Consider the following 125956-nt stretch of genomic DNA (forward strand, 5'->3'; position numbering starts at 1 on the left):
ACATACATAATGCTTGTCTCTAAATGATGGTACACAGAGATGGGACTGCTTTTGGGGAGGGGGCACTTTAGCACTGTGTAAACTGGCCCTTATAATGCAGTAAGATGTCAGAGCCTGAGAGTGTTTCAAACTCTGAAATACTTGTAACTTCGAAAGTTTTCCCTCCACCTTTAATTAATAATGTCTGACTGTCCACCTCTAGGCTGAGAGAGATTCCTGCCTGCAACCTTGGAGAAGCCGCTGCCAGTCTGTGAAGACAATGCTGAGCTAGATAGACCAATGGTCTGACTCAGTATATGGCAGTTTCCTATGTTCCTATGTTCCTAAAGTGTGCCGTCGAGTTGGTGTTGACTCCTGGTGACCACAGAGCCCTGTGGTTGTCTTTGGTAGAATACAGGAGGGGTATTGCCTCCTCCGATGCAGTATGAGATGATGCCTTTCAGCATCTTCCTATATCACCACCAACTATTTGCTTTCTCAAAGCCATCTGTCTCTTCTCCTCCAAAAATCTTGCTGGCTAGCAAGAGGATAAAGTTTTAAGCCATCAAAAGCATTTGTCATTTTACTATTACTTCATTTGGATGTGGATTGCATAAAGCATCACTAACTCTCTCACTCAAGGGCTATTCTGCCAACCACAGCACAGTAACTGAGAGCCATTGTGGTGTAGTGTTTAGCGTGTTGGACCAGGACCAGGTTCAAATCCCCATTCAGTCATGAAACTCACTGGGTGACTCCGGACCAGTCATATCTCTTTCAGCATAACCTACCTTACAGGGTTGTTGTGAGGATAAATTTAACTATATATACCACTCTGGGCTCCTTGGAGGAAGAATGGGATAGAATTTTTTTTTTTTAAAGAATGCATGAGATTATTTGACTGACTGGCAGGTTATATTTCTAGAGTTCTTAACTGTATCTGAGGTTACACTCCAACTGCAATAAATCTATATCTGGTTTTCCAGGCACACTAGACTATACCCATTTCATAATGCTTTCTCTATACAGCTTACTGAAATGGTATAAGAAGTTGAACTATTACAATTTGGGGTCAGTTCCGGTTCAAATTCATTAGCATTTTTTAACTTTAACTCTCTAGTTCAATTCTGGTCCAGATATTAACTTTAAAAAGTAGTTTGGTAACTGGTTCAGATCCTTTCTTGTCCTGGTTTAGCGACCTTCCATGCAGAATAACATCAGACAATTTAGCTTGCAATGCAACACTATAAAATGAACACAATTATAACTATTTAACCTTAGCAATTATAAAATGAATATGAAGTTAGCCACCTAATGGTGACTTGATTAGCAAGCCAGAGGTTGACGGTTCGAATGCAGCGCTGGCCAATTTCGTTCCCAAACGGGGCCATGCAGGCCACGTTTGGGAGTTAGATCAGCCATTTACAGCATAGTTGGAGCGGCTCTCCCTGCCTTTAAAAGGCAGGGAGAGTCACTCTAGCTGCACTGTGAATGCAGTGCTGGCCAATTGAGCTGGCCCATTGGGTGAGTTGTCCAAACATTTTCCAGCCTTTGGACCCTCAGTTTGGAAAGTTAATCTTACTTCAGACCGAGGGTTTGTCTGGAAGTTGGGGGAGGAATTGAAACCATGGTTGGGTCCCGGAATAATTCCAATAATAATTCAGACAACATAAGGGGCCAACCTGAAGTGAGTTTGCCTCAGGTTTCTCATGATGTCCAAAGGCGGCCTCAATCTTTTTTCTTTCTGGCTTTATTTTCTCTTTCAACAATCCACACACACACACCCCCCACCACAAGTAAAGAAATTGGGATGGATGGTAGAATGAAAGCAAGGAAAACTACAGTGCCAAGGAAACACAGCAAGCTTCCAGCCTCAGTGCAAAAATCTTCCACAATAAGGTCTTGTTACTGGACTGCAGTTTGTGGGCAGGGTGACCATCAGGGGGACAAAAAAGGGAGAAGCAAAGCCTTGAAAAGGTGCTCAGAACATAAATTATTGGGTAAAATCCAAAATGCTCACCATGTTTTGGAATAAGCCTACTTCAGGGGCATAGAAAAATCTGTTAATGCTTGTAAGACATTCCTCTGATTGTGAAAACTCAGGAAACATCAGGCCCTTTTGAGTTTAGTTATTTAGTTATAAACCTGAATTTAGTAATTTGAGTTTAGTAATTAGTGTAACCTCTGAAAAGCAGCAATAGATTTTTTTGTTCCCTTGAAGGAGGCTTATGTCAAAACACACTGAGGCTATTCTGGCAGCAGCAGGTCATGTCAACTGGGGTGCCGGGAGCCCTCCGTTCCTAGCTGCTCCATTTGAGGGCAGCCCAATCTTTTACCCGTTGGTTCTACCATGGGTTCCTTCATGATGTGATCATCATTCTGGGTGATTGACACCAGGCAGAAGGCTTCTCCCTGGCCTGCCGCATTTTGGGCAGTAAGCTGGGGAGAAGGCATGGCCACACCAAGTGCAGTGGCTGCTCTAATGAGAGCAGTCACTGCGCTGCTGGCGCACAACAGACTGGGATGTGGGAGCACTCCAATCCCAGCTTTGGCCTCTGCTGTGCCACCACTTGTGTGAGAGGGAGTGTGGCATGGTGGAGGCAAAGACAGCCGCCACTCATCTGCAGGGGAAGGCAGGAGAGCTCCTGTCTTCCCCCCAGTGCTCCCAAGTGGCAGTTTGAGGGTCATGAGAATGACCTCTCTGTGTATTTTGGTTTTTACCCTATAAACTACATTCTGAGCACCTAAGTTGCTCCCCCCACTTTTTTTTTTGAAGTGTGTGTGTGTGTGTGTGTTTTGATGTATTCCTCTTTTTATTTGGAAATATCTGCAATTGAGCTCCAAGAGAACTACCAATCCTAGGCCCTACTAACCCATCTCTACTGCTCTTTCTTAACTTCTTTTCAGACGGCTCACTGGGAGTTATAGTTTTGCCAATGTAGCTGGAGAAGAAGTGGCAGGGGTGTGGCTAGGGGAGAAGGGGCCCATGTTCACCCCTCTCCCTGGCTGCCCCTCGGAGTAAGGGAGATAATGAAGAAAATAGGGAGGGGTGGAGCGGGGGGGGCCTCAGGAGGTGGGTGGCCCAGGTTCTTTGAACCCATCCACTCAATTATAGCTACATTTCTGAGAAGAGAGATCTTACTTGGCCATTAAAAAGTTGATATTCAGTTAAGATGCTTGTTGTGGGTCATTTACAAGTTAAATGGCTCCTGAACCACTTCCCAGCTGAAAGGCACTGTGGACCATTTAAAAATTAAATAGCCAGTGTTTTGCATCTCAGCTGAGAGGTGGCCCATTGGTCATTTAACTTGTTCTGACAGGAAGATGAGGAAATGTCAGGTTTTCGATTCAACCTAACTCAACACTTTTGGGGCACAATGTTGGCCCTTATGACAATTTCTTTGTAGTTTCCAGACTGGATCAGCTCTGCCATGTTTTCGACTGCCCTGGCCTAGTGAACAGGAGACTGCAAGCAAGTCAGAGGCTCATTGCTCCCTTCCCCTGCTGCTTGTGTCTGTGCATCACCTGACTCAGGCAGACGATGGGTGGATGCAAGCAGGCTCTGGGAGCAGGAGGCAAGGAAGAGGAATGGGGGGAAGGGGCAACAGAGGCAGAAAGCAGCCCGGGGGCATAGCAGGGCAGCACTGTGTATGCTCCACCTCAGATGTCTGTTTATGTTAAGATGGCTGTGCCTCCCTGGTAGTAAAAGCACCATAAATTACACAGAAAACTACCTTGTATCAAGTGGAATTTGGGTCCATCTACCTGAGTATTGTCTACACTGCCTAGCGGCAGCTGTCCAAATATTTCAGACAGGTATTTCCCAGCAATACTGGGAGATGCCTGGGATTGAACCTGGGACTTCCTACATGTAAAGCAGAGCTTTTACACTGAGCTACAGTCCTTATTCCTACGTCCCAGAGGTGGCATGCCATAACCAAGAAGGGCCTTTCTCCAGCTGCCACCCAGCTGACCTTAGCAGGCACGGGCACCTGGAGAATGACCTCTAAAGATGAGTATACACGCTGTCTTTCTGAATGAAAATGCTTCGGATTGGGCTGCATATGTGTGGACATCATAGATATACTTTCCACAATGATGTAGCTGAAATCTGTTTTCATTCCTTCTGTTATACGCTAGGATCTTCCCATAAACTCTTTATGAAATAGATCTGCAAGCCACAGTGACTTCTGAAGAAGCAAGGATGGGATTTTTCGATCGTCTACAATGAAACTACTTGTAACAGTGGCTAGATTTGTATTATATTTAGAAAACTATGGCCTTTACATAATATCTACTTTGAGCAAAATATGACTGCTGGGTTTCTTATGAAGAGGAGATGACAGGAATGCATTTAATGTACTTGGGGAGGGGAAAAAACCCTCTATATTGGCTGCTGGTCAAATACCGTACAGGTTTTGAAATTGCTCTCCTTGTTTGTAAGTTATTACATGTCCCTAGCCTGCCTCACCTTTGTCACATTCTTGGTCATTTTTTTGACATCTGCTGAAACAAATTGTTTGGTATTCCAGTGCTTATCTAATGAAGCACAGGTTTTCATATTTTATGCTTCTCTGTTATATCATAAGAAAGTTAAATTCAACATGGCAGGCCCTTAAATTCCTGCTATCACTATTGTGTTGGTAGTGCTGTCACGTTTGTTACTTAGGGCAAAAACCATTGCCTCCTTACTGGTTGGCTGCAAGGCTGGCCTGATAATGAGGTGCAGTGAAGCAGCTGCTTTAGAGAGAGGATTGGTGGAGCTGGCAAATTAGCTACCTCCTCAGACCCACCACTTCTGGCCACATGCCACACTGACCACATTAGCAGATGCTGGTGGGGGTGAAGGCAGCAGTGCCCTTGCCACCACTATATTCTTCTTCTTTCTTCTCCACACTGCAAGGCAGATGGCAGGGAATAGTGGCAATGCGGGTTTTCCACATACTTCCACTTTGTGTTCCATACCATGCCTTTTTTAAAGACAGGGAAAGAAGGATAAGCAGGAGGAGGAGGAGATGTAGGCATGTGTACGAACTGACGTTCATGTACCAGTCTGAATTCGGACTGGTTCATGGTTCTGTGAACCAGTTTGTTGCAGTTCAGCCCAACCAGACAGGTATTTTCAAGCCCTACCAGGAGATATCCAGGATTGAACCTGGGACTGCCTAACAGCAAAGCAAATGCTTCTACACTGAGCTACAGTCTTTACCAAGGGTGTAATGGAGAGGGGATGCAAGGGACAGAACACCAGTACTTCTAGGCTTCTCTGACTGTTGGGGAGGGCATGGCCATGAGGGCTGTCATGGAGAGTGCCTGCATTTCAGAATTTGCAACTACATCACTTGTCCTTACTCCTACATTCCAGAGGCAGCATGCTATGCCCAAGATGGCCCTTTCTCCAGTTGTAACCTCAGAAGACAAGGGCACCTGGAGAAGGACCTCTAAAGGTGAGTATGCAGGCAGTCATTCTGAATGAAAACTCTTAGGATTGTGCTGCATAGGTGTGGATGCACTGCTGTGGACAGCTGTGGAGGGTGTGTGTCTTTTGTGCATAATATGCTGATCAATGGAGAGCTGAGCAGTTGCCATAGTCTATAGGATAGGGATGTATAATATGCTGTTCTGTTGCTTCTATAACTATCGGTTTTGCTTGATCCCAGATTGACAAAGGCAGAATTTGGGTGCCTTCCTCCCTTGAGTTGTGGTTTGATTTGTTTGTGAGATAGTGTTATGATGAGAAATGGACAGTGGCAGCAGTGTGTGTAATATTTCTTGGTGATTTCTGTGATGAGCTCCATGTCTGGCCTTAGACTAGCTTGTGCTTCACTCACTGCTCTGGTCTGCTCTGCAATCTGCATTGCAAGGTGTACTCAGTCAAAATGTGGCTGAAGTTGCTCTAGTTGGGCTTATGGCTTTGCTTACTGCTAAGTAAGGGTGCTGCTGTGGCAGCTGTTGCACTGCTAGGAAGTAACACAAGGAATCATAATTATGTGTTAGAGACCAACTTGTGCCAGTGATGTTACTGCAATGCAAGAACTGTGGCTGGCAGTGGATTTTGAGTCAGTGATTCTTTTTGTGTGTGTGGCCATTTTTGGACTGCGTTTGAAATGTGTATTCTGTGTTGGGACGGACAGATTCCCTTTTCCTGTGTCCTACTGCAGTGTTTTTCAAGGCAGGGTTGCAAAATGCATTGCAAATTTCAATACAAAACCTGTGTGCAATTTGAGTGCAGCTTGTTCCGGCCATAGGGACAAATGGGGAAACTCGAAACACCTCATTGTTCCCTATGGGTAGGTCCTAGGAACACCAAAGTGGGGTGTGTAGTGGGGCATGATGAGTGCTACCTGCCAGATTTTCCCCAAAGACCCCCATAGGATCATTGGACAAAACATTTTGGCCATTTGTGTTTTGTCTCAAGCTCGAAACACAATGCAAACTCTTATAGTGTTTTTAGGGAAGGTTAAAATTTGTTATAAATCTCACACTTGTGGCTTGCCCATTTCTTTTGTGGATTGGGTGGTAGGTAGATATGCCCCAACATGCCCCACCACCCAACCCACTTTGGTGCTTCTAGGACCTACCCATGGGTAACAATGAGGTGTTTCAAGCTTTCCCATTGTTCTCTATGGCTGAAACACTCAAAATATTTCAGGTTTCCTTGAATCAGCTGGTTTTATTGCTGTTTTGGTGAAACATTTCGGCCATCTGTGTTTTGTTTCAAGCCCAAAACAAAATGCAAAATCCATTTCAAGCACATCCCTACTATAGGAATGCTCATGACCACATCTGCTAATTATTATAACAGAGTTTGAATCTGAGTTGATGGTGGATAACTATAGAATGTGTGCAAATAGCAACACAATGAGGCTGTTCTCACGACCAGTCTAACTCAGTCTGGGGCAGCCAAGGCAGGGTTATGCTGGTCGTGAGAAGTGGTGGGATGCTCACGGATCTTACCGCTCCTCACCTGCCTAAACCTCATAACTAACCCGGCTGTTAGGGTGCACTTGCACTCTTAACCCAGCTACCAGGTATTGTATATCTCCTCGGGCTGAATTCAGCCCAAGGAGATACAGAGATGGGTGCATAGAGTGCCAGTCCGATGGGGGAATCCCCAATGCAACGCATTTGCCATGCATTGCATTGTGGGATGCCCAGAGGCTGGAACAACAAGTTCCAGTCCTGGATTCCTCTGCACTGCTCTATGTAGCTCCAATTACAGGTGAAACTCGGAAAATTAGAATATCGTGCAAAAGTCCATTAATTTCAGTAATGCAAATTAAAAGGTGAAACTGATATATGAGACAGACTCATTACATGCAAAGCGAGATAAGTCAAGCCTTAATTTGTTATAATTGTGATGATCATGGCGTACAGCTCATGAAAACCCCAAATCCACAATCTCAGAAAATTAGAATATTACATGGAACCAAGAAGACAAGGATTGAAGAATAGAACAATATCGGACCTCTGAAAAGTATACAGTGTACTGTGCTTGATTGGCCAGCAAACTCGCCTGACCTGACCCCATAGAGAATCTATGGGGCATTGCCAAGAGAAGGATGAGAGACATGAGACCAAACAATGCAGAATTGCTGAAGGCCGCTAATGAAGCATCCTGGTCTTCCATAACACCTCATCAGTGCCACAGGCTGATAGCATCCATGCCACGCCGCATTGAGGCAGTAATTGCTGCAAAAGGGGCCCAAACCAAGTACTGAATACATATGCATGCTTATACTTTTCAGAGGTCCGATATTGTTCTATTCTTCAATCCTTGTCTTCTTGGTTCCATGTAATATTCTAATTTTCTGAGATTGTGGATTTGGGGTTTTCATGAGCTGTACGCCATGATCATCACAATTATAACAAATTAAGGCTTGACTTATCTCGCTTTGCATGTAATGCATCTGTCTCATATATCAGTTTCACCTTTTAATTTGCATTACTGAAATTAATGGACGTTTGCACGATATTCTAATTTTCCGAGTTTCACCTGTAGGGCTGCCCATGTGGATGCGTGGGAAGCATTCTGAAGACAACTGGGGGGAAGGTAAGTTGAAAACAGCCTTTCCCCCATGTCCTCCCTGCTCGCCTGGAGCAATCATGATACACTCCCCAGGAATAATCATCTTGTCATCATCTTGGTCTGTTTAATGATAACTAATCCAGCCTGAAGAACCTCCTTCTCCAACCCACAGGATATCTCTTAAGGCAGACTCTGTAGTTTCATGGTGAGAAATGCCACTGACTGATTTCTCTTATCAAACATTGCTTAATAGCTTTCATATGAACTCAGTTGCAATACTCCTTGCAGGCATGTGGTTTATGCAGTGCATCTTCTCATAGTTATTCTTTCTGGCATCAGTTTGCCTCTCATCCTGCAATATATTCTGAGAATTCAGTGAGAGCGGACGCTTGCTACCATCTCTTAAGGCATTTATTTGTCCAATAAGTCAGGTGAATTTATGAATGATATGAAAGAGTTCTGAGAATATGCTTTGGTAATTAAAACCTAACCCAAAACTGTGACTCATGTTACACTTGTTACAACACGTGGAGTTTCAATCAGCAAAGGAAGGCTGTGGATTCATTTTCCTTTTGAAAGCAGAGTTGAATAAAACAATGTTGCGAAGTTATAGTTTTATAACAAGGGTCCCTGGATCTACATAAAACCCCAGATCACAAAGTGATTATGCTAGAGCAGAGGTCGGCAGAAGTGTGCCTGCAGTGCTGCAGTGGACCACTGGCCAATTTCTGATGGACCACCTAGCAGCTGTTGGCCAGTGGCATTCTTTCAATGCACATTGAATGATGTGGGCATCGTTGTGGTTCAAGAAGGCACTTTTTATATTTAAGTGGGAGTGCAAACTTGCATACTCAGGATAATTTGACACAGATCAGATATTTATTATTTATTTACTTATTCGATTTCTATACCGCCTTTCCAAAAAATGGCTCAGGGCGGTTTACACAGAGAAATAATAAATAAATAAGATGGATGCCTGTCCCCCAAAGGGCTCACAATCTAAAAAGAAACCTAAGATAGACACCAGCAACAGTCACTGGAGGTACTGTGCTGGGGGTGGAGAGGGCCAGTTACTCTCCCCCTGCTAAATAAAGAGAATCACCATGTTAAAAGGTGCCTCTTTGCCAAGTTAGCAGGGGTTATGTGCCTGAAGACATCTTGTGTATATACCTTTGCTTTGTAAATGTAAATAAGTATATAGTACAAATAAAATCAGTCACCTTAAGTGGCACAGCGGGGAAATGCTTGACTAACAAGCAGAAAGTTGCCAGTTCAAATCCCCGCTGCTACTATATTGGGCTGAAAGGCATCATCTCATACTGCACGGGAAGAGGAAATGGTAAACCCCTCCTGTATTCTACCAAAGAAAACCACAGGGCTCTGTGGGCACCAGGAGTCGAAATCAACTCGACGGCACACTTACCTTTACAAATAAAATCAGCCAGTAGCCACAAGTCTGATTGATGTAAGGTTATTTCCAGTCCAGAGCTCCTCATTGTGAAAAGGCTTGATTGCAGAAATGGAGTTATCACTTGCAGCCAACTCGGCTCCAATGAATGGCCCCGGGGATGCTAGGAAAAGATCTGCTGTGGGAGGCCCACCTCCTCTGCTCCTGCCCTCATCTGAGGAAGGTTATTTGCAGTTTGCTACACTGAGCAAGCTATCAGCACTAGTACACGTCATGCCAGTGCCTGTTGTTTCATCATACTTTGTGCTTCACCTCACACTGGCAAAGGAATCGCATCCTATATGAATGATAAGGTAATCACAGTCCATTTATTTGTATCCTGAAAACACTGGTAAATCTATCTCAGATGGTAAAGGGAGACCAACTGTTTTAGCAGATGCTAGCTACCACACAGCCTTTAAAGAAATCTTTCCCTTTTAGGGAGAAAAAAACCGCTTTTTACCTATGTCAAACAGAAGGTCAGTGGGTGGAACTGGAAAGTGCCAGTTTATTTTTACTACCGTTTATGTTTATTTTGTCCAAGTCACTAAGGCTGTTGACTTCTTCTCTAGTCCCACAGGGATATCATCTTTCCTCTGGCTGCTTAATGTTTTACAGTTTAATTAAGCTCATTCCATAATTTGAAAACCACAAATAGGTGGCTTTTCATACTAAAATAAGGTGGTTGCTTAGGATCAAATAAGACATGGCCGTTGCCACCCACTACTTCACTGCATATAGTGACCTAAGAGAGAATTGCTACCCACACACCTGCCAGCCAAGATCTGAAGAATGATGCCTGTATCAACAATACCATTCCAAGCCACAACTAAAAGTGCAGTAGCAAAGGCAATCCTATTTTTGAACTGTGGGACTAAGATGATGTTTAGGAAAAGGGAAATAGATGCTGGCCAGATCATTAACTGTACTGATCTACTTATTTTTTTAAGAACGCACTCCTAATTTTATCCTAATTGACTGCGTCTTTTCTAGACTGGCACTGCTATGACAGGCAAAATAAACTATTTACAGTGCATTATTGCAGTCAGGTTAAGTTAACAATGTTCCCAGAAGAACAAGACTTCTGTCCCTTTAAGAATCCTGAGGAATACAACCATTTCACAGAGGCAGTGTCTCCTACCATAGGGTTGCAGTGCTGGGAAATCGCCAGTTGCTGAAAGTTTTGTTCTTTCAAAGCTCATAAAGGAACAGAATCCTTGTCCTTTCTTATTTTTAAATATTCATTTATTTAAATTTATGGTCCTCTCTTTGCCCACCCACCTTGTGTCAGACTGAAAAGCATAACATTTGTTGGGATAGGATGAAACAGAGCAAAATGCAAATAACAAAATACACTGGCTTACATACCACACAGTCTACCATCGTTCTAAGCGAGTTGCACACATGCTACCGCGTTCTGCTCAAAAGCAAAGTGTCATTGCTGCTTCTGATGCTGCTCCCATCATTCCCAATGGCAGCAGGATCAGAATTGCAATGATGCTGTGCTTAGGATGGATGGATGGAAGTTCCCCATCTTCATCACAACCAGTGCCCATGTGCTTTTGAGTAGAATGCAGCCAGATCTCTGCATCTCACTTAGAACCATGATGGACTGTGCAACATCCAAGCCACTGTGTGCCCTCAGCTGGCTCAACCCTGACAACCATAAGCTAACCCAAACAGATGGGACCTACAGCACATACTAGAGAGGCTTCAGCTTTGACCTTGGTTTGTTTCCAAAGGGAGGGAGTTCCATTAACATGTAGCAGGTGTTGAGTACATTAGTACATTTTCTGACAATCCTTCCTGATTGCACGTGGCACAAGAATACAATTGTTCAAGGGTGTCATTAGCAGATCTTGTGGACCATCGAGGAATTGGGAGGATGAACATTCTCTGATATATTGGGGCTAAGCTACTCAGGGTGCAATAGATAAAATATGAGGCTGTTCTCATGTGCAGACTAACCCAGGCTAGGGAAGGCTAGGGAAACCCAGCCTGGGTTAGGCTGTGGCATGAAAACTGCTGGGATTGGGCCCAATCCTGGTAGGACAGCACCACCTAGTCCAGCTTTTAAACCCAGCTTTTAGCTGTGGTTTAGGGAGCAAGTGCTCCCTTAACCTAGGCTCTGTGATCATGTGTCTGCAGCTCAAGGATACACAGAGATGGGTTGCTTCCCCATTCTGCCTCTCCTACCCCGACACAGTAGGTCACGCAAATAGCTCCCATATCTCCTTAAATTCTGAGGACAAGGCAAAAGATGCAGGTGATGGAACAGCATTTATTTATTTGTTTGTTTGTTTATATTATTAAAATTTTAATACCGCCCTTCCAAAAGGCTCAGGGCGGTTTACATTAAAACACCATTAAAATCAATTAACAATTAAAACAGACATTATAAAATGGCATAAAACAATAATTAACAATTAAAACATCATAAAACAACAATTAAATAGCCAGAACAATTTAAAAACAAGTTTTAAAAAGCTAAGAAAGCTTGATTGAAGAGATGTGTTTTCAGAAGTTTTTCAAAAATTGCCAGAGATGCGGAGGCTCATATCTTAGTAGGGAGCGCATTCCACCATCTTGGGGCAGCAGCTGAGAAGGCCCGTCTCTGTGTAGCCATCAAACGAATTGGCGGCAACTGGAGATGGACCTCTTTAAGTGACCTCAATGGGTGGTGAGGCTCATAGCGAAGAAGGTGCTCTCTTAAATACTCAGGGCCTAAGCCATTTAGGGCTTTGTAAGTTATAACTAGAACTTTGTATTTTGCCCGGAAACCTATTAGCAGCCAGTGTAGCTCCATCAATCCATGTTAATGTGCTGCTAATATTCCTCCTCCCATCAGGCCTCTGCACCAGCTGATGTCTCCAAACTATAAGGGAGTTCCCTCATTGAGAACACAACAGTGGGAGATGCGCATGAGACCAGGGGCATGCACAAAACCGGATTGCCCACTTTGGTTCAAGACTGGACTCGAACCAGACTGGGCATGTTTGGTGTTGCCACCTCAAACATCCCCCAGTTTGGTTCAGGTTTTTGGTAATTAAAAAAAAAAAAACATTTTAAAAAACTTAAACTCACCACCACCCAGTCCGGGGTCTTCTCTGTGGCCATGGGGTGGGGGGTCTCCAGAGGTCTCCCCTCCCTCCAATGGTCTTCATTTAATTCCAAATAGCCTAGTTCAGGCAATCTTTGACCCGTTCTGGGCCTGTACTCTGTGATGGTGGCCATTTTGGAGGGCGACGTACATGCCCAGTGGGCCTGTGCATGGCCTGGGACATGACCCGGCTATGTAGAGGTTCACTGGACATGCACGGAAGGCTAAAAAAATGGCCACTGCCATGGAGGACTGGCCCAGAACAGGCCGAAGACCACCTGAATCAGGCTATTTGTAATTCAATGGAGGCCGGTGGGGGGAGGGGGAACCTCTGGAGATACCCCCTGCAGCCACGCAGAAGCCCCCAGACTGGGTGGCAGTGAGTTTAATTACATTTTAAAATGTCTTTAAAATTTATTTTATGAACCCCCGAACTCGAATTGGGGATTGTTCAGTCCAAGATCAGGCCAAACAGGGGCTGGTTCAGTTCAGGGATAGTTCTACACAGAACCTTCAAACTGGCCACATTCGATGTCAAACGGGTTCAAATTCAGACCCCTTCGCACATCCCTACCTGAAATCCCAAAGAGCTGCTGCTGATCAGAGGAAAAAATGGTCTAATACCTCATAAGGGTAGCTTCATGTGTTTACACTTTGACAGCCAGGGCAATCTTCTTCTCACTATGTGGGAGTAGATGGAAGTTGTTCCTGGCCACCATTGCAACCTGGCACAGTGCTCAATCCAGGAACACACTGAGATGATGGGCCTGAGTGACTGAGGGGCACACAAGCCTCTTTTGTAACAAGTGCTCCAACTCTGGGTCACAAAATATGCTTGTTAACCTTTATGTAAGAATCTTTGTCCAAGGCAACAAGGCACTAGCAGTATTGGTGTCATGCCTGAGCTGAAAGCTGACTGAGTGACAGGGACCAATAAGGCTAGAATTCTTCAGATGGGTCTGGGACTGGAAAGTGATGCCTGAATCAGCAATGAATCTGTAAGGAAGGGGTGGGAAAAGGGTGACTGCCTCAATTCAACCCTTTCCCAAGAGACCTAAATTAGGTGTAGCTTGCAGAGCAAGCCATCTGGCTTCCTGCCCTCTAGAAGCAGTATCAGCAAAAACACCAATGTCTCCTGACTGCCTTTCACCATCCAGGACATGTATGGGTCCAACTGATGGGCTCTCCACCTCATATCTCCCAAGCACATCTTTGATGCTGGAAGCAGGGACAGACAGAAACAGACCTGAATTCATGGGTTAAGAAGACTGAGCCTCTGATTTTACATTTAGATGTGAGTTTCTACATTTTCACTTTATTTGCAAATGGGTAGCAAATGTATCACAGCAGACTGATCACAGCTTGATTCTCAGATGGGAACACCCTGGATTCACTTGGCCATTCACCAGATTGGCTTTGCTGAAGGCCTTTTGTAGACACAAAAGAAGCAGAAAAGGATGTTTTCTTCTCTAGTACTGCAGATATAGAATCACCTTTAAACTATCATTTATGCTGCAATAGGTTTGTTTCTATTGGGGTCAAATTTCTCATGTGATTTAGTCACCTCACCTCATGCTTCATCTACCTCCAGTCCTCCAAAAACTAGAGGGGCCTTTACTGATGAAGTGCTAGGAGAAACTCTTGGGAGATGAATATATGAAGCAGCCTTACAGTGGGTCAGACCATTGGTCAGTATTGTCTACACAGACTGGAAGTGGCTCTCCTGGGTTTCTGAGTGGGGGACGGTATTTCATAATCATATCCAGAGAGGCCAATGATGGAATGTGACACCTGCTTCATACAAAGCATGTGGTTTCCTATTGAGCTACAGTCCATCCCCAACATTAGTGGTAGTCCATGTCAATGGCTGATGTCTACCTGATATCCCACAAGTCAAATGAGCAGCCACCAATGTCACTGTGAGTGTTTCCAAGGCAGTTCTGGAATTCAGTAGGTCTCTTAGGTTTCTAGGGAGAAAGCACCAATATACTCCATCACTTCAACCAAGCTAGCAGGGTGAAAGAATATGGCCACTATAAACCAAGAGCATTTGAAAACTGAAAGTGATTGCTTTAGTTTAGACACTACTGAAGTCCACAACAGTAATCTATATACTGTAAGTACTGGAGTATTTATCCTAATGTGTATTGTGGCAAAACCCCATAAATAAATATCTGTCAACATTAATAAATATGTAACAAAATCTTCTTTCCTTTCTTTCCACCATACACAATTCATTTAAAATCTAAATAAATAAGCAGGCCTAGATTTAACATTTACTGACTACCGCGTAAAATAATTACTTCAAAAATCTAAATAACTAGATGAGTTTAATATGTCATGAGTGTATTTGCTGTAGAACAGGCCACAGAGGTAACATGGTACTTGCCTACTTGGCTTACATTCTCCCATTTCCATCTGCAATACACTTCCTTGGTAATAAGTCCTACATGGTGAGATTCAGTGGAAACAAAGTAGTTTTAGGTCTCATTTGACATTAATCCATTGAAATTCATGGCATTGGAAAGTGTTTAACTTTGGCTGGCACATGTCCAAAGCTGGATCACTTGGCCATAGAACAGTTTTGCACTTTAAACGTTCAGCATACAGACATAATTCTAAAACATGCGAAAAGTTTGTGTCAGCTCCCATTTAGTCACTTCTTGGCTGAGCAATCTTTGTTTGGTGAAGGAATAGGTACAACCTCCCTCCTCTCCACCACACACCTGAATTATTATGTGATACATACAGTCCCATCTGTATGAGAGCATAATTCACACTCAAAAATATTGGAGGGGCAAGAGAGGGCCCTCTCAAGTGCATGGGCTTCCACATGGACAATTTGCATCACATATTACTTTGGATCCATGTTGTGTCCCCCACCCCTTCTCTGACATGTGAAAGAATTGGCCAGCTGAATAAATGTCTGAGCCAAAGCTGTTTCCTTTGCTGGTTTACATGTACAACCGTGTCCACTACCAGATCTGTTTTCCATTTTTGCTGGGGAAAGAAAAGTAATTTTGCTATGTCAGCCTTAGTGAACAGTGTCCTTATGAAAAAAGGAGAAAGTGTTAGGAGGTCCAAAAATGGGCCCCTGGGAAAACCCCACCACCTCCTAAGAGGGAACACATTTTGAGCCATTTTGGAATCAAATAAATAAATAATAAATAATAAACACATATAGTCCAGGCCTGCCTGCCCATCTGAGGGTCCAGGAGCAGACACAGTCTGTCTCTGGGGCTAGAAGAAACCTCAGAAGGAAGCCAGCAGCCTAGCCATTGCTCCCTATCCTACAGTGACCTGACCCAAGCATCCTGACACCCCAGACCCACTCTTCTTGTGAAGACTCTAGCCTTCTTGAGACTCAGGTCAAGGTGGCCATAGCTCACCTTCCACCCAGTTTCTTTAGCTGCACTCCTGACTTGGGCCCTGATGCCACTGAGTCATGCCTCCTGGATTACTCAAATCCACAGAATCCACAAGCCAATATCCCTAGAGGCAACACTCTACTCCATCTTAAGGAAATCCCATCTTTATGTCTAACTACCCATAAACCCATTGTTCTCTACCAGGGATCACCTTCAGCAACTGTTTAAAACACAGCCTTAGCCACACAAGGCATTTTGTCCGATATAAAATAGCCAGCCAAAAGCCCCCTAACTGTGCAGCTTCTGAGATTCATCCCAGAGTTTGCTGACAACACATCCCATCTTCTCCACTGAGGATCCAGATTCTTCCTTTATCACATTTGGACAGGTTGTACAGGGAGAGCCCTTCCTTCCTCTGTTCCCAGGATATTTCCCTTTTTCTCCCAATTCCCCCTCCCCTCCCCTCCCCTCCCTTGGGTTTAAGAGTGTATGTGAATGCTTGTGGTATAAACTAAGTAGGCTAAGAGGTCATCCCCCCTTAGATCTGTTTTTTTTTACCAGTAAAGATGGGGGTGGGTGGTCAACCCTTTCCCTGGTTAAAAAGGTAGCCTCCAGTGGGGAACACTGATCTCTTAGGATCTGCCCCAACTGACTGCAGCTTCTTTCAGATGGCAGCTGTGCTTGACATGGTTTGCCAATTCTGTGAGAGCAGAAGGCAAAGCCAAAGGACAATAGCCTCTAGCTAATTTTTCCAGTCTTTCTCACTGTAGGTCCCCTGGTCCCTATACCCTCCTTTCCCCCTTTTCCTCCACTCAGCAAATCCCCAATCATTTCCACACTATTCACGGTTCCTCTGCCAGTGGCCCCCGAACCACTCCCTTCTCAAATTCCACTTCCCAGTACCTGGAAGTCTCCTGATATTTGCATAGTTTAGCCCCTGGATCTGCCCTTTACTAGAGAGGCAGCAGTCGACTCTCTCTCCATAGTGAAATAAGCCATTTCCCCTTATCTCACCAGATTCCCAACCAACTTCTTCTCTCTCTACCCGCTCTTGCCTCAGGGCTCCCCACAAGTTCATTGACCAGCTCCACCGTCTTTCTTTACCCAAACTGTTTTGGGTTCATTTCTCCCTATTTTTGGCCTCTTGCTGGTTCCCCTGACCAGCTCCTCCTCCTTCCTTTACCTGAACTCATTCAGCTCTCTCTCCTGGCTACCCTCAGTCTTTCTGCTGGTTCTTCTAATTGGCCCTTCTTCCCTCTTCACCTGAATGTGTCTAGGTATCTCTCCTCCCTGCTCCCAGTCCCCTGCTCATTCTTCTGGCCAGCTCCCTAGTCTCCCCAAACTCTCCCGGGCACATCCTCAACTTATCTGTCTGTTCTTTGACCAATCTTTCTCTTGCTGTCCCTGATTTTCACTCTGCCCCCCCCTACTGAATTTTTCCACTCAGCAGACCACCCAGTACCATTTCCCTTCCCGCATCCCCCTCAGTAGTAGGTACTACTCAGTAGTAGGTATGCATCTAATAGTTACAGCATAAGTAAAGCATCAAGCCCAGGCATATGAACATTTTGTGTGTCTGCCTCATGTGGGAATCCCCTCATTAGACTCATAGTAAAACCTCTTACTTTGTACTCACTAAAAAATATTTTTATTTGGACATTTAAACCTGCAGTTGTGACTTTCTTGGGACACTTCCTGTTTTATAACCTTGCTTAGAAGGTCCCACAAGGTGATAAAAGACTCCCCTCATATCAAAAGGACTTAATCGTTTTTGCTTTCCTGTACTTTTTGCAACAATTCTAAATTCCCACTGGCTATCTCCATGCTTCTCCCTCCAGTTTTGTACTTACATTTTTTGCTAAAATGTATCAGGACACATGGTAGCTTTGTGATGTAAAGAAACTGGAGTTGTGATGAGACCACAAAACAATTTTTCACTCAAGTCTCAAGCTGAGCATAGATTTATGAAGCTGTCAGCATTGATGAGCAGAACTGGGATTATATAGAATTTATTAGTGATCTGGTTGAACTTCCCTCTCCCTGCCCCCCAAATCCAGACAGGTTTGAATCTGGATTGTATTTAACCAATTCAACCTGAACCACAATAACACTGAAATGAAGTACTTGGATTTAAGCTCATACACACCACACATCTATAGGAAAAGACCATAATCTATTACAGAGCTAAGTGTAAAAACCAAGTGTACAAAACTTGGGTCTCTGGGCAGTTTACAATTAAAATCATTTAAACATTAAATCAATTAAACAATTAAAATTTAAAATCCAACATTAAAAATATTAAAACTATAAATCTAATTAAAAGCCTGGGTGAATACCATCTTCTTCCAAATAACAGCCATGATATGAGGGGACAATTAGTGTGTGAAATCAGGTTTCTGCTCATGCAAAAAACTGAAATATATTCTGCATCTTATGCAGAATTTTATGGAGTTGTGTTATTACAAAGATGTTTACACAGAAACATGGTCCAAATCACATTCGTTTCTCTCTCTCTTTGGTGTGGAAACTATCCTAGTTGTCTGTTTTCTAGGCATTGTAAATACTGATTTTTTCAGATGCAATCACAAGACTATTTCACTGCAATAAGATGGTTTGGATAAGAAAGCAATAAAATGGCAGTGGGGAGCGGAGGTGTTGATGATGAGCACTAGTACTTTCAAATCAAAATTTGACACATGACATATTCCAGGGAGTTGATTATATTAGATGTTAAAGGGCTGGAGTGTCTTTCTTGTGCCTTAAATAATGGGTTTGGACTAAAAGACCTTCAGGTATGTTCCAGACCTATGATTTTATGATTCATACATTATTTTAATGATTTATACATTTGGCAGGTAGGCCAGATCATATATAAGGTAAAGGTTGCTGAAGACAGCCTGGGTGCTGCAGCAGTTTTATGCTGCACTGATTTATTTATTTGAGTTTTAATTGAAAGTGAGACTGCAAAAGAGAAGGGAATGTATGAGTGCCTAAAATACGAAATTTTGTCCTAGGTGATGGCAAAAGGTTTAACTGTTTCTTGCATTCATTGTGGAGATTCACTGATATAGAGAACCCTGTTCTGGCATTCAGACAATCATGAGTGCAGTACATTGTATGCCCCATCAACACCTGTAAATCCTGCTACCCTACTCACATGCTTTGAAACCCCATTCCTCTGCTTACCATAGGAACAGAACTAGTGGGCAACAGCATTTGTAATCACAAGGAGAATCTTTCCCTGAGTAAAGCACTTGTCTCTTCAGATACACACTCTCCTTGTGGTGTGAAGAGACTGTCCAAAGCATGTCAGTGCAAGGGTGGGGCTTACAGGCATGCTTTCATGTACCCTGTACCAGGGTATAGCAGTCGTGATTACCTGGATGCCTAAATAAGAGGCAAGCACAGAATGGTTTTGTGTTCCATTCCAAGCTTAGAACACTGAGAACAGAATGCAAAACAGCCTGAACGTTTGGTGTTCCGACCAAAACACCAGGGGTGACTAGGGATATGCAGACAGGTTCAAACCAGTTTGGTTCGATGGTTTGGGGTCAAACCAAACCACCCCCTGTTCAGTCTGACTCCAGACCGAACCCCACCCCCCCAGCCCTTTTGGGGGGTTCATGAGGTTTTAAAAAAATTATTATTTTTTTTAAAAAAAAACTCTTACCCCTCTGTGGGGTTCTCTGAGGTAGGAGCACGGGGTATCCAAGGCGGTCCCCCCTACCCCCAACAGCCTTCCATCCGTCCCAAACGAGCCCATTTGGCCATTCTTCAGCCTGTTCAGGCCTTTCTCCTAATGGCTTGGTGGCCATTTTGGAGGCTGCCACGCTTGCACAATGGGCCTCTGTATGGCCTGGCATGACTCAGGCCATGCAAGTGCCCATTGTGCAGGCATGGCAGCCTGCAAAATGGCTGGTGCACTGTGGGAAAGGCCTGAACGAGATGAAGAACAGCTGAATGGGCCGGTTTTGGACAGATGGGAGGCTGGCAGCGGGAGGAGGAATATCCATTGACTCTCCCACTGCTTCAGAGAACCTCCCCGGAGGAGTTAAGCTTAATTAAATAATAATAATATATTTTTAAAAGCTCGCAACCGCCCCCCCCGGACCGAACCGGGGGGGAGTTGGAGGGGGTGCTGGACAGAACTGGCCTGGTCCAGTTCAGGTCAGGTTCAGACTTGAACCAAACCAGACCAGCCAGTTCTGTGCACACCTCTAGGGGTGACTCGGAACATGTCTGTTCCCACTGGAACATTCTGCATGTACCTGTTGTTGTTTTTTTAATGAGGTAATAAGGGAAGCACTGGGGGGAGGTGAGAGGTATCTTTAACATTAAATTAATGGAAACTCTTACAGGTACCTGCTTTAACATTAAATTAATGAAAACTCTTCCAGATACCTTTAACATTAAATTAATGAAAGCTCTTACAGGTACCTGCTTTAACATTAAATTAATATTTCTCTCCAGTGAGGAGATAATGGGAAATAAATGCACCCAGCCTGCCAGTGTTGATGGGGGATGAGCTCTGGAGGGCTTACATGGGCCCTCCAGAGACTAGGCCATGCCCGTGTGATGTTACATACAAAAGGGGCATGGCTCGGTCTCCAAAGGGCCTGCATGAGCCCCCCAGAGCTCATTCCCAGCCGGCGTTGACTGGCTGGACGCATTTATTGCATTTATATGTCTGGGAATGAACTCCAGAGGGCTTGTGCAACCCATTCGTGGCTCATGGCAGGGTTCTTTGAACCCATCTGCTCAACGGTGGCTCCGCCCCTGGGGAGGGGCCAAACAACACAAACCACATTGTTGCAGATCATCTGCGGAGCAAATCTCTGTTTGTTTTTTTGACAGGTGGTTAAAACAAATTGGCTCTGCATTGTGTCTGACTGAGCACATTATGTTCCAATGAGAACCTGGCTGTTCCCATTCACGTGGCCCCTTCCACCTCCTTACCTTTTAATACAGGGAGCAATGTACACTCGGACATCAAAATCCTCACAGTTGTACAACTGTGGGGAGGAGGAACAGCCAGAAGCAGAAAAACTGAGAACCAGAATGAAATATTAGCCAATAGTTTTGTAGCATATTCTGTTTAACACACCACACAGATAGAAGAGATAGGAACATGAAAGGGAACTGTAGAGCTAGATTTCATTCCCAGCTGTAAAGTGAATAAGGATGTTCAAGGTGGAGTCAGGTTGCATTCCTCACAGCAGAACACCTAGTGCAGAGCTCTGAATCAATCCATTTCAAGTTGTTGGCCTATAATCACTCTGGAAAGGACAACTTATTTTGACAGGCTTTAGCAAGAATCAGATATCCTGTAGCTTAAGGCTGAGGAAAGTACCATATTTAATGTTTAGAACGTGCGGTAGGAAACTGACCAATCCTGTGGCATATAAGAAATGTTGAACATCTCACTTTTCCCAGAAGGGTTATGAGAAGTATTGGGATAAGACTAACCTCATGAACAAATATGAATTCATCTGTGTATCCTAAGCTACTCTATGGGAAAAAAAGGAGCTTAGATAACAAACATATACTCTACAGAACCAGATATTTGAAGTTCCTTTGTTTTGAGTAGTCCCACTGACTTTAGTGAGGATTAATCAGTTGGATTCGGTAGGACAACTCCACAGTGAATACAGTTTGAAGACTAGGTCCCATGGAATGGAGCAAGATATAAATTACCTTTGTCCATAGGAACATGCTGGAGTGTACCAGTTTAGCTCCTGGAAGCTGACTAACATGTTTGTAATAGAGCTGCAGCAATAGTGGCTGCTATCTGTGTGCCACTTATAGAGGAATCGCTTCAATAGGCCTGTCGCCTCGTGGCCAATCAGAGAGCAACTGCTGATGTCATGAAGTTTTTGAGAAGTTTTCTTCATGACTGATGTCACAAAGTTTTGAGATCCTCAAAATATATATATGAAGGCTGTATTGGCCTCCCTAACACTATCAGTATTGGGTTGGCAATGACCCAATATTTTACTGATAATTCTTATCAGAAGCTGGCTTGGAGAAACAGTCTCTCCAAGCCTGCTCCAGTCCTGGATTTAAAGGATTACATCCCCAAGATTGAAGTATGGGAGCAGTGTTCCCTCTAACAGGGATTGCCCGATGTTGTTGACTACAACTCCTAGAATCCTCAGCTGCAATGGAATTTGCTTGGGGATTATGGGAGTTGTAGTTAACATCTGGGGATACCTGTTAGAGGGAACTCTGTGTGGGAGGCCAAGGTAATTCCCCAGAGAGTACCCACTAGGGATGTGTGAAACATTTTGGGTACAGAATGATCTGTACCTGAAACAGCCGTTTTCGGGGGATTCAGCCCCGAAACGAATCACCCTCCCAGACCACCAAAATTTTTCAGAGCCGAAATGAATCACCCCCGTTTGGGTTCCAAATTATCGGTTCTTTCAGCCCTCCATTTTGTGGCCGATAAATGCCTTCTTCTTCCCCCTCCATTTTGAGCAATGACGTCTATTTGAATTTCCCGCCTTTTTGCCTCCCATTGACTTCAATGCAAAAAGGTCTGATGTGATGTCTACTTGAATTTTGGGTCCCAGGGCAAAAAGAGTGGTGTGGTGTGGTAGTGCCTAATGGGTGGAGGCAACCACCCCAATTGCAGAGGGATTGGGCAGAGGGCTGATTTTTGGTGAATTGTTGAAGTTTATGCGTCTTTAAGGATTTTCCTCATAAGGTATAATGGAGGGTGTATCGCTTCACGTTGTGGGGAAAGGGGTGGCCTAGAGTGGTGTGGGGTTGCTGATAGTGCAAGGTAGGGGCAAGGAAACTACCAGAATTTTTTCAAAGAATTTGGGCAGAGGGCTGATTTTTGGTGAATTGTTGAAGTTTATGCATCTTTAAGGTTTTTCCTCATAAGGTATAATGGAGGTTTCAGCAGCCCCATAACTGCACTTGGGGGGTGCTGGGGTGGCCCAGAGTGAGTGGTGGTGTGGTGCACATAGAATGCCAACCACCCCCATGGGTTTCTAACCCATGGGGTACAAGTTTCTGTTGTTTCTGAGGTGTTCTGAGTGTGGATTCTATGGTAGCAAATGAGATTTTCAATGAGACACCATGAATCCACTCTCATTTGCTATGAATGAATATATTAAATCCACAATAAATCTTCTATTGTTGATGTTGTGGAATTCATTTTCATGAGGTTGCACTTCCACAAAACAGTCAAGCACTTAAAAAAAATTCCAGGTAGGTTTTGGTGGACAAAGCTAAGGTGGTATGAAAGTTGAATATTAATATTTTAAGGGTTTAATCTATTTAATTTGTTTGGTATTAGGCTTTTAAGATACTGTTACTCATTCTCAGCCATTGGAAAAGGAGAGGCTACATATTAAATAAGCAGCTGTGACAACTTGAGATTCCAAAGGAAGGTGTCTCAACATCAGATGGAGGAGGGGAAAGCTTTCATTACCTCAAATGAAGCTTGAGGAAGAAGAGGAGCTCTCTCTCTCTCTCTCTCTCTCTCTCTCTCTCTCTCTCTCTCTCTCTCTCTCTGTCACAAGGTACCCTAGCTAAAAGTATTCAATAGCTCTGCAACATGTCAGGAATGCACATGTCAGGCAGTATAGAAATATGACAGTGACAGACAAACAAACAATTGAGGCACTGGCATGAGACAAGTAGGACAGGCCCTCTAATTATGCTGTTTATATGCTGTAATCCCATGAAGCACATCTGACTATGAAATATTAGGTATGTAAGATCACCTCAACTTAAGTGAGTTCTTGATAGCTAAAATGAATTTAGGGTGGCATTTGGATGAGTTGTCCCTAGTTCTGTCTCTGCTCTCCTCCACTATATCTGACTTCTATGTTAGCAACCACATAACAGTTTCATATTATGCTCCTGGGCTGTATTTGTTAATACTGGACGTTCCTGGCACAATGGTCTTGACTGCTCCGATGTACTGGCAAGGAGGATGCATCTGATCTTGTGGCAGTTGCACAACTGTTATTATGTACCATTCTAAACAGCTATTTGCAGACACAATAGTTCATAGACTGTTAATATGACTATTAATGCTGTGAGCAGTTGCTCTCCATTTGTGCTTCCCCTTCACAAAATAATATTATTGTTATTCTATCCCCACTAACTTTGTTGATGTAACTCTTGATCTCTAAACGAGTAATTGCTTAAGCTTTGATCACTGATGCTTGCCAAAACCTTATTCAAATATAAATGTCAAAGAGCCCTGCAAAATGCTCTGTGTCATGTAAGGTTGCCAGATGCCTTCTTTACTTTAAATGTCTGTTTTACAGTTGAGGATTTAGGATGTGGTAGAGATGGACCTGCCCAAGGCAGCCTGCCGAGTTCATGGGTAACACAGAATTTAAGGCTAGCGTGCATCTTTTATGCAGGTGAGCTGCTTTGTTTGAACTTTGAAAGAAGGAGAAGAACTTCATGGCTAGTAACATGTTGTGATGGACATAGCATAGATAGCTTTAAACGGATATTAGACAGATACATGTCTTTTGAGAATAGCTTGATTAGCCACTATGGCTATCTGAAACCTCCACATTCAGAGGCAGTATACCACTAAATGCCAGGTGCTGAGGAGCAACAGTGGGGGACTGTTGCCATCATGCCATTTGTGGGCTTCCTGGACGGATGGCTGTCTATCATGGGAAGAAGGATGATGGGCTGGAAGAACATTGGGCCTGATCCAGCAGGGTTTTTAAAAATCCCATACATCCATGATTAAGGGAGTATAAACTGGTGGAAGTATTTCAGAAATAAGCTGTACCCATATAGGCTTAGATGTGAGCATGTCCTAAGTCTGCGTTGTAGTCACAGTAGGGATGTACATGAATATAGAACACAAGAAGCTACCTTATACTGAGTCAGACCATTGGTCCATCTAGCTCAGTATTGTCTGAGAAGAGAGCTCGTCTTGTAGTAGCAAGTATGACTTGTCCCCTTAGCTAAGCAGGGTCCACCCTGGTTGCATATGCATGGGAGACTAGAAGTGTGAGCACTGTAAGAAATTCCCTTTAGGGGATGGAGCCATTATAGGGAGAGCATCTAGGTTCCAACTTCCTTCCCTGGCACCTCCAAGCTAGGGCTGAGAGATTCCTGCCTGCAACCTTGGGGAAGCCGCTGCCAGTCTGTGTAGACAATACTGAACTAGATGGACCTATGGTCTGACTTGGTATATGGCAGCTTCCTATGTCTACACTGACTGACAGTGGCTCTTTAAAGTTTCAGGGAGGAGTCTCTCCCAGCCTTACCTGGAGATGCCAGGGATTGAACTGGGGACCTTCTGCATGCAAAGCAGATGACCGATCACTGAGCTACAGCCTCATCCCCAAAGGTGGCTATCTCATGTGTCCTTAGCTTAGACCATGCTCTGGGACCCAAGGTACCACTGCATGCACAACAGTCCCTTTCCCCATTACAGACAGAGTGAATTGACCCCAAGTAATATCCATATATCTTTAAGAGAAGGAGAATTAGAACCTTTCTCAATCAGACCAATGGTTCGTTTGGTCCATCCTGTTTCCCCAAAGTTGGTAGTCAGATGCCTGCAGAAAGCCAGCCCATTAGCAGGGCATGAAGACAATAGTTCTCTCCACCATTGCCTTCTAGCAACTGGTACTTGCACTGCCTCTGAGCACAGGGTCCCATTTAGCAACCACAGCCAATAAATAAGAACTAAACACACAGCAGAAGAATGATCTATAGATATTTGAATGGTGAGCCATAAGAGTCATCTAGTGCAGAAAAACTTGCCCCAGTTGCATTACGCACATTTTATATAAGTACTTATATAAGAATAGAAGAATATATAAGTAGCATTCTTTCCCATCCTAGATTTACCAAACAGTATTCCCAGCTTGTGTACATGGACACATTCCTTGAAAGTTCAGATGATACAATTTATTTAGTGCAGCTGATCATCAGTTTTGTTAATCCTTAATTACATCCACTAAGAGTTCCCCTGTAATATTTTTAATTACTTATTTTTAAAATGCATATCCAGCTTTTCCATTTCTTGTGAAACACCTGAGGCGGTTAACAGCTGCAAAGGTTAAAAAGAATCATAATTTAAAAATAAATTAAGAAAGCACAGACAGAAACTCTAATTGATTATTTTTAGCATTCACATTTCTACTTTTTGCCAGTACAATAGAATATTGTGTTGGAGATGGAGTTCCAGTGCATCGACCTTTTGCACCAACTATCCTAATGACCACTAGGGGCATTGTGAGTAGAGACAGTGAGTCAGGGTCTCCCTATCTGTCCCTACTCTATGACCCCTTATCTGACTCTTCAGCACTTCCTGTGCTGAGTCACAATCCTCCCTTACCTATTCATTATGTAGTCCTTTAGATTAGGATTAGGTCTTTCCTATCCAAGTGTACTCAACCAATAAATACTTAGTATTTAGTTCTACAAGAATTGCCATATGTTTTCTCTAAATAGCTGCAACAACTAAACCATCCTCTGCTACCAATTTCTACCGATCGTGGGATTTCTACCGATCGTGGGAACCACCGGGCTCGCGGGCAGCTAGCCTGCTTAATTCACCCTCCCCTTAAATGAGGTTAATGGAGTGAGTGCTCCATTAACCTTATTTTGTTGCTCACGTGTCATGTGCCACCACAGTGACATGTGAGTAGACCCCAGACTAGTAGGCTGCAAGCAGCCTCCCGGGCTCAGCCCCACCCGCCCCAGAATGCCCTGCATACTCACGTGGGGCATCCTAGGACTTCTGGAGGCCAGGTGGCCCCCAATCCCAACAGCCCCCACCAGCTCCATGAAGGAGCCAGAAGTTGTGTGAGCGGCCAATCTGGCCTCCCAGGCCGAGCTCCCTGCTCAGCTGTGGGGAGAGGGGGCTAAGCCCATTCTCCCTGCAGAACCCTCCCAGGCTCTACACATGGATCGTGTGTAGAGCCTCATTGTTTCTCAAACACCCTTATAAAGTTGATTAAAAGAAACTCACACTGTTAACTTAAGGTTTGTGATAATAACTCAGTGAAAAATAGAGCTGGTCCCCCCGCTGCCCCGCCACCAGTATTTGCTTTTTGACAGTATTTGATAGCTGACATTGAATTATATTAAGCTTCTGAAATAAAAACTGACATGCAATAGGGTGCAGGACATTGATATCTGCAATTATGTCCAGTGTTTGACAAGTGACATGGAACAGGGTTAACTATTTGACAGTTGGCAGACTAGTAGATTGGCAAATGACAGCTAATTCCATAGACAGACTTCAGTTCACAGAAATGATTGGGAGAGAAGCAGTATTTGCATTTTTAGAATTCTGAACTGAGAATGTCAATACAGATGAGACACATGGAGTGAGCTGAGCTGCTCATTTGCTTTAACCAAGCAATGCTTCAGTTTTTCCTTCAGTAAATAAGGGAAAACTACATCCCCCTATCTTGAGAAAATAAATACTGCTGAGATTTTTACAGCAATAAATACCATAGAGAAAACAATAAAGCAGTACCTGCTAGACTTTGTTCCCCAGGTGAGCTTTGAGGGCATAATCTAAGTTTCACCTATGCAAATATTAGCAAATCATCAACCAAATTTTCCATGCATCACGACTCCAAACAGCACACTGTGGATGAACAGATGCCCTCCTAAAAACTCAGATTCCATTCCAGAGCAATCGTACCTACCACAGTAATACAATCCAGAGTAATATAGCAGTGGTCTCCAGATCTCCCACTATAACACAGAAATTGGATGTCATAGAACACTTACGTGTGAAAAGGGACCCAGCCAAAGTTAAGCACTTTAAAGTCCTTATTGAATGTAAGATTTAACCATGTTCTTAGCTTATCAACCATTGAAATGAATAGGATTTAGAGCTATTTATCATTGGATGGGTCCCAGAGCACATATGAGATATCTCATATGTCTAAGGGCACATGAGATAGCCATGAAGCTAAGTAAGTCTTGGTGTGGCCAGTGTCTGGATGGGAGACCCATGTATGCCACCTTTGGGGATGGAACTGTAGCTCAGTGGCAGAACATCTGCTTTGCATGCAGAAGGTCCCAGGTTCAATCCCTGGCATCTCCAGGCAGGGTTGGGAAAGACTCCTGCCTGAAACCTTGGAGAAGCCACTGCCAGTCTTTGTAGACAATACTGAACTAGATGGACCATGGTCTGACTTGGTATAAGGCAGCTTCCTATATACCTGTGACTGGATTGTGCCCCATGATATATCTTTCTATATCCCTTCCATGCCAAAGAATCCTTAACAACATTGAAATGGTGGCATTGCATGTGTATTCAGCACATGCAGGCTGCTTGTTTTCAGCATGTTGATTAATTGATAATATGGCTTGACCATCCTTGAACGAAGAACTGATGAATCTTGAATAAAGAATCATTCAATTGATGCATCCTTGAATGAGTGAAAGTACACAGCTCCTCCCTAGTAACCTGGCATGCCATCCCCAAAATGTACACACAAGAACAGAATGTCCACGTGCTACCTAATATTGTGGTTGGTTTTAAAAGCTTGGGAAAATAAAACACTCTTCACCTAGTGTTGAAAAGAAAAGTGAAGGCATCAGGTAAGTCTCAATGGGGAGAACACTGCGGTAGGATACCACTGTAGTATTTCCCCCTAGGTAAGGTTGTTAGGCATACTTATAACCAGTCACTTTGTTGGCCTGACCTTGGGCCTGGAGGACTAGGAGACAAAGCAGGTTTAGAAGCCTTCTTTATTCAGACAAGACTGCAACAAACTCTGGGCAGCTTGCACTTAGAAAACAGAAGCCTAAGCTACACCCAACCAAACACAACCTAATCTTAGAGACAGGACATATATACTACAACCACCACCAAGAGGGCCATGTCCTTGGTTGCCACCTGCTGTACTTAATTTGGTGAGGGTACCTGGAGAAGAGCCTCCAACAATGAGCTTAATGTATGGGCAGACTGTGGTGGATGTAGGTGATCTTATAAGATCCCAAGTTGTGAAGGCCTTTAAAGATCAGCACCCTGCACTCTGAGTAGTGCCCAGAAACACATCAAGAACCAGTGTAGCCATTTGAGGACTGGTGAGAGATGTCTCTAATACCCTATCTCAGTTAGCAATCTTCCAGCTGGATTCTGAACTGCAGTTTCTGGACAGTTAGTCTAGACCTAACAGCCCCTTGTACAAAACAGCTCCATGTACAGCACATTCAGGGCCAGATCCAGATTGTGCCAGGCACTGGGCCCATCCCACCTAGATAACTAGGTGGTTAGCAGCAGCTACTGCTTCACCCATCTTTGTAGGATGAAAAAGAGGAGATGCTGATTTTTTCAGCAGCAGGGAATGAAGAGGAATTGCTGCTGTGGCGGCAGCAGCGACCTTGGCAACAACTTCTGCCAATCAGCACTGGCAACAACTTCTTTCCCTCCCCACTTGCCAATGGGATTTCTTTCTACTAGGCCCCTCTGATGATGATTAGCCTTCTAGCCAGTGGGCATGGCAGCAGGAGGAGAAAAGTATTGGGTAAGTCTTGACTTGCTCTGGATTTTGTCAGCCCAGCAGGGAAGCAGTCCCTAGAAGCTCCCTGATAATTCAGAGGGCACTGGGGGACACTCCCATTGTCAGATGTCCAGCACAATCTGTTGATCAAGGTATGTTATTGCTGTCCCTGAAAAGGGGTTAGCCAGAAGGATGGCCATGGCTTCCCCGTGATGCTGTCCCTGAGTACATATAGTAGTCTAATCTAGAAGTTAATAAAGTAGGGATAATCATGGGAAGACTGTTTCTGTCCAGAAAGGATCACATTTGGCACACCAGCTAAAACTGGTGAAACAGTTTGCTATTTTGGAGACCAAAAGTGGGTTATAAGTGAACAATAAATACATATACATATATACATATATATATTTATACGTATTTGTGTCATAAACATGGGTTATAAGTGTGTGTGTGTGTGTGTATATATATATATATATATATATATATATATATATATATATATATATTCCCTTCTCTTGTCATGTATTAGGATATTAACAAACAACAAGAAGTATGCTGCGCTGCACCTGAATATTTTCTTTGTTTTGCATCTTCTGTAGTATCTTTGTATCTTCTGTAGAATAACCAGCGCTTATTCTTGTCTTGGTTTCCCTTCAGAGTTTCATCCAATGGAAGGCCCCCTATATACACGATGCTGATGGCAGCGGCCCTCCTCAAGTCAGCCCTGAATCCAACTGGGAACGCATCCTCCTCACATGAATATGTCTCATCACTAGGCCAGCTGTCAATAATCTTGTTATTTGCCAGTTCTGCCCTGCAGCGTGTACTGTTTCATTTGCTGTGCTTTAATTTGTTTTAACTTTCATACTTTTCTTCTCTCACGTCCTTGCTTTGGCTGGCCTCATGTTCTTTCTTTGTTAGGACTAGACTGTGCAAACTGTCTAGCAACATTGCAGGGTAAAAAAACATACTGAATTTAATCAAAGGGTTTTTGTCTACTAGAGAACATCATAGTCCTATAGAACTTAATGGATATAATGGAAATCTAACATAGCTTCTAGAGCAGGGGAGGCTTCTGAATCCTTCGCTAACATTTCGGCTATGCACAGGGATCCTGACTTTTATTTAAAGAACCATGGTTGCTTCCTAAGATCTAGTTATAGTCATTCTCTCTGGAGGCCACTCAGACATTGAGGCTATTCACACAGTGGGAACGCATGAGCAGGGCATGCTGGAGCTTCCGGGGGCCACACAGCCCCCGATCCACCCCAGCCCCCACCGGCTCCGGAACGGAGCCGGCAGTCATGTGGGCGGCTGGTTCGGCCACCTGGAGCAGACTGACTCCCCACTAACCCTCTGGAGGCGGGTCTCCTTGATCGTGAGACCCGCCTCATTATCTTAACAGACATAAGAGGCACTGCAGTGTGAATTCTTCCTGAATTGCTGGGTCTTGCTGCATGGCTTGCAGCTTCCACTGTAACTAGAGTGGAATAGAGATGGCGTTGTGAAAAGCCTTGCAACTCAGTCCAGTCCATACTTAACTAACAATCTTGTTCGTGAGACCAATATACCTCTTAGACCTTTTGCATTTGGACCGAGGCGTCAAGCAGTGGTGCCAGAAACAGAGAGAGAATGAATCAGCACCATGATGCAGGCAGGTGACTGCTGACTGGCCACCAGTGTCCTGCATGGCCCAATGAGGTCCATTCCACACATGCATAGGGCACTGCTGGCCAAAGAGCAGCCACAGAGCTGATGAACCAGCCTTTCCGTGTCTCTGCTGCCACCCCTCGACATCTGACAGTATTGACATGGGACTCTTCTTCCCTTTGTTCAACACTTGGTAGTGTCAGTAGCCAAATACGATCTTCCTCCCACCTCACTGGCTATGGCACCCAATTTAAAAGGAAAACAATTCTTGAGGCTGCCCGTCTGGAAGGCCTACAGGAGTCTCTAAATTGCCAATAAAAATTAATACATTCGGGTCAAGAATTCCAGCCAGCAATGTAATTGGGAATGGGTTCTCATCCAATTAGGGATGAGCAAGGAAGTTTTCTGGGTAGGTGTTTGCCTACCACTGTCCCTCATGGCACTAGCTATAGAGACATATTCAGCCATCTTGCATCACATTAAACCTATCATCTGCATAAACTTGTCCATTTTCTGCAATGGTTGATGAGGCTATATATCAAATCAAAACATATGGCTAAGGTCATTCTTGTATATGATTAAATTTACTTTATCTACAACACACTATACACACATTTGGCTTTGTGGCCAATTCTGCAAGTATGTACATGTATACTTGATTAATTGCTATCCTATTAATCAAGGCTATAATTACTTTTTATTAATTTTTAAATAAATGCACATATCACCAGAATGAAGGGCTAAAATAATTGTCCCCACAGGTAACACTGAAGATAGGCAATGAACAAATTTTGCATATGGTTTATCCGTCTAATATTAGTTCTTCAAAGTAAATTAAGCAGCAAATAAATTATGCTTGTCTCTAGAGGGCAAGTATATTCATTAAAAGTTGAACGCTTTAATATGCATAAACTGTCAGTTGCAAATAATGAGTATAAACAGCTTTTTTAAAACTTCGTCAGATATTAAAATCCCTTGCTTTCAGAAAATATGAAGAAAAAAAAGAGAACAAAACGTTTAGTCTAACATGTTCAGTAACTTATTACACATGTCTTACTCACCAAAATATTAATATTTAATTTATTTTAGCTGTGTCGTCCTTTTTTTTTAATGTGTGCTCTTCATGCCAAGCTTCTGTCCTGTGGTAAAAGAATTCCAGTACAGTAAAAAAATTTTTTTAAATTAAAAATATTAGGCAGAAAAGTATTAGTGTACCCTTATTTTATTAATAACAGATTGTTGGTCTTTGAAAAATCAGAATTATATATTCTGAACACTCACATGTTGTTTTAATGAAATAATTCTCAGAAAGCACATTGCATTCGATAAGTAGCTATGTTGGCAGATGTTTTCTTTTTCTCTTCATCTGCTGCTAGTTTGTAAAGGTTTGGAGTATACAGCATCTTCTTATGTAAACGGTATTCAACTAAGGCTGCAATTCTATGCATACAAAATTAGGACTTCAAGATAAATATGCATAGGATTGGACTGTATGTCAATGAATGAGAAACTGGAATTTGTGCATTAAGAGCTGATTTAAGATCAGACCCTAGGCTCCAGCTTTCTGGTTAAATTGGTAAGCACATATTGAGGCCATTCCCATGATCCCTGGAAAGCGGGCTAAGCTTAATTGGAATATTCCAATTAAATTGCTAAAAAGCAGTGTCTTTTAAGAGACACTTAAAAGACACTTAAAAGACGGAGAGAACGCTGGTCTTGTGGTAGCAAGCATGACTTTTCCCCTTAGCTAAGCAGGGTCTACCCTGGTTGCATATTAATGGGAGACTAGAAGTGTGAGCACTGTAAGATATTCCTCTCAGGGGATGGAGCCGCTCTGGGAAGAGCAGAAGGTTCCAAGTTCCCTCCCTGGCTTCTCCAAGATAGGGCTGAGAGAGATTCCTGCCTGTAACCTTGGAGGAGCCGCTGCCAGCCTGTGAAGACAATACTGAGCTAGATAGACCAGTGGTCTGACTCAGTATATGGCAGCTTCCTATGTTCCTAAGAGCATTGATAGGGATTACTTTTTATACCTGATAACAAGAGATAATGTTGCCAAGGGTTGTCATCACTGGGCTGCTGTTCAGGGCCCAGGGTGTTAATGAGGACCATCTGTGAATCCCTGAGGCCACTTCATTGTGCATAACATTCATGCTTCCAAGGGTTTCTGCCCACTTGACATCTGAGGGGGCTCTGCTCCGGGTGCCGACAATGAGGGAGGCTAGGTTGTTGTGCACTCGGGACAGGGCCTTCTCAGTTGCTGCCCCCAGACTCTGGAATGCTCTCTCAGTGGCCATTCGCGCCTCGGACTCCATCAAAGTTTTTAGAAATCTTGTTAAATCTTGGCTTTTTATCCAGGCCTTTACATGATTGTTTTATTGCTGCTTTTGTGTTTTTTTATCCATGTAGTTTTTTGTATTTGTATATTATATATTTTAATATCAGATTGTTTTTATATTTTTAGCTAAATACTTTTAATTCATTTTTATTATGTGTTTTAACTTTTGTAAACCGCCTTGTGATTGTTTTAATGAAAGGCGGTATATAAATCTAACAATAAATAAATAAAAATGTGAAGGTGCCAAAGCAACTCTCTTGGGGCACACATAGGCAGCAGGGATCCCCTACCCCTGAAAACTGGAGCTGTCCCTGAAATTTCCTCCTGAGGAATAACCTATATGGTCTGAAACACGAGGAAGTAGTGAAAAGAATGAGGAGGACTAATGTGGGGCATACTAGTAAACACATCATATACGATATCTATCTATGGCAGAAATAAAATTACATTAATCAAGGCAGAGAAAACAGAGAAGAAAAGAGAACAAACTGAAGAAGGATTTGAGGAAATAAGAAAAGGAGAAATCACAGAAGGCAAGATACTGACGTAAATGAGAAAGCAGAGAAGAAGGAAATGAAGAAGGTGTGGACAAATCAGGTAACACAACTGAGGAAGAAAGAACTAGAGATAGGGAAAAACCACCCCCGTTATCTTGATCTGGTCTATTCCAAGGGCTTCCCTGCCAGCCTCCTCTATAATGCACTTTCTCTGCTGACAGATTCCCTCCTCCTTCCCTTGCAAGCTCTTCTGCCACCTTCCATTCTCTGAAATTTACCTTCCAGCAGCAGCAGTGGTGATGGGGGGGGGAGGCGTGCAGTGCAAGAAAGTGGTTTTCTCCTCAGGCCTTCATTAGACTAAGAAGTCCGATAAACAGGAAGGATGCTCACACACAAACCTGTGAACTGTAGTTTGCTAGAGCTTCTCACAAAGCCATGGGGAATTGCAATTCGCAGACATCTTTGCATGGAGAAGGTTCTATTTCCAAACTTTTTAGGCCTGGGGAGGAGCAGCACATCCCTTTGGGCCCCTCCCCTTGTTGCTGGAAGGGAATTGGAGGAAACTGAAAGGGTGGGTCAGGGCCAGATTAAGGGCAACTGATGCCTTAAGCACAGCCTAACAATGGTGTCCTCACTCAGCGCCCTCCATTGCTTAACTGACAAGACATTGACTCAAGCAAATTATTTACTTATACCTTAATATTTATTTAATTTTTAAAAAGTTTTCTTATAGATTTTTAAGGTAAAACAAAACAGTTCCACTGCCTATAATTTCTTATAAATAGCCTCAACAGAACGAATGATTGAGAAAAATATTTCATCTTCAAGGTCAGACATCATAACATACGACAATCTTTTACGTGAAGTTTTATCAATATTTTGTTCTGCTCTTTACAGTAACCTTTTGCAAACCAATGACTTTTTACTTCAGATACATAGTTTAGTAGTTTCTCGAAACTTTAGTTGCTCACCGAGCCAAAGAAAACGTTTTTTTAACAATGCAGAGTAAAGTCGAACATGGCAGATAAAAATAATTACCAAAAAATTGACTAAAGTTTAGTGTGGCAGTGAAATGCAAGGTGGCAATAAGGGAGGCGAAAAGAGAGTCTGAGGAACATTTAGCTAAAAGTTTCAAGGGGAACAATAAGAAACTTCTTTAAATACATCAGAAGCAGGAAACCTGCCAGGGAGGCAGTTGGACCATTAGACAATGAGGGAGTGAAAGGGATTATTAAGGAGGATATGGAGGTTGCAGAGAAACTCAATGAGTTCTTTGTGTCCGTCTTCACGGCTGAGGATACTGAGCATATACCTGTTCCTGAACCAGGCTTTTGGGGGATGGAGGCTAAAGAACTGAGTAAGATAAAAGTGACAAGAGATGATGTTCTAAACTGTCTGGAAAAACTGAAAACTAACAAATCGCCAGGGCCAGATGGCATCCATCCAAGAGTCGTCAAAGAACTCAAATGTAAAATTGCCAACCTCCTTGCCAAAATATGTAACTTATCCCAGCAATCAGGCTCTGTACCAGAGGACTGGAAAGTAGCAAATGTAACACTGATTTTCAAAAAGGGATCCAGGGGCGATCCAGGAAATTACAGGCTGGTTAGCTTAACATCCATTCCAGGCAAATTGACGGAAAGCATCCTCAAGGATAAAATTGTAAAGCACATAGAAGAACAGGCCCTGCTGGCGGAAAACCAGTATGCCTTCTGCAAAGGGAAATCTTGCCTCACAAACCATCTGGAGTTCTTTGAGAGGCCCAACAAGTGTGTAGATCAAGGTGATCCAGTTGACATAGTATACCTGGACTTCCAGAAAGCTTTCCACAAAGGTCCTCACCAAAGACTCCTGAGGAAAATTAGCAGTCATAGGATAAGGGGACAAGTAAACGTGTGGATTTCAAACTGGTTGAAAGACAGGAAACAGAGAGTAGGGATAAATGGAGGGTTTTCACAATGGAGGGAAGTAAGAAGTTGGATCCCCCAGGGATCTGTACTGGGACTGGTGCTTTTTAATTTATTCATAAATGATTTAGAAGTAGGGGTAAGCAGCGAGGTTACTTACCCCTACAAACTCTTACCCCTACAAACTCTTTCAGGTAGTGAAATCCAAAACAGATTGTGAGGAGCTCCGAAAGGATCTCTCCAAACTGGGCGAGTGGGTGACAAAGTGGCAAATGTGCTTCAGTGTTGGCAAGTGTAAAGTGATGAACATTGGGACGAAAAACCCCAGCTTCAAGTATATGCTGATGGGATCCGAGCTGTCGGTGACGGACCAGGAGAGGGATCTTGGGGTCGTGGTGGACAGCTCGTTGAAAGTGTCAAGTCAATGTGCGGCAGCTATGAAAAAGGCCAATTCCATGTTAGGGATCATTAGGAAGGGGATTGAAAATAAAACTGCTAATATTATAATGCCCTTATACAAAATGATGGTGCGGCCACACCTGGAGTACTGCATACAATTCTGGTCACCACATCTAAAGAAGGACATTGTAGAACTGGAAAAGGTGCAGAAGAGGGCAACCAAGATGATCAGGGGCCTAGAGCACCTTTCTTATGAGGCAAGGCTACAACACCTGGGGCTATTTAGTTTAGAAAAAAGGTGACTGCGGGGAGACATGATAAAGGTCTACAAAATCATGCCTGGTGTGGACAAAGTGGATAGAGGAAAATTCTTCTCCCTCTCACATAACACTAGAACCAGGGGTTGTCCCATGAAATTGATTGCCAGGGAATCTAGGACCAACATAAGGAAGTACTTTTTCACACAAAGCATAATCAACTTGTGGAATTTTCTGCCACAAGATGTGGTGACAGCCAACAACCTGGATGGCTTTAAGAGGGGTTTGGATAACTTCATGGAGGAGAGGTCTGTCAATGGCTACTAGTTGGAGGGCTATAGGCCACCTCCAGCCTCAGAGGCAAGATGCTTCTGAGTACTAGTTGCAGCGGAGTAACAGCCGGAGGGAGGGCATGCCCTCAACTCCTGCCTGTGGCTCCCAGCAGCATCTGGTGGGCCACTGTGTGAAACAGGATGCTGGGCTAGATGGGCCTTGGGTCTGATAGAGCAGGGCTGTTCTTATGTTCAGTGAAAGAGTTAAGGGCATGATAGCTAGGGGGAAAATCTGTGGTTCCCCCCTTCCCTTGATGCCCTAAGCACATGCTTGCTTTGCCTTATGGTTAAAACAGGGCTGGAGTGGGTGCAGTTGGAACAGCATGTGCTTATTTACAAACCTAGCCAGAATTCAAAAGGATTTGGGCTCAGATTTTATTTTTTAAAGCTGATTATTTCCAAATTGGGGGATCAAAAAGGTGAGAAAATAGGGAAAATGAAAAAGAGTAGTAGCAAGATGAAGAAAGTCAGGAGCAGAAACGAAAAACTGACAGCCCTGCATACCTAAACACATCACTGGAGATAGGGATTCCCCAACATATATGCCATAAAAAGAAAAACTATAAAAACGCAAAAAAGAAAACTCTATAAAAGTGAGGGTTCGGTTTTTTTAAGTATATTGTTTTGTATTTTACTTTTTTGACTGGTCTTTCTATTTAACTTAAGTGTCTTAAACCAGGCAAGTAAAATAATGAGCCTGAAGGAAACCATATCAAGAATTATTATAATAAAAGATGTGTTACGGAACCAGCATGTGCAATTTTTATCATTTTCTTCCCTTATTTTTCATTTTTATCAGTGTAGTTTATGTAAACCTGACACATTTGTGTACGTGAAACAGATGCAGAATGAAGTTTGTTGTGAACATATTTTTGAGTCACAGATAAGATTAATAGAAATGTTCTTTGCTACAAAATGTTTTTGTTAGACGAAAAACACATTAATTATATACCTAACACAATTTCTCTGAAGTTTCTTCTAACTCCAATTCTTTTAGCAGTAGGTAATATAGAAGGTTGATGTGCATTTCCCCCGGCAAATCAATATTCCTTGTAGTAGCATGAACAACAACATGCACTATAGGGATGTGCAGAACATTTCAATGTCGGAATGTTTTGACTTGAAATGAAATGAACCATTTCGAGTGTTTCAAGCTTGAAACCAAACACCCTCTAAATAAAGGGCCTGTTTCGAGGGGGAAAAACCCTGTTTCGATTGAAACACTTTGATGTTTCAAGCGTCATTTTGGAAGGCTCTTTTCCCCTTGCTGATTGGTTTTCTGCAACTGGCTTCAAATTGGCTTGTGATCTCCTCGCTTCCTGGTTGGCCTGCTATCATACAAATCAAGTATTGTCATGGGCAACTATGCCCCCATTTGGGGGGAACAATAAAGAAGGGGGTTTCAAAATGTATTCAAAGGTACTGGAAGGCAGAGAGAGCCCTTATACCTCTCTTGAAGAGGAAACATCAGGAGAGGAGGAAGGTAGGTTTGATTTTGTGGTTTTCTTTCTTGGCACTGAGTATAATATACTGTGCTATTGCTGCTATAACTCTCTGGTTTTGCTGGATCTCAGATTGACAAAGGCAGAAATTGGGTGCCTTCCTTCCTTGAGTCGTGGTTTGATTTGATCGCGAGATAGTGTTGTGATGAGAAATGGACAGTGGCAGCTCTCTCTCTCTGTGTGTGTTTATGTGTAACGTTTCTTGCTGATTTCTGTGATGAGCTCCATGTCTGGCCTTAAGACTAACTTGTACTTCACTCCCTGCTCTGCATTCTGCATTGCAGGGTGTACGCAGTTAAAATGTGGCTGAAGCTGATCTAGTTGAGCTTATGGCTATGATTGCAGCTAAGTAAGGGTGCTGCTGTGGCAGCTGGAAGTAACGTAAGGAGTCATAATTGTGTGTGAGAGAGTAACTTGTGCCAGTGATGTTACCACAGTGCAGTATTCTGTATCAGAGATTCCTTTTTGGCCATTTGGACTGTGTTTGAAATGTGCGTTCTGTGTTGGGAGGGACAGATTCCCTTTTATGTGCTTCTGCAGTGTATTTCAAGGCAGGAGTGCAAAATGCATTGCAAATTGCAATGCAAAACTTGTGTGTTTACTCTGTAAGCGCACCTTGTTCTGGCCATAGGGAACAATGGGGAAACTCATGGTAGAACATGATGTGTGCTACCAATCACTCAAGTTGACTCAATCCACAAAAGAAATGGGCAAGCAAGCGATTTTTAACAAGATCCTATGGGGGGTTGGAGGAAAGGTTAAAAATTTGTTAAATATCGCCTGCTTCTCCATTTCCTTTGTGGGTTGCATGGTAGGTAGCACTCATTATGCCCTACTAACCAAACCACTTTGTTGTCCCTAGGAGCTACCCATGGGGAACAATGGGGTGTTTCGTGTTTCCCCATTGTTCCCTATGGTCAAAACACTCAAAATGTTTTGAGTTGTTTTCATTGAAAACTACTTCAAAAATCTGTTAGTTCATTAAATGGTGCCAACGGGTCAGTTCAGACAATACTTAATTCATTTATTAGACATATCCAGCACACATGATAAGGATGTATGCATGCTGTGAATGCATGTACTTCACCTCTCTCATGTCAGGGTGGCCTTTCTTAAACATGTGTGGGAAGAATGGTTCATCTGAAGTGCTCCTCTACATGCACTACATATATTAGTTTAAAATGAAGTGTGGGCAGAGGAGCTTGCCGCTTCAGTAAACTGCTCCACCATGTAAGATAATCCAGTGCTTGGGTTGGGGGGTGGGGAAGGGAGCTATGCATACTTACAGCCTGCATGCGATCTTATCACATCTGCTGGGGTTGGTGGATGAAGAATCATCCAAACTGTCTCAACATGCAATGGAACATCCCTGTAAACATTCATTCCACACACACATGCCCAGACTATGGTGGACACTGCTGTATCATGAACAATGACCAATATCCCCTGAAAATATCAATGGTGCTATTCACACGACTGCACGGGTGAATGAGTGAATGAGTGGGTGGGGGGAAGGCAGGGTTCAACCTCCCTTCCCCCAGACAATCGCTCTTTGCTCTACGGCCCATAAGCCGCGCACCCACATGACCCAAGCTTCCAGGAACAGCACGGATCAACAGAGGCCGGGACTCGTTATCCCAGCTTTCAGGTATCCCACAGTGCACCGTGCACCAAGTGCACTGGGGGAATTCCCCCAGGGATGGGAGCTCTAGGTGCCCATCTCTGCAAGCAGCTAGTGCTGACACACAATCCTGGCAGCCAGGCTTCGGCTATGGTTTGGTGCCACAGGACCACCGAGATCCATCTGGATCCTGGTGGTTTTCATGGGCAGCCAAGGCCAGGCTTGTCTGCCTAAGGCTGGGCTTGGCTGTTTGTGAGAACAGCCTCATCAGATCCTTGTTAGGTTACATCCCTGTACCTCATGTGCTCAGTTTTCCAAATACAACTGCACCAGTATCACTTCTCTGTTGTACCTGTTGTCTTGGCCTTTCTTGCAACTTTGCTGAATTGTTTCCTCGATTATCTCTCCCCTCCTGCTGCTCCTGAGTTGCAGAACTCATGCACGCTGAGGTAGTACTGGAGCGGGAAAACTCTTTTCACTGTAACTGTAGTACTCCTCCCTAGGGTACAGGATGAGGAGGAGACCACGGCAAAGCTGTAGTCTTTCTTTGGCCTAAATCCCATCTGAAAAAAGTATCTGTTGAAAGAGATACTTTGCTTCATGCTGCTGGCAGAAACCACAAGTAGGACATTGCCTATTCACAAAGGCTGGAGGACACAAATAGAATGTGCTCTCTAGAAATACAGACAGATGCCCATTGCCTAATTTTGACTGACCTCCACTTCAAAAAGGATTTAGATACCTTATTCCCTTGGGGACCTTTGTAAAGTTTTGGTCCAATAAACAGGGTGGATGTCTGCCTTGTTTAGCTTCAAGAGCTGTCTAATTCAGCCTCAAAGGATTAATCCCGCCTGACAGCAGTTCTCAAGCCTCTCTCAGTGCAGTGATGGTGGTCTACTGAGACGTGGGCCAACCCTCCCCCACAATCCTTATTTCCCCTTGCCAAATTTCCTGAAAAGGAAAGTTGTAGTACAGTACACACCTCCTTAATATCACTTCCTCTTGTCAGCAGTTGCTATAGAATGGGCAATTAAAAAAAATTAGGTGGCCCACACAAGAAATCCTAATGTGAACTGACTTGACTCCACACAAGAATATTTCCATTAAGATGTCAACTACAATATATGAATTAGTATAAACAAACTCTATCTCACCAGAATTTGCAATATAAATATTGAGGTAATATATTTTCCCTTTGCCTCATGCAGTATATTAAACAAAATGAGTATAATAAATTAAAACTTATCAAAGAGGAGTTGTGGGTTCCTGGAATGGCTTAGAAACATTGTTGATGGACTTGCAGGATGAGATGAAGCACGTGATAGGTTCAACTTTTAACAACAGGATTGTAAGGTTTTTGTTTATAAATTCTGCAAGATGAATAGGCCCCTAGTGCAAAGTACTAATAGTAAAAGAATGAAGGACAGAGGTCAAATCAAAGCACTTTGTGAAAGATGCAGTTACATAACATTTGATAATGTGGTTAAAGCTGCATCTAGTTTGGCCCTAACAGCAAAAAGACAAGGGAGACAAAGCCCTTGAGGGTTCTGAAGGTCAGGGTGAGGAAGCTTGTGCTGCATTAGGAGCATAATAGAAGCTGGTTTGGAAATCAATTTATTAATAATAATAATAATAATAACCAAGCTGTGGCAGAAAAAGACCCAAATAATCCCAGTGGTAATTGGCACCCTGGGTGCAGTTCCAAAAGACCTTGAAGAGCACCTCAACACCATAGGGGCCACAGAAATCACCATCAGCCAATTACAAAAAGCAACTTTACTGGGAACAGCCTATATTCTGCGACGATATCTATAACAATAACAGCAACAACATTGATAATAAAATTCAGCCATCCCAGGTCCTTGGGAAGGACTCGATGTCTGGATAAAACAAACTAATCAATAACACCTGTCTGACTGTGTAAACAAGAAATACTAGCCAAGAAGCACACTAGCCAGTATTTACCCATAGAATCACAGGGTTGGTCTATCTGCAAAGGGCTAAAAGGTAATCAAGTAAAACTCTCTACTGCTACCATCCAACCACTCTCACCAATCATTCTGTGCAATCCAGACTTTAGTATCTTTCAAGCTCGAAAGCTGCATGGCAGCCAGTAACCTGCAGCAACAGTGCCAAATGTTGGATGATGATGATGATGATGATGATGATGATGTTGATTGCCTTGAGATTTCTGAAACTGTAGGATTAAGAGGGATAATATGCACATCTGCTTCTGAATAAAAATCCACAAACCCCCTCCATTCTGTTGTGCTCTTCCTATTTTTTATTTATTATTAATTAATTAATTAATTAATTATTATTATTATTATTATTATTATTATTATTATTATTACATACCTGAGCATTATTGTCTGAGAATCTGGAAACAATATTTCTACAATAACAAACACTGCTCTTAATAAGGAGACGCTTTTTAAAAACTTAATGTATGAGCTCCAAAACCACTTATAACCACTTTTCCCAAAACAGAAACACATTAGGCAGTACAATTTCTTGTGTTCTGATTTTAAAAATAGGCGTGACTGCCAAGACCACAACTATAAACACAACACACAAAAGTGATCCAAAGTGCTGACACAACCTCCCAAACTAACCTACGCTAACCCAAGCAACTAAGCCCTGGCAAAAGCTTGACATACCTGGGAAGTGGAGTATGATCCAGCAGTACTATAACTGCTGCCAATGCTGCCTGTTTCTGGACATAACTTGTCATGCGATTTATACAAGCTGTTAAGCACCAGAGATCATCATGTGCAGTAAGGAGTGCAAGGATTTCTGGAGTCTTACTTATTACTTCTTCAGCATCTGTATTGTATGACACCATAGAATTTAGAGGAGGGCTGAAATTAAAGAAATTAGGTCACCAAATGTACCAACTATTGTTTGATTTTTGTCCCTGAGGGGAGATACTTTGGGCATCTGAAGAAGTCTTGTATCGCAGAGGGAAATAATGAGATTGTATAAGAGACAAAGAGGCTGTTCACATGAGCAGCCCTACCCAGGCTTTGCTATATCTGGATAGGGCTGCTCATGTGAAGTGCAGGAATCGAGGCTGATACTGGGCTGCTTCTCCAGGTAGCCCAGGATTTTTACATGGCCTTTTACCTGGGTAAAGGGGCACAAACACACCCTTTCACCCAGGTCTGAGATAGTGTGTCTGCTCAGGCTGCAGTCAGCCTGAGCAGACCCAGAGCCAGGTGCCTAGAGTGCCTGACCCACGAGGGAATCCTGCAATGCACCACACTCATTGTGCAGTGCATTGTGGAATATCTGGAGGCTGTGACACATTTTCCCAACCTCCAGAATGCCTCATGGCTCACGGCAGCGCCTGCTGGAACATCTGAGGGGAAGGTAGGTGCTACCCTGCCTCACCCCTGCCCCACATCCTCCCCGGCCGAGTAAAAGGTCGAATGACCTTAACGTATGAGGCAAATGCTATCAGAATGGTATGCTATGACCATCCATGGCACTGGAGACCAGGAGTCTGGGAGTCAGGTTAGCTCTTTCCTCCTTGTTCGGTAAATAGATAGAATCTAGAAGAATGTGGTTGATAATGTGGTTTGCCATCTCCCCTCTCACTGCAAGAAGATAATACAAGACTAGTCTGTCACAAACAATTTTCAAAATGTTGTTTTTAGGGCAGATGGATACCTTGTTACAAATGGGATACCCTATTGCAAGGGGCAATTTTGAAAATGCCAGTTTTCACTAACATGAACTCTATCTATCTATCTATCTATCTATCTATCTATCTATCTATCTATCTATCCATCCATCCATCCATCCATCCATCCATAAAATCTATATACAATGGCTGACATGATCCTCAGCCCTTCAGTAATAGAAGGAGGGCTGAAGATTATGTCAGCCACTAATAACAACAATAATATAGGCAGTCCTTCAGAATTGTGTCTATGCGCATGCCACACTCACAATAAATTTGCAGTGTTGGATATCATTTTGATATCCAACATCTTCTCATGGCATACTCCCATTTCCCTCTCCCCATGTTGAAGAATATGGCTCCAGTTGTCTTGAAATAAGTACTTGCGGAGTTAATGTGCAACGGCTAAAATGCAGTTGAAACATGCATTCACTCATCATCTGGAAAAAGCCCTTGTCTTTTACACAGTAACTTTCATATAGTCTAGACTCATTACATTTTGGCTTGAAAGGAATATTTTTGCTACAATTAAACTGTAGCCTGTAATCTAGAAAGTATTAATTTGATAATAATTTATAGTGATTTAAATGGTAATTAAAATCTCAATCTTTCAGTCTAAAGACAGGATTTATTGCCTGATAAATGTTTCTTATTAGACTCCCCACATACAATTTGTTGGGTTTTGTTTTGTTTTACTATAGGCAAGTTTCTAGAGTGACTGATCCTGCAAAAAAGCCATGTTTTGGCAATAGATGCACATGAGGAATTCCCACAGAACTGGAGTGGGGTATTGTGGGTATGTAACAATTTCTGCCTGGGTGTTCAAGCATTATGTGTTGCCCATCCCTACCACTGTCACGCATAAGAGTTCAAGCCCATACAGCTAGTAATGAGATCCTACAGGAGATAAAAGATGCTGCCGCATGATGTCATCTGAAATCCTATTGCACATTTAATATCCTTTTAGTATCTTACCTTATTTGAGGCTCATTGGATCACACAGATATAGCTGACTGGCTTCATGATGACCAAAAGCCCATTTCAGTCAGCTAGATTGTGTCATTCTCTGCTCAAATGCCACCCATACAATGTCTGCTGTATCTCATTTGATCTGATCCCTTGAAATTGTCTTATACCGTTTCATATGATCAACTGAGATACAGCAGACCTTAAGACATTCACACGGCCAGCCCTACCTGAGCTTGAACTGCCCTACCTGGTAGGGCTGGTTGCGGGAACTGCTGGGTTTGCTCACAATCCCTCTGCTCTTCTGCCGGGTAGCTCAGTTTTTGTACCTGAGCTAAAAGTGAAGTCGGAAAGCACACACATACCCTCCAGCCTCACCACCCAGTCATGTGGGTGAGCGGGCTGATGGCAGTTCTTTTTGGGCTGCTGGCTGCCAGTTTGACCATAGACCAGGGTAAGGCATGTCCTGGCAGCAGGCATTCCTCCAATGCACTGTGCTGCCTGCACGGTGCATTCTGAGATTCCTGATGTCTAGGCTTTGTCCCCCCGGCTCTGGTTCACTGTGCTGCTTGCTACAGTGGCGATCATATGGGTGCACAGTGCAGTGAAGCCCAGAGGTGCTCTTCCCCCTGGACTTTGGGGCCTCCATGCCCCCTGGGGCCCCCCAAATCCTCTTTAGTCTATCCTGGATGCTACGTGTTAAAAAATGATGCTTAACTTGCAGTGGGAGGGGGCCCCTCCAAAGGCCTTTAGGTCCAGGCTCTGAAATTGCCTAGGTGCACCTCTGGCGAAGCCTAGAGTGAGCCCTGCTTGTGTGTGAGTAGGTAGGTACCATCCTGCCTTCCTCCCTAGTCCCAACTCAAGAGGTCATGTGAACAACCTTCTTGTCTGCTTATATAGAGTCAGACAGTCAAAATCAGGATTGAATACTGACTAGCAGTGGCTCTCCAGGGTTTCAGAGGGGGCTCTTTCCTTGCCCTAGCTGGAGATGCCAAGGATGGAACCTGGAGCCTTCTGCATGCAAAACATGTGCTCTACCACTGGGCTCTGGCCCCTCCCTTATGGCCCCTCACCTGTCAAAGAAGCCCTTTCCTGCTTTGGTAGCATTGATGAATGCTATTGCACAAGCTCAATTTGCTGTGCTGGCTGAGGGCTGGTTCAGTCTTTGTGCAGTGACTTATTGGATTTGCCTGCTGAGTATCACAAATTCTTAGAATCTTGAGGAACTGATTCTGAAATCTTTCCATAGATCATCATGAAAATAATGTGATCAGATAATCACATGCACTACTATTGCATTATATGTACATATCCTCGTAAGCCACTATTGTCTCTGGCTTCCTAGCACATGTACACCATGTGCAAGTGCAGTGAAATAGATGCACGTATGATCATCATGCATGATGATCTGTAAGCAGTGTCCATCCATTTTCTGACGTAATTTCCCTGTAGACAAATTGTAATGTTGGCATGGTCTTTGTTTTATCAAGAACAATGACTGCTATGGCACTTTAAAGACAAATGTTTATAATAAGACAAGCTTTTGTGAATTAGACTTCATCTGATGAAATGGATCTTTTGTGAACTAGAGTTCACCTGATGAAAAGGATTGTAATCCACAAAAGCATATGGAAATATTTTATGGGATATTTGCATGCAAAGGTTAGAGTGCTGGGTCTAGAGACTCTGAGAGGGCTCCTTTAAGAAAGAAGAGTTTCTCCAGCTATAGGGTTTTTCCTGTCACAGTAATGGGAGAACATTTAGTTTAACTTCTTGGCCAGGGCACATGCTTAATTCTTTGTTTCTGCAGAGTACACATACCTTAAGCTGTCAGTGTTTGCTTACTGTTATTTGCATGCCAATTATATGTTTGTATATCCAGAAAGGTTGTTTTGCTTCACCTGTTGCTAATTCTAAAATCTCACAGAAGCCATGTTATAATCATGGGGAAATGCTCAAAAAGATCCTGCAGGAGAAAACAAAGACTCAAGGTTAGCTTTGAACTTAACATTTTCCCATACTTCAAATCAAGTGTGTTGCCAGAGAAACAGCAGGTGGACACCACATGTATGGGTGGAAATTTTGGGTCCTGACTGGCATGATGACAATTATGTGTTTAATGTATATAATCCATTGTACAATCATGAGACAGTTTTAAATTCAGAAGCTGCTGATCTTTGCCATAGAGAGTTAGAGAGTAACTCCACAGGAAGTAGTTATCTTTATTATTTGTTTTTAGAGAATAACAAGTTGTTCTAGTAAGAACTAATCAGCCTACTTTCCTTTCATTGTCTCTACAACTAGACTAAATTTGGTTCAAATTGAGGTTCACAAGTTAGATCTCTTGCACCTCAAATGTTCATGCATCCACCATTTTGGATCAGGGTGGATGACATTATTACAGACTATACAATTGAGGTTTCTCTGTGTGTCACTCACTACAATTGTATCAAATTTGGTTCAAATGGGTTAGACAACCCTCAAATTAGTACACTTGTGCCCCAAAAGTTCACACGTCCACCATCTTGGATCAAGGTGGATGACATCATCAAAAACTACACAATTGGGACATCTTTATGTGTCCATACAGCTGTAGCAAATTTGGTTCAAATTGGTTAAGCGTTTCACAAATTAGCCCACTTGTACCTCCAAAGTTTATGAGTCCGCCATCTTGAAACAAGGTGGATGACATTATCACAAACTATGTCATTGAGGTGTCCCTGTGTGTCACTCACTGCAACTGTATCCAATTTGGTTCAAATGGGTTAGACCATCCACAAATTAGCCCACTTGGGTCTCGGATGTTCCCATGGCCACCAACTTGAATTGGAGTGGATGACATCATCACACACCACACTATTTGGGCATCCCTATATGTTTCTACAGCTGTAGCCAATTTAGTTCAAATCGGTTAAGCGGCTCACAAGTTAACCCACTTGCACCTCAAAAGTTTATGTGTCTGCCATCTTGGATTGGGGTGGATGACATCATCACAAACTATGCCATTGAGGTGTCCCTATGTGTCCCTACAACTGTACCCTATTTGGTTCATATTGGTCCAGCCTTTGCGAAGTTGATGGTGGGGGGACACATGGACATACGGACACACACAGAGAATGCTGGCTGATCTCATAAGCCTGCTTGAAAGTAGGCTAATAATTATACACAATGCCGCCCCCCCCCAATGATTAGTTACAGGTTTAAAGGTAATCTGACAAAAATGATTAAATATCCCTTGCTGAGCTATAACTGATACACTTCTGAAATGCTTTATGAATAGGCTGGGAAGCCACTTATAGTGGAAGAAAACTCCAAGTCTCTGAAGGGATGAGGTGTATCTCAGAAACTGAAGTGTTTCTAGATCTGAACATACTTTTGTGGTCAACAGCGACATGCTGGGGCAGATGCAGATTAACTGGTTTATACTCTACTATGAACTGTCAAAGATATATTTCATGGGAATCTGGCTGTATCTGTTTCACAAGGAATTGAAAAGTGTACTGAGCACAATTGGAAATCTCTCTCTCTCTCTCTCTCTCTCTCTCTCTCTCTCTCTCTCTCTCTCTCTCTCTCTCTCTCACACACACACACACACACACACACACACACACACACACTGTGTGTGTGTGTTCCAAGCACAGTTTTAATTAAAAATATATGGTAAATTCTTTAGATAGTGAGCCCTTTGGGGACAGGGATCCATCTTTATTTACTTACTTACTTATTGTTTCTCTTTGTAAACTGCTTTGGAAACATTTGTTGAAAAGTGGTATATAAATATTTGTTGTTCAATAAACCACAGCATACTCTTTATATGAGGGACCTCACAACACACACAGAGGCTAAGATAGAAGATCTGTCCTGCCAGTGAGGTGCCAGTCACTGCACATTTTTACCAGTGCATGTAGCAGGGTGATAAATGCCACCCCTTCTCCCCTCCACCCACTTAAAGGCAGAGTACAGAAGGGCAACCTACCACCTTGCTGGTGCCCCCAACAGCCAGCTGCCTGAGGCACCCATCCCACCTTGCCTCAGATATGGTACTCACATGAACCAGCATCAGCATAGCTGGAAGATGACACATTAGCAACTCAGGGTGGCAACATGGTTGAATAATGGCATTATATATATTTTCATGCTGCCCAATTTATGCTGGGTTAAAAAAACCCATGCAAATTTATGGTATGCATCACTAGACAGTACATGTCAAGAGAAGAAAATGCACTGGAGATATGATAACTATTAGGAAATATGGTAATATGGTGGGTGCAAATGTACATCGTTTAGTCATGTACAAAGTGTGATACCCAGTAGACATAATGGCATTGCTAGCTGAAGAGGAGGAGGAGGAGGAAGAATTTCAACATCCCGAATCATTTAACTTCTTTATACACCTTGACAATATGACAGCATCGATCAACTCAAATAAGAAACTTCTGGCCTTGTGCACACTTATTCAGAACATGTGGTGGTGAGTCAAAACCCAGCAGGAAAAGCGTTTATTTTCCTACAAGGGCTGAGGGCTTCATAAAATGTTACTCACATATTTGTGGCATCCCTATATGTTATTCTTGTATGCTGCAGAGAACTTCACATCTTTCATAATGGTGCAACTGAGTTGGACATCAAGATTCCTGAATTTCAGCTCTTGCTCCATGTACTTAACTGAGAACTCATGAAGATGATAAGAAATCTACTTAGTAATTTTTATACAGATAGTATATACATAGTTGATTGTGATCAATTTTAAGGTTGTTCACACAATGTAATGAGCTGGGGTAGGGGAGGGCTGGGGAAAACCAGGATCCTACGTACCTTCCCTCACACAATCCAGGGCCCAAAGAGGACTCTGTCACCTGCATGCCCACATGAGCGGCAGGGTGGCAAGCAGCATACCAAAGAGGCAGGGGAAAGGAAGCTTTGTTGCCAGGTATCCCACAATGCACTGCACAAGCAGCAGGGTGCATTGGAATATTGCCCGCTGCCAGACTGCTCCTTCCCCCCAGCTCTATTGTAAGTATGGCTGCCGGCAGTCTGAAGAAATGAGGTGCACGCATGGTGTAGGCGTAGGCATAAGGTAGGAGGTGCACACATGTCCTCCTACCCTGCTTTTAGTCACGGTATAAAAGCTGGGCTATCTGGGGGAGAAGCACTAGGATCAGGAGTGATCCTGGTGATTCTCATGACCAGACCTACCCAGGCTAGCACTGTCCTACCTGGGTAGGGTTGATCATGAGAACAACCTCATTATCTCCCAGTGAAGGCAGATGCTATAGAAGGCTGCTTATTTTGATTAATTTGGTTATTACCATTTGAACTCATTTGTGGCCTCATTTTATCGAACCATTCATGAATATCGTGGTCATCCTAAACTGATGAAAAATAAATATGTCTTTGAATGCTTTACTGAAGCCTTGGCTGGTGGATCTCTCTCTCTCTCTCTCTCTCTCTCTCTCTCTCTCTCACACACACACACACACACTTATCCTTAGCCTGAATCATATGAAATTTTAAAGAGGATTGTATTGTAAAGCAGATGGTGATTAAGGATGTCAAGAAGAAAAACATTACCAAAAGCATAAAGATTTAAGATGCCTTAACAAAGCTTATTTTTGAAAACGTATTCTTCATAACCCAACATTTTTCACTTACAAGACAACTGCAGGTTGAGAGGAGGGGAGGGAAGGCTGAAATGTGAGAGACTGGATGGTGTGTTAAAAAGTGGGTAGATAATTTCTGAATCCAAGCCTTTCTTCAGTATCGATGCACACCTGCTGAGTGCCCACTTTTTCTCTTATGAAACATTCCAGTGCTTATCATTTCATCTGGCTTCTCTTCCATGTAAGGGCCAGACCCTGCAGCTGTTTTACACACCAACTAGAAACAAGTCAATTATCTGGATTTCTTTACTAAAGAGACGGAGGGCCTATAATGCACCTGAGCTTAAGCACTTGAAGTGGGTAGGTTTCATTGTTTGTTTAAAAGGGCTGCATGGTTCTTCAGCTTCAGAATTCTTCTTCATTCTCCTTTTCAGAACCACATCAAATATAATATTTCCCCCCTACACCAGGCAGAAATTAGATTAGCAAAAAGTAGGTTATTCAGAATCCATTTTTCGATCTCTGGGTGATTTGCATTAGATCAGTAAGGGCTTCCAATTCCCAAGTGTAAGTAAAATTGCAAGAAAAATATTATCTGCTATTATTGGTGGTCTGCTAATAACCTTTCTCTCAGGCTCAGTATACCCTACTGATAAAAGAGGAGTATTTATTAATCAGACCTTTGTATAGCTCTGTTGGCTAGTTTTGTGCTAGAATCCCTCATCTGTAGTAATTGTCCCGTAGATTTCTACTCGTATATATTCAAGTTATTCCAGGTCACATTTAGATATTACAGATGTGAGTACAGGTGCATCTGTGAGCAAGAGAGGGGGTACCAGCAGACTGAGTAACCCATAGAAATGTCACAGCCTAAAGAAGAAAAATCCGAACAGAACCACAGATACCCAAAACTGTCCTAATGTAACTCAATGGAGTGGAATGTTTGCATACTCAGAGAGCAGTTAACAGACACTGCCCTTTTTAGATTGTGAACCTATTTGAGACAGATGGCCATCTTATTTATTAATTATTTGTTTTTCTATGTAAACCACTTTGGGAACTTTTGTTGAAAAGAGGTATATAAATATTTGTAGTAGTTGCAGTGGGCAACCAGGGTGACTGAGTTAATGGAAGTAGGGCTTGAACAAAAAGAGTGGGATATTTCTCGGCTTGAATAATACTTCCTCAAGACAGTCACAGACTCTTCTGTTTCTAAGAGGGAAAAGTGCCTAACATTTCAGCCCCCTCCCTGGCTGCTTTTAAGGCCCTTCTTAAGACCCACCTGTTTCAACAGGTGTTTGCCCATTAATTAATAATTATTTTAATTAATTGTTATTGGTATTGTTGTTGTTCACCACCTAGAGTCTTTGGAGGAGGCAGTATATAAGAAAATTTTATCAAGCAAACCAACTATCTAACTTTCACCACACACAGGTACAGGTTCAGGTAACACATGCACACCAGGGATATACTGCAACATTTTCTTGTGGGTCTATACTTGTGATTCTTTATATTGACAGCTCTGATGAAGTCAGTTGTGGAATTGGAGATTGAAAATTCCAAAACTAATTAATGCTTTTGGGGGACAGAATGAGCCAGAGGACTAGGTAACACCCTTTATTCTAAGGAAATCATTCTTACTGTTCCAGTTCTAGAATTAGAAATGGAAACACTAGGACAATGGGGTCCTGCACCACTCTCAGTAGTGGAAGTGCTGGGGGCAGCAGCAGGGGAGAAGAGATACGTGGCTTTTGGAAAACCTGGTGCTAGATGTTGATGGGGTAGCAGGGTGCCCATGGATGTTTTGCAAAGGCCTAAGAGAAAATGGTGCACGAACTGACATCAAAAGTCTAGTGGAATCACATAACTACCCCAAAGGAATGGTAATCACTGGTCTTCTAGAATGTGATCATACTCAAGAATAGGGATGTGCAAAATGTTTTGACTGGAAAATGGGCCTGTTTTGAGCTTGGAACAAAACACCCCCATTTCAATTCTCTGTTTCAAGCACTATTTTGGAGGCCTGTTTCCCCCCTGTGTAATATCATCATCCTCTCAAGGGGGAAGTTCCACATCATAAGGACTAACAGCTGGTTGAGCTTGCATGGGGACCCAGCAAAAGAGCAACTCAGAAAACAACAGAAGTGCTTCACCAACAATGACTAGTTTGTTGAGGAACAACTAGTTCTCCCTTCTCCCTTGTGTCCTTGCCCCTGTTCAGGTAGAGTCCTTTGGAGGGGTTCTACACCCTGTGGTTTCTTCATCCAGGAATGCAATGCTTACCCCTTTCTTCTTGATTCAGGTGTCTTGTTGGCAGAGGTGCTTTAATCTCCAGAACTTGGTGCCCCGATCTGTGGCCTCCAAGGTTCAGGGGGGCCTCCAAATGGCTGGGGGGAGCCCTCCGGCAGCCACACCGCACCCGTCCTGCTGAACCTCTGTATTATTTTTTTAATTACAGCCACCTCACAGCTGAGGGATGGCTGCCAGGGGGTGAGCAGAGAAGTCCTTCTCTGCTCTCCCTTATCACACCTCACCTGGCGATGGCAGCAATGGCGATGGTGGCCAGAGCGATGCTGGGCCCGTCCGCTTGGGTCAGCGTCTTCTGCCAAATGTGAGGTGCATCTTCGCAGTTGAGGGATCACAGAAAGTCCGTGACATCATGGGCTTGCGGCGATCTCTCAGCTGTGCAGGCGTGCCTCGCAGTTGGTAGAAGACGCTGGCCTGAGTGGACAGGCCCAGCATCTCTCTGGCTGCCGGCGCTGCCAGAGGGGGTAAGAGCGGAGAAGGACTGCTCCACTCACCCCCGGCTGCCATCCCTAGGCTATGTGGCGGCTGTAATAAAAAGGGGGGCGGAGCTTCAGTGAGGCCCCTCAAAAGTAGGTTTGGGGGGGTCCTCATGTGAGGGTGTGTGTGCTCGTGGCTGGGAGGTCCAGGCACCCAAATCACCTAGGTATGCCCCTGCTTGCAGGGTCCTTGTTGCAGGTGCACCCCTGCTTGCAGGGTCCATCACAGTGAACATTGTCTGTTTCCTCTTGGGGCTTCAGCTCCTCTTAGGAAGGCTCTGTCTCTGGTAACTTCTCATTCTGTGCAGTGTGCTCTCCCAGCTGCCTCCTCTGCTTTAGGCTTCATTCTGCACCAACTGACAGCTTGCCTCTGGTGCTCCAGACAGCTGGCCTTCTTAGAAACAGAAGACGCCTTCTCCTGAGTCAGAACATTGGTCCATCTAGCTCAATATTGCCTACACAGATTGGCAGTTGCAGGCAGGAGTCTCTCCCTCCCCTATCTTGGAGCTGCCAGGGAGGGAACTTGAAACCATCTGCATGCATGCAAGCCCCAGCCCCAAAGGGGAATGCATGCATGCAAGCCCAGCCCCAAAGGGGAATATCTTCCAGTGTTCACACATGTACAGTAGTCCCCCATGTAAGCAGGCAGACCCTGCTTACATGCCTACAACCCATGCTTGCTATCACAAGACAAACTCTCCTCCTACTCTCTTGAGGTTCCTTTTTATCTTCCTCTTTACTGCCTTCTTGGGCATCCATCCTTCTTAGGCACCCATCCAAAGTTTGTAAGCAGGCGTCTTTCCTCATCTTGGCCAGGTGTGCTGGATGAGCCTGGGAGGTAAATGTTATTTCTTTTTGCTTAGTCTTTCACATGTCAGCTGCTTCAAGCCAGGTATCCATCTCACATCTTGCTGATTGTTTGTCTGGCATTAGTTTCCAATTGGCTTGTGATCTCCTTGCTTCTTAAAAATGTTTTTAAAATCATCTGCTTGTCCATTTCTTTTGTGGGTTGGGTGGTAGGTAGCACCCATCATGCCCCACCACCTAAGATACTTTGGTGTCCCTAGGACACCATGGGGAACAATGAGTGTTTTGTTTTGTTTTATTTATTTATTTATTTGATTTGTATACCGCCCTTCCAAAATGGCTCAGGCCATTGTGTTTCAAATTTCCCCATTGTTCCCTATGGCCGAAACAATCAAAACCTTTCAAGTTGTGTGGTGTTGTTTTGGGGGTTTTTTTTTGGAACAACCAGGTTGACTGCTGTTTTGATGAAATGTTTTGGCGGTCTGTGTTTTGTTTTGAGCTTGAAGCAGAATGCAAAATCTGTTTCGTGCACAGCCCTTCTAAAGAATGCATCTGCTTCACAGGACATACTTATATTCATTTATCTAAGCCTTGCTGCCAATCCACAATAATGACTTCAGCATGCACTGATATCCTGCTTAGCCACACTATAAACAGCAGCAACTGTGGCAACAGCCCTCAATCTGCATGGCAGGAACTGCACTGTTATCTCTCCCCCATCTTTCTAGGTGCCTATTACACTTATGTTCCATTCTTCTTCTAAATTGTTGAGAACAGAGCACATATGATTTGCTTGTAGTCTCTTCCATCCAGACATCTTTCGGGGCTTGCATCCTTGAAGCCATTATGTGTGCACAAAATGCAGTGGCACTTCTGACTGAACTCACACTAAAATGAGAGTGCAGGTGGCTGCTATATGGACTTGCCAGATTGCCCCCAAATCAGAATGCTCTTTGCATTTTGGTGAACCACTAGCCTTACTAATGCTGCACCAAATATTCATGAGGTTCAATTTTATGCTGAACATTGCAATAGGGCAGAGCCCCTCAGTGTTCACAACACCCCCTATCTCCCACTGCTCCATGCACTTTTTAATGCTCTTCCCCTGATCCCGAGGTAAACCATCTCAGGTAGGGTTCTACAGAAAATCATGGCTGTGGGAGTAGAGAAGGGGGACTAAAAGGAGAAAATCTCATTTTCTTTGCATTCTGAAGGATCTTCTTTTTCTTCACACCTCTGTGTATTATCGCATGTCCCCACTTGTACAAAAGTATCTTTAAAGTATGCTGCTGTGACTGAAATACTGTCAGATAACAAAACAAAGATTACACTACCTTCCTTCTTACCTTAAGTGGAATGCAGTTCAATCCTCCTAAATTCAGAGATGTCCATCTCAGATCAGATGAACCATAGGTTTAATAATTGCCTTTTCAATGCTTTTGTTTGTTTGTTTTTGGAAACTTGATCTCTGCCTTAACATCACAACATGATTGAACATGAACTTCTTTCTAATTACAGTTTTTGGTGATGGAATGCCCTTACCACCTAAGTTGAGGAGGAGACCCATCTTTGCCACCTTCAGGGCATAGAGCAAAATATATCTTTCTCAGAAAGCTCCCTCCTTACTAAGTTGTTTAATGACCTGTGTTGTATGTGTTTGGAAATCAACCAGCTAGAGAGAAAAATTATTCCATAACATAGGAACATAGCAAGCTGCCATATACTGAGTCAGACCATTGGTCTATCTAGCTCAGTATTGTCTTCACAGACTGGCAGCAGCTTCTCCAAGGTTTCAGGCAGGAATCTCTCTCAGCCCTATCTTGGAGAAGCCAGGGATGGAATCTGGAACCTAGATGCTCTTCCCAGAGTGGCTCTATCCCCTGAGGGGAATATCTTACAATACTCAGACTTCTCTTCTCCCATTCATATGCAACCAGGGTAGACACTGCTTAGCCAAGGGGACAAGTCATGCTTGCTACCACAAGACCAGCTCTCCTCTCCCTAACAAGTACCATAAATCAGTGGAGAGTAGATGGAGATGTTGCCTCTCTTCCTTGGGAGTTGATCCTCTTTGTAATAGAGACTTGAATTTTGGATGGTATACAGATGTGTTAAATAAATAATAAATAAATATACATAATGGGAACCGAACTTTCACTTGTCTCTGAAGTCTTCTGGTAGGCTAAAAAATATACATTTCCATTCTATCTAGCATTTCAGCAATGTATGACAAATTCTCACAATGATTGATATATGCACTCGTGAGTATTTTCTGCATCTGCATTTCACCCAGACATGCTGCTCTTTCTCATGTTTTCATATGTTTGACGCCGCCCCGAGAGTTTAGTAGGCTAGATAGTACTTATGCATTGTTTTTCAGATGATCTTCCTATGTTATGTTAATGCAAAATTGAGCCTCTGAAAAAGATTAGTAAATTAAGATTAAATTAAGATGAAAAGTAAATTAAGAACTGATACAAGTTCAAGAAAAATTATTTGCTTATCTATTTTTTGTTTTTATCATGTTGATTTATCACTCTCCCTTTTAATTTTTTTAAAGGTCTGCCAACAAGTTTGTTTTTCCTATTAAAATGTTTCGAACTAATAAAACACTGCTGTAGGGTTATTCTTTGCAATGTGGGATGGGCTATTGATTTAGAAGATTACCAGCCCAAGGCTGTAATCATATGAAAACCGGTTTGGAAATGAGCCCCTTGAATTTACGGTCTCTTGCTTCTGAGTAAACACACATAGACTTGTGCTGAAAATCCTATAAATTGGTGGCTTGGTAGAATAGGAGGTATGTGTTCATGTGTGAAGAAGAACTCATCCATGGGTGACTGGAGGACCTTCACTCTGCATGGATATTATGCTGTCTTATTAAGAGAAGAGCAAGCACAATTGCTCTAGGTTTTCCTAGCATGACCTTCCCCTAAGTCACCAAAACGTGTATTCAAAATGTATCAATTCTGTAACTAAAGATACTAAGATGTGCAGTCGAATGGAGCCTAAAGCTCCATGCCAGGTTGCAGTGAAGCTGCAAGATAAGCCTCAACACTTTTTAAAAGCAGTGGCTGTAAAAGCAGCATTTACTGCATTTACCTCCATTTGTGACAATGGAGATAAATACAGTGACACTATTTCCATAGTTGCCAGGTTTTATTTTATTTATTTATTTATTAAATTTATATCCTGCCCAAACATACGTCTCTGGGTGGCTTATCTTCTGTGGCAGAGCTTATCTTCTGACTTTGCTGCAGCCCAGCATGGAACTTTAGGGCTCCATTAGACTGCAGTCATGTTGGCCACCATATTTGGGATTCTTTGTCCTCCAGACTTTGCCTACCACATCCCAGTACATTTATAGTGGGATTCTTCATGAGACAGCTTTGGTCATTCTTCAGTGCCTGCTATGCACGTGGTATCAGCAGGCAGTGATCTTCTTAAATCATGCTTTTCTCAACTAAAATGTGATACCTGCCCATCAAGACCAGAGAGCGGAAAATCTTCAGGGTCTATAAGAACCATTAAAATTCATAATCAAACATGTAACCAGCACTGGGCAGTAGGCTGTGGCTAAGGGACTCACACTACATTTTTCTGAGGGACTCAGCCTACCTTGGCTCTACTTCTTTCTCTGCCTGCATTCACGCAAGTAAATAGAGGGAGCTGCACAGAAACAGAGTGAAGCACATTTTATTTTTGCCCATGCTATAACATACTTCATCATTTTGCTTTTCATCCTATGCTGTAGGGATGTGCACAGAACTGTTTGGCGCTCCATTTTAGGAGCGCCAATCCAGTTCCGGCAACCAGCGTTCGAACCGGTTCAGAGGACGGGGGTTGCTTTAAATGGCAGGGAAGGCACCCTGTGCCTGCTTTTTGGAAGAGCGCTGGCAGGGGGGAAGTGGTGGGGAGGGGGCTCACAGGTAGGCAGTGCCTTCCTTGCCATTTAAAGCAACCCCCCCGCCCTCCTGGAAGTGCATGGAACCGGTTCTGTTCACATCCCTACTGTGCTGTTCATAATTGTAAACTTTCTCAGCTGAGGAAATATGATAACTCCTCCCAATCATATGATAATTGTGGGAACAGCCACTCTATTCTCAGCTATAGAGAGCAAAGTTGGCGCTCTTGCAATGGAACATTGTATGGGTGCCTATCTGCGCCCCAGTCCCATGCTGCTGCCACTCACCAGGCTGCCACTCACAGGGCTCTATTGTTGTTAGCGGGGTGGAATCTAAAGATTGAGCCTGGAGCACCCAAACCTGCTAGGGTTTATGGGCAGGCTACTTACATATATATGCACGTATATACATATGTATGTATAGCAGAGTATTTCAGGAGCTAGCTCACTCCCATTACAGCAGATGCCAACAGTGTCTCGGGGCAACAGCTTGTAAATGATAAGCATGGAGACTGATTTAAGGTTAAACTAATCTACTTTATTTAGAAGTACATGGCGACAGAAAAGACCTACACCCTAGTTGTTAGCTACATAGTGGTCAGAGAGAGAGAGAGAGAGAGAGAGAGACTTGGGAAGCAGAGGAAGGAAGTCAGTCCCAGGAAGTTCCTTTCTATCAAGGAGGGGACAGAGAAGAAGAGGTAAAGCAGGAAAGAGGAGGAGACCCTAACTGACTATCTCTACTCCCAATGCCCCTAGGGGTCATTAGGGTTATTGCTGCAAAAGATCGATGCCATCTGGAGCTGGATCTCCAACAGTTGTGGCCTGTGGCACCCAGATTCAGTACCATCCATAAGCACCACCAAGATGCAGGCCAGCAGGCTAACTTGGAAGTGGGGATAGAGGCTGATGGGCTTTGGCATGGGGACAGGGAATGAAAATAGTGATCAGGACAACCCAGCCTGTAGGAAAGGTGCATAAAAGAAGAAAATATGGAAGAAGCTGGGGGAGAAGTGCCAGGAGGGTGGCTGGAGGAAGCAGCCACCTACAGAACCCCATTCCCAGGATAGAAGTGACTGCTAGGAGCCGTAGCAGAGCTCCTCTTTCCAAAGGCCAGGGACTACAGCATCCTCCAAGGGAGTGCCAGCAAGGCCAAGAAGTAAGAGTGCTCAGGAGGGGAGATTTCTTTATCTGCCCCAGCTCCAGTGGAAGTGCACAGGTAAAGGAACACTGCTAATTAATAACATTGTCTGGAGACATGGAGTTTATGGAGAAATAAAGTAGTTTATTTAGGAAATCCATCAAGCAGGCGCAGCTTGTGAACGCGCCTCCAGGGGGTGGGGTGGGCAGCTTCTTTAAGTGTAAATGGAGCCGGTGTTCTGTGCCGCTCAGCAGCCCCCACGGCGGGGAATCGCCTCCGCCACTCACCGGGCTCCCACGGAAGTGAGCCCCCGCCAGTGGCCAGGTGAGTGGCGGATGCGATTCCCTGCTGCGGGGGCTGCTGGGTGGCACAGAGCACTGGCTCCATTTACACTTAAAGAAGCCGCCCGCTGCCTCCCCAGAGGTGCGTTCACGGGCTGCACCTGCCATCAAGGAGATAGACTGAGATCTACATGCCTCATTGCTAGCTGCATACAGGAAGAGGGGAAGAGACAAGGAGGAAGTATCTCTTCCCAGGTGAGAGAATCAAACCTGAGACTATTAGCCTAACCAAGGGGAAGTATAATAGAGAAAGCATGGTCAGAGAAGGAATGCCCTCACTGACTGTCTCTACCCCTAATGCCCCTACTGATCAATAGGGTTGCTGGTGCTAAGAGTAGATGCCATCAGGAGCTGCATCTCCAGCAACTGACTACCGATTGGGGAGAGGAGAAGGTAACGAATAAAAAGAGATTTACTTTGCTAAGTTTGTTGCCTGCTTCTTTGCTTCCTAAATGACAATGCTAGACCCAGATGTGCAAGATGTCCCCCTACCTCAGCTCCACATGGAGGAATTTGTCCAGTTAATTACAAAGCAAAGGTAATACAAAGCAAAACAGAGATATTGCACAGATAACACACAGCACAGACTCCAATTTGACAGCTTTTGTAGCCAAATAATTTATCCAGTCCTGAAAGTAATGCATCCAATTAGGCCACAAAGGAAACCAACAGGGCTTGCAAAAGCAGCACTCAACTTACATTTTCTCATGACATGGGGGAAAAAAAACTCTTGGCATTCTGATAGGAATCGTAGGGAAACCATATTGCAAGCCAACTGCACTCATAAGTGTCAAGTTTAAAGAAGGAAGCTTTTGAATTATACATTAATATCAGAATGACAGTTCAATTGCTTCAAGCACCAGAGAAGCGTGCTTGGTGTTTGTGCAACAAATTGCTTAAAGTTTAAACTTTCAGACAGCTCAAATGTTTTTCTGATAGAGTGCCTTCATGGGAAATGTCAGCCCCAAGGAAAGCTTTAGATAGAATAAAAGAGTCTTAACTAACCTCTCAATATTACTGAGCCTACTGTCATGAATATAGCATGAACTTCCAAATGAATCATTTAAAAATGCCAATGATTGTTTAATATAAATTCTTACAATGGATGGTTCAGGCATCACATGAAACCACGGCAAAGCCTGATCCTGCGCTCTGTTCTCGACCTTCAGGATTACGTGCTTCCCCCTTACCTTCCTCGTTCCACATGTGCATCTACTTCCAATTTAGATTGCAATAAACCAAGATGAGTTGTGATGTCTTCTAGACTGCCAACCGGTGTTCTCTCTAATTTTTTTCACCAGTGTGTGGAATAAGTTTTGTTCTGGGCGGCAGTATCAAGGCAGTGTGTGCACATGTGCATTCAGAATGAGGCCTTCCCGATTCAACCTGAGCGGGATCTAAAATTAACTGAATGGATATAAAAAACTGTGTGAGCACACACACATGTGCACACCTTAGAGGGAAAACTGCAGCCAACCAACTTTTTTTGGGGGGGGGAGGTGATCTGTAACCAAGGTTTGACGTGAATTACAGATTGTGGTTAATTTCAATTAAGCAGGTTAGAATGACAAGATCAATCTGTTCAGTTGTCATGAGCAATGTCAATTACTGGTTTATTCTAACCTAAAGAGGAAGTAAATGCTAGCACAGGTATTGGGGCAGGGCATTGATGCACACTCCTGAGGCTTGAGGATGTTGCGTAGAACTAGACTTTCACCCTGGTTCTCTGTGGCTTTGAACCAGCCTATTGTGATAGGCAAGAAGCTAGGCTTGAGAGAGTTCACTAATGTACACTTAGGGACAACCCCTATTTTCTGGTACCGGTCCCTATTTTGTCTAACATGTTGGGGTACATTTTTAAAAGATCCTTATCATGTTAGACTATTTTTTTAAAAATGCTATTAGTGTGCACTCAAATGCACTACTATTCAGACCTCTTCCTTGAACCTCCAGAATCTATAGCTCTCAGAGGGGAGCAGATGTCAGGATTCTACAGTCCATGCACACAAAGTGCTGTACATAGACATAAAATGACACTGCACAGCTTCCCTTCCATCCCATAACTGCCTAGCAAGATAGTGAGGCTCTCCACATGAGGAGTGTGGAGAGACGAATGCGGCACACAAGCACCCGTGGAGCCCTGTGCAGCTAGATCAGCCACCAACATGATTACTAGCTCCATCACGGAGCTGGTAGGGCCTGTGGGGATCAGGGGCCGCCTGGCCTCTGGAAGTCTTAGGATGCTCCACACGAGCATGCGGGGCATATTGGGGAGACCCCCGAGACCAGGAGGATTGTTTGAGCCTCCTGGCAGGGGTCTCTTCATGAGTCGCCACAGTGCAGAGCTGTGCCGTGGCAACTCATGATCACCAAAATGGGGTTAGTGGAGTGCTCACTCCACTAACCTCATTGCGGGGGGGGCGGGGGAGGGCGGGACTAGGGCTAACTGCCGGGAGCTGCATGGCTCCCGGAAGTTCCCACGGCCACAGGAAAGCTTGTTGGGCTCCCTCAGCCCTCTTTCCTGCGGTCATGAGAATAGCCTCAGTAAATGCTGCTGAAGGTGAACAATAAAGACAAACCTATTATGGCATTAAGCATTTTGCAAAATATTCTTAAGGCTTTTTTTTTTTAACCCATTACAATGGGTTTACTATCAGCCTTGGCGTCAGGACAGGCTATTGCAGAGTAAATGAATACAACATTCAGCAGGTGGAAAGGAGCCTCCAGCAATGTGTAATGAGGAGCATCCAGGCATGAGAACAGAGGTGTTACCAGTAAACAGAAGTGTGTCATTTTTAATAGCCAAAAACTATGAGGGGTATATACTCAGGATCAGACCACACAATACTTTATATGTGTGAACAGTCTCAAGTATCCTTGGACTTAAGTTCTTGTAGACAAACATAGAAGCTATTCGCATGCACAGGCAAAACCCGCCTAAGGAAGTCCAGTCTGGTTTTGTCTGCGTGTGTGTACCGCCAGGATCGAGCCTGTAGAGGATTTAACCCAGGCTTTGTCTCAAAGAAAGCCCACGTGAGGGGAAGAAAAATGCTGAATCACCCTCTCTCTTGCTTTCACCCACAAATGCTGTTCCTTTAAATTTAAACTGTTCCTTTAGTAGCTCAATTGCTGCCACCATGCCCACTTTTTAATAGAGTTTAATCCCTCCCTGGTGTGGGCGAAATTCCAGGGAACTTTCCTTCTCCTTACCAATGGTAAAGTACACAAAAACCTCCACATGCAGGCTTACACATGGTGAGAAAACATGGTAGAGTTGCTGAGCAATCAAACTTGAGATGTGTGTTGCACCAGAGTAAACCCCCCTTTCCTGTGTTAAAAATCCACTCAAGAGGATTTAAGATCCTCTTAACCAAATCTTGGTTAAGATTTGCAAAGAACAAAAAAAAGAAAAACAAACTTTATTCAAAATACTACAGATCGCTTCTGCCTGAGGCTTTCTCTTCTTTTAGTTACAGGTAAAAGAAACATTCACTAGTTGCAAGAATACTTCAAAAAGCACCCCAGTTGCAAGGAACAGGAATATAGGAACCTTTAAAAGCACCTTTACAGGTTACAGAAACTTTTGCAGCACACGGGATGGATAGCTGGGCGCAGGCTAGAGTTTCTTAGTTTGTTATGTTCCAGATAAAACACAATGAGGTGGGTCTCACGATCAGTGAGACCTGCTTTTGCCGGTTTGGGGGGGAGAGCGGGCTAAGCCCACTCTCCGCACACACAAGCAGGGCAGGAGCCCTGGGCGGCCAGATCGGCCACCCACACAACTGCTGGCTCCGTGACGGAGCCGGCAGGGGCTGGGGAGTTTGGGGGCCGCATAGCCCCCAGAAGCTCCAGTATGCCCTGTGCAAGTGCGCAGGGCATACTGGAGAGACCCCCAAGTCAGCCTCCTGCCAGGGGTCTACTTGTGAGTAACCGTGGTGCGGAGCCATGCCGTGGCTACTCATGATCCCCAAAACCAGGTTTGCTGAGCGCTCGCTCCACAAACCTGGTTTAAGGGGCGGACTACTTGAGCGGGTTACCTGCTCAAGAACCACCAGGCTCACAGCCGAGCCCGGTGGTTCACATGACTGTAGGAAATCAGGCTGGCGGAGGCTAGCCCGATTTTCTACAACCGTGTGAATAGACTCAGCAAAACAGTTGCAAGGTCATATAAGGCACACCAAAGGAAAATAAGAAGTCTAACGTTAGCTAACTAACAAACTGTTCCCTAGGTTAAACCTTTCCCCGAAGCCAAAGCCCTGGCTTCCTTCCTTAACTCATCAAATCCATGGTAGAGATTTCATGCCCCTGCAGTCCTCCTTGTTGCAACCATTTGCCTCACCAACAACCTGTTGCAAGCACAGTCTGGCTCCAGCTGAGAGCAAAGAAACCCTTTTCTTCCTGCCACAAGGCCCTCTAGGTCCCACCCACCTGAGTGGCTGATCCCTAGAGGTCACTGTGTTGAGTGGCTGATCCCGAGCGGTCACTGCCTGTCAGTCAGGAGTGGCTGATCCCGAGCGGTCACTGCCTGTCAGTCGGGTTAACCGAGGCACCAATCCCAGCGGCGCCTCAGTGGCAAACCTGCCTCGGTAGCCACCCTCTAAAATGAGGTTAGGCAAACAAGCACTTTCCTAACCCCATTTTCATGATTGTCCGCCAGCCCTGGCTGCTTGCAGTCAGGGCTGGCAGACTGCGGGACTCCCAGCAAGATTTAGGGAGAGGAAGGGGGATTCCCATAATGCACTGTGCACTCACACAGTGCATTGTGGGAGCTCGGGGGGGGGGGGCAGGACAATACATCCTGGCACCCCAACCCTCCAAGCTACTAGCAGCAGCCTGTAATAGTCTGGGCGGGTGATCCGCTTGCCAAAGAGGGCGCCCTCGGTTGTCTACACAGAGTTAAGCTTTTTAAAGCTTCCTCCCTGCTAGGCCTCTTGCCCTTTCTTACTGCTTGTGAGAAAGGGCGTATAGTGTGTGCACCAGGTGATCAATGGGTGGGTACTTACTCTCTGTGCAATGTTACTATAATGGGAATCCAAGATTTTTGAGGTGCTTGTGCTCTTGAGCATGATATGAGAGCCCATGAATAATAAGAAATCCCAGATATTATTATTTATTTATTAATTAGATTTGTATACCGCCCTTCCAAAATGGCTCAGGGTGGTTTACAGCATGATAAAAACAATTAAAACAAATTAACAATTACAATCAAACTATTAAAACACAATAAAACCAATTTAACAGCTAAAAACCTTGGAAATCAGGGCAACAATTTAGAACAGTTAATCATTTAAAACCCTGGAAGGCCAGGCCAAACAAATAGGTTTTAAGGGCTCTCCTGAAGGACAGCAGTGATCTCAAATTACGAATTTCTGCTGGGAGTGCATTCCACAGCCCAGGAGCAGCTACAGAGAAGGCCCGCCTCTGCGTCGCCACTAGACAAACTGGTGGCAACTGGAGACGGACCTCCTCAGATGATCTTAACATGCGGTGGGGATCATGTAGAATAAAGCGCTCTCTTAGATAACTCAGACCAAAGCTGTTCAGGGCTTTAAAGGTAATAACCAGCACTTTGTATTTTGCCCGGAAACATATTGGCAGCCAGTGTAACTGTTTCAAAACAGACATGATATGCTCTGTCCAGGTTGCCCCAGAGGCCAGTCTGGCTGCCACATTCTGAACTAACTGAAGTTTCCAGACTACGTACAAAGGCAGCCACGTAAAGTGCATTGCAGTAGTCGAGCCGGGAGGTTACCAGCTGATGCACTACTGTTTTGAGGTCATCCTCTTAGAGGAATGGGTGCAGCTGTCGAATCAGCCAAAGCTGATAGAAAGCACTCCTGGCCATGGCCTCCACCTGAGATACCAGGGTGAGGCCTGGGTCCAGGAGTACTCCCAAGTTGTGCACCTGCTCCCTTTGGGGGAGTGTAACCCCATCCAGCACAGGAAGATCTAACTCACCCCTCAGATTCTGAGCCCCCACAATGAGCACCTCCGTCTTGCTTGGATTCAGCTTCAATTTGTTCTCCCTCTTCCAGCCCATTACTGCCTGTAGGCAGGCATTTAGGGAATGAATGCCATTTCCTGAAGATGAAAAGGAGAAGTAGATTTGGGTGTCATCCGCATACTGATAACACCCAGCACCAAATCTCCTGATGACCTCACCCAGCGGATTCATGTAGATATTAATAAGCATTGGTGACAGAATGGAGCCCTGGGGGACTCCATATAACAGCTCCGATTTTGAGAAGCAACTGTCACCAAGCTCCACCATCTGGAATATACCTGAGAGATAGGAGCGGAAGCACTGCAAAGCAGTGCCCCCTATCCCCAACTCCTCCAGGCAATCCAGAAGGATACTATGGTTGATGGTATCGAACACCGCCAAGAGATCCAGAAGAACCAGCTGAGTCACATTCCCTCTGTTGATTCCCCGGTAAAGGTCATCCATCAGGCCGACCAAGGCTGTTTCAACCCCATAGCCAGCCCTAAAGTCAGTTTAAAATGGGTCTAGATAATCAGTTTCCTCCGAGACTGCCAGGAGTTGGTCGGCCACCACCCTCTCAATCACTTTGCCCAACCAAGGGAGATTGGAGATTGGCTTGTAACTGTCCATTGCTAAGTGATCCAGAGAAAGCTTCTTTAGGAGTGGTCTAATCAATGCCTCCTTCAAATAAGGGGGCATTCTACCCTCCCTCAGCGATGCATTTATGATATTAACTAGGCCATCTTCAACAATCTCCTTGCTAGATAAAAGCAGCCAGGTCGGGAAAGGATCCAGAGAACAGGTGGTAGGCTGCACTGCCCCAAGCAGCTTGTCCACATCCTCAGGAGTCACAGATTGAAACTGATCCAATCTAATACTGCAAGAGGGATTGCTGGACACCTCCTCCATAGACCCTGCAAAAATAGTGGAGTCCAAGTCGGCCCAAATACAGGAGAGCTTGTTTACAAAAAACCCATTAAAGGCATCACAGCAGAATGACCTGGGGACTGATTTGAGGCAGAAGGAGCAGAAATCAAACTCCTCACAACCCAGGATAGCTCTGCTGAGTGTGAACTTGCAGCCACAATGCGCGCAGACCAAAAACTCTTTTTTGCTGCATGCACCGTGACCGCATAAGTCTTCAAATGGGTCACATGCTGTATCCTCTTAGATTCGAACCAAGTTCTCCTCCACTTGCGCTCTAGTCATCTACTCAACCACTTCAGCTCCCGCAACTCCTCAGTATACCAAGGGGCCATTTTTGAAGCAGGTCAGAAGGGACACTTAGGAGCAATAATGTCTACTGCCCTGATGAGATCCCTGTTCCAGGTTCCCACCAGAGCATCGACAGAATCACTGGCTGCACCAATGTCAAAATTCTCCAAAGTCTTTTGAAATCCCACTGGGTCCAGCAGCCTTTTTGGACGGACCATCCTAATAGGTCCACCACCCCTGCAGGGGTGGATTGTGGCTGTGAGACCAACCTTAACCAGGTAGTGGTCCATCCATGACAATGGGGAAACAACAGGATCTCCCACCCACGGAACACCCCCCTGATCCAAACAAAAGACCAAATCGAGTGTGTGGCCGACAATGTGAGATATTACTCTGTAGGAAACTTGGATGAAGCTAACACTGTCAATTAAGGTCTGAGTTTAGCTTGATGATCTTAGCTTCATCGTAGTGTCCCGTGGTGCGTATCTGGGATTTCCAGTAATTTCCAGGTACTCGTGTCACAGTCTGCAGTTGCATGTGAGCCCTAGGAATCTCATATTCCTATTCAGCTAACATTGCACAGAGCATAAGAACCCACCCATAATACAGTTAACAGCAATTCTCGTAACTGGAGAGGTTAGGAAAATGCCTTTTTGATCACATAATTCAATGTATTACAGTGGCTGGTGGAGAGAATGTAGTTCTTATAGTTCCCTTTATCATTGTTCAGGAGTTAATGGCTGGCATGATGAGGACAATTACTCAAAGTAGTCACACTGAAATTAAAAGGCAATGCCTTACTTGCCATTTTAATTTCAATGGGATTACTTTGAGCAATTTCCCTCATCATGTCAGCCAATAGCCTTTAAAAAAATATCTGGTTGGACCCTCCCTTAAACAAATCTGATAGGCACAACAATTAATACAGTTTATACAATACATTGAGGTTGTTCTCATGACCAAACTGGGGGCAGGGGGAGCTGGAGGGAAGGCAGAAACCTACCTTCCCACTGCCAGATGACCAGAGCCCGATTAGGGCTCTGCTGCTCATGCACCCACATGAGAGGCACAGCAGTGAGCTCCGTAGCAGTGGTTGGGAGGGGGGGAAGCCAAGCGAGGTCCTCCTGTATCCCATGATCAAATGCAGGAGCAATGGAGCAGCCCTTAGCATTGCAGCAGCTCCACTCTGCCGGGCTCTGCTCCCCACGCCCACTCTAAGATAAACATGGTGCCCGCTGCCCAGGAGCATTTCGAAGCAGCACAGCAATGCAGACGATCACAGTACAAGGTAAGAAAGGGTCTGGGCTTCCGCTAGCCCAGATGACTGTTGGGGGTTGTTAATTTTACCCCCAGCAGGTAAACTGCAGAGCACTAAGGAAGAGAGCACACACTCCAGTTACAGAGTAGGCAGCAGAGGATGGTTTAGTTGTTGCAGCTATTTAGAGAAAACACATGGAGATTCTTGTAGAGCTAAATATTAAGCACTTATGGGTTAAGTACACTTGGATAGGAAAGACCTAAACCTAATCTGAAGGACTACATAATGAATAGTTAAGGAGAGAGAGAGAGAGGGATGTTTCCATCTACTCTCTAAGAGGAAAGGAAGGATTGTGACTCAGCACAGGAAATGCTGAAGAGTCAGATCAGGGGTCATAGAGTAGGGACAGCTAGGGAGACCCTTACTCACTGCCTCTACTCCCAATGCCCCTAGTGGTCATTGAGATAGTTGGCGCAAAAGGTCGATGCACTGGAACTCCCATCTCCAACAATGACCAGTGCTATCTGGGGTAATCCTTTCTTACCCAGGCAGCTCTGGTTGTGGGAATAGGCTCACTGTGCTTGAAAAAATGTATTTTTGGAGTGGCTACCTTGCCAGTTTTCTGTAGTCCTGCTAAAACATCCATAGAATTTTTTTTAAAGTTTACCTAACACATTTCAAACCATTGCTCCTTATCAAGGTCTCCTATGTAAGAGGCAGATTCTCTCCCTTTGTCTGTTTCATGTTGTGGCCTCACAGGCCACATTAGCCATGGCAATGCTAATGTGCTCTGAGCAAAGCAGCTGCTCAGGAGAAGGCGCTTGCTGAGGTTTTACCCAATGGTTAACACTCTCATCAGCCAGACTATACAGGGGCTATTTCAAAATACAGCACTCCTTTCCCCCAGGTAAATCAACAGAGCTTAAAACAGAGCATGTTGTTATCCAAAGCACCCCTTGGAAAAAAAAGAGACTGGTGTTAAAACGTTTATGTCTCAGTGCTGTAAAATTACTCATCTTTAATAAAATGCCTACAGACTGTACAATTCACTTTTGCACAACAGGAGTCTGTTTTTTTCTCTTTCCTGAATATATATAAAAACAGGTGGCTGGACTTCCTGAGAAATTCCATTTTAAATGTTTACTTGTTTTCAGGTGCTCTCAGGAATGTTGAAGGGTTCTTTAAAAACGGCACAGTAATACCAGCTACCACAGTATAGCTTTCTTTATTTCAAATGACGACAAAAAAGCAATACAAGGGATCTTATGGCACATTTCAATATATAAACTTTTCTTGTTTAAGTTTTCTAATAAAATAAGTAATGCTTGATTTGAAGTCACTGGCTTTTCTGTGATGAAATCACCCCAGTGTAACGTTTAAAATGCTTTTTCAGAACTAGAAGCTAGTTCTTTATTTCAGATGGTATGAGAACTGAAAACTCTCTCTCTCTCTCTCTCTCCATACTTTACAGCTATATAAATTGATTTCATTATTTAACATAAACATAGTTGTTCCAGTCCAGAGTCCTGTGTGGCCTGTGATACACACATGGAGGTCTTGCCAGAGTGGGCTGTCCTCCGGTTTGTTCCAATGGATGCATATGGCAAAGGGATGTGTGCCCAGATCTGTTTTCACTGTTGAAGTGAATGTGGAGAGCTTTGTAGGTGGGATTGCTCTCTGTATAAATCAGAACCTCCATGCCCCAAACAGATGGACAAATGCACAACTTCTTAAAACTTAGAGTGTGAAAGATAGATAGATACACACACACACACACACGCACAGTATGTACTGCTTTTCATCATCATCATCATCATCATCATCATCATCATCATCATCATCATCAGTTCCCAGAGAGGCTTATACAGCAAAATTAATGGGAAGATAGTTTTACTGATTCACACACAGTGAAGCAAAATGCAGGCAGTTCAGCAACTGCATTGTTTTAAGTCACAATGGAACAGCCCTGTTTCCCAACAGTGCGGGCAGTGGTTTAGACCACACAGTAGCATCGGCAATGCTAACTGCCCATGTTTCACTGCACTGTATGTCAGGCCCTGTTCCCAAAGGAGTGGGGGAAGCCACGAGGAAAATATCAGCAACAGCCACTGGAAGCTGTTATGCTGGGATGAATAGGGATTTTTGCTTGCTTCTGATATACCATTCTCACCATTTCTCTTATTTTACTTTCAAGAAAAATGTTCATATTTGAAAAGGAGAGTTTAACTTAAACAACAATGGACTATTTGGACATCTACAAACTTGGTAGGGTTTCCTTTGCCGAACCTGAATGCTATCAAAGTTATTTCCCAGCCCGCGCAGGTCCTTCCCCATGAATTGCCCTAATTAGATTTAGTGTGTGGTTCTGCTGGCATTTTTGGCAGACTAGACTTATGTGAGGTTTTTGGCCAGGATTTCTTGAGTCGCTTGAATAATTGTGCCACCACTATTGACATCATTGCATATGACACTGCAATGACACGAAGTATGAGCAAAGCAAATTCCATTGCTAAGACATTTAAATCACATAACCTTACAAGTAATAGGATCAAATGCTTAGAGCCTGCAGAGGCAAAAGGGATATTAAGCAGTACACTGAAAGAGCATATGAGTCCAATGCTGAAAGCTCTCAACTTCCACCCCTTTGAGAATGGAAGTTTAGCACCTTGCATGAGAGAACACATAAGACCTCTCTCCCACACCATCTCAGCAATATATGGGATTTTTGTGTAGCCTATTTTGTCTCTTGCATGTTTCTGTTGTCCATGCTTAAATGCATGTATGAGGATTTTGACACTGAGCTTTTGATCAACGTGCCACTTTTGATTTTGAGCTTGCCTCAAAGGGCAAAAAGCAGCAGTGATAGCCCCTGATCTGGATGAGGACCATGGTGGGTCAAAGGGTTAATGCTCCCACCCATGCCCAAATCCAGATCAGCTCCCTGCCCCCATGGCTCCCATTTAGGGGGGGAAAAAATCATCAGCTCTAATGATGCCCTCTGTATAACACACAGGGCTGGTTCTCATGGTAAAAGTGCTGCTGAAAGTTGGGCAGAGGAGGCATACACGCTCCCGGTGCTCTATTGTCTGGGGGATGAAAATGTCTAATCAGGGGTGTAGCAAGGTTGGAGTGGGCCCAAAGACAAGATTTTTAAATCCCCCCCCCCTGAAGCTCAGCTCATGAAGTAAAGAAATCTTAAATGAGTGGTAACAAAAAACATAGTAGAATTTTTTTATATATAACCAATGTGCCACAATAGAACATCATCCTAAATTATTTTTTTAAAAGGTTTTGTAAATTGTGGATGATGCAGGTCATTTGATGGTACTAGAGAAAGACATGCTGTTCTGGTAGCTACAGGTCTTAACACTCACATCAATTTCGCAGGATGAATACAACTGAAGGAAGCTGGGGCGGGTGCGTGGCTGGAGGAGTCAGCATGTGACTTGCCTCTGGGGGCCCCCCAATGCAGTGGGCACCCAGACAACTGTCTCCCCTTGCCCTATTATGGTTATGCCCCGTGTCTAATGGAAGACTGGGTGTGAGGAGAAAATTGTAGTTTGTCGGCATGGGCAGCTAACCTCTTCCATCCAAGATAAAATCTAAGATTACTGATGTTGGCTCCCACACCGACCAACTGTAATTGACTACTCACACACTATCACTCCCCGGTCCACTGACCAATATTTTTACCAACTCCACCACCATCTGTTGGGAGGCGCACGCTGCCTCCTCCCTCCTTTGCCGAACTTTCAGTGGCACGTTGATCATAAGAAGGAGCCCAGTGTGGAGTTTTCAGTGCAATGAAACTGACCGTTTTCTTTCCCCTTGTGAAGTGTGGCATTTTCCAGTACAAACTCACACACATTTCTGTGCTACACTATAGAACCTATGGCTGACATCCAGACTAACAAAGCACTGGTGCAGTGACACTGTGTGCACTATGGGAGAGGGGCAATTTTTGTCAGTCTCCTCTTCACTCTGTCTGAAGCGAATCGTGACTCCCAGCGATATATCCCTGAGGCTCATGTAGGTGCAGGGATATATTTTTAGCAGGCACAGTGGACTTCAGAACAAAGGGGAGATAGATGAAAATCCCTCCTTCCCATTAGGTCCAGTGGCCCCTGCAAATTTGTTCCATCAGTGTGCAGAATGAGTATTGTCCTGGGCAGCAGTATCAAGGCAGTATGTGCTCACGTACATTCAGAGTGGGGCCTTCCTGATTCATCCTGAGGGGGATCTAAAATTAACTGAGTGAACAACAAAAAACTTGTGAGCACATGCACATGCTTATTAGGACCAGCAGAAGCACTGAGTTATTCTGGATTATTATTATTATTATTATTATTATTATTATTATTATTATTAATAATAAAATTTCTATACCGCCCGTCCAAAAATGGCTCAGGGCGGTTTACACAGAGATATAATAAATAAAGAAGATGGCTCCCTGTCCCCAAAGGGCTCATAGTCTAAAAAGAAACATAAGACTGACACCAGGGGCGTAGCTAGGAGAGAGGGGGCCCGTGTTCATCCCTCTCTCTGGAGGCCCCCCAGAGAGAGGGGGGGCCGCCAGAAGAAAATAGGGAGGGGTGGAGCTGGAGGCCCATGATCTTTGAACCCTTTCGCTCAATTATAGCTATGCCCCTGACCGACACCAGCAACAGTCACTGGAGGTACTGTACTGGGGGTGTATAGGGCCAGTTACTCTCCCCCTGCTAAATAAAGAGAATCACCACATTAAAAGGTGCCTCTTTGCCAAGTTAGCAGGGGTTGGATGACAGTTTCTGGGTGTCTTTATTGTAAAATAGCAATAGCAATAGCTATAGCTCTGGGTATTCATTTTACCGACCTCGGGAGGATGGAAGGCTGAGTCAACCTTGAGCCCCTGGTCAGGATCGAACTTGTAACCTTCTGGTTACAGGGCAGCAGTTTTACCACTGCACCACCAGGGGCTCTTATCCAGATATTGCACATTTAATTACAAATGGGATACTTGTATGGCCAATGTTATCTCGATTCTACAAAAAAATTGAGATAAATGATTTTGAGAGTAATAGAACATAGAAGCATAGAATGCTGCCTTATACTGAGTCAGACCTTTGGTCCAGCTTGCTCAGTATTATCTACACTCACTGGCAGGGGCTCGCCAAAGTTTCAGGCAGGTGTATTTTCCAACCCTACCTGGGGATGCCAGGGATTGAACTGGAGACCTCTGATGCTCTACCACTGAGCTATGGTCCCATCACCAAAGGTGGCATACATGGATCTCCCATGCAGGCACTGATCACATCAAGACTTACTTAGCTACAGCAAGGTATCTGCATTGTGTGCTCTTAGATCATGTTCTGTAACTAAATACTGCTGGTACTGAATGTGGGATTTGAATGTGGGAGGAATCAAGTCAATCATTAACTGGATAGACCAAGGAGTATGTTAGAAGGGGGCATTGCTGTTGTGGGTGATAATGTCACATGACTTTTTAAAACAGAATTTAAGCCACAAAATATTTCACTGGAAGTAGTGCTTGTCTTTTCCTAAAGTTATTTTTTAAATATACTACCAAAAGTATCCATATAATGGATATATGTACCGTTGGCTACTATAAGAACATAATCTAGTTGCAGTTAATGTCTGCAGACATGTCCCTTCCCATAACTATCACTAGGTTTTTCTTTTTTCATATGAATGTGTTTATAGAAGAAGCAAAAATATTTTCCCTATCCACCATGGCATCCTTGCAATGTTGTCCAGCGGGGCTTTTCTGGGTGGTGTGGGCCTCTAGAAATTTGGACCCAGGCAAGATGTATTAGAACCCTCAGTAGCAAGCTGTGACACATTCATTTGCACAGCACTTTGAGGGTACAGTCACTCTCATTTGCCCCGAGTTGGACTCTACATTTGATACTGAGTCATTGGGAGAGGTGACCAGAGTAACACCTGATCCAGTTTTGCCAGAGGAGTTTCAATTATTGGTGCCCAAGTCTGTGGGCAAGGTGTTTAGTTGAGTTCGGCCAACCACATGCATGCTTGACCCTTGGCTTGTATGTTTTGTGCCACTCAGCAGATTGCCTTTCGTGCCCAGCCTGATTGGCCCAGTCTTCCTTGCTAACCCAGGAAGCTGGGTCCAAGGAGGAAGCAGGGCACTCTCCTGGAATCACTTCTACCATCACCTCTACCGACTTTCTGCACCCGCCTTTGCCCAATCTGCTCCTGAGGAACGAAGTTCATCAGTGGACCCAGAGCCCTCCATCCAGATCAGGTGATATGAGCCTTCGCCCCTCCTTGGGCCCAAAGTCTATCTCTGTTCCTCTTTCTTAGATCTATAGGAACATAGGAACCTGCCATATACTGTGTCAGACCATAGGTCCATCCTGCTCTAAAAGACCTCTCCTCCTCTAAAAGCCTCTTTCTCTTGCCCACCTGGAAACTTACATAATTAGGACTCTAAGCAAAAATATCTCATTGCAGTTAAACGTTTGATAGTAATATTGCTTTAACTACATATTTCTCTCCTCTGTACCCCTTCCTACAATAAATATCTTATTTTTATTTTTATTTATTTATTTATTTTGAAACCTAAATCTTGTCTCAGTCTAACTCATTTCCTACATCTACAACTTTGCACAAATTAAAACTTACATGAACCTGTTCCTTTCTGAGCTAAGTTCCCCATGTGAGCCCAAAAGGTAGATTTTGGGGTGTTTGCCAATCACCCTGGTCCCCAGAGCAGTTTCACTAACAACAGTTCTGGTCACCATACCTCAAAAATGACATTATAGAAGGTGCAGAAGAGGGCAACCAAGATTACCAGGGACCTAGAGCACCTTCCTTATGAGAGAAGCCTACAGCATCTGGGGCTTTTTTACTTTAGAAAAAAGATGACTGAGGGGAGACATGACAGAGATCTATAAAATTATGCATGATGTGGAGAGAGTGGAGAGAGATACTTTTTCTTCCTTTCACATAGCATTAGTTTCACCCAATGAAACTGATTGCCAAGAAATTTAGTACAAACAAAAAGAAGTACTTTTTCATGCAAGGCCTAATTAACCTATGGAATTCTCTCCCACAAGGTATGATGACAGCCACCAGCCTGGGTGGCTTTAAGAAGGGCTTAGATAAGTTCATGGAGGACATGTCTATCAATGGCTGCTAGTCTGAGGGCTATAGGCCACCTCCAGCCTCAGAGGCAAGATGCCTCTGAATACCAGTTGCAGGGGAGTGACAGCAGGAGAGAGGGCATGTCTTCACCTCTTGCCTGTGGGCTTCCTAGAGATATCTGGTAGGCCACTGTGTGGAACAGGATGCTGAACGAGATGGGCCTTGTGCCTGATCCAGCAGGGCTGTCCTTATATTCTTATCTGGTTCATAGGATCTTCCCACCGTGTCTCATCCCCTGAATGGTCTGCCTCCCAGTTGGGGAGGTCCTGGACCTGGAATCAAGCCAGATGTCCATGCACCTTGCATTGTGGCTGTTGAGGATTGTTCCTCTTCTCCAAGCCTCCCATGTTAAATAGAAGACCATTTTGGTTCTTCAGTGTATACAACTATAGCATTCTCTCCAATGATCTGAGGCATTTGGGTAGTGTTCATGGGCTACCAAGGAATTATCAATATACTCAATGCATGTGAAATATCTGGTAAACAAATTAGCCCATGATTCAGAATTAAATGCATGTGCACAGCTTTTTGCTTTCGCATGGGTGGCAACAGGAAAGTCTGGTTTCACATGTGGACCAGCTTACACTTGACCTGCCACCCCCCACCCCCGCAATCATTCCCTCGCAGTCAATCCACGAATGCAAGATACATTACTGTGATGCAAAATTCACAAACTGTAGTACAGCTCATGTTCAAAGCAGTAATTGAAATGTATGGTGTTTATTAAGCACCCAGATGTTTGTAATCGAAGGTACAACTAAAGTGGATGAGAAGGAAAAAGCTATAATTTGCTGCTTAACATCATAGCTGGAGCACATTCATTTGCATAGCTTTATTTATCTTCTTTCTCATAAAGACCCTTCATACTGTAAATGTATTGAATGGTTAATGGCCTGAAAATATGGGGTTCATTAGGGAATGAATTATTTATTGCAGTGTTAATTAAATAAAAGCATTGTAATCTTTCCAAATTGAACAATTATGCTCATTCGAACATTTTTAAACAGAAAATCTTTTATGTATTAATTGAGTTGCATAATGAGAAGCACGTGTAATGGAAACTTTAATTAAAAAAACACTGGAATTATTTGGACATTTTTTAACAATATAAAATGCCTACCTTCCTTTTTATTAGAGACAACAGCCAGATTAGTTTCAAGGCTCGTGACCTTTGAGTGTGGTATATTATTTCTAAGCTGATCGGCCACCCTTACATACCAGTTGGCTAACCCTTTAAACATCAAAGTTACTGCTTGGCTACCAGCCTCAGACCATGACAGAATGGCTGTAAGCCCAAAACCTGACAGCCTGGCTCTAGGCCCTACAGCTCGAGCTGACAGGCTTTTCTGCAAAAGTCTGATGAATAGTTTCTGGCAGCTTGAACTGCATTCTGACTGACTGGGCGAATAGCATTCAGTCACAAATATGCACATGGAATCTCCACCTTCACTTCACTAATACTCAGATGAACTGCATGTTCACACCCATGTTTATTGTCTATGGTTTCATCTGAATGGAGTTCTTGCTGCTTCATCCCATAGCTACTGTACATCGTACTTAATTTGGCAGAAGTCAATAATTTACATTTGTGTATATGCAAAGATACCTGAAATTGCTACATTTCTCCCCCCTCCCCACGTATTATCCTTTAAGGGTATGTTGATATATATGAGAACTTTGGTTGAAAAGCGGTTTATAAATATGCGTAGTCGTAGTCGTATATTCACACACAGTTAGCTATGTTATGTCTGCCTACTGTGTTTATCACATGAGAGTGGTGAATTTACAGCACTGTTTTGAATTATGACCATTTTGCTCCCCATCACATTTTGAAATTATTTAGGTATAAAATAGTTTCCCTTCAAAATTCAACATTTACAACATGAGACAGCATAGCAAAGTATTTGGGCTACATTCCTATCAGTGCTCGGAGGAAAGCATGCTGCTAAAACACATTTCTGTAGAGCTTTGCCTATTTGTGCTTAAGTACTTTGTGGCTGTTACAAAAAGGATTGGAATCGTTTGTTTTAAGGTCTATTTCTTTGACGATTGTGCTGTAAAGGGAGTGGCCCATTATTTGACATCTGAAATTTTGCAGGGATTATCAAGAGATTTGGTGATGAATTTCCACAAAAGCTGGCCTTTTATAGCTATATAAGCTACCATTAAAAGGTATCAATGGCATATTGTCAGTGCATTCATGATTGTGCCCTGGAAGCAAATTCCTGCTTGCATTACCTTAAAAAAAAAAAAAGAGCTATTATTTATAGGAATATTTCCCAGTAATCCACACAATGACAAAGCATATGCAAATCTATTACTAAAGAAGACTTAAATGCCTACAAGTTTTTTTTTATAGTGCTATCAGCCAGAGCAAACAGACATGTTTTACAGAACTGCAGTAAAAACCTGAATTGTTACATAGGGAGTGATCTTTGTGGATGTAAAAAGGCAGGAGGGTGTTGAATAACTAAAGAATAGAGACCTAGAGCCAAATATATACTCTCTCCTCTCCCTCCACACTCCCTCGCCAACAATGTATAGCTCAGGCCTCTCTGTCCATAGACCCTGTGAAAGGTTTGCTCTCCAGTCAAATAGACCTTTCACAGCTCTCACAGAGTCAATGCTATGAGAAAGCCTGCAATCCTATTAATTTTAATGGAAGCAAATCAATTTGAAATCAGAAGTATTTGGTATACAGTATATATTGATCTGTACTCAGAAATGAACTCCTCTAGTGCTATTGGTGTCATATCTGGACATAGTTAATAACAGAATGCAGAAGATAAATCAAATGTACACTGTAATCATTCTACACTCACAAACTAAATTAAGTTAATTTAATTGTGATGGTTACCTCTGAGATGCCCTTTCTTGCAAGCCTCTCCGAGTAGCTATATAACAGTGTGCCTCAGCACTGGAACTTAACTACTGTACTGGCATCTCGCTTATTGCCTGACATAAATCCGACAATCAGTACCAGAACTCCTCTCTGAGCGAAGAACATTTTCTCATAGGAGTTCCCCTTTAATCTCTTATCGAGTTCTAATCACACCCAGGGGCATAACTACCATTAGGCAAGGGGAGGCGGCTGCTTGGGGGCCCCCACGCCTTGAGGGGCCCCCCAGAGGCAAGTCAAATGTGAAGTGAGTGTGTGTGTATCAGCGAGGTGCCTAATAAAACACTGAGGCTGGTGTTTGACGTGGAAACGTTTGTTTGCTTGTTTTTACTATGCTTTTAACAACTTTTTAAACAAGGTTTTTGCAAGATATTGTCATCTGTTTTTACATAATAAATGTGAAGGTCTTAAAGGAGTACTTGGAAGTCACCTTAAATATGAGTATTGCATCACCAGCTTATCAATTTGTAATAAAACAGAATTAAAATAAAAAACCTAAGCCAAAATTGAGTCAAACTCTGTGCACGAAAATAGTCTAAACATCTCTCTCTCTCTCTCTCTCTCTCTCTCTCTCTCTCTCTCCATCAGAAGTGAGGGCTTCAGAGGATAATCTCCACATTGTACAATACATCAGCAAAATGGCTTTATAACCACCAGATCACTCACACTTTTGCAAGCCCCACCTCTTAATATGCGTGAAAAGGCTTGAACAGTCAGATGTCAGCCAGTTTTTAACATATTATATACATAAAAGATGAGGACATACACTGAAAATGGTTTTAAAAGTTTCTACACTGTCTTCATGGGGATTTGAGATGCATACACCATGAAGTCAAGGATAAAGGATGTTACTCCATTAATACAAAGGCAACATGAAAGTCAAAGAGCATTAGTAGCTTTTTCCATTGCACACTATTCATTTCAGCTGTTTGAGCTGTAAGTTGTATGTTAACTTAACTAGACATTCATATGGTACCAGTAAAGATAAATGCCTTGCCAATATATTATGACACCAATAAATGAGTAGATAACAGCTAACATAATTGGACAAAGCACTGAGAAGAATCTGCTGTAACATTCTTGTTGTGTTACAAAAGCTTGTTTCATCTTCACTCACATAAACTGTGAATAACTTAGCTGACAAAGATTTTGCTTTGAGACATTGTTCTAGTTTTCTTATTTTAACACCCCTCTGTATCACAGATGCAAAGAGGGGCACTCTGATGTACTTGTAACACTCCTATTCTCTAATGATGGGGTGAAGTTTGAAATTGGGAAGGGTGTGTGTATCTAATTTTATGCCTCTGCCTTCCTTGATTCATTTATGATGGGAACCAGGCTCCTTCAGAATCTAAGAAAACTAAAAATGGATCCATTTCAACATTCTCCAGAATTCTGTCTGCTGCCCTCTTCTCTTTTCCAAATTTACTGGGGTGGGGAGACCTCAGAACAGCATTATGGTAGGAGGGTATTATTCTCAGTGTCTGTAAATACCACCATGAGCATGCCCAGCACTATCCAGAGATGTGAGGAACCCTGGCAAATGCAGAGCAAGAAAGATGAGCAGGTGGCAAATATATCAAGTTCTATCAGAGATGCCTTGACGAATGACTCAAGAAAACCTTGAGGGAAAGCAGAAGAGAAGAAGCCCAAGTCAAAGAGTGTATGTCATCAAAGGGACATCCTGAAAGAACTTGAGGGAGCCCCTTTTCCAATTTCCCAGCGACTTGGTAGGACTCCTGAGAGGGAAAGGAAGAGAAGGGAAACCCATGCCAAGTATCTGACCCTGAAGAGGCCACTAACAGCCTGAGACAAGTCTGCTCTTTTCTTATTTTGTTTTGTGTGACTTTTGTTTGCTTTTGTATTAAACTGTCAACTGCTGAAGGCCTTGGCAGAAAGACAGGGTATACAGTAAATGCAGTGAATAATAAATAAATAAAGCCATCAAGTGAACCAACCAGCACACTGAGAAGCTGGGACAAGTGGGTATAAAAGGGAACTCTTAAAACAATATCTTCAATTCAAAGAGATAAAAGAAGGCATTGCTCACATGAAAAAGAAAAAAATAGAACAAGAAAACATGAGGTAAATATTCATTGAAAAGGTGGTCACAAAATCCACCTATACACACAAGACTCCACCCTTTTCCTCTGTATTAAAACTGTTAGTGAAACACATCAATCTCTTAGTCATCCATTAAGTGGTCAAACTGGATAAAATGTTAAACATGTCATCTTCAGCATGTGCTGTCTTCCTCTTTAAAATGGCAGCTGCAGGAGTCCATAACTGGGCTGGGATCATGACACAGGTGGAAAGTTATTTTAACCATTTTTCTCCATGCCATTTTCCCACTGAAAGTTGCTTCTGAAGCAGCTATTCATTTCACACCTCTCCTTCATGGTGCCATTGCTGCAAATGGCACCTCTGGTGGGAAAATGGCAGGGGTGCCAAGGGTAAACACTCTTCTGCATCCTGCTGTAGGTCTGGTCCAATTTACACTCCCTCCACCAATATCTGTTATTTTAAAGGGGTAAAAACAAGTGAGATCCAGGAGAGACAATAACATGCTGCTTAATGCCTCTTCCAGTTTTGTCATAGGGCTTTGTGTAACCTGAATTGTCCTGCTTTAGTGGGAGAACCTCCCCAGAACCTGAGTTAGTGTAGAACCTTCCCATCTGGGATGCAAGTTACTAGGGAGTACAGTAAAGATAGCAGAGGGAATTTTGAAGTGCAGCCACCATGGGGCAAGCAGTTCCTGGAATCTCAGTTTAGGATATTTTAATCTTGGCCAGAGGCGTAACTAGGGAAAACGGCGCCCAGGGCAAGCACTGAAATGGCGCCCCCCGCCCCCCCCCCCACATACTACATTATACTTAGGTTTTTTCCTCACAAGCGCCCGCCGCCGCCAATTCTCGGGCGGCGCGGAAGGGACCTCTCGTGGGGGAGGGGGCGCCGACGCGCTCCCTTGACTGCTGCAGCACTGCTGCACTGAGCAGGAAACATTTGTATTAACAAAAAATTTAATGGCGGCACCCCCCACGTGACCAGAAAAGATGGCGCCCGGGGCACGTGCCCCCCCTGCCCCCCCTATAGTTACGCCTCTGATCTTGGCAGTGCCTGAGACTTCTCCCTCAACTTCTTGGCCCTATTGCCTCAACTCATCCATGCTTCTCTGTTCCTTGACTCTGTCCTCAGGAAGTCTATCCCAAGCAGTTTTTGAGGAAATGGATTGGTAGTCCATTTGCTCATGCACTGCTTACTACTTAGCACCTTCTGCCTGAATCCTGGAAGTGCCTGAGGCAGAACATACCAAATAGTATATAGAGGTGAACCATATGCTCCTACAAGGTCGTTTTCTAAATATTTGCCCAGTCTTGTCCCATGTGGTGCCAGCCGTGCTTAGAAGTAGGCTTTCATTCACAAAAGCTCAGGCCAAAAGAAATTTGTTTTTAAGGTGACACATGATGATGTTTTTGACCACTGTCCCTGTATGGCAGGCCTGCACAACTCAAATGACCTGGTGGGCCGAAACTGACCATGACATGGCTCATGGGGGACAAAGTCAATTTTTAGGGTACTGATTATTAAATTAACACCTAATATCAATCAATTAATTAAATCAAATTAAACTGAAATTAATTAAAATGAATTTAATTAAAATTTAACTTTTGAAGTTCTGGCCAGGAAAGAATTAATTTAAAATAAAATAAAATAAATTGAATTTAAAAATCTAATAAAATACATACAACGCAATCTGTACAAAATACATAATAAAATGCATTGTTCTTCCTTTCCACCTCTCCCAAAATGGGGCAGTCTTGGGGAGAGAGAGAGAGAGAGAATGGAGCAGTCTTGGCGAGAGAGAGAGAGAGAGTCCGTTCACCATCATTCCAGAGGTCCTCGTCCTCCTCCCGTCCTGGGAGGACACTTTCTCTTTCCCGCTGGGCTCCCTCCCTGCCTACCATTTGTGCTCGCCCCCTCTGCCAGGGCCTGCCACCGCCAGGCTCCCTCGTAAGGTACAGCCGCCGCCTCCCGTGTCCTCCTCTGGCATCTTCCTCCCACCTTATCACCGGCACCATTTTTCTCGCCGCTGTTTCAAGCCGCTGAGGGGATGGCTATGGGGTGCATGTGTGTCCTTCTCCCACCCACCCCCGCAGCAGCGGCGCACAGCAGCAGATAGCAGAGCGACGCTGGGGCCTGGTGTTTGGCCCAGCGTCGCTTCCCAAATGCGAGGCGCGCCAGCACAATTAAGTCTCTTAACTGCAGGCGCGCGTGCCTTGCAGACGCAGTTGGGAAGCGACATGGGGTGAAACACCAGGCTCCAGCATTGCTCTGCTATTTGCCGCTGCTGCCACTGGGGAGAAAAGGGGAGGGGAGGGAGGGGAGGGGGGTAGAAGGACACACACACACCCGCAGCCATTTCCTTGGCCGCGCAATGGCTGGAATTGGGGGGTGGGGTAAAGGAGGTATGCAGCAGGGGGAGGAAGGGGAAGAGTAGCCCTGGGGGCCAAGAAAAAAGGCCTCACGGGCCGCATGTGGCCCGCGGGCCGTATGTTGTGCAGGCCTGCTGTATGGCATATGTATGCCTCAGGTCAGATCAGTCTGCATATGTAGCACTCAGGAGACCACACCGATGATAATTTACATCTTGCCAGGTCTCAGTGATGATATAAATATACGATGGATATTTATATATTGCTTGCCCAGCACCCAAGAAGACATGAGACACAAAGCTATTGGTGTAAATAGGGGCCACAATTTATTTTAAAACTTTTGAAAGCAACGTTGTTAAAGAACAGGGATTGGCTCTCCACCCCATACAGTGCGGTACCTATAGGCATGCACCACCAGGGCATGCCTGGCCCATAGTGTAGGGTGATACACCTTGGCTCCAGTCTGCCCCCAGTGCTCTAAAGCAGGGGCTGCCCATCCTAGCCGGCCTAGTGCCAGGCCTCTGCCATAGCAGCACCCCCCAGTAGCCACCCAGCGATTCTGGGGAACTTAGCTTGACAGAGTAGATAGATCCAGGGCAGATCTCCCTGAGCCGTGCAGTTTCTCGAGAGTTGCCCTGTCCGACCTATAGCCAAACGCTTACCTGAAGATGAGCCTCAGATGTTACTCCCAACCACATTGTACCTGCCACAGCGGGGCCTAGCCTTGTTTAACACCCCACACCACCCACCAACCATGCAAAACCGCAGCCAATCCCTGTTCAAGATCCCCGAGAAACAAACTCGTCCCTCTGGGTGAAAGGTGAACTCCATCCCTCCCTGAACAATTCAGGTGCCAAGAAAACAATGTCAGGGTGTGCTAAAGACCCTCCCCCAAGGGACCTCGCAAAACATGCCATTTGGACATTAACTTTCCTATGGGACCGTTCAATCTTATAGGGGTCCTTGGCACTACTCCAGACTCTGTGTTGTAGCATAGTGGACCAGATGACTATGATCCCAGGAAACCACTCTAGAACCCGCGCGAGGTCCATCTAGATGTTATGGGCAGGGCTCGATCGATGTAATACTGGCCCAGGAGATTGAAATCAGCTGGATGAACAGGGAGCAGATGAAATGCAGACTATATATTGCATTTCGCCAGGAGCATGCAGGGCCCGCAGGAACGGACCACCTGGACTGCCTGATCAAAAGAGGTGTACCTAACAGAGCAGAGTTCGGCTGGGATCCCATCATTCACCGAGGAGCCATGGGGGAAAGACAGATGGTGAATCAGTCAATACTCACCTGTGCAAGTCTGTGATGGGTGGCTCCTTGAAGGGGCCAAGCACTCGCCCCAGCGCAACTTCCTTGAAAATCCTTTTTAGCACCACGGACTCCATGCCCTGGCTGGTCTTCAAGTTTGGGGCTGAACAATGTTCTCTTTGGCTGATATAAGGGATGTGAAACCCACAACTAGAACCTGCCCACAAATAAGCCGTCTGGTCCCTAAGAGGGTAACCTTCCAGGAGGCATGCCAGTACTGGGATCTTAATTGGGCTGGGATCCTTTGCCAGGGGCACTGCCCTGTGGGACTCCCCAACTTTTTGACAACTTAAATGCTGGTCTTTGAAGCCCCCCCCAGGACCCCCTAACTTGCTGGCAGTGCAGGCTGGCATGTTTTCTGCCACAAAACCCACATTCATGCCAGAAGTGGCAAGGTGAGAGATTAAACTTACCACTGGTGTTAAATGCCCAGCATGGCAGGGTACCTTGAACACCCTGCGCAGTGGCGGGCCCTGGGGACTGCGCTGCGGGAGTCTTGGATATTATGTGGCCGCTGTCGGCACACTCGCCTTGAATGGGTCTTGAGGGGGGCATAATAAGGAGACAGAGCTCCTGGTGTTTGTCCCATGGAATTGAGGGGTTCAAAGCTGCTCTAAGATGGAAGGAACAATCGTAGCATTCCCTGGCATTCCTCATGAAATCCATATACCCCCCTATGGATTATGTCCAGGTATTTAACTAGGGAGGGCCCTTGGATGTGTGGACTTGAAGTTCCATGCCCATATAGTCTGTATATGCTGACAGCCAGTTGGTCCAGTCATGTTCCACCGGCTTGTTTGGACTTCTCCTCCTCCCTTTTCTGCTCTCCCCCTTTCACTACAGGCTCAGATTCTCTTAAGAGCAACTGTAAGATGTCCACGAATTCCCCCCGCCATATGCGCTCTTTCACTGAGGGCAGCAAATGGTCACGCAGAGGGAGAGAGGAGTCGCACGTCAGGTATGGAGGCTGTGGAACTGATATTGCTAGTGCTGTGGAGGGAAAAGCTGCCGGGGCCCCACCCACGGCGGCTGACCCACCCTGCCAGACCTACATGCACACTCTGTAAGGGGTGGGATGGCTGTAAAGGCTTGGGTGCCAGCCGTATGGGCCATATGCGGATACAACGGGAGGCACCCCCCAAGGCCAAGTGTATTGCAGCGACTCACCAAGCCCTATCTGTTGCATGATCATCGCCCCCAGATGGGTCTGAAGCAGGCCCAGGCCCAGTTTTGTCTGAAGTCAGGTCCACCATTTTCAGAACAGGCTGATGTTCTCTTGCTTCCAACGCCACAAGCCTGGCAGATAGAGATTGCATCAGTTTGGCCTTTTTGGCACCCCTGGTGGCCCTCCAAGACCCAGCTGGAACACCTGAGGGACCCCCTTTGTCTTTTTCTTCAGCCCCCCATGCTTTTCCTTTTCCAGAACCTCCAAGTGCACTATAAGTGCCCTAATGGTGCCAATATCCACATCATATTCAAAAGAGTCAGTGGCAGGGCCAGGCCTCCTCAGAGGCTGAACAGGCTTCCCACCTTTCTTTCCCTTGGCTTTCTTGGGCCCCATCCTAGAGCCAGCACTGCTCAGGCCCCTAAAGCCAAGCCCCCCAAAGGCCCAGAACTTCTGCACTTTATGGGGGGGGGGAATCCTAATGACCCAAGCTAGCTGCCACCTGCGTGGTGGCTATTTGCAGGCACCAACCCTTGAAAGCGAGGTCCGCCCAAAGGCCCCAACAAACACCCCAGGCCCTGTGCCGCCACTCCTAGCAGCCTGGGTCCTCAAAAGTGGGGTTAAAAGCTCCTGGGGGGGCCCTAGAGAGCCCAAGGCCTGGCCCTCTGCCACTGTTCTCCGTGACTTGATGCCTTGGGGAGCCCTATCAAGCCCCAATGGGCCACCCCCTGTGCCGCCACTCTGTGCCTAGCTTGGCAGGTGTGTATGTGTGTCCTAGCATGCCCGAAATCCCAACCCTGGGCCACTCTCACTCTGCAGCCAGCAGCCTAAAGGGGGCAGGGGCCTGCCCAGGGCAGAAGACTCAACTCACCTGCCCCTCCCTCAGGCCAGCAGGCCATCCACCAAACCGTGGGTTTTTTTAAAACACACACACACACGCTCGCCATGTCACTAAGAACTGCTGCCTCCACCTTGCGAGGTAGAACCTCGTCCTCCCCTGACCGCCGTGCCCTGTGGAAGCAAAGGCCAGAAGCCTGCATGGCCTGACCTTCTTGGCCCGACGGAGCTTCGGCCTCCACGTCTAGCTCTGACGCCTTCACAGAGTGAACTGAGGCCCGTTGGCATCGGAATGAGCAGTGCGGCTGAAGCTCTACCCCTGCACGGGCCGACTGGCCAATGAAGCTTCTCTAGGCCTCATGCTTCGTGCAGGGGGCTAGGGCAAACCGGCCGCGCCATTCATTCGAGTGGCGAACAGCGTGGTTTTCAACAAAGTCCCCAAAGTGATTTACATAGATATAAATCAATCAATAAAATGTCTCCCTGTTCCCCAAAGGGCTCACAATTCAAAAAAGAAACATGACAGACACCAGCAGCAACAGCCACTGAAGGCTGGGGTTGGATAGGGCCACTGGGGTTGGATAGGGCCACTTGCTCTCCCACTGCTAAACTGACAAGAGAATCACCACTTTTAAAAGGTGCCACTTTGTTTTTTTAGCCAGGGGGTGGGGGGGTGGGATTTAGCAAATTCTGATATAGAATTTTCAGAAACCAGAAAATGAAGCAACTTGCTCAAGACTACAAAACGGCTCAGTGGCAGAGAATATCTCGTCTGTGACAGAAACCCTAACCTTCAGAGATTGTTGCCCAAATGCAACAGCTGTTTTTGGTCCATGAATGGATGTGCAGCACTCATGTACAATTCTCGGCAATTTGAAGTACTCCAGAGCCACAGCCATTTACAGAGTATGGAATTACAGTGGTGTTTATTTTCCATGTGAAAACCATTGATATGATGACTTAGTCATTTGTGTAACTTTAGAGGACAGATGAAGATGGGGATCCTGGCTTCCTTCCATCCTCAAATATGCCTAATGTTTGTAACATTACACCACTTTTTTTTCTGCATTGATGAATTTGTGATTAATGAGGTTTTATCATAAAATTTTGTACACAACTATAAATCACATGCAATTATGTGTGCAGAAACAAACTAAAATATATTTGCTTTGGAGAGCAAAACCTTGATTTGGCCACAGCTGCTGGGTACACACAACTGAATCTGATAGAGTTTGTGAGAAAAACAGAGTAATTAAATAATGGTAAGGAGAAGTTTGCATCCAAACTGAGCGCACTGAAGTGACCTATTACTCTGCACTGTAAAATATAATGCAAATACATTTATGTTTTTTCTTACTCCATATTTAAATGTATGAAACTTGGGGAAATCATGGGGAAAATGTAAGAAGGCACAGAATCCACTGACTTCTTTTTATATGTGTCATTTCTGTGTAAGTTCATAGATATTAAGCAGGGGAGAATTTGACTCCAATATGTAAACAGAAATGGAATATAATATCTCATTGAGGGGGAGATACTTTGAATCTAACCAGATTTTGAAGAGTTTACAAAAAAGCTCCATTAAAAACCAGTGGAACGGATCTGAAATATTTTTGGTTGTTACTTATTGGATTTGAATACATTTGTGTGTAGCTTGCTGTTTAATGGACAGAGTACCAAAACTGAACAGCATCACCACAGACAAGGGGAAAAAATAGTGCCAGTCCAATGCACTGAAGAACATGTAATTGTAGACTCTTTTATCTATTCATAAAAGATCAGAGATCAGAGCCAACACTCTTCATCAGGGAAAAAAACTTAAGAGTTTGTGCCCCAAAGGATTAGCATGAGTGTTGTTACTCTACTCAAGTTGAGCTCAGACCAAGAGCTATCATGTTGTCCAAGTAAACATCCCCTTGTTTTTCTCCCCTTTATGGAAGGCATGCTTTGAAACATGCTGGGATCTATTTAAATATAAGATATGTCTACACTTGCATTTTCTTTGGTGCACTGAACTGATGTGTTTTTTCCTGCTTAACTGACAGAACAGAAAATAGTTATGCCTTGTCACATGAGACTGCTGGCATTGGATGGAAGGTACACACCATCCATGTTAGATGCATTCGGGGTGCCCAACTTCAGCCCTCCATGTGGTGGTGTACTACAACTCCCATAATCCCCAGCCACAGTGGTCAATAATTAGGGATGGAGTTGCAGTATGATAGCTGGAGGAGTGAAGTGAGGCACTCCTGAGATACTTCCTTCAAGCTCGCTGGGGACCAGTTGTGCATCCCAATGTGTATCCATACCAGATGCAAATCTATATTAGCGACACATACATTCCTTGCTGGATTGGAGTGAAACTTTGATTGGGCTTCATAGAAAAAATATTAATAGCTATTTTAAAAAGAGAGATTGATTTCTATTTTCATTGTTCGCAAATATTTACATAGTTTACAGTTTCTGACATTGTGCCTCACCACTTGTCTTCTTGACCCTTGCCCAACATGGCTTATACGATCTAGCAGAGAGGTGATTGGAGAGGGTCTTGTTAAGATCATTAATGCTTCTCTGAGTGAGAGCAGGATGCCTCCTTGTCTCGAAGAGACACCTTTGAAGAGGCCTGCATTGAATCCCTCAGAATTGGGCAGTTATAGGCCTGTCTCCAACCTCCCTCCAATCACCTGGGCAAGGTGATTGAGATGGTGGTGGCAGCAGCTTCAGGCTGTCTTGGAGGAAGTGGATTATCTGGACCCATTTCAAACTGGCTTCAGGCAGGAAATGGGGTTGAGATGGCTTTGGTCAGTCTGATGGATGATCTCCAATTAGGAATTGACAGGGGGATTGTGACTTTGTTGATCCTTTTGGATCTCTCGGAGACTTTTGATACCATTGACCATGGTATCCTTCTGAGACACCTGAAGGAGTTGGGAGAGGGAGGCATGCCTTTGCAGATTTTCTGCTCCTACCTCTTGGGTAGGTTCCAGATGATGTCACTTGGAGACAGTTGTTCTTCCAGACAAGCGCTCCAGTATGGAGTTTCACAAGGCTGCATACTGTCTCCAATGCTTTTTAACATCTACATGAAATCGCTAGGAGAGATCATCAGGAGATTTGGTGCAGGGTGTTATCAATATGCTGGTGACACCCAAATCTATTTCTCCATGTCGACTTCATCAGGAAATGATCTGCCTGGAGGAGGTAATGGGCTGGATGAGGGAGAACAAACTGAAGTTGAATCCAATCAAGACAGAGGTACTCACTGTCAAGAATTCTGAAATGGATTAGATCTGCCTGTTTTGGATGGGGTAAAGAGCAGGTACGTAGTCTGGGAGTACTTCTAGACCCAAACCTCTCCCTGATTTCTCAGGTTGAGGCAGTGGCCAGGAATGCTTTCTATCAGCTTCATTTATGTCCTTTTCTGGAGATAAACTGCCTTAAAACAGTGGTGCATATGCTGGTAACCAGGGCCGGACTGGGGACACTGAGAGGGTGGTGGAATGTATGTGGGGAGGGTGGCTTCCACACACCTTCATCACAGGTTATGATTTCCATGTGGGGGAGGGGTATAAGAAAAAAAATTCAACACAAAGGTGCATTACACACATCCCAGTGTGACATCTGAAGTGGTACAGTGCAGTGAGTGTGGAGGACTGAACCACCTCAGAAACGGCATGAGCTCTGACGGGCCTGTGTCCAAGCAAAAGAGAAATCTGCCCACTGAAGCTGGCCCTATGCCACAGAAGCTGCGGCCATGCAGTCCATGGGTTAGTCCACAGTATGCTCCCAGCAGCTGCTCTGCTGCTTCTCCCTCTGGGTCAGGCAGAGTTGAGCAGGATTTGCAGCCTGTGGAGTGCTGGGCTCAGAGGGCGATTGGCACTTTCCTATTATTGGCAGGGAAGCAAAATCTCAGGGAGGTCTGCTGCCTCAGCTGCCCTTCCAGCTCCCAAATCAACCACATGGGCTGGTCCGCAGGCAGCCCACTCGGTGGAGCCAGTCCCGCAGAAACATGGCAGGACGGGCCAGCTGGCAAATACAAAAGTCCTGGCTGGCTGCGAGACAAGCAGGGATGAGATCATGGGAGACAGCATGGAGTCGGTCTTCAAAAAGCCCAATGTGAGCCAGTGGTGGGTGGGGATTGCTCAAGCTGGGATCCAGCACGGGAGCCTTCCCCCAGGCTTTGAGGAAGAGCATCTAGGTTCCATGTTCCCTCCCTGGCATGAGATTCCTTCCAGCAACCTTGGAGATGCCGCTGCCAGTCTGTGTAGACAATACTGAGTGAGATGGACCTAAGGTCTGACTCCATATAGGGCAGCTGCCTATGTTTAACCAGATTAACAACAAACTTGAATAACAGGCCACTAAAACATGCAGATCAGCAACTGCCTGCAAAATCAGGGCCTTGCCCTTCAGTAAACCAAGATAATTGCCCCCTGGGTGGATAATAAAGATATGCAGGGGCCAGTGTGATGCACTATATTCATCCAGCAGAGGCAGAAAATGGCACTACAGCATCCTTTGATGGCCAAGCCATTCCACTTCCACGACACCACCACAACCCAACTGGGTACCAAAGTTGGTGTGGCATGCTCTGTGACTGGCCAGAAAGATAAAGCTATGGCCGCAGATGAGCACCCGAATGGCTGATGGGAGCTGCCACAAATCTGAAAGAGAAAACATCACTACCTCTTCACATAGTGTATCTAAAGGTCATGCAACAAAGAACAAAGATGGTGGCAGCAGGTTGAGGAATGCCAATGACACAGAGTGCAAATATGACTCTCAGGTAAACCAGCAGCCACCACTGAAGACTCAGCCCCTATGCAAAATAGTGGGTACCATAATCGGAGGGGTGTAGACCTCCTTTGCCAGTGCAGCTTTTATGATAGCCCAACACTGAAAATGGGTAAGGAGAGAAATTGAAAACGGGTAAGTCCTCATGTCTAAACAAAGGGTGCCCTCACCTAGACCTGAACATAAGCTATTAATGACTCACTGGACATAATTCTGCAGATGATCCACATGCCAGAGCCACCCTGGGCCCCTGCTCCACTGATGGGTCTTAGATACCTGGATGCAGAAAACAACCCCACCTCCCTTTATATCTACATCAGGTGTTGCAAGGCCTGTCCCAAAATCTAAAACCTGGAAGCAACAACCAGCTCACTGATCCACAAGGTGCTGAAGAAATCTACCAGGACAGAAGCTATAAACAGTAGAACCTCGAAGTTGGGAAAATAAATGGAATTAAAGTGAGCAAACAACTTACATAACAGCTGTGGGGAAAACAGAACCCTGGAATCATGATGCGGGTGGGGGGTTCCTTCACAACCAACCCTCCAGAATTCTGCAAATTCTGAAGTCAGAAGAGGAATCTGCATAGCCCCCCAACTTAGCCTGAAAAGCCAGTGGAGCTAGCCTTCCGCCAATGGAGCCAGGCAACAAGCCACAGCCATGCAATTGAATGCAAAAGCATCATATGTGCTCCACTGGGGGGCCAAATATCTCAGAGACCAAGAGACTGCCTAAACTGCCTAAACTCATGTAAGACTTCAGAGTACCAATCTTCTAATCCCCCTCTCCCCATGTTCCTGAATGTGAGGAGAGAACACCTAGAGAATGGGGAAAGCGTTATCAATCTTTCTTGAGGCAATGCACACCCTGACTCCCCCTCCAGGAGCAGTAGCATCTGCCATGCAATGTGGACTGAGATAGTCCATGCAGATATTAAAAAGAGGAGAGTAAGAGCTTAAACTCACCAATAAATCACATTTTGAAGCAAACACTTGTCATTTCAATCAAACTCTACTGATCAATCTTAAAAAGCTGCCTTGAGATCTAGAAAATGAAACATAATAACATCCCTATGTAATATTAGAATATAACACTTGGTACTTAGCTGTGTGAAGAATAGCATGTTATTTTTGGACGGCATAATTTTGTTTCAGTTCTTAGCCATGTTACAATTCCTTCTGGCATTCAGCCTTCTGAAGCAAACATTTATCTAATCAAATCATTAACACCTTACAAACCCAATTTATAAAGTCTTTTCCTCCTCTTCTTAACCCATCTGCTAAATAAGCTTACCTAAGATTTTGGGAATTACTTAATATTTTCTCTGTAGACTAATTCTGATTATAGTTCCCGGCTATGTTGTCATTTCATTTAATGTTTTTCTTTAACAGTTCACATAGGAGATTAAAATGCTTACAACTACAGTAATGTTTTCAAAAGAGAAAGGAACAGAAACTTCAATATACTTCAGATGTATGTATGTATGTATGTATGTATTTGATTTATATAGCACCCTTCTTAAAGTGCATCAGGGTGGTTTACACTAAAAACAAACAAACATGATAATTAAAATCAAAAACCAATTAAAAGCAGATTAAAATTACAATTAAAACTAGGTATCATTAAAAGCCAGGCGAAAAAGATGGATCTTTAAGGCTCTCCTGAAGGCCACCAAGATCTAATATCCACGGAGAGCATGTTCCACAACCTAGGGGCAACAAAAGAGACGACCCTCTCCCAGGTCGTCGCTAGATAAATTGTTGGCACTCGAAGATGGACCATGTATTTCTCTTCAATAATTATGTACGATTCAAAAACTGGAATTATTTTCTTGCAAAAATGCAGTTCAGAACAATTATATATATGTGCACACCCTGGAGAATTTAACAGTGTCTGGTGCAATCTGATTCATGTTTATTCGGACGTAAGTCCAGCTGTGTCCATGGAGGCTTATTTTCAGGTAAGTATGCAGAGAATTGCAGTCTTAAGGTTTAATTTTAATCAAAAAGAGATATTGCGTCCACCACCCATTTTTCTCCCACGTGAAATCTGACCTGAGCATTTAAAAGAATCCTGGCTTACATAGTGGGTAATGCACCATCAAGGGAAGAGGATGGTGCACATGCTGGCTTTGTGCTAGTCTAAACTGCATCCACACTGCTAGCAAGTCTGCAGAGGCTCCATGACTACTAAGGATTACATAAGAACTGTAGCACTGGTTCTCCCAACGGATGAAATCCTTAGGAGCAGTGGAGCCTCTCCATAATCACTAGCAGCATGGACACAGTTTGGACTAGTATGGAGCCAGAGCACATACCCGCTCCTCCTTCGGTTTGACAGTGAACAATACGTGCACACAACAGTATTTCCATCCTCACTGTATGATGATGTTCATCACTGCATTCACTGCTATTGCATATATATGATGAAATGCAATCCTCATTTTTAAATTGAATATGCATGGCATATGAAAGGCATTTGGAGACAAACCAAAATTAAAAATGAATGGTGATATGTGATAGGAGAGAGAGGGACAGAGGGAGGGAGGGAGTGGAGGGAGGATCAGTATCTCATGCCATCAGAATTCATGGGAAGACAATTATCGATCAGAATCCAGAAGAAGGAAAGGCCACTCATTTGTAGTTTCCCGAAAAATCTCACACTTGCATTCCCTGCTCTGTCGCATACGGATGTCTCTGAAATCTTGATTGGGAAGCTCTCTATGTAAAAACTCCATAGGAATGGGTCAAAGCTAAATGATAGGGGACATTATACAGAGGTTCACAAGTTTAATTGCCGTGGAGTTCAGGTGGCAGGGCTGGGAAAGCCTTCTGCTTGATATTTTGGAGAGCTGCAATAGGCTGGACTAAACAGCACTCGGCTAGATGGACCAAATTATCTGATTCAGTAATGCACCTTCATGGGTTTACTTGAGACTATAAGAATATTGTCTGCCACCTGCTGCCTTCCATCAATCCATGCAACAACTATCAAGTTAAGGAGAGCATAACAGTGACTTATCAAATGGCCCCATCTCCCCACCACACACACTGAAAAGAAGAATTAAGAGAATGTATAGGAAAAGATGTCTCCCTTGGTAGAGATCTACCAAGAACAAGAAAATTATCTAAGTTGCTATAACTAATAAGGCCTGGTCTTCACAGAATGGACTCTACATATTCCAGACTGCAGGTGGAGAATCACATTTTTAAAAATGCTCCCCTACATAAAATATTTCCTAAAAGCTTGATTAGCAAGCCAGAGGTTGCCGGTTCAAATCCCTGCTGATATGTTTCCCAGACTATGGGAAATACCTATATCGGGCAGCAGCGATATAGGAAGATGCTGAAAGGTATCATCTCATACTGTGCATGAGATGGCAATGGTAAACCCCTCCTGTATTCTACCAAAGACAACCACAGGGCTCTGTGGGTGCTAGGAGTTGACATGGACTCGACAGCACACTTTGCCTTTAAAAGTAGGAAACTAGCATGGCAGGGAACAGGCTGAACTAGAGCTTTTCTGCCTGCTATGATGGGTTTTGTTTTGTTTTTTGGGCGTACAAGGCTTTTAAAAAAACAACCAGACCCACGGGGAAGCATTCAAAAATGGCACCCACAGAGTCTGAAGTGGTACAGTCCAACACTTACTTCTGCTACATGTGGAGACCAGACCTAAGGTTGAGATTCAAGCCTATTTGCAAGTAACTTGTAATGTAATAGGTGGGGCTTAGGTCCAGATAATTGCACTTTGGATTTTGTGAAGCAGGCTTGAGTATTTGCCTGCATACTGGAACCATATTCCTGGGGATTTGATATCTCAACAGCCCACTTACCTTTAAACATCTGTTCAGTTGAGCCAAAAGGCATCCAAGTGGCTTTTAGAGCTTGTGGTTATATGGAATACAGAATGTGCTTTCAGTTCCAGAGTGCTTTTTAGTTTTGCTGAAACACTATCTCATTGGTAATTATCTGTCTGTTGAAGTCTTGTTTTTAAGCATGGTGCCTTCCTTTTTTTTAGTGAGAAAGTATATCCATTTTATCTAACCGGTACTAGTCATAATAACTATCCCTTTCTTACATATAAATTTGCTATCATTCTTTTGCATGCTTGAATGTTCTCCCACCTGTCCTCAATTTAATCCACAAATGTAAGCCCATAAATCTTCATGACATTTTGGCAGAAAGCACCTATTTTCAGACGACTCCTTTAGGAAACACTGAATCCAGGTGTTTGGTTTTTGCATAAGCTGTTGCAAAATGAGAATTTCAACATGACTATGTGCAAATAAAGGTAGAAGGAACTCTGTTTGTATGATCGGAAAAGCAGGGAATCGTTTGTACTCAGACTTTATATAAGCCATCCACACCTTAAGTTAAATTCAGACAGCAAAATTATAATTACAGCACCATCTGTAAAGGAGAAAGAAAAAGATTTTTTAAAGGATTCTAGCACTGACCATGTGCACTTTATTTATAGCAAGCACACATTGCATTTTAAACTCTCTCATTTCAATGAAAAGAGATGAAAAATGGGACATCACTTCTCAAAATAGGTTTGGAGGAAGATAGTTAAGGGGGGTGAGGGGAGATGAAACAACTGGCTATTTTTTAAAAAACCAGATGGTTTCCAACCTATTTGAAAGCCTGATCACACATGAATTTGAAAAAGAATGGACACAATCCAGCCCTGCTATTTGCAAGTGCCAAGGGCAAGAAGCAGAGACTCCCAGCACCTCTTTTGGACCCTGTGGCATAAACTGCCAAGACTTGAATCCAGCCCCCTACACCTGCATTAAGTTTTTTAAAGCCATGACATGCCCAACTATGTTACTGTTTATCAGGCCGCAGCATGGTCATGGGAGACCATCCTGTGCAGGGAATCTAGACTCACAAGACCTATCCTGCCCAGACATGCATGTTCATGCATGGTTAGATTGTGTGGTATGATGATGGGGCCAGACTAAGCAAGGTGACACAGGCTATGGTGTATTGCTGAGGATCATGCTTGGATGGTTCTTTGGAGTGTCCATTTTATGCCAGCTCAGCCAGCTCTCCTCCTCCTCCTCCTCCTCCTCCTCATCATCATCACCATCCCTCCCATTCCAACAACAGGTAGGGGCCTTAGGGACTGGAAACAATGAGAGCAGCATTGCTATAGCAGTAACATGGTCCTTAGGAGCCACAGAGGCTCACTGCATTCACTAGCAGCATCAGCACATGTGCTCTGCTCTTGGGTTGTCAGGTCACTGTATTTTTGCCACATAACTTTTGATGGCAAACTGTACTGATCAGCCTCCCCTCCCTCTAAAGAGTGAACCAGAAGTGAACCCTTGTCTTGACGGACAGGCCGGTAAACTCCAGGGCTCAGCCAATCAGCACACCAGGTGGGTGGGGCCTAGAGAGCTGTTGCCAGGAGGAAGAGAGTTCTTTGTTAGAGAAGAAGCTAGGCTGGAGGTGCTGCGAAGAACATGTGGCCATGGAGGTTGGCTGTAGGAGAATAACTCTGCAGATCTTTGGAGGACAGGAAGCTTGAATTCTCATCAGGCATTTGGTGAGTTCAAGGCAAGAAGCCAGGGCTTATGGCTTCGGGAAGTTTAGACTAGGAAAAAGTTTGTTTAGTCAGACTTTGCGTTAAGGATGTTATATTTCTTTGGTGTGTGTGCTTTTGCATATTCCTGATACAGTCCTATTATTGTTTACCTGTAATGTAATTAAAATAAGAAACACTAGCCTACACCCATCCTACCTAGGGTATTGAAAAAGACACTACAAACATTTAAGTGTGTATTAAGGCAACCGATTTTTGTAACCTACTCAGTATTTTTTAGTTTACCACCTAAAAACTGAGAAAACCTCAGATGGAAGCAGTCTGTAGTAATTGAATAAAACTGGTTTTTTAGTTCTTTTATATTTACAAGTGTCTCTGAGTTGGTTTTTAACTCAATAACACATCCTCAAATGTTCAGCAGCTATCAGTTTTCTCACTACATGTAGGCTTGCACGTAGAAGATTTTTGTACTTATCCAGTAGCAAAATAAGGCAAGTTTCCCCTGGGATTCCACCCCAAGCCCAGGGAGGTTCAAGCTCTGTAAGTGGGTGGCGGTGGCAGCATTTTGAACCTACCGATAATAATACAGAAGAGTTTTAGGAGCAGGCTAGCCAGGGAGCTCAGCAGGGCATTTCTTTAAGCATTCAGCATTTCTTTCCTCATGTGAGCTTGTCTGAGACAAAGGCTGTAATCCACTACAGAAACACAATTTTCCCTATGCCTGTGATGTTTTGTGGTTTTCCTTTTTAAAAAAACTCTATCATCATCATCATCATCATCATCATCATCATCATCATCATTTTACAAATCCTTCAGATACTGTGAGTTGTCTTGCTGCATATCTCATCCTTAGGAATGCTCAGTTTTTAAAAGCAAGAAACAGCAGCAAAGCTGCTCTACAATTTTGTGAACCTGTTAAGCTCTCAGTTGATTGTGTGATACCAATCTGCAGTGCAAGAATGCACATCTAGACTGATTTTTCTTTAGAATAGCCAAATGATAGACGTGCTATTTCCATTCTATGAGTATGAAGAATAAAAGTAGAGTAAAAAGAAGCTATAATGTGGCTGGGGTGTGCTTTTTTTGTGTGTGTTCATGCAGGAAGTCCATAGGCTCACTAATGTGTGGACCTCATTAGCCCTATTCAGGCATTATGCCTGAATGTGTGAAGGGAACAAGTTGCCTGGCCATGCCCTCCGCATCAATGTGCTCACTGGTCACAACTCCTAGGCCTTTATGTTTTGGGCACTTGCCTGCAGGTGGCAGTGCATGGAGAAACACTTCCTGCATTCTGTGCTCTGTGCAGTATGGAAGCACTGAACATGAGGATGTCCAGGGATATGGACACATCACCTTGGAGAGCATAACAAGCTGGCGCACTTCAATTTCCCTCTCTCTGCATTCAGTTAGTGTGGAAAGAGTAGTGCCTGAGAGAACTGTAATGTAAAGGTACTGCTATTACTGTTATTATCTTTGGTACTTATTATTATTATTATTATTATTATTATTATTATTATTATTATTATTATTTCTTGTTTACAAGGTCAGACAGGTGTTATTGACTGGTTTGTTTTATCCAGATATCGAGTCCTTCCCAAGGACCTGGGATGGCTGAATTTTATTATCAATATTGTTGTTATTATTATAGATATTGTTGCAAAATACAGGCTGTTCCCAGTAAAGTTCATTTTTGTAGTTGGCTGATGGTGATTTCTGTGGTATTATTATTTGCATTGTGGTAGCTTCTAGCTGTACAACCACTGGTGGGAAATGAGGACTAGCATGCAGGTGGTCATAGCATATAAACCCTAGCCGTACTGCTTTCACTGGACTACAGGTATGGGCAAACCACACAGCTAACTCTCAAAGAATGTATATGGAATTCTGAGTGTCCTGTGTATATGTCTTTTCAGCTCTGGCATCTTGAATATCAGAGATTATGGATTACTCTGGAAAGATCTTTCTTTCTTTCTTTCTTTCTTTCTTTCTTTCTTTCTTTCTTTCTTTCTTTCTTTCTTTCTTTCTCCAAGCCAATCTGCAGGGGACAGAGACCACTGGGGTTTGGTTCTCGAATGGTCCCTTAGAGGTCTGTGCTATAGTTGTAGTTTTGGCACCATCAAGGCAATTTGAAATCCTAATTTCCCACAAGCTAACTCATTCAAGTAGAATTTCTGGTGGCAAGGATTCCTGCTGATTGTCCTAATCTCCTATGTGGGGGGAAAAAAAACCTTCTTCTGCGCCTGGCTTACAGTATAAGAGACGGCATTGTGTGTTTCACCCAGCATGTGCAAATGAACCAAGCCCCACTTGCAAACAGGAGGAAAGTTTTATTCTTCACTATTCAGTTCATGTTGGCTTCTTCCTTTAAATAAGCAGGCTTCCCCAGGGTTGAGAGTGATAGGAGTTTTGTGTTGCCAAAAATAGACTCATATTCTACTATTGAAGGGGGAAAATAGCTTTACTGTTTAGCAGTAACACATTTACAGTTCATTGCATCAGCTCAGAATGGAAGAGTGATTAAAATGGCCTTTTATTGATAAAATGTTTCTGAAGGCCTGCTCTTCACTATGGGATCATACCAATGCATTTTTAAAAAAAGACTGGAGCCCAGTTAAGACTCCTAAAGCACTTTTTAATTATAGGAAACCAGGAAGCCCAAATGCCACACACAGAATAGAATGTTTGCATCTCCCTTCTATGGGATGATGGTTAAAATGATGTGGAGGTCATGGCCAGACTGGGACCATGGGTGGTCAGTCATACCCAAATCTAGAATGGGAAACACATTCTCCAGTTTGGGTCCTTTAGGTCAGAGGCTGAAGAATCTGGATCCTGAAGGGTGACAAACACTACTGTTCTGTTGACAAGGTTGGGGGGCAAAGTCCAAGCTCCCATTATTGATCTTACATGGAGCCAATCCAATATTGCGTATGAGAGATGCTTCCAAAGCTCTGATCATCCAGATTTCATTCTCAACTTGGCATTTTCCAGTTATCTGAAGTTTCCGAAGTGGAACCAAGCCAGAAGGAATTCTCCGGGACTCCATGTTTTATATCTGAATTTTATACATGGCACTGTCTATGCACTGTTTTCTGCAGCTTTCCTTTCCTTCAGTGCATTTCTGTCTTTACCCACTTTTACCAATGCACATGTGTATAAAGATAAAATACTACAAAATGCTGATCCTGTGTATGATTGCTTTAAGATTGTGTGTGTGCTGAGTTTTACCAATACTTAGGAGCACATGTGTAAGACTGTACAAATATAATCTTGATGTGAGCATATGCACAATTGCTTCAAGGCTAATATTTGACTTATTTTATCAATGCACACATAGTGATTGGTAACAGAGGGGGAAAAGATGCCCATGAACTGAAATTATGGGAAATTGTACATGTTCTTGTTCCAGAACTAATGGCTGACATATTGTGCAATATGTCATCACAATATATTCATCAGCCTAGTAATTTTATCTGCATGCAAGCTGTGTAAATGATATCACATGGGAGTAAGCCTATTGGAAATAATTGGATTACTCTCATGTAACATAATTTGCACAAATCTTTCATTTTTGCAACTTGCATGCATGCAAAGTTGCTAGGCAGATATACCATTGAGCAGTATGTCAGCCATTGCCCTAGTTCATAGAATTTTATTTTTCATTTATTGTTCACTTTTTATACCACCTTTCATAATGCATCTCATGGTGGTTTACAAATACAGTAACATTCCATAAAAGTTACGTTTAAAACTTTAAAATAAATCAAACAATAAAACCATAAAACACCACGAAACAATTAGAAGCAAATGCAAGAAAGCTGCAAAACCTGAAGCTTCTAGGAAGTAAAAGCCTGAGTAAATAAAAAAAGGCTTTAGTTGTCTTTTAAAAGCAGTCAGAGTTGTCACAAAGCAAATGTTTACTGGGAGAACATTCCAGAGTACGGGGGAAACAACAGAGAAGGCCCTGTCTTGTGTGCACAACAATCTAGCCCAGGCCTGCACAACATGCAGCCCGGGGGCCAGATGCGGCCCGTCAGGCCTTTTTTCCTGGCCCCCGGGGCTATTTCCTCTTCCTCCCCCTGCTGCTTAACCCCCCCACCCAAAAAAAAATCCAGCCGCTGCACAGCCGAGGAGATGGCTGCGGGGGTGCGGGTGTTCTTGCTTACCCTCCCCCATGGCAGCATTGGCGCACAGCAGCAGAAACCAGAGCGACATTCGGGTCTGCCATTTGGCCCGGTGTTGCTTCCCAACTGCGAGGCATGCCTGTGCAGTTGTCTCTCTCTCTCTCTTTCTCTCCCACCAAGACTGCTCCATTCTTTCTCTCTCTCTCCCACCAAGACTGCTCCATTCTCTCTCTCTCTCCCACCAAGACTGCTCCATTCTCTCGCTCTCTCTCCCACCAAGACTGCGCTATTCTCTCGCTCTCTCTCCCACCAAGATGGCTCCATTCTCTCGCTCTCTCTCCCACCAAGACTGCTCCATTCTCTCTCTCTCTCTCCCACCAAGACTGCTCCATTCTCTCTCTCTCGCTTTCTCTCCCACCAAGACTGCTCCATTCTCTCTCTCTCGCTCTCTCTCCCACCAAGACTGCTCCTCTCTCTCTCTCTCTCTCTCCCACCAAGACTGCTCCATTCTCTCTCTCTCTCTCTCTCTCTCTCTCTCTCTCTCTCTCTCTCTCTCTCGCCAAGCCTCCTACTGCATCCTTTCCATCTTTCTTTCACCTTCTCCCTTCTTTTCCAAAATTATGAGAATAGGTTCTCATTCCCCCCCCCCCAAAGTGTTCCATGTTTTGTGTGATGATTTGGCAGAGGTGGAAAGGAAGAACAATGCATTTTATTATGTATTTAGTACAGATTGTATAATAATTATATTATTAGAATGAATTTTAATTCAACTTATTTCATATTAATTTAAATCAATCTTGGCCTGCCAGAACATCAAAAGTTAAATATTGATTAAATTCATTTTAAATTCATGTTTAATTCATTTCCCTTTAATTCAGTTGATTGGTTGATTGATTGATATTAAGTGTTCCTCTACTAATCAGCACCCTAGGAATTGACCTCGGCCCCCATGAACCAAGTCACGGTTGGTTTCGGCCACCAGGTCATTTGAGTTGTGCAGGCCTGATCTAGCCTCTCTCAACATTGGCAGTTATCAAAATTGGGTGAGTAATGCCAGAATATGCTATGTGCCTCCTCTTATCTCTACTCAGTTGATTGCGCTCAGTGATATTTTTGTGAAACATTTCTTTGTTTAAGGAGCATACAGGGGATGACACTTCAAACACAACCTAATCAATACTTGATATGCATGCCTTATTTGGAACAAGAATGCCAAAACACTAGAAGTTTTCTAAAGTAACACCTTATCAGTCTCTTCCCCTGAAAGACTTCAGTCATGCCTCAGGGTCTGTGCTTGCCTATAAAACCTCTCTCAAAGATGGCATCAATCTCTTGCACCATGTTCTCTTGCCAGCTTGCAGGCCTGCACCCCTGCATTTGCTTCCTACCATAGGACTTTTCATCCCATGTTGCCTGAGTGCACCTCATTGCTTGCCTCACACTGGAGCCAACTGGAGAGAAGGACGCCAGCTAGAGTAAGTCGCTATGAGAAATGGCTTTCCTCCTTCTCTTTCTTTCACCCTCAAGCCTGCTTCCCTTTCCCAGCGCTATATGTGCTTTAAAGCTAACCACCCTCTTTTCACATTCTCTACCCCAATTCCCTCTCAGTAAAGCAACTCTTTGTTTTCAAGGCACGTGTCTGCTCTCTTTTGTCCTTTCCAATGCATCCATACTGTGACCAACTTTCCCAAAATATTTTAAGATTAATATAGCTGTTGGCTGGTCTGCACCCATTTGAAGCTAATTTCTCCCACTTTAGCCACAAAGGGTGGTTACTACCATGCTTACATGCAGAGCTGTTAACAGTAATTGGAAACCTGACCAGTTGGGAGGTCTGACGCCTGTGGGCTCTGACACCGATCCCGGCAGTACACACACACATGCAAAACCGTGCTGGGCTTCCTTAGCCCAGTTTTGCCTGCGTATGTGAATAGTTTTTATGAGGGTTTTTTGGTTCCAAAGTTCCTCCCTAACACTGTGCCAAAGAGGAACCCCCTCCAGTTGCTTTCTTTCTCGAAACTCACTAGCAGTAATCACAATTTATATTCTTATTGTCATTGTTTTGGTGACAGTTGTGGTAGTAGAAATGATCATATTATAGTGCGTAATGGTGTATTTTTAAAAATATCTCTGTCAAATCTGCTGTGTTTAAAAATAAGTCTCAATGTGAAGGGATTTTAAATAGCCTATAATCTTGTCATTCATAAGAAAATATGAAAAGCCCAGACAAATGTTAATCAGGAATGAGTGTCTTTCAGAATCAAAGAAAAAGAATCATGGAAAGAACACAAAATTTATTTATTTATTTAATTTCTATACCACCTTTCCAAAAATGGCTCAGGGCGGTTTACATGGAGAAATGGTGGATCCCTGTCCCCAAAGGGCTCACAATCTAAAAAGAAACACAAAATAGACACCAGTAACAGTCGCTGGAGGTTCTGTGCTGGGGGTGGAGAGGGCCAGTTACTCTCCCCCTGCTAAATAAAGAGAATCACCACGTCAAAAGGTGCCTCTTTGCCAAATTAGCAGGGGTGCTAATTGGTCTCTCTCTGAAGTAGACCCTCAGTTTTCTGTGTGGGCCTCTCTCATTATTTTTTAGCATGTGGGTTTGTATCTCTGGGATTTGACTTGTGAGAAATATTCACTGGTAAATTTGTAATCACATGCCACTCACTTTAATTACTCTCTTTCAAAAATATATTTAGAATATGCTTGTTATTTGACAAGTGCTTTTAAAACTCTAATTACCAGCAATATTTTTTAAAACCTGAAGTGTACAATGAATAATTATGTGGATATAACCAGCATTTCCCATTCCAACAGAAAATTAGTAACATAATAAACTTTATGCCTATGTAGTCCAATAAAATTGATGTAATAACTAAATATCCTCTAAAGTGCATCTGCTACATTAGTGCCAAAGAAAGCACAATTCATGTCTATTTTATTGGAGTCCCTGGGCCTATGTAGTCATTTATGCTGGTGTAAGAGAGGTGAATGTCTGCCAGCATTGTAAATGAGTGGAAAATTCTCACTCAGTAGCATTTAACCACTGCTATTTCACACTCACTCTCAGCCCAGTAGGAAGATCAGACCCCTTGACAATACAGAAAAGCAGGGCAGTTCTGTTGTTAAGGCCATGAGAACAATTTGGGATGTCTTCCTTGGTTTCTCAGTTTGGTGCAGAATTCTCAAGAGATGCTGATTAATGTATGGACACCCTGAAATTAGGGCCAGATTAGATGTGACTTTGAACACATCCCTTGGCCTTGCTGCTGCACATGTTGTTTCATAAATAGCAGAATGCTATTTTGTTTCATAAATAGCAGCTGCAGAGTAGCGGGTGGGAACAGTCTATAACAGGACCATGGTGGGGACAAAGGTAAGATCTCCTATGCTATGGTCCCAGTTAGGGTTGCCACATTTGTTGGCAATATTTCCTGGACACAACCATCAAAAGGGGGAGGGGACACAAATTAAAAAACAACAACTTCCTATTTAAAAACAAAACAGAACAGAGATTGGAAAGAGCGCTTGACAGTGGAGCTTGGTGGCTGTTTCATGCATTTCTCCTTATAGGGTTCTTTGCTCAGGAGAGGGTTAGGAGAGTTTCATCTCAATAAACTCACACTAACTCTAGAGATTATCCGGAAATGAGAAGGAATTTACTGAGCCATATGGAGAGAGCCAACCCAGAGAAAAGGTGCCAGAGAAAAGGTAAGAATAGGGGGTTTTCAAACTCTGACACCACGTAGCTACAATCCCTGAAGGGAAGCACCAGAAAAATGGGTAAAATTTGTGTCCTTTTTCTTTTTTTGAGTGAAGAACCACAACAAGTGGAATAGAAAGAGAGAGAGAGAGAGAGAGAGAGAGAGAGAGCAATTGCCCACAAAGAATGTGCTATGCTGAAATGTATTAGACAACTGTAATTCACAACACATTTGAATATTCCCATGCTTGTTTTTGAAGCATGGGAATGCTGTAATAAATGGGAGGCTCTGCCTCCCATTGATTGGCAGGAAATGGCAAAAACCCATTTTGCATTGTGTGAAGAGGTACTCTTTTTAAAATTAACCTTACCTGCCATGCAGATAAGCAATAGTAATAGGCAGGTAAATGCTACCACCAGATTCAGAGGCAATATGATGGGGGGGGGGCAATAGTGGAGAAAGATGATGGCCTTTGTGCTCTGCTTGTGAATGTCCTGGAGGTATCCCGTGGGCCATTGTGGGAAACACGATACTGTCCTGATCCAGCTGGCTCTTCATATGTTCTTATTTTCTGATGCTGAAGCACAGGCTTCTGCTTACCCTACAGCAGCTAAAATGGCAGCACAGTATCAGTCAGTGGCTGTCAAACATACTTCCACAATCCAACATCCTTGCTATGTGATTACTGTTAATCATGACAACACAGCAAAGGAGAGTGAGCTAGGTTATGGCAAGCGGCACTGTTATGTCCAAGCATTCACATATGCCACACATCATACCAAAACCTCCACCACCACCCCAACACCAGTCATATCAACTGTGTCAAATGGCTCATGAGAAAAGGACCTTTGACTCGACTTCAGCTCGACTGCAAAATAAGACTCTGAAATCCCCACCTGATGGGAGTGTTGTCAGAAGAAATAAATGTGTTTATGTGAGTGGCTCTGATACCATGATGTTGTAACTGCAGGAAGGCATGTAAGTTCCTTGATTTGTTGACAGAATAAGGCCAACACCCTTGGTTCTGAGAAACCTCATTCTCCCTGGATGATTTTGGCTGTGTGATGTATTACTACTACTATCTTGAACTGATTTTCCTACATAGCATGGCTAGGCTAAGAGCAACATAACAAGCTCTGCTATGGATCTGTTCCAACTGCACCCTCTTCTGGAGGACAGGGATCCTGCTACCATTGCCTTGGCAATCTCCTGGATTGATTACTGTAATATATTCTTACATGGTGCTGCCCTTGAAAATGGCTTAGATGGTGCAGTATGTAGCTCTCTTTAGGCATTTAATGAGTGGGTACAGTTTAAAAGCTTTGGACCAGGCACATGCCTAATGCTTCCCTATCATCCTCAGACTGAGACTGCTGGATACGTTCTGCTTCATGTTCAGTCTGGAGTGGAGCTTGGGGCAGTACTTCTCTGCAGAGGCACTCTTACCCCTGGACTTCTGGGCTGAAGTCCAGGGCCTCCACAGCCCCTGGGGGCCCCCAAATCCTCTTTAGTCTGTCTTGGGTGGTGTGGTTGCCCAGCCAAGCATGATGAGGATTAATTGGCAGGGGAGGGGGGCCTCCAAAGGCCTTTAGGTCCAAGCTCCAAAATTACCTGGGTGCACCTCTGCTTCTGAGGCATAAATGCCAGGCAACACCCAGGGTTCAGGAAACGTTCTGTAGGGTGTGGAAGTGTGCACTCATTTTGTAGCAAATGGGTGAAATGATCCAAATAGAGCTCATTTGCTTCACTTTTCATTCTGAATGAAGCACATGCCTGAGAGTTGCGAACTCCCCATTCATTTTTGTAATGGGGTTGTGGGAGGCTTAGATGTAGTATGGCAGAGGGGCAAGTTTCTTTTTAGAACTATATTTAAAGGTTTGGAGGAGTAGCTACTAGCAGAGTTAATTTGAGTGGTTGCCTCCCCCCCCGCTAATGCCCTGGAGGTTGCTTCATTCTGGAGCATTCTGGGAGGAAATGGCAACCACCAGCAGACACTGAGGCTGTTCACACGATCACAGAAAATTTTCTGCAATCGTGAGAACCACCGGGCTCGGCTGCCCGCCCCTAAAACCGGGTTTGCGGAGCAAGTGCTCCACAAACCCGTTTTTTAAAATCGTGAGTAGCTGCGGTGTGGCTCTGCACTGTGTCTACTCACAATCAGTCCCCCAGAGGGGAGGCGAAAAGCTACCTCCCAGCTACGGGGGTCTTGCCAGCATGCCCTGTGCGCTCATGCAGGGCATGCTGGAGCTTCCGGGGGCAAATCGGCCCCCTGATCCCCCCAACCCCCACTGGCTCCGTCACAGAGCCGGCAATCGTGTGGGTGGCCTATCTGGCCACCCAGGGCTCCCACCCACTCTTGCAAATAGGCAGGAGCCCTGGGTTTGGGCTCACTCTTGCAAACCGGGTCTCACTGATTGTGAGACCCAGCTCAACCTGTTTTTGTGGTAACCATCAGTGGGGGCTGCCATTTTTTTCTGTTGCGCACACACACACACACACACACACACACCACACTACAGAATACTACAGCAGCCACAATTTTATTTATATGGCCACCCTATAGCAAATTGATTTCTGGGCAGAAAACAGAAAACAGTTTTCTGGGCACAAAACAGAAAAGTTTTCTATTATTATTTCTTGTTTACACAGTCAGACATGTGTCATTGACTGGTTTGTCTTATCCAGACATCGAGTCCTTCCCAAGGACCTGGGATGCCAGAATTTTATTGTCAATTGTTATAGATATCATCGCAGAATATATGCTGTTCCCAGTAAAGCTGCTTTTTGTAATTGGCTGATGGTGATATCTGTGACCCCTATGGTGTTGAGGTGCTCTTCAAGGTCTTTTGGAACTGCACCCACCCTGCCAATTACCACTGGGATTATTTTGGTCTTTTTCTGCCACAGCCTTCCCATTTCAATTTGTAGATCTTTGTATTTGGTGATTTTTTCTATTTCTTTTTCTTCTATTCTGCTATCCCCTGGTATCGCTATGTCAATTATTTTAACTTGTTTTTCTTTCTTCTCGACTATAGTTATATCTGGTGTATTGTGTAGCAGATGTTTGTCTGTTTGTAGTCGGAAGTCCCATAATATTTTTACATCTTCATTTTCTACCACTTTTTCAATTTTATGGTCCCACCAATATTCGGCTACAGGTAGCTTGTATTTTTTGCAGATGTTCCAGTGTATCATCCCTGCTACCTTGTCATGCCTTTGTTTGTAGTCAGTCTGTGCGATCTTTTTACAACAGCTGATTAGGTGGTCCACTGTTTCATCTGCTTCTTTACAAAGGTGGCACTTGCTGTTTGTTGTGGATTTTTCGACTTTTGCTCTTATTGCATTTGTTCTTAGTGGCTGTTCTTGTGCAGCCAGTATTAAACCCTCTGTTTCTTTCTTCAAGTAACCATTCTTAAGCCATTGCCTGGTCTTGGTGATGTCTGATTTTCCACTTATATTGTGCAAATATTGACCATGCAGGGGCTTATTTTTCCATTTTTCTGCTTGGTTCTTGACTTGTTCTTTCTTGTAGGCCTGCTTTGTTTCCTTGGTGTTGAATAGTTTCTCGTTATTGACCATTTGAAATGCATCTTCTTCACTGTCCTTGATATATTCTTCAAGGCCTCTTTTCTCCTCCTCTACTGTTTGATGGACTTGCAGCATTCCTCTTCCACCTGAGCTGCGAGGGAGGTATAGCCTATCGACATCACTGAGGGGGTGCAGAGCATGATTGATGGTCATGATTTTCCTGGTCTTACGATCCAGCGTCTTGAGCTCTGCCTGAGTCCAGTCTATTATTCCTGCAGTGTATCTGATAACAGGTATAGCCCAGGTGTTTATGGCTTGTATGGTGTTCCCGCCATTGAGTTTGGACTTGAGGATTTTTCTAACTCTCCTGATGTATTCACTTCCTATTTTTCTTTTAACTTCAGTGTGTGCGATGTTATCAGCCTGGAGAATGCCCAAGTATTTGTAATGTTCTTTCTCTTCCAGGTTCTTGATCTTGCTTCCATTGGGCAGTTCTATTCCTTCTGTTTTTCTTATTTTCCCTCTGTTCATTATTAATGCAGCACACTTGTCTAGTCCAAAGTCCATTGCTATATTGCTACTGAATATACGGACAGTGTTTAGCAGTGATTAAATTTCTGACTGGGACTTTCCATACAACTTCAGATCGTCCATGTACAGCAGATGGTTTATTTGACATGATGTTTTAGATGTTTTTTATCTGAGGCCTGTTTTGTTTAGTATTTGTGAAAGTGGGGTCATGGCGATTCCAAACAACAGAGGGGATAGTGAGTCCCCTTGGAAAATGCCTCTTCTAATGCTAACCTGTCCAAGTGTCTCGCCATTGATTGTTAACTGTGTACTCCACATGCTCATTGCTTTTTAAAATAAATATCGGAACGTTTTTGCTGACACCAGTTGTTTCTAAACGTTTTAGTATCCATGTGTGAGGCAATGAATCAAAGGCTTTCTTGTAGTCAATCCATGCAACACTTAGATTTGTTTTTCTTCTCCTGCAGTTTTCTAAAATCATTTTGTTAATCAGCAGCTGGCCTTTTGCGCCTCTGGTGTTCGGACAATTTCCTTTCTGTTCAACTGGAAGCTGTTTGTTAGTTAATCAGTGTTGCATCACTTCATCTGCTATTATTCCAGTTAATAATTTGAACATGGTTGGCAGGCAGGTGATCAGTCTATAATTACTTGGAACTGCACCTTTTGCTGGGTCTTTCATGATGAGATGAGTTTTCCCAGTTGTTAGCCATTGTTCAACATCACCGCCTTGCAAAATGTGATTGAACTGTTTTGATAGTTGTTTATGAAGGCTTGCTAGGTGTTTAAGCCAAAAGCCATGTAGTTCATCGTCGCCTGGCGAGGTCTAATTTTTAATTTTCTTTGCTCTTTCACTTATTAATTCTGGTGTTATTATTAGATCTTGCATTTGTTGGTTACATTTTTTGACCTCTTCCATCCAGCCTGCTTTTTTATTATAATCTATTGGATTGTCCCATAATTTCCCCCAGAATGCACTGTTTCTTCTTTATTTGGTGTTTCTACGTTTCTTGCAGTTTCTCCTTCTATGCTTTGGTAGAAACGTCTCTGATTCGACTGGAGTTGGAGATTCTGCCTGTGTTGTGTAAATCTGGCTTCATATCTGCTAATCTTTTTTGACACTGCTGTTATTTGCTGCTTTATTATTTCCAGGATTTCTCTAATTTTCCTTGAATCTAGGTGGTATTTTTGGATCAGATACTGTTTGGTGTTTTCATTCTTCAGCTTCTTGTCTTTCATATCTTTCAGTTTACTAGCATCTGATCTAAGCCTGGAGATTTTATTTTCTAATCTAATCTTCCATTTAGGTGATGTACTGCTTTTCTTTTTTACAGGTCTACTGATCTTTATTATTATTATTATTATTGTTATTATTATTATTATTATTAATTCGATTTCTATACCGCCCTTCCAAAAATGACTCAGGGTGGTTTACACAGAGAAATAATAAATAAATAATATGGCTCCCTGTCTCCAAAGGGCTCACAGCACTATTATATACAATTATATACGAAAAACCACAATTAATAACACATAAAAACAAGATACAACTAAAAACACAAAAAGCATTTTAAAATACTTTAATGGGATTTTAAAAAAAACATTTTAAAAGCCTAGTTGTACAGAATGGTGTTTACCATTCTAGTAATGGTGCCAGGCAGGTCTCACAGGGGGAATTTTCCATAAACGGGATGCCACCATTGAAAAAGCTTTGACCAAGTTGCCACCTGCCTCACCTCAAGAGCATTTGTAGGAGGAGGATGAAAAGCAGGAGATGGTTGCCGAAAGGAGCTTCGCCAAAAGGAGCTCTGCCACTACTTTTTAAATAAAGTTTAAAAGAATGGGGCGGGGGGGACAACCCATTGCTGCACATCACAAGTAGTGTGCAACATTTTTATACAGCCAGAGAGAGGAAGGAATTTCCCTCTTGCACACATCTGCACAGCTCAGAAACATCAGAAGCCTGAAATGCATGAAGCAAAAATAAAGTAGTAGTGGAATGAGAAAGTAGCAATAGTCCTCTGAAATGAGGCTTCACTGAGAGGCATAGAGGGACTGACCTCTATGATGGATCCCAGAAGAAAGATAACTAACCAAGAGAAGAGCCTGCATTGGAAGGTAGAATTCTTCAGAAGGTAGGAGGTCTTGCCATATTGCCTCCACCTGCATTAGATGATGGGATGGCCTACCATATTGCCTACACCAAAGGTTCCCAAACATCTGCCCACAGATGTTGTTGGATTGCTGCTCTCATCATCTCTAGCCATGACTGAAGGCCACTACAACTTCCATCATCCCCAATCACAATGGGGATTCCTGAAGTTGTGGTCCAAGAACATCTGGGGACCAAAGGATGGAAACCTCAGTCGTACAACATGCAAACGTCTTTCATAATGGTGTCAGTGTTTGCCATACCTTTGAAAAAGAATAGTCATATGGTGAAGCCTAGCTTCTCACTCAGCCCACATTTACCAGGCTGCTACTCAACACACATTGCACTGTGACACACTCCGTGTTTGCTGTGCTGCAGTATTGGAACATGTTGATGGAATTGCATGATCACTTTGAACATGAACTCGGCACAGATCCGCCTACTGTCCATGCCAATGTGGTCATTTGAACTGGCACTGAGGAGAGTTCATGGGATATTGTTAAGGCTCTAGGGTGACCTTGGTTAGGCAACAGGTCAGGGTCTCCTCTGCAATCTGGGAGATCTTCATTGTACCTCCTTCTAGTAGTGCCAACTCTTCTGAATCTCTCTGATTAGATGTTCCAGCTCCTTTCCCTTTTTGTCCCTACTTTATAGCTGGAAAAACTGCAAGCCAACCACAATAACTTCCTCACTGTCCCCCAACATTTCGAACTCTAGGTTCATGCAAGCCACAAGATACATGCTGTAAGGCTCAATGCCTTCTTCTGACCAGAAAGCAAGGGCTGGGAGCAAGGGTGTAGCTAGGGGAGAGGGGAACTGTGCTTGCCCCTCTCCCCAGCGGCCCCTTGAATTGAGGGAGATAATGAAGAAAATAGGGAGGGGTGGAGCTGGGGGGCCCTCAGGAGCTGGGGGGGCTGTGTTCTTTGAATCCACTCGCTCAATTATAGCTACACCCCTGTCTGGGAGGATAGCAAAGCCACACTCAGTTTTTAATACAATTTATTCCTGACCCATAATGACTAAATGCAAGTTCAACCTTCTGGTGTAAATCGAAAATTACTTTTCAGAAACCCATTACACAAATGCAAATTAAACACATTTGACCCATTTACTATAATTTATGCAACGCTTAAAGCAAAGTTATTTCTCCCCAACCTCGAATTGCCTTGTGGAATTAGAGCACACTGGAAAAAGAAAGGTTGAATACTGATGTGTTCAAATGCCATTGGAGAATTATAGGGATCCCATCACCACTCCATGGAATGTTTTCTTCATCTCATTCTGTATAAATAAATATCACAAAATGCCTTTTGGAGTCTGCCTTGTCTGTTACAGAGACCAAAAGCATTCATGCTTCCAAAGAGACCCTCTAAAGCTTGTTTTACATTCATAGAGCCTTTCAGGTTGGCAGCCAGCCACTGGACAACTTACAGAAAACCATCTCAGAATATTATATACCTCATAATATATGAAAATTCAATTTATGGTGAGTGAGTGGGAGAACATATTCAGTGGAAATGTGACAACAGTAATAATTGTAATGTAATAACAACAAAGAGAACTTAACAGAAAATAAATAGACTTTCCCCAAAGTTCCAATGACAATTTACAAATATTTACAAATATTTAAAGACTATAATGTAATTTCCTTCACAAAGGTATTCCAGTTAAGCTACATTGCTCGTTTAAAAGGCTAAGGAATATATTTGTCTTTCACTTATATACCTATATACAAAGGAATGGCATTTCAAGATAAAATACTGGATTTAAGTCTGCCCTGCTGATTTGATAAGCGTAAGTAGGCCGAGGTCTGACACAACAGCCAAATTACAGGACAACAGTTTGTTTAAAGAGTTAGTGTCCCTTTCTCTGGTGCAACTATAGGCCTGTCTCCAAACTTCTGTGGGTGGGCAAGGTAGTTGAGAAGGTGATGGCCTCCCAGCTCCAGGCAGTTTTGGAGGAAGATGACTATCTAGACCCGTTTCAAATTGGCTTTTGCATGGGCTATGGGGTGGAGACTGCCTGACGGATGATCTGCAGGCTATGGGGTTGAGGTCAGCCTGATGGATCAATTATGAATTGACAGAGGGAGTGTGACTATTGGATCTCTCGGTCCTTTTGGATCTCTTGGTGGCTTTCGATACTGTAAACAATAGAATCCTTCTGTAGCATCTGAACAGGTTGGTGTGGGAGGCGCTGATTTGCAGTGGTTCTGCTTCTACCTCTCGGGCAGATTCCAGATGGTGTCCCTTGGAGACTGTTGCTCTTCAAAATCTGAACTTTCCTATGGTGTCCCCCAGGGCTCCATATTGTCTCCAATTCACTTTACATGAAACCGCTGGGAAAGCTCATTGGGAGATTTGGTGTGCGGTGTTATCAGCATGCTGATGACACCCAGATCTATTTCTCCATATCAACTTAATCAGGTAATGGCATAACTTCCCTAAATTTCTGCCTGGAGGCAGTAATGGGCTGGATGAGGGATAGCAAACTGAAATAGAATCCAAATAACACAGAGGTACTGACTGTGGGGGGTTCAGAACTTGAGAGACAGTTTAGATATGCCAGTTCTGGATGGGGTTACACTCCCCCAGAAACAACAAGTTCGTAGCTTGGGAGTGCTCCTGAATCCAAAACTCTCTCTGGCCTCTCAGGTTGAGACGATAGCCAGGAGTGCTTTTTATCAGCTTTTGCTGATACGTCACCTACACCAATTTCTAGAGGGAATGACCTCAAAACAGTAGTACATTTTTATTTTTATTTTATTTTTTTAATTTAACATATTTGTATACCGCCCAAAACTTACATCTCTGGGCGGTTTACAAGAAGATTAAAAGTAAAACATTAATTAAAAACAAAAACAAAAAATTTAAAACACAATTACAAATTTTAAAACAATATTCTAAAAACAACATTAAAACAATCAAAACAATATCAGTTAAAAGTTACAAATGCTAGTAACCTAATGCTCTTTAACATCTACATGAAACTGCTGGGGGAGATCATCAGGAGGTTTGGTGCAGGGTGTTATCAATATGCTGATGACACCCATATCTACTTCCCCATGTCGACCTAATCAGGAAAAGGCATATCTTCCCTAAATGCTTGCCTGGAAGTAGTGATGGGCTGGATGAGGGATAAGAAACTGAGACTGAATCCAGATATGATGGAGGTACTTATTGTGTGGGGTCAGAAGCTGGGAATCAATTTTGATCTGCCGGTTCTGAATGGGGTCACACTTCCCCAGAAGGAACAGCTATTCAGTCTGGGGGTACTTCTAGATCCAAACCTCGCCCTGGTGTCACAGGTTGAGGTGGTGGCCAGAGGTGCTTTCTACCAGCTTTGGCTGATATGCCAACTGCATAAATTTATTAAGATAAACAACCTCATACAGTGGCACATATGCTAGTAACCTCCATATTTGACAACTGCAATGCACTCTATGTGGGGCTACCTTTGTACATAGTCCAGATACTGCAGTTGGTACAGAATGCGACAGCCAGGTTGGTTTCTGGGTCATCTCAGAGAGGCCATATTACTCCTATACTAAAAGAACTACACTGGCTATCTATCTAGCTATCTATCTAAAATATTTATACCCCGCCCCTCCAATACACTACTGCTCAAGGTGGCTCACAACCATAAAATAGACACAATGTAAAATAAAATTAATAAAATTAACCAAATTAAGTAAACAAGTTAAAAGTCCAAGCTAAAAAGCACAATGAAAATTACATTTCAAATTAAAAAACATTTTAAAAGCTAAAAATTAAGAATTATAAAAACTAAAAACTAAAGAACTTACCAAATATAAACAAAGATGGAGCATTAAAAAGCCTCTTTAAAAAGATGTGTTTTTAGTTGGTTTTTTTTAAAAAGCACTGAGGGAGGGAGCCTGGTGAAGCTCTTCAGGGAAGAGAATCTGAAAAGAGGTTCCAGCTTTCTAAAGCTGAGGGGCCACAACCGAAAAGGCTTTTTCTCTAATTCCCACCAACTGGATCTTTGTTAGTGGTGGGGACATGCGCAGGACCTGAGATGATGAGCGGAGATGATGAGCCCTGGAAGGTTCATATGGGTGAATGAATGCGGTCTGACAGGTACCCAGGCCTCAAACCGTGTAGCTTTAAAGGTCAAGACCAGCACCTGGAATCTAGCCCAGAAGTGGACCGGTAACCAATAAAATTGCCACAGGATGGATGTTACACTCATGCAGGGGTGTATCTAGGGTGGGGCAGGCAGGGCACGTGCCTCGGGCACCACTTGAAGGGGGGAGCCATTCTTAAAAATTAAAAATTCTTTTTAAATGGCTGCCAAAAACAAAACGGCCACCGTGCATGCTCAAATGGGGCCCTAGGCCATGCCAGGCCTTGCAGAGGCCTTTTGAGCATGTGCGTTGGCCATTTTGTTTTCAGCGGCCTTTAAAAAAAAATTATTTTAAAAAACAGCCACCACACATTCTCAAATGGTCCCTGCGAGGCACTATGTACAGAGAATCAGGGCTTGTGAATACTGAGCTGAAGCCTATGAGCTAGGATCGTATTCATTTGCTCTTACTTTGCTTCTTGTGATAAGTGAGTTAAATGTGATGTCTTAATAATATACGAGGGGGTATCCAAAAGTTTTAATTATAATAAAGAAGTTATAGAGATATTTACATGAAACTTTTTGTGCATAATCAGTGTCATTGCCATGCATACTTGTGCAAATATCAAATCTTTATTATTCATGAGGAACTGCACATGAATAAGGTGTCTGCACACTGGGTACCTCGCTTGTTGACACCTCTTCAAAAGCAAACTCGCCATGACTTTTCCCAGCAGAATTTGACTCTGTTGGAGCGGAATGAAGACAATTTTTTGCTCGTCTCGTCACTATGGACGAGTGCTGGGTATACCTCTACGATCTGGAGACCAAAGAAATGAGCAAGGAGTGGAAACATCCATCCTCCCCCCCCTCCCAAGAAGGCGAAGGTCCAGAAATCTGCCAGGAAGGTGATGCTGTCCGTTTTTTGGGATAGCCACGGGGTAATCTTAACCGATTACCTTCCTAAGGGCGAGACCCTCAACAGCGATTACTACTGCAACCTTCTGGAGAAACTGCATGATGCATTGAAACAAAAACGTTGTGGCATGATCAGCAAAGGTGTCTGTCTCCTGGCCGACAATGCACCCGTCCATACGGCCCAAGCATCCGTTGTCGCCGCCCACCGGTTAGGCTATGAACTTTTGCAGCATCCACCTTATTCGCCTGATCTTGCGCCAAGCGACTTTTTCCTCTTTCTCGAGATGAAGAAACCACTTCGTGGTCGGCGATTTGACGACAGAGAGGATGTCATTTTCGAAGTGGAACAGTGGTTTTCGAGCAAAGCGGAGGACTTCTACAAAGAGGGCTTGAAACAGGTGAAGAAACGCTGGCAAAAATGTGTGACTCTGCAGGGAGACTACGTGGAGAAGAACTAACTTTGACCACTGCAAGTGACTATTGTATGTTTTTTATTTCATGGTGATAATTAAAACTTTTGGATACCCCCTCGTAGCTATTAATGGTGAGTTTGTCTTTGAATCAGTGTGAAATCCTTAGTATTAAGGCCCACTGGGAGTTTCTTGCTCTCTTTCTCTCATTTTAACTGTCTTTCTGAAATTCTAGAATATATTCCAAGCAGTGACACAGTTTACTCTGCATATCCTTTAATTATTTTCAGAGTATCTGGGAAAAGTCACATTCTCCATTTATTTTAAAAATTTATGTAATAGCTATGCTACAATGCATAGTAGAGAATAGGACAGGCACTTCTGTTTAGTTTTCCAGGTACACCTCCACATAGTATTTGGGTATTTCATGAGCCCCAGCATACTGAAATTCATAGTTTTCCAGCATTTTTTGGTCTGGCTACATCCACTGCTAAATAGTTTTTGAAATATTAAAAGATTAACGAGCTTGACTTGTATTTTTGAGCTGATATTATGGTAAAGTTATCTGAAAAAGGGGTGCCAGATATTTGGACAGGGGGCGCAATTTCAGTGCTTGCCCTAGGCGCTATTTTCACTAGATTCGCCTCTGCACTCATGAAATGACTTGCCCCCACCAACATCCTTGCTGCAGCATTCTGGACCAGCTGAAGCTTCCAAACTGTCTTCAAGGGTAGCACAACGTACAGTGCACTGCAGTAGTACAATATGTTTCCAGGAAAAATACAAGGTGCTGTTTATAACCTGTAAAGCCCTAAACAGATTAGGCCATGGGTATTTAAGAGAATGTATTCTTCACCATGAGCCCACTGAGATCATCTGGAGAGGTTCATCTGCAGTTGCCACTGGCTCATCTGGTGGCTACTCATGGATGGGCCTTCTTTGTTTCTGCCCAAGACTCTGGAAAGTGTTCCCTGCTGAGATTAGAGCCTCCCCATATCTGACAACTTTTAAAAAATCTCTAAAGACTTATATTTTCACCAAAGCTTTTTAGCTGGACTGTAGTTTTAAATTGTTTTAAGGTTTTTATTTTAAATCTGTTTTAAGTTGTTGTAAACTGCTCAGAGACAGAAGTTTGGGGCCATATACAAATTTGAAAAATAAATAAATAAATAAATAAATACGTAAGTAAGTGCAGAATTTGGTTTAAATCCAGGAGGAAGGGAATTGAGGACCAGCAGGAGGGAGATTCAAGGGCGATTCAAGTAATGACTCATGGTTATTACTCATCTAAAAAGGCTGAAAAGGTAATGGTAAGCATATTGAGTCTGCATAATGAATGATTCTACCTCCTTTAACCGATGCTTTCTTCTAATCTTTGGGGCTATTCCCACAATCGGGAAAAACTGGGCTAGGAAAGCCTAGCCTGATTTTTCCTGATCGTCGGAACCACCGGGCTTGGCTGCGAGCCTGGTGGTTCTAGAGTGGGTAACCCGCTCAAGAACCCCTGCCCCCAAACCAGGTTTGCGGAGCGAGCGCTCCACAAACCTGGTTTTCTGGATCGTGAGTAGCAGGTGTAGTTCACAACACTTCGTGCCATGCCTACTCACGAGTAGACCCCTGGAGGGGAGATGAAAAGTCACCTCCCAGCTCTGGGGGGCTCCCCAGACCCCGCCAGCTCCGTCACGGAGCTGGCAATCATGTGGGCGGCCAATCTGGCCACCCAGAGCTCTCTTCCCGCTCACTGCCACGAACCAGGTCTCACGGATCGTGAGACCCGGTCCTTTGTGTTTGAGCCAGTTCACATGACCACTGTGCATCTGTGGCAGACACTTTCCTTTATCCCAGATAGATTTGTAAGTACAATGAATGTGTCACTAAAAATATCACAAGAAGAGACTGCAATTTAGCAGAGCTGACCACCCAAACTGGATTGTAGGTGACATGCTGAAATAAAATATGTGCTCCTGCTAAACAATTCAGTTGACTGATTTGTCAAGAGTACAGACAAGACTGCCAAGGCTCTAAAAACCCATCTGGTCTCACACACACAGTGGTTGTGTGAGTTTGCCTCTCTATGTCCATTGCACAAACAGCAGCTCAAAGGCAATATTCACAGAGTTCTAAACAGCTCAGGGAAGGCCTATGCTCAGCCAGTGCTAAAAGGTCCAGATATGGATGCAATGCACTATATGTATGTATGTATGTACGTACGTATGCATCTATCTAACAAATATAAAAACAGGACAAAATGATTAAAATAATTATGATATATAATCAATCAAAATTAATTAAAAGCCTGAAAAAACAAGGGTCATTTAAAAAATAGTCAGAGATGGAGAAACTCTGGTTTTAACAGGAAATGCGTTCCAGAGCTCTGGGGCAGCCACAGAGAAGGCCCAGTCCTGAGCAGCAACTAAACAAGCCAGTGGCAGCTGTAATCGGATCTCCCCAGATGATCTTAATAGACCGGAGGGTTCATGACAAAAAAAGGCACTCTCTTAAATAGCCTATACCCTATACCCATTGAGGGCTTTATAGGTAATAACTAGCAGTTTGTATTGCACTTGGAGACATATCGGCAGCCAGTGCAGTTCTTTTAAGATTGGTGTTATATGGTCCCTTCGGGTTATCCCGGAGACCAGTTGGGCTGCCGCATTCTGCACCAACAGTAGCTTTCAAACTATGTACAAAAAAAGCCCCATGTAGAGTGCATTACAGTAGTCAAGCCTGGAGGTTACTAGCATATGTACTACCGTTTTAATGTCATTTTCCTCCAGAAATATGCGTAGCTGAGGTATCTGCCGAAGCTGATAAAAAGCACTGCTGGCCATTGCCTCAACCTGAGAGACCAGAGGGAGTTTTGGATCCAGGAGCACTCCCAAGTTACTAATTTGTTGTTTCTGGGGGAGTGTAACCTCATCCAGAACCGGCATATCTAGACTGTCTCTTGAGTTCTGACCCCACATAGTCAGTACCTCTGTGTTATTTGGATTCAATTTCAGTTTGTTATCCCCCATCCACCACCTCAAGGCCCCACCGCACCAAACCGTGGCATTTCTGTAACTTTAGCACCAATGTGCACAGCTGGGGGGTGGAAGGGTGAACTGAGCAGGCCTCCCCCCCCGGTGGCAGCAGTTTGTTATCCCCCATCCAGCCCATTACTGCCTCCGGGCAGAAATTTAGGGAAGTCATGCCATTACCTGATGAAGCTGATAAGGAGAGATAGATCTGGGTGTCATCATCTTATTGACAACACCCTGCACCAAATCTTCTGATAATGTAGGCAAATCTTCCCACAGACATTCAGAAGGAGAGCAATAGATTATGAGAATCTCACCAAATAGAATTTATAAAACAAAAAGGCATACAAATAATGCAACTAAATCATATGGAATATGTCTCTTGGCCACTGGATGTCACTGATGACCTCAGAAATACAATGGGGAATATGTTACACTTGTAAGCTGTGCTGTACACAGGTGAAAAAGAAGAATTGTCAGCTCTTTGCCACTCTATTATTTAAACATCAGAGTGGGATACTTCACAGGTGGCCTCAGAAACAGAATGTTTCAGTGCTGTCATTAGTTCTTCTCCATGCAAATATTTTTCTGTGTGTGAGGGAAATGGCAATTCCACGAGTAACTAATAACCCCCAAGAATGTGAAGAGGAAGGGGTTTGATCTGCTTTCTATACATGTGTGTGTGTGTGTGTGTGTGTAGATGTGGCTAGCCTTCATTAAAAAAACTGCTATGAGTTTCATTGGGACTGGAGAGCTCTTAAAAACATATGTATTAGAAGTAGATTAGCACAGGCACTCTTACCCCCTGACCTTGGGGCCCTGCTCCATGGCCTCCAATGTCCTGGGAAGCCTCCAAATGACCAGGGGGGCCTCCTGCCACCACGCAGCTCCCCGCTCCACCACTGCCTGACCACGACGAACTGCGGCTTTTCTGTAATTTTTAGCCCCCATAGCATCTGGGGAGTGAGCCAAGCTGGAGCTTGCGATGATCTGTTCGATCTACTGATGTCCTGGGCTTGTGACAATCTATTCGAACAGTGCAGTCACGCCTCACAGTGTTTGCTCCACCTGCTGCTGCCACCGGGCTGGGGGGGGGGGCAGAGGCCTGTTCAGCTCACCCTTCCACCCCCCGGCTGTGCACATCGGTGCTAAAGTTACAGAAATGCCATGGTTTGGTGTGGTGGGGACTTGAGGTGGTGGCAGGGAGACTTATGGCGGTGGGGGCCTTATAGCGGCAGCAGGGGGGCCTTGTGGCAGGGGCAGTCTGAGCACCAAAATTGTCTAGGTGTGCCACAGCAGATTAGCACTGCAAGAGAAACTAGGGAAGAAGAATTGTTGTGCATCTATTTTGGCTCAGTTTCAGCATGCAGACTAAAAGTTCCGGCGAAACCGAAGTGAGAGAAGCAGTATAGCGTAGTTATTCTGGGAAGGAGTTTTATAAAAGTTAGACCCCACCCCATGGTTTTGCAGTGTCTTGAAGATAACATTTCACTCATACTTAACGTGGCCTATATAGGCAATGAATGGCTGTTATTCCGTGAATAAGCTGCATACAGGAAAGTGAACAGATTCTATTTGCAAAAAGTAAGGTAAGTTACTTACCTTAGGTAAGGTAACAAGGTGAATCCTTGGGGATGCCTGGTGTGTGATAGATCTTTTCCGATACCTAACCTGACTATTGACAGTCGTACGGGAGTGGTCTGCCTGCAGGGGACAGGGACGTGCCTTCTCTGTTGCTGTTGTTTCTCTGTTGCTGTTGTGGCTGTTGTGGCTTTGGAATGTGCTTCCTGTTGAAGAAAGAGCTTCCCCATCACTGGTAGTTTTAAAAACACACCTATTCACCCAAGCTTTTAATTAGATTTAAATGTGATTTTAAAAGTGTCCTAACGTTAATTATCGTTTTATTATTCTGTATTTATTATGTTGTATTTATTGTAAACTTCTGAGAAATGCAAGTTTGGGGTGGTATAGAAATGGAGTAAAATAAAAATAAAATGATAGATAGATAGATAGATAGATAGATAGATAGATAGATAGATAGATAGAATAGCTCAGTTCTCACCTAGGTATAACACCCATGCAGGAAGCCAATAAGTCAATACAACAACATTCAATCACGCTCCTTGCATATAGAATTGCTATTGTTATCGCATGCACATGGGAAAGCACCTGGAGTGGAATAGCTTAAGTATTTAACAAATGTTCAAGCTTTATAAATAATACATAATGATAACAGCACTCATTCTACGAGACTCCTTATGACTCCAAATGAGAGTTTGTTCAATCAGGGCCAGTCAGGGACTTTTGGAATTACTACTAGGGGTTTGTATTCATTTTCATAACAAACAGAATCCAAACTGAGCAGGGCCTATTGGATTCAGGTTCTATCAATTCCTAAGAAGCCTGATGGTACACTGAGTACAAAGGGGTTCATTTTCAGAATCCCATCCATTGCCTATTTGTTTGAGGGTTTTTTAATTGAAAAAATGGTTTTTAACTTTTTTTTGGTCACCACTAGTGTCATTGGTGAAAGGAGGTCCAATGGGCAGACACTTCCTGGTGGCTGCCCTCTTGAATGCCCAATGCTGCTGAAGGATGCTGCATCATTCTGGGGTAGGGTAGGTTAAAAATGGCCCAAACTACTATGGCAGTTGCCATTTTTTTCCATGGTGGGGTGGTGGGAGACCTCATTGAATGCATCTCACCTCCTTCATGTAGAAATTAAGTTGCTTGGTTGGGCAAAGATCATGATAACTGGGGTGCTTTTCAACAGTTATTCAACATGGCTGACATGTGAGAACGAAGAAGAATATAAAGTCTACATTTCTGGCTTTCTAGAGAAAGAGTAAGAGCATCCTAGGAGAAAAGGCACCTGCTCTCCTCTGAATCACTTCCTGTTCTTCTTTTGATTCAGCTGACTGGAAAAGCAGAACATATTGACTTTGTTTGGAGTCAGAAAAGAAGTGGCAGACACTCTCTGGATTCTACTGCCTGTTTCTTAAGTACAACCCTCCTCTACTTTCTATGATAACCTTACCTCCCCAACTATAGCACAGTCTGACTCTGCATGAAAAAACTATTGGGATTATGCTATAACGATGCCTGACAATCTCTCAGGTTTGGCCTAAAAGCCTGCACATTTTGAATATTCAAGGGTTAAATGTTCATCACACTAAGTGTACATTTAGAGAAACATAAAACAGATGTTCGTATCAAAATATGATGTTTTTCCTCTTAAGAGCTAAACATGAAAAAGAAGTTAAGCTAAAACATGCATGCTAATAGTTTGCTTCAAACATTTTAGTCTCTTTCAGATGCGAAGATATTCAGAAATTCATGGTCTGAATAAGAGTGGATAGCTTTTAAAAAGGCAGTGTTATCTGGAACTAATGGACCTGCTGCTTTATATCAACAGGGAAGATTTCCCCTAGAGGGTTATGTCTCACCATTGAATTTTCCTTGTGCAATCACATATTCATTACAATGATGGTTAATATCTGTCTACCTATCCATCTTTCTAGATTACATGTGGCAAACAGGCTATTTCCTTAGAGATGCATAAATATGCTGAAAATCTGCACAACTGGGGAGAAACAAATAGTATTTAGAGTCTGCACTGGAACCCAGTCACATTACAAACACATTTTAAGGTGCTGTTTTGTGTTTGCCATAGGAATCTTGTAGTAATTTGGACTCAGTGTACCCATGGAGACCACTTTCTCTTGTAATTTTTTTTGGGGCACTGTATACTGATGCAAGTATCTTTAAGACTGATACCATGAGTCTCTTGAGAGCTCACCATTTCATGAGCATCAGAATCAGATAATTGTGTGGTGCAGCTTTTGTTGGACTATACTATTTCAGGTTATAGGTAGGGAATTCCGTATATATTAATTTTGTATAAATGTATTACCAATGACCCCAACAGTAAAGAATTCCTACACAAAGAATATGAGCGAAAGGGTTAGCATTCTACCTAACAAACCTAACTTTTTATTACTGTGTAGTGAATTTCTGTATGGGGAAGCATTCAGATATGCAATTCCCACCTGCAAAATCTGAAATGGTATGGTCTCCACTGAAATAGTTTGTGCAAAACTATTCTGTTGCATGTATAGAATAGAAACAGTTTTGTACAAAGAGTTGTTTTTTGCTACAGTTTTTCTCCTACCCTTCTATGATTTCTCTTAGAAGTCCTCCATCACCTGATTTTAACGGCAGGGTAACCATTAAAGTTACACTGGCTCTGAGGGAAATGGCCTCTGAGATCTAGACCTTTTTAAGACTCTCAGATGCCTGGGGGGCAGATTGTACATTTGAGCCCCCTCCTCCCACTTTTATCTGTATGATATTCTATGCGATATTCCACAGGCAGTGGAGTATAACATTGCCCAGTTGTGCAAGAGCACTGTTGCGCTAGGGCAAAAATTGCACAAATGGAGTTAAGCAACAGTGTGGCCATTATATATATAGGCCGCACCGTCACTTGCAACAGTGATCTTGTGCAACTGCGTAAATGTTACATCCCACCATGTGTGAAATATTGCGCAGTGTGTCAGCCACTGTATCCTGTGTCAGTGCAGTAACCCAAAATACTGAAGTAACTTTTGATCCCAAGGTTATATTTTAACTAATTAGTTTTACTGCCTTAAATGAAAAGGATCAATTTGATCAGTTCAAATAATTGAAACAATTCATACAATTATGAACCATACTTTAGATTCCTCCCACCCAACCCCTGCCACCATGCATGGGGCCTGGGGCAATTGCCCCCCCCCCCGCACCCCCCAGCCCTAACTGAGTTGCACTCTTGGAGGTTGTGCTGCCATTGTGCACCTCATTTCCTTTGAAGTATCATCAAACTCCAAGACTGGGGAGCCTAGTCCATACATGGTCTGGGCTGATGCTCTAATTCACAGGGTTCTATGAATCCTTGTGTGTACAGGGCTCTATGTGAGGAAAAGGAGGCCTCGCCAGATTGGTGAGTGTGTGAACCAGGCATGAGTATTCTGGGAAACACGAAAAGAGCTTTTTCTCTGGGCTTGCTTCAGGTGGCTGGTGCTGCACCAGTATGAAGTAGGAAATTTGTATGCTTTATTTATGTTACTAATCTCTCTCTTATTTTAAAAAAGAAAATGTTTTGAATCTCATGTGGCCCATCCCAGTCCTTAAGGATGGTATAGGCAAGAAATGTAACTAAATAATATGTATAGGAATAAAGATTTCAATTCCTGTTAATTCCTGTATCAACTAAGCAGTGCTGTTTATTTAAAGGGCCAGAACCTTGGATGAGTGTTCAGAGCTCACAATATCACTGAAAACTATATGCACGTAAAACTATATGTATGTAAATATACATATAACTCTATATTTAACACTCTAATTATACAAAACACACATAAAATTCTCTCTCTCTCTCTCTCTCTCTCTCTCTTGTGTCTCTTTCTCTTAGCACTGTAGTAGGAACTTCAAGACAGCTTCAGAGCATAAACAGTCCTTGGAGTAGAGAGCACTAGAGATTTATGGTGTTTCTGTGATAATCTTTAGCACACCATAAAGATTTACAAATCTATAGGTTGTTCAGAGGTGCAGAAGCAAGCATTCAGGTAGGCAGTGCTAGTCCCAAAGCAAGATAATCTCCCGGCCCCAATTGAAATTACCTCTCTGCTAGGCAAATCCCAAACCTTCTGTTTTATCTCTTTTTTCCTCATACTCTACATGAGGCTTTCATGAAGGTTTTCCCATGGGGGTTGAAAAATCTCACCATCAAAAATAGCTATGAGAAGCTGCACTCTGAAAAGGAAATCTGTGTGCCTTGCATATATCTCTTTCCCTGCAGACTGTTTTTACTTAACAAAATTGCCCCTTCCAAGCTGTTTTTCACTCCTCAGAGTGGATGAATACAGGTACTATCCACTCCCCCGCCCGCCTTGCAGGCAGAAAGTCGTGTAGAGGAAGCAATTTTGATAAGAAAAATGTTCTGTGGGGAAAGATAATCACCCCTTTCCCTGACATGCAGATGTCCAATCTATAATGCTGTTTCCCACCATTGCTTTCGGTAAAAAAACAGACATGCACAAATCTTGGTGAAAACAGAGGTGCACCTAGATAATTCTGGAGCATAGACCTCAAGGCCTTTGGAGGCCCCCCTCCCCTGCAAATTAAGCATAATTATGCTCTGCTGGGCGACCAAACTACCCAGGACAGACTAAAGAGGATTTGGGGGCACCCAGGGGCTGTGGAGCCCCTGGACTTCGGCCCCAAAGTCAAGTGGTAAAAGCACCTCTGGGTGAAAATATTGATGCTACTGAGTGTAGTGTGTAGTTTTGACCCATAGACAAATCTTGCGTTCACCTTCACCATTTTAGATAACTGGACCAGCCCAAGGTTGTACTAAAACCCTTCATTCACATTATTGCAGTCTAAGCCCTGTATCAGAGCATTATTGTAATGTAAGACCCATTTCAGAACAAATATCCATATTTAAACCACACCATAAGGCATTGATTTGGACACATTTGCCTTTAGTGTCAAAGCAGTGTTGTAACACTTCTGGCCTAATCTGTTGAAATTATGCTGGCACAGCTTTTGCAACATCCTATTCCAGAGGCCTTCACAGTTTACTACTCTCCAAACTGAATGCCACCCACAAGCCATGCATTGTGGTTTTTCAGGTGCTTTGACCCCCTTGTTTTTACAGTCCCAGGCAGGCAGTAAAAACAGGAGGCCTATTTAGCTCCAGAGGGTGGCGTGGGGGTGGGGTGCTGGCATGCGTAGCTGGCAGGCTGCACTTGGCTGTGTGTGTGTGTATGTGTGTGTCTCACAGCTTGCGCAGGCCTGTCCTAGCCTAAGTATTAAAGTGTTGCTGCACCTAATCTAAATCTAGTACAGCTGGCCTGGGCTGGTGTCTGGGTTTTCTGTTTTATTCCTGGGCACCCCAGGCTTTTCATTGCCTTCCTACTCTGATTTGGCTGCACAGCACTCAAGTCTTTTTGTAAATCTGTGAACAGCACAAGACAGAGTTCTCCTAGCAATTGCCTAGTAGGAAACTGGAATGAGCAGCCGGATTTCTTCTTATCTTGCAAGGAGCATATGGCAGCTTACAAGGTACACTCCTGCAGAAGGAATAATTAAAAACTCTGCAAGAGCATCTACTGAAACAGGCAGAGGCATAAAACAGAATGAGTTTTGCAAGCCATCACCACTGCAAGAGCAGCTAGTAGAAGCAGCATGTGTACCTGGAGAAGTAGATAGAGAAACCGCTGGACCATGCAAGCATTTTCTTCCTTTGCTTTCCTTCTCCCTTTTCTTTTTTATACCCCGCATGCAAGCGATGAAATATCAGCTGTTTCTGCATGTGCAAAAAGGTCTTGTACAGAGGTCTAAGAACATGCATATGGTGTTTTTACAGCAAAAAGTACTGTTGGTTTGCAATACCCACGTATGTAGTACTTTTATTAGAGCTGTGTGAGCTTAGAAAAACTGAGCACGCCAAGCTAACCAGTATGTTGTGTGTCTTTTAGATGGAGGGGGCCACCTAAATGTGCTATTGAAATGTGGAAATATAGCATACACTAACAGACAAGGGCAAAAGTAAAAGGAGACAAGTGGGAAGCAACAAAAGTACAAGCCCAAGGAGATGAAAGGAAATGGAATAGCACAATGAACATGAAAGACAAATAGTCAATACATCTGTGAATTTGGCCTTGTGTTGCTTATCCTTCAGAAGCATACTGTTGTGGGGAA

At 43.7% G+C, this 125956-nt stretch overlaps 1 long non-coding RNA gene across 6 annotated transcripts; it reads right to left on the reverse strand.

Moving 5' to 3' along the window:
* Positions 1-12681: 12681 nt before the first annotated feature.
* On the reverse strand, positions 12682-119988 carry LOC128348145 (uncharacterized). Of its 6 annotated transcripts, XR_008317956.1 has the most exons (8): positions 119813-119988; positions 46365-46509; positions 42553-42753; positions 41945-42089; positions 40245-41294; positions 32104-32181; positions 29959-30333; positions 12682-13982 (listed from the first exon to the last, which is right to left on the reverse strand). It is a non-coding gene; the product is annotated as an uncharacterized LOC128348145 (long non-coding RNA). The 6 variants fall into 6 exon arrangements; XR_008317958.1 differs by lacking the exon at positions 12682-13982 and having other exon boundaries at positions 29908-30333; positions 42553-42718; XR_008317960.1 differs by lacking the exon at positions 12682-13982 and having other exon boundaries at positions 29908-30333; positions 40245-40468.
* Positions 119989-125956: the final 5968 nt, after the last annotated feature.

This window comes from Hemicordylus capensis, chromosome 2 (genome assembly GCF_027244095.1).
Source record: "Hemicordylus capensis ecotype Gifberg chromosome 2, rHemCap1.1.pri, whole genome shotgun sequence".
In the NCBI taxonomy this organism is placed as follows: domain Eukaryota; kingdom Metazoa; phylum Chordata; class Lepidosauria; order Squamata; family Cordylidae; genus Hemicordylus; species Hemicordylus capensis.